The sequence below is a fragment of the Oncorhynchus nerka genome, linkage group LG17 (assembly GCF_034236695.1).
Source record: "Oncorhynchus nerka isolate Pitt River linkage group LG17, Oner_Uvic_2.0, whole genome shotgun sequence".
In the NCBI taxonomy this organism is placed as follows: domain Eukaryota; kingdom Metazoa; phylum Chordata; class Actinopteri; order Salmoniformes; family Salmonidae; genus Oncorhynchus; species Oncorhynchus nerka.
Genome location: NC_088412.1, coordinates 8,623,329 through 8,765,373, shown reverse-complemented (window position 1 = coordinate 8,765,373; position 142,045 = coordinate 8,623,329). Strand labels below are relative to the sequence as shown.

Below are 142,045 nucleotides of genomic sequence, written 5' to 3'. Positions count from 1 at the left end.
TAATGAGTCATGCAGCCACCTGTCTAATGAGTCAGGCAGCCACCTGTCTAATGAGTCATGCAGCCACCTGTCTAATGAGTCATGCAGCCACCTGTCTAATGAGTCATGCAGCAACCTGTCTAATGAGTCATGATTACAGATAACTTATCCAGCCACCTGTGTAATGAGTCATGATTACAGATAACTTATCCAGCCAATCCAATAAGATATGATTACTTCCCACTCCACTATGAGTCACACTTGCATCCCAAATGGCACACTATATAGTGCACTATTTTTGACCAGGGCCCATGGGGCACTATAAAAGGGGCCCTTCTGGCCAGCCAACAGATTCTATGACTTCCATCAGTCTATCCTCTATCTATATGGATATCCTATCAGTCCTCTCCTGGTCTCCATCAGTCTATACTCTATCTATATGGATATCCTATCAGTCATCTCCTGGTCTCCATCAGTCTATACTCTATCTATATGGATATCCTATCAGTCCTCCTCTGGTCTCCATCAGTCTATACTCTATCTATATGGATATCCTATCAGTCCTCCTCTGGTCTCCATCAGTCTATACTCTATCTATATGGATATCCTATCAGTCCTCTCCTGGTCTCCATCAGTCTATACTCTATCTATATGGATATCTTATCAGTCCTCTCCTGGTCTCCATCAGTCTATACTCTATCTATATGGATATCTTATCAGTCCTCTCCTGGTCTCCATCAGTCTATCCTCTATCTATATGGATATCTTATCAGTCCTCTCCTGGTCTCCATCAGTCTATACTCTATCTATATGGATATCCTATCAGTCCTCTCCTGGTCTCCATCAGTCTATACTCTATCTATATGGATATCCTATCAGTCCTCTCCTGGTCTCCATCAGTCTATACTCTATCTATATGGATATCCTATCAGTCCTCTCCTGGTCTCCATCAGTCTATACTCTATCTATATGGATATCCTATCAGTCCTCTCCTGGTCTCCATCAGTCTATCCTCTATCTATATGGATATCTTATCAGTCCTCTCCTGGTCTCCATCAGTCTATACTCTATCTATATGGATATCCTATCAGTCCTCTCCTGGTCTCCATCAGTCTATACTCTATCTATATGGATATCTTATCAGTCCTCTCCTGGTCTCCATCAGTCTATACTCTATCTATATGGATATCCTATCAGTCCTCTCCTGGTCTCCATCAGTCTATCCTCTATCTATATGGATATCCTATCAGTCCTCTCCTGGTCTCCGCCCGTTCATCCTCTATCTATATGGATTAGTGGCTACCAGTCAATTCACTGAGAAAGAGCTTTACAGTAGGTGATTAGTGGCTACCAGTCAATTCACTGAGAAAGAGCTGTACAGTAGGTGATTAGTGGCTACCAGTCAATTCACTGAGAAAGAGATGTACAGTAGGTGATTAGTGGCTACCAGTCAATTCACTGAGAAAGAGCTGTACAGTAGGGGATTAGTGGCTACCAGTCAATTCACTGAGAAAGAGCTGTACAGTAGGTGATTAGTGGCTACCAGTCAATTCACTGAGAAATAAATGTACAGTAGGTGATTAGTGGCTACCAGTCAATTCACTGAGAAAGAGCTGTACAGTAGGTGATTAGTGGCTACCAGTCAATTCACTGAGAAAGAGCTGTACAGTAGGTGATTAGTGGCTACCAGTCAATTCACTGAGAAAGAGCTGTACAGTAGGTGATTAGTGGCTACCAGTCAATTCACTGAGAAAGAGCTGTACAGTAGGTGATTAGTGGCTACCAGTCAGTTCACTGAGAAAGAGCTGTACAGTAGGTGATTAGTGGCTACCAGTCAATTCACTGAGAAAGAGCTGTACAGTAGGTGATTAGTGGCTACCAGTCAATTCACTGAGAAAGAGCTGTACAGTAGGTGATTAGTGGCTACCAGTCAATTCACTGAGAAAGAGATGTACAGTAGGTGATTAGTGGCTACCAGTCAGTTCACTGCAATATCTATTTCACATGTAGTGCATTACTTGTGACATGGGCACATCCACAGGGGTTTAGATGTGTGTGTGATTGAACAAGCTGCAACAGTTGGCTGCTATCTCCCCACCAGCAACAGGCAACACTATTGTCTTCTCTGCTTGACCCCAACCCTGTTACTCAGGTGTGTAGGCGTATAGCTGGAACAGGCAGCAACAGTTAGTTATCTATCTCTCCACTAATGCTCTTTCCTCTTCTCTGTCTCCTCCTCTCCTCTCCTGTCCTGTCCTGTCCTGTCCTCTCCTCTCCTCTCCTCTCCTCTCCTCTCCTCTCCTCTCCTCTCCTCTCCTCTCCTCTCCTCTCCTCTATGACCATCTTCTCCTCTCCCCTCCTCTCCTCCTGCTGTTCCTCTCTCATCTCTTCTCCTCTCCGTTCCTCTCCTCTCCTCTGCCTCTCTCCCCTCTGTTCCTCTCTCCTCTCCTCTGTCTCTCTTCCCTTTGTTCCTCTCTCCTCTCCTCTCCTCTGTCTCTCTTCCCTCTGTTCCTCTCTCCTCTCCTCTGCCTCTCTTCCCTCTGTTCCTCTCTCCTCTCCTCTCCTCTGCCTCTCTTCCATTTGTTCCTCTCTCCTCTGCCTCTCTTCCCTCTGTTCCTCTCTCCTCTGCCCCTCTGTTCCTCTCTTCCCTCTGTTCCTCACTCCTCTCCTCTGCCTCTCTTCCCTCTGTTCCTCTCTCCTCTGCCTCTCTTCCCTCTGTTCCTCTCTCCTCTCCTCTGCCTCTCTTCCCTCTGTTCCTCTCTCCTCTGCCTCTCTTCCCTCTGTTCCTCTCTCCTCTGCCTCTCTTCCCTCTGTTCCTCTCTTCCCTCTGTTTCTCTCTCCTCTCCTCTGTCTCTCTTCCCTCTGTTCCTCTCTCCTCTCCTCTGTTCCTCTCTTCCCTCTGTTCCTCTCTCCTCTCCTCTGCCTCTCTTCCCTCTGTTCCTCTCTTCCCTCTGTTCCTCTCTTCCCTCTGCCTCTCTTCCCTCTGTTCCTCTCTCCTCTGCCTCTCTTCCCTCTGTTCCTCTCTCCTCTCCTCTGCCTCTCTTCCCTCTGTTCCTCTCTTCCCTCTGTTCCTCTCTCCTCTGCCTCTCTTCCCTCTGTTCCTCTCTTCCCTCTGTTCCTCTCTCCTCTCCTCTGCCTCTCTTCCCTATGTTCCTCTCTTCCCTCTGTTCCTCTCTCCTCTCCTCTGCATCTCTTCCCTCTGTTCCTCTCTCCTCTCCTCTGCCTCTCTTCCCTCTGTTCCTCTCTTCCCTCTGTTCCTCTCTCCTCTCCTCTGCATCTCTTCCCTCTGTTCCTCTCTCCTCTCCTCTGCCTCTCTTCCCTCTGTTCCTCTCTTCCCTCTGTTCCTCTCTCCTCTCCTCTGCCTCTCTTCCCTCTGTTCCTCTCTTCCCTCTGTTCCTCTCTCCTCCTCTCTCCTCTCCTCTGCCTCTCTTCCCTCTGTTCCTCTCTCCTCTCCTCTGCATCTCTTCCCTCTGTTCCTCTCTCCTCTCCTCTGCCTCTCTTCCCTCTGTTCCTCTCTTCCCTCTGTTCCTCTCTCCTCTCCTCTGCCTCTCTTCCCTCTGTTCCTCTCTTCCCTCTGTTCCTCTCTCCTCTCCTCTGTTAATGACCTACTTCAGTAGCACCAGAAATAGCAGCAGTACTCAGGGCTCACCTATTCATTCTGCTTCACTGCTCCAGCTATTCTGTCATTCTACTATTCTACCATTATAACATTCTACCATTATACCATTACACCATTCTGCCATTCTACCATTCTGTCAATTTACCATTCTGCCATTCTAACATTCTATCAATTTACCATTCGGCCATTATACCATTCTGACATTCTACCATTCTGTCCATTTAAGATTCTGCCATTCTACCATTCTGCCATTCTACCATTCTGTCAATTTAAGATTCTGTCATTCTACCATTCTGCCATTCTACCATTCTATCAATTTACCATTCTGCCATTCTACCATTCTGTCAATTTAAGATTCTGCCATTCTACCATTCTATCAATTTAAGATTCTGCCATTCTACCATTCTATCAATTTAAGATTCTGCCATTCTACCATTCTATCAATTTAAGATTCTGCCATTCTACCATTCTGTCAATTTAAGATTCTGCCATTCTACCATTCTATCAATTTAAGATTCTGCCATTCTACCATTCTGTCAATTTAAGATTCTGCCATTCTACCATTCTATCAATTTAAGATTCTGCCATTCTACCATTCTGTCAATTTAAGATTCTGCCATTCTACCATTCTATCATCACCATGCCCAAGACAAGACAGGAGGGTAGAGGGGAGGGGCGACATGCCAATAAAGTATTTGAATTCAGAGAGAGAGAGGAAGAGGGAGAGAGATAGAGAGAGAAAGAAAGGGGGAAAGAGGTGGAAACTGAGCTGCACTTCCTTAACTTCTGCCAAATGTATGACCATATTAGAGACACATATTTCCCTCAGATTACACAGACCCACAAATAAATTGAAAAACAAATCCAATTTTGATAAACTCCCATATCAACTGGGTGAAATACCACAGTGTGCTTTGGCAGCAACTAGATTTGTGACTTGTTGCCACAAGAAAAGGGCAACCAGTGAAGAACAAACACCGTCGTAAATACAACCTTGTTTATTTATTTCCCCTTTTGTATTTTCACATCGTTACAACACTGTATGGGCATAATATGACATTTGAAATGTCTTTATTCTTTTGGAACTTTTGTGAGTGTAATGTTTACTGTACATTAATTATTGTTATTTCACTGTTGTTAATGATCTATTTCATTTGCCAATAAAGTCCCTTAAATTGAAAAAAGTAATTAAAAATGTAATTAAAAATGTAATTAAAAGGGGGCAGGGGAACAGAGGTTCAAACACCCCAAACACCCTCTCTATTAGCTCCGCCCACCCGCCTCTCCGTCATATCTTTATCCATCCAACCACACTTCATCTCTATTAGCTCCGCCCACCCGCCTCTCCGTCATATTTTTATCCATCCAACCACACTTCATCTCTATTAGCTCCGCCCACCCGCCTCTCCGTCACATCTTTATCCATCCAACCACACTTCATCTCTATTAGCTCCGCCCACCCGCCTCTCCGTCATATTTTTATCCATCCAACCACACTTCATCTCTATTATGTCCGCCCACCCGCCTCTCCGTCATATTTTTATCCATCCAACCACACTTCATCTCTATTAGCTCCGCCCACCCGCCTCTCCGTCACATCTTTATCCATCCAACCACACTTCATCTCTATTAGCTCCGCCCACCCGCCTCTCCGTCATATTTTTATCCATCCAACCACACTTCATCTCTATTAGCTCCGCCCACCCGCCTCTCCGTCATATTTTTATCCATCCAACCATACTTCATCTCTATTAGCTCCGCCCACCCGCCTCTCCGTCACATCTTTATCCATCCAACCACACTTCATCTCTATTAGCTCCGCCCACCCGCCTCTCCGTCATATTTTTATCCATCCAACCACACTTCATCTCTATTAGCTCCGCCCACCCGCCTCTCCGTCATATTTTTATCCATCCAACCACACTTCATCTCTATTAGCTCCGCCCACCCGCCTCTCCGTCATATTTTTATCCATCCAACCACACTTCATCTCTATTAGCTCCGCCCACCCGCCTCTCCGTCACATTTTTATCCATCCAACCACACTTCATCTCTATTAGTTCCGCCCACCCGCCTCTCCGTCATATTTTTATCCATCCAACCACACTTCATCTCTATTAGCTCCGCCCACCCGCCTCTCCGTCATATTTTTATCCATCCAACCACACTTCATCTCTATTAGCTCCCCCACCCGCCTCTCCGTCATATTTTTATCCATCCAACCACACTTCATCTATATTAGCTCCACCCGCCTCTCCGTCATATTTTTATCCATCCAACCACACTTCATCTCCACCCGCCTCTCCGTCATATTTTTATCCATCCAACCACACTTCATCTCTATTAGCTCCGCCCACCCGCCTCTCCGTCACATCTTTATCCATCCAACCACACTTCATCTCTATTAGCTCCGCCCACCCGCCTCTCCGTCATATCTTTATCCATCCAACCACACTTCATCTCTATTAGCTCCGCCCACCCGCCTCTCCGTCATATCTTTATCCATCCAACCACACTTCATCTCTATTAGCTCCGCCCACCCGCCTCTCCGTCATATCTTTATCCATCCAACCACACTTCATCCCTCCACCCATCCACCTCTCCTACTGAAATGTATGTGGCAGTGTATGTCTACAGTCAATCACGGATCACAAAAAGAAAACCATCCCCGTCGCGGACACCGATGTCTTGCTCCCAGACAAATTAAACACCTTCTTCACCCGCTTTGAGGACAACACAGAGCCACTGACACTGCCTGTTACCAAAACCTGCGGGCTCTCCTTCACCACAGCCAACGTGAGTAAAACATTTAAACGTGTTAGCCTCGCAAGGCTCCCGGCCCAGACGGCATCCCCAGCCGCGCCCTCAGAGCATGCGCAGACCAGCTGGCTGGTGTGTTTACGGACATATTCAATCAATCCCTATCCCAGTCTGCTGTTCCCACATTGTTCCTGTTCACAAGAAAGCTAAGGTAACTGAGCTAAATAACTATCGCTCTGTAGCACTCACTTCCATCATCATGAAGTGCTTTGAGAGACTAGTCAAGGCCCATATCACCTCCATCCTACCTGACACCCTAGACCCACTCCAATTTGCTTACCGCCCCAATAGGTCCACAGACGACGCAATTGCATCGCAATCACACTGCACACTGCCCTAACCCATCTGGACAAGAGGAATACCTATGTAAGAATGCTGTTCATCGATTACAGCTCAGCATTTAACACCATAGAACCATCCAAACTCGTCATTAAGCTCGAGACCCTGAGTCTCGACCCCGTCCTGTACAACTGGGTCCTGGACTTCCTGACAGGCCGCCCCCAGGTGCTGAAGGTAGGAAACAACATCTCCACTCCGCTGATCCTCAACACTGGGGCCCCACAAGGGTGAGTTCTCAGCCCTCTCCTGTACTCCCTGTTCACCCATGACTGCGTGGCCATGCACGCCTCCAACTCAATCCTGAAGTTTGCAGACAATGGTAGGCTTGATTACCAACAACGATGAGATGGCCTACAGGGAGGAGGTGAGGGCCCTCGGAGTGTGGTGTCAGGAAAATAACCTCGCACTCAATGTCAACAAAACAAAGGAGATGATCGTGGACTTCAGGAAACATCAGATGGAGCAGCCCCCTATCCACATCGATGGGACAGTAGTGGAGAAGGTGGAAAGTTTTAAGTTCCTCGGTGTACACATCACGGACAAACTGAAATGGTCCACCCACACACACAGCGTGGTGAAGAAGGCGCAGCAGCGCCTCTTCAACCTCAGGAGGCTGAAGAAATTTGGCTTGTCACCAAAAACACTCACAAGCTTTTACAGATGCACAATCGAGAGCATCCTGTCAGGCTGTATCACCGCCTGGTATGGCAACTGCTCCGCCCACAACCATAAGGCTCTCCAGAGAGTAGTGAGGTCTGCACAACGCATCAACGGGGGCAAACTACCTGCCCTCCAGGACACCTACACCACCCAATGTCACAGGAAGACCAAAAAGATCATCAAGGACAACAACCACCTGAGCCACTGCCTGTTCACCCCGCTATCATCCAGAAGGCGAGGTCAGTACAGGTGCATCAAAGCTAGGGACCGAGAGACTGAAAAACAGCTTCAGACAAAAGGCCATCAGACTGTTAAACAGCCATCACTAACATTGAGTGGCTGCTGTCAACATACTGACTCAAATCTCTAGCCACTTTAATAATAAAACATTGGATGTAATAAATGTATCACTAGTCACTTTAAACAATGCCACTTTATATAATGTTTCCATACCCTACATTACTCATCTCATATGTATATACTGTACTCTATACCATCTACTGCATCTTGCTTATGCCGTTCGGCCATCGCTCATCCATATGTTTATATGTACATATTCTTATTCATTCATTTACACTTGTGTTTGTATAAGGTTGTTGTTGTGAAATTGTTAGATTACTTGTTAGATATTAATGCACGGTCGGAACTAGAAGCACAAGCATTTCGCTACACTCGCATTAACATCTGCTAACCATGTGTATGTGACCAATAAAATTTGATTTGATTTGAAACACATCTTTATCCATCCAATCACCCTTCATCCCTCCATCTCTCCTACCTATCTATATCCATCCATCCAACTACCCTTCATCCCTCCATCTCTCCTACCTATCTATATCCATCCAACCACCCTTCATCCCTCCATCTCTCCTACCTATCTATATCTATCCAACCACCTTTCATCCCTCCATCTCTCCTACCTATCTATATCCATCCAACCACCCTTCATCCCTCCATCTCTCCTACCTATCTATATCCATCCAACCACCCTTCATCCCTCCATCTCTCCTACCTATCTATATCCATCCAACCACCCTTCATCCCTCCATCTCTCCTACCTATCTATATCCATCCAACCACCCTCCACCCCTCCATCTCTCCTACACATCTTTATCCATCCAACCACCCTTCACCCCTCCACCCCTCCATCTCTCCTACCTATCTATATCCATCCAACCACCCTTCATCCCTCCACCCCTCCATCTCTCCTACCTATCTATATCCATCCATCCAACTACCGTTCATCCCTCCACCCCTCCATCTCTCCTACACATCTTTATCCATCCAACCACCCTTCATCCCTCCACCTCTCCTACCTATCTATATCCATCCAACCACCCTTCATCCCTCCATCTCTCCTACCTATCTATATCCATCCAACCACCCTTCATCCCTCCATCTCTCCTACACATCTTTATCCATCCAACCACCCGTCCATCTCTCCTACCTATCTATATCCATCCATCCAACCACCCTTCATCTCTCCTACCTATCTTTATCCATCCAACCACCCGTCATCCCTCCATCTCTCCTACCTATCTATATCCATCCATCCAACCACCCTTCATCCCTCCATCTCTCCTACCTATCTTTATCCATCCAACCACCCTTCATCCCTCCATCTCTCCTACCTATCTATATCCATCCAACCACCCTTCATCCCTCCACCCCTCCATCTCTCCTACCTATCTTTATCCATCCAACCACCCTTCATCCCTCCATCTCTCCTACCTATCTATATCCATCCAACCACCCTTCATCCCTCCATCTCTCCTACACATCTTTATCCATCCAACCACCCGTCATCCCTCCATCTCTCCTACCTATCTATATCCATCCATCCAACCACCCTTCATCCCTCCATCTCTCCTACCTATCTTTATCCATCCAACCACCCGTCATCCCTCCATCTCTCCTACCTATCTATATCCATCCAACCACCCTTCATCCCTCCACCTCTCCTACCTATCTTTATCCATCCAACCACCCTTCATCCCTCCATCTCTCCTACCTATCTATATCCATCCATCCAACCACCCTTCATCCCTCCATCTCTCCTACCTATCTATATCCATCCAACCACCCTTCATCCCTCCATCTCTCCTACCTATCTATATCCATCCATCCAACCACCCTTCATCCCTCCATCTCTCCTACCTATCTATATCTATCCAACCACCCTTCATCCCTCCACCTCTCCTACCTATCTTTATCCATCCAACCACCCTTCATCCCTCCATCTCTCCTACCTATCTATATCCATCCAACCACCCTTCATCCCTCCACCTCTCCTACCTATCTTTATCCATCCAACCACCCTTCATCCCTCCATCTCTCCTACCTATCTTTATCCATCCAACCACCCTTCATCCCTCCATCTCTCCTACCTATCTTTATCCATCCAACCACCGTCATCCCTCCATCTCTCCTACCTATCTATATCCATCCAACCACCCTTCATCCCTCCACCTCTCCTACCTATCTTTATCCATCCAACCACCCTTCATCCCTCCATCTCTCCTACCTATCTATATCCATCCATCCAACCACCCTTCATCCCTCCATCTCTCCTACCTATCTATATCCATCCAACCACCCTTCATCCCTCCACCTCTCCTACCTATCTTTATCCATCCAACCACCCTTCATCCCTCCATCTCTCCTACCTATCTATATCCATCCAACCACCCTTCAGTCCTTCATCCATCCACCCATCCAAACTTGTGAGGCCAAACTCTGCCTGTTGGGGAACACTGCCTTGTAACAAGCTGTTAAAGAAAAACCAGAATCCTTCGTCACCACCAAAAATACCTGTTGAATAACTAACTTGTTTACGTTGTGTAACGTTATCCTCTGCATATTTAACCATGATATTACTGTTTTGTACATTTACATTTACATTTAAGTCATTTAGCAGACGCTCTTATCCAGAGCGACTTACAAATTGGTGCTTTCACCTTATGACATCCAGTGGAACAGCCACTTTACAATAGTGCATCTAGGTCTTTTAAGGGGGGAGGGGAGAAGGATTACTTTATCCTATCCTAGGTATTCCTTAAAGAGGTGGGGTTTCAGGTGTCTCCGGAAGGTGGTGATTGACTCCGCTGTCCTGGCGTCGTGAGGGAGTTTGTTCCACCATTGGGGGCCAGAGCAGCGAACAGTTTTGACTGGGCTGAAAACTGTACTTCCTCAGTGGTAGGGAGGCGAGCAGGCCAGAGGTGGATGAACGCAGTGCCCTTGTTTGGGTGTAGGGCCTGATCAGAGCCTGGAGGTAGTGAGGTGCCGTTCCCCTCACAGCTCCGTAGGCAAGCACCATGGTCTAGCGGATGCGATTCAACTGGAAGCCAGTGGAGAGAGCGGAGGAGCGGGGTGACGTGAGAGAACTTGGGAAGGTTGAACACCAGACGGGCTGCTCTCGTTCTGGATGAGTTGTAGGGGTTTAATGGCACAGGCAGGGAGCCCAGCCAACAGCGAGTTGCAGTAATCCAGACGGGAGATGACAAGTGCCTGGATTAGGACCTGCGCCGCTTCCTGTGTGAGGCAGGGTGATCTGCGGATGTTGTAGAGCATGAACCTACAGGAGCGGGCCACCGATGATGTTATTTGAGAACGACAGGGTGTTGTCCAGGATCACGCCAAGGTTCTTAGCGCTCTGGGACGAGGACACAATGGAGTTGTCAACCGTGATGGCGAGATCATGGAACGGGCAGTCCTTCCCCGGGAGGAAGAGCAGCTCCGTCTTGCCGAGGTTCAGCTTGAGGTGATGATCCGTCATCCACACTGATATGTCTGCCAGACATGCAGAGATGCGATTCGCCACCTGGTCGTCAGAAGGGGAAAGGAGAAGATTAATTGTGTGTCGTCTGCATAGCAATGATAGGAGAGACCATGTGAGGTTATGACAGAGCCAAGTGACTTGGTGTATAGCGAGAATAGGAGAGGGCCTAGAACAGAGCCCTGGGGGACACCAGTGGTGAGAGCACGTGGTGAGGAGAGGATTCTCGCCACGCCACCTGGTAGGAGCGACCTGTCAGGTAGGACGCAATCCAAGCGTGGGCCGCGCCGGAGATGCCCAACTCGGAGAGGGTGGAGAGGAGGATCTGATGGTTCACAGTATCGAAGGCAGCCGATAGGTCTAGAAGGATGAGAGCAGAGGAGAGAGAGTTAGCTTTAGCAGTGCGGAGCGCCTCCGTGATACAGAGAAGAGCAGTCTCAGTTGAATGACTAGTCTTGAAACCTGACTGATTTGGATCAAGAAGGTCATTCTGAGAGAGATAGCGGGAGAGCTGGCCAAGGACGGCACGTTCAAGAGTTTTGGAGAGAAAAGAAAGAAGGATACTGTTCTGTAGTTGTTGACATCGGAGGGATCGAGTGTAGTTTTTTCAGAAGGGGTGCAACTCTCGCTCTCTTGAAGACAGGGAGGGACGTAGCCAGCGGTCAGGGATGAGTTGATGAGCGAGGTGAGGTAAGGGAGAAGGTCACCGGAGATGGTCTGGAGAAGAGAGGAGGGGATAGGGTCAAGCGGGCAGGTTGTTGGGCGGCCGGCCGTCACAAACGTGAGATGTCATCTGGAGAGAGGGGAGAAAGAGGTCAGAGCACAGGGTAGGGCAGTGTGAGCAGAACCAGCGGTGTCGTTTGACTTAGCAAACGAGGATCGGATGTTTTTACCTTCTTTTCAAAATGGTTGACGAAGTCATCTGCAGAGAGGGAGGAGGGGGGAGGGGGAGGAGGATTCAAGAGGGAGGAGAAGGTGGCAAAGAGCTTCCTAGGGTTAGAGGCAGATGCTTGGAATTTAGAGTGGTAGAAAGTGGCTATAGCAGCAGAGACAGAGGAGGAAAATGTAGAGAGGAGGGAGTGAAAGGATGCCAGGTCTGCATTAGTTTTCCTCCATTTCCGCTCGGCTGCCCGGAGCCCTGTTCTGTGAGCTCGCAATGAGTCGTCGAGCCACGGAGCGGGAGGGGAGGACCGAGCCGGCCTGGAGGATAGGGGACATAGAGAGTCAAAGGATGCAGAAAGGGAGGAGAGGAGGGTTGAGGAGGCAGAATCAGGAGATAGGTTGGAGAAGGTTTGAGCAGAGGGAAGAGATGATAGGATAGAGTAGCGGGGAGAGAGAGCGAAGGTTGGGACGGCGTGATACCATCCGAGTAGGGGCAGTGTGGGAAGTGTTGGATGAGAGCGAGAGGGAAAAGGATACAAGGTAGTGGTCGGAGACTTGGAGGGGAGTTGCAATGAGGTTAGTGGAGGAACAGCATCTAGTAAAGATGAGGTCGAGCGTATTGCCTGCCTTGTGAGTAGGGGGGGAAGGTGAGAGGGTGAGGTCAAAAGAGGAGAGGAGTGGAAAGAAGGAGGCAGAGAGGAATGAGTCAAAGGTAGACGTGGGGAGGTTAAAGTCGCCCAGAACTGTGAGAGGTGAGCCGTCCTCAGGAAAGGAGCTTATCAAGGCATCAAGCTCATTGATGAACTCTCCGAGGGAACCTGGAGGGCGATAAATGATAAGGACACACAACACTCTCATTCTCATTTCAACAAAAGCAGACTGAGCAAACAGACGAGAAGTGAAAGAACTGCCTTGTCTGATTGACTCTTCTCATTCACCTGGAGCAGGATGGTTAATTAACTATGTCAGTGATACTCATATTCTGCTCATCAGACTTTCTCTCTCTCTCTCTCTCTCTCTCTCTCTGTGTGTGTGTGTGTGTGTGTGTGCGTGTGTGTGTGTGTGTGTGTGTGTGTGTGTGTGTGTGTGTGTGTGTGTGTGTGTGCACTTTAAACTGTACAGCATTAGATGGGGAGGATCCTTCACTAATTAAAGCGAAGAGGAGAGGAAAACGCTCAAATATTCATTTCCCAGAATGCCACGCACTCATCTGTTTATTCTGGTTGGTTCTCCAGAACAGTAAAAAAAATACAAAATAAAGAGCACAGTGGTAACCATAGTAACTAAACAGGAGTCAGTGTAGCAGAGCCCCCCAAAAAATGGTGCGTCTCATTTCAGTCACTACTTAGTGTCGAAACCGACATGCTTTTAAAAAGGGGGCACTCTGCCCTTCAACCAACAATAAAGTAGTCACAGGTAAACAGCCGAGGAGGGGGGTTGAATCCTCGTGTTGATGCGTCGGAGGACTTTTAAAGGTTGAATTATTACTAAATGTAACTACTGTCAAATGAATGTACAGCGGCAGGACTGACCATCTACGATATCGCAATTCTAGTTTTAACCGTGTTGTGAGGCTATACATATATATTATGTACAATAATTTCATTATTTACAATTTACAATGTCTACAAACATTGGAGTAAAACAAGCTTATATTTTGGGTTCTGATGGGGGTATGACAGTTGAACTAAGCTCATGAGGCATTTATAATTTATATTCTTCAGGAATCGGTGGCTATATATCATTAATTTACCATGTTAAACAAATGGATCTGCTAATCTTGCTGGCCCCATTATCCAAATCTTCCATGTCTGTTCCTCTCCCCTGATAACTCTACAATAAAATGTTGTGCTCCGTATAGGTTGACTTGAGTGTGTTTTGAATTCATCGTTATACTTTTGAGGAGACGTATGGACTATGGAAGGTCCAATAATAGCCTGATACAGCATCACATCACACAGAAAGCTGGGGGTTACAATGCACCACAGCTACAATCTGATCTATAACTATTAGGTACGGTGTCATGTATTGTATGTTATTTTTGTGTGGACCCCAGGAAGAGTAGCTGTTGCGTGAGCAACCATTAATGAGGAGTCTAATGAACTGTAAGTTCAGAAGGGGAAAATAGAAAAGCACTTACACACAATGGCAACGTTATGTTCAGATCCACAAGCAAATCTGTGGAGAGAAAAACAGATGAGATCACTGCATCATATGTTCTGTTGATTGGTGATGAGATATGTAGTCTACATCATATGTTCTGTTGATTGGTGATGAGATCTGTAGTCTACATCATATGTTCTGTTGATTGGTGATGAGATCTGTAGTCTACATCATATGTTCTGTTGATTGGTGATGAGATCTGTAGTCTACATCATATGTTCTGTTGATTGGTGATGAGATCTGTAGTCTACATCATATGTTCTGTTGATTGGTGATGAGATCTGTAGTCTACATCATATGTTCTGTTGATTGGTGATGAGATCTGTAATCTGCATCATATGTTCTGTTGATTGGTGATGAGATATGTAGTCTACATCATATGTTCTGTTGATTGGTGATGAGATCTGTAGTCTACATCATATGTTCTGTTGATTGGTGATGAGATCTGTAGTCTACATCATATGTTCTGTTGATTGGTGATGAGATCTGTAGTCTACATCATATGTTCTGTTGATTGGTGATGAGATCTGTAGTCTACATCATATGTTCTGTTGATTGGTGATGAGGTCTGTAATCTGCATCATATGTTCTGTTGATTGGTGATGAGGTCTGTAGTCTACATCATATGTTCTGTTGATTGGTGATGAGGTCTGTAATCTACATCATATGTTCTGTTGATTGGTGATGAGATCTGTAGTCTACATAATATGTTCTGTTGATTGGTGATGAGATATGTAGTCTACATCATATGTTCTGTTGATTGGTGATGAGATCTGTAGTCTACATAATATGTTCTGTTGATTGGTGATGAGATCTGTAGTCTACATAATATGTTCTGTTGATTGGTGATGAGATATGTAGTCTACATCATATGTTCTGTTGATTGGTGATGAGATCTGTAGTCTACATCATATGTTCTGTTGATTGGTGATGAGATCTGTAGTCTACATAATATGTTCTGTTGATTGGTGATGAGATCTGTAGTCTACATAATATGTTCTGTTGATTGGTGATGAGATCTGTAGTCTACATAATATGTTCTGTTGATTGGTGATGAGATCTGTAGTCTACATAATATGTTCTGTTGATTGGTGATGAGATCTGTAGTCTACATAATATGTTCTGTTGATTGGTGATGAGATATGTAGTCTACATAATATGTTCTGTTGATTGGTGATGAGATATGTAGTCTACATCATATGTTCTGTTGATTGATGATGAGGTCTGTAGTCTACATCATATGTTCTGTTGATTGATGATGAGATATGTAGTCTACATCATATGTTCTGTTGATTGGTGATGCGATTACTAGTCTGGGAGGTACAGTAGATGGGAAGACAGTGATGATGTGTATGGCTATAGTTTCTACCTTCTACAGCTCTCCTATTCTACATGATCAACGTACAAAACGACAAGCTACATTATGCAGAGTGCACCCATAAATCCACCCTTCTCCTGACAAGGCTCACAGCTGTTCTCTTTTTTTTAACATGATAGCATGTAGTTGAGGCAAGCTATAATTACATCAACAGGGAGATGATGATTCCAAATGTGCATCCCAAATCGCACCCTATTCCTTATGTAGTGCCCTATGAACCCTGGTCAAAAGTAGTGCACTACATAGGGAATAGGGTGCTATGGGCCCTAGTTAAAAGTAGTGCACTACATAGGGAATAGGGTGCTATGGGCCCTAGTTAAAAGTAGTGCACTACATAGGGAATAGGGTGCTATGGGTCCTAGTTAAAAGTAGTGCACTACATAGGGAATAGGGTGCTATGGGCCCTAGTTAAAAGTAGTGCACTACATAGGGAATAGGGTGCTATGGGCCCTAGTTAAAAGTAGTGCACTACATAGGGAATAGGGTGCCATTTGGGACACCGCTCCCTGTATAATGGCAAGGCTTTGAGAGAGCCACTAAGACTGAGGGGCATTCCCATGTTATTTATTTTTATTTAATCTTTATTTAACTTGGCAAGTCAGTTAAAGAACAAATTCTTATTTACAACGACGTTCTACCAAAAGGCAGAAGGCCTCCTGCGGGGACGGGGGCTGGGATTAAAAATAAATAAATAAAATATAAATATAGGACAAAACACACATCACGACAAAAGACCTAAGACAACAACATAGCAAGGCAGCAACATATGACATCAACATGGTAGCAACACAACATGACAACAACATGGTAGCAACACAACATGACAACAACATGGTAGCAACACAACATGACAACAACATAGTAGCAACACAACATGGTACAAACATTATTGGGCTACAGACAACAGCACAAAGGGCCAGAAGGTAGAGACAACAATACATCACACAAAGCAGCCACAACTGTCAGTAAGAGTGTCCATGATTGAGTCTGAATGAAGAGATGGAGATAAAACTGTCCAGTTTGAGTGTTTGTTGCAGGTCGTTCCAGTCGCAAGCTGCAGCGAACTGAAAAGAGGAGCGACTCAGGGATGTGTGTGCTTTGGGGACCTTTAGCAGAACGAGCGTGGGCTGAAAGGATGAGGGCTGCAGAAGGTATCTCTGATAGGGGGGAGTCAGGCCTAAGAGGGTTATTCTCATGCTATCCCCATGCTATCCCCATGTTATCCCCATGTTATCCCCATGTTATTCTCATGCTATCCCCATGTTATCCCCATGTTATCCCAATGTTATTCTCATGCTATCCCCATGCTATCCCCATGTTATCCCCATGTTATCCCCATGCTATCCCCATGTTATTCTCATGCTATCCCCATGCTATCCCCATGTTATCCCCATGTTATCCATATGTTATTATCATGTTATTCTCATGTTATCCCCATGTTATTCTCATGCTATCCCCATGTTATTCTCATGTTATCCCCATGTTATTCTCATGCTATCCCCATGTTATCCCAATGTTATTCTCATGCTATCCCCATGTTATCCCCATGTTATCCCCATGCTATCCCCATGTTATTCTCATGCTATCCCCATGTTATTCTCATGTTATTCTCATGTTATCCCCATGTTATTCTCATGTTATTCTCATGTTATCCCCATGTTATCCCCATGTTATTCTCATGTTATTCTCATGTTATTCTCATGTTATCCCCATGTTATTCTCATGCTATCCCCATGTTATTCTCATGCTATCCCCATGTTATTCTCATGCTATCCCCATGTTATCCCCATGTTATTCTCATGCTATCCCCATGTTACTCTCATGCTATCCCCATGTTATTCTCATGTTATCCTCATGTTATTCTCATGCTATCCTCATGCTATCCCCATGTTATCCCCATGTTATCCCCATGTTATCCCCATTCTATCCCCATGTTATTCTCATGTTATCCCCATGTTATTCTCATGTTATCCTCATGTTATTCTCATGCTATCCCCATGTTATCCCCATGTTATTCTCATGTTATCCCCATGTTATCCCCATTCTATCCCCATGTTATTCTCATGCTATCCCCATGTTATTCTCATGCTCTCCCCATGTTATCCCCATGTTATCCCCATGTTATCCCCATGCTATCCCCATGTTATTCTCATGCTATCCCCATGTTACTCTCATGCTATCCCCATGTTATTCTCATGTTATCCTCATGTTATTCTCATGCTATCCTCATGCTATCCCCATGTTATCCCCATGTTATTCTCATGTTATCCCCATGTTATTCTCATGTTATTATCATGTTATTCTCATGTTATCCCCATGTTATTCTCATGCTATCCCCATGTTATTCTCATGTTATCCCAATGTTATTCTCATGCTATCCCCATGTTATCCCCATGTTATCCCCATGTTATCCCAATGTTATTCTCATGCTATCCCCATGTTATCCCCATGTATCCCCATGCTATCCCCATGTTATTCTCATGCTATCCCCATGTTATTCTCATGTTATTCTCATGTTATCCCCATGTTATTCTCATGTTATTCTCATGTTATCCCCATGTTATCCCCATGTTATTCTCATGTTATTCTCATGTTATTCTCATGTTATCCCCATGTTATTCTCATGCTATCCCCATGTTATTCTCATGCTATCCCCATGTTATTCTCATGCTATCCCCATGTTATCCCCATGTTATTCTCATGCTATCCCCATGTTATCCCCATGCTATCCCCATGTTACTCTCATGCTATCCCCATGTTATTCTCATGTTATCCTCATGTTATTCTATCATGTTATCCCCATGTTATCCCCATTCTATCCCCATGTTATTCTCATGTTATCCCCATGTTATTCTCATGTTATCCTCATGTTATTCTCATGTTATTCTCATGCTATCCCCATGTTATCCCCATGTTATTCTCATGTTATCCCCATGTTATCCCCATTCTATCCCCATGTTATTCTCATGCTATCCCCATGTTATTCTCATGCTCTCCCCATGTTATCCCCATGTTATACCCATGTTATCCCCATGCTATTCTCATGCTATCCCCATGTTATCCCCATGCTATCCCCATGTTACTCTCATGCTATCCCCATGTTATTCTCATGTTATCCTCATGTTATTCTCATGCTATCCTCATGCTATCCCATGTTATCCCCATGTTATTCTCATGTTATCCCCATGTTATTCTCATGTTATCCTCATGTTATTCTCATGTTATTCTCATGCTATCCCCATGTTATCCCCATGTTATTCTCATGTTATCCCCATGTTATCTCCATTATATCCCCATGTTATTCTCATGCTATCCCCATGTTATTCTCATGCTCTCCCCATGTTATCCCCATGCTATCCCCATGTTATTCTCATGTTATTATCATGCTATCCCCATGTTATTCTCATGTTATCACCATGTTATCCCCATGTTATCCCCATGCTATCCCCATGTTATTCTCATGTTATTATCATGCTATCCCCATGTTCTTCTCATGTTATCACCATGCTATCCCCATGTTATTCTCATGCTATCCCCATGTTATTCTCATGTTATTCTCATGCTATCCCCATGTTATTCTCATGCTATCCCCATGTTATTCTCATGTTATTCTCATGCTATCCCCATGTTATTCTCATGTTATCCCCATCAAATCAAATCAAATCAAATCAAATTTATTTATATAGCCCTTCCCCATCAGCTGTTATTCTCAAAGTGCTGTACAGAAACCCAGTTAAAACCCCAAACAGCAAACAATGCAGGTGTATTCTCATGTTAGGAAAAACTCATAGAAAGGCCAAAACCTAGGAAGAAACCTAGAGAGGAACCAGGCTATCCCCATGGGGTTAGTCCTCTTCTGGCTGTCCCCATGTTATAACAGAACATGACCAAGATATTTCAAATGTTCTAAATGACCAGCATGGTGAATAATAATAAGGCAGAACAGTTGAAACTGGAGCAGCAGCACAGTCAGGTGGACTGGGGACAGCAAGGAGTCATCATGTCAGGTAGTCCTGGGGCACGGTCCTAGGGCTCAGGTCCTCCGAGAGAGAGAGAAAGAAAGAGAGAATTATCCATATGTGGGGTGGCCAGTCCTCTTCTGGCTGTGCGGGTGGAGATTATAACAGTTATTCAAGATGTTCAAATGTTCATAAATGACCAGCATGGTTGAATAATGTTATCCCCATGTTATTATCATGTTATCCCCATGTTATTCTCATGCTATCCCCATGTTATTATCATGCTATCCCCATGTTATTCTCATGTTATCACCATGCTATCCCCATGTTATTCTCATGTTATCCCCATGTTATTCTCATGCTATCCCCATGTTATTCTCATGTTATTCTCATGCTATCCCCATGTTATTCTAATGTTATCCCCATGTTATTCTCATGTTATCCCCATGTTATTCTCATGCTATCCCCATGTTATTCTCATGTTATTCTCATGCTATCCCCATGTTATTCTCATGTTATCCCCATGTTATTCTCATGTTATTCTCATGCTATCCCCATGTTATTCTCATGTTATTCTCATGTTATTCTCATGCTATCCCCATGTTATTCTCATGCTATCCCCATGTTATTCGCATGCTATCCCCATGTTATTCCCATGTTATCCCCATGTTATTCCCATGATATCCCCATGTTATTATCATGTTATCCCCATGTTATACTCATGCTATCCCCATGTTATTCTCATGTTATCCCCATGTTATCCCCATGTTATTCTCATGTTATCCCCATGCTATCCCCATGTTATCCTCATGTTATTCTCATGTTATTATCATGCTATCCCCATGTTATCCCCATGTTATCACCATGCTATCCCCATGTTATTCTCATGCTATCCCCATGTCATTCTCATGTTATTATCATGCTATCCCCATGTTATCACCATGCTATCCCCATGTTATTCTCATGCTATCCCCATGTTATTTTCATGTTATTCTCATGCTATCCCCATGTTATTCTCATGCTATCCCCATGTTATTCTCATGTTATTCTCATGCTATCCCCATGTTATTCTCATGCTATCCCCATGCTATCCCCATGTTATCCCCATGTTATTCTCATGTTATTCTCATGCTATCCCCATGCTATCCCCATGTTATCCCCATGATATCCCCATGTTATTCTCATGTTATCCCCATGTTATCCTCATGTTATTCTCATGCTATCCCCATGTTATCCCCATGTTATTCTCATGTTATTCTCATGTTATTCTCATGCTATCCCCATGTTATTCTCATGTTATTCTCATGTTATCCCCATGTTATTCTCATGCTATCCCCATGTTATTCCCATGATATCCCCATGTTATTATCATGTTATCCCCATGTTATACTCATGCTATCCCCATGTTATTCTCATGTTATCCCCATGTTATTCTCATGTTATCCCCATGCTATCCCCATGTTATCCTCATGTTATTCTCATGTTATTATCATGCTATCCCCATGTTATCCCCATGCTATCCCCATGTCATTATCATGCTATCCCCATGTTATTCTCATGTTATTATCATGCTATCCCCATGTTATCCCCATGTTATCACCATGCTATCCCCATGTTATTCTCATGCTATCCCCATGTTATTTTCATGTTATTCTCATGCTATCCCCATGTTATTCTCATGTTATTCTCATGCTATCCCCATGTTATTCTCATGCTATCCCCATGCTATCCCCATGTTATCCCCATGTTATCCCCATGTTATTCTCATGTTATTCTCATGCTATCCCCATGCTATCCCCATGTTATCCCCATGATATCCCCATGTTATTCTCATGTTATCCCCATGTTATCCTCATGTTATTCTCATGCTATCCCCATGTTATCCCCATGTTATTCTCATGCTATCCCCATGCTATCCCCATGTTATCCCCATGTTATCCCCATGTTATTCTCATGTTATTCTCATGCTATCCCCATGCTATCCCCATGTTATCCCCATGATATCCCCATGTTATTCTCATGTTATCCCCATGTTATCCTCATGTTATTCTCATGCTATCCCCATGTTATCCCCATGTTATTCTCATGCTATCCCCATGATATCCCCATGTTATTCTCATGTTATTCTCATGTTATCCCCATGTTATTCTCATGTTATTCTCATGTTATCCCCATGTTATTCCCATGATACCCCCATGTTATTATCATGTTATCCCCATGTTATTCCCATGATATCCCCATGTTATTATCATGTTATCCCCATGTTATTCTCATGCTATCCCCATGTTATTCTCATGCTATCCCCATGTTATTCTCATGTTATCCCCATGTTATTCTCATGTTATCCCCATGTTATTCTCATGCTATCCCCATGTTATTCTCATGCTATCCCCATGCTATCCCCATGTTATTCTCATGTTATCCCCATGCTATCCCCATGTTATTCTCATGTTATCCCCATGTTATTCTCATGCTATCCCCATGTTATTCTCATGTTATTCTCATGTTATTCTCATGCTATCCCCATGATATCCCCATGTTATTCTCATGTTATTCTCATGTTATCCCCATGTTATTCCCATGATATCCCCAAGTTATTATCATGTTATCCCCATGTTATTCTCATGTTATCCCCATGTTATCCCCATGCTATCCCCATGTTATACTCATGCTATCCCCATGTTATTCTCATGTTATTATCATGCTATCCCCATGTTATCCCCATGTTATTCTCATGCTATCCCCATGTTATTATCATGTTATTATCATGCTATCCCCATGTTATCCCCATGTTATCACCATGCTATCCCCATGTTATTCTCATGCTATCCCCATGTTATTTTCATGTTATTCTCATGCTATCCCCATGTTATTCTCATGCTATCCCCATGTTATCCTCATGTTATTCTCATGCTATCCCCATGTTATTCTCATGCTATCCTCATGCTATCCCGATGTTATTCTCATGCTATCCCCATGTTATTCTCATGTTATTCTCATGCTATCCCCATGTTATTCTCATGCTATCCCCATGCTATCCCCATGTTATCCCCATGTTATCCCCATGTTATTCTCATGTTATTCTCATGCTATCCCCATGCTATCCCCATGTTATCCCCATGTTATCCCCATGTTATTCTCATGTTATTCTCATGCTATCCCCATGCTATCCCCATGTTATCCCCATGATATCCCCATGTTATTCTCATGTTATCCCCATGTTATCCTCATGTTATTCTCATGCTATCCCCATGTTATCCCCATGTTATTCTCATGTTATTCTCATGCTATCCCCATGTTATTCTCATGTTATTCTCATGTTATCCCCATGTTATCCCCATGCTATCCCCATGTTATTCTCATGTTATTCTCATGCTATCCCCGTGTTATTCTCATGTTATCCTCATGCTATCCCCATGTTATCCCCATGCTATCCCCATGTTATTCTCATGTTATCCCCATGTTATTCTCATGCTATCCCCATGTTATTCTCATGTTATTCTCATGCTATCCCCATGATATCCCCATGTTATTCTCATGTTATTCTCATGTTATCCCCATGTTATTCTCATGTTATTCTCATGTTATCCCCATGTTATTCCCATGATACCCCCATGTTATTATCATGTTATCCCCATGTTATTCCCATGATATCCCCATGTTATTCTCATGTTATCCCCATGTTATTCTCATGCTATCCCCATGTTATTCTCATGTTATTCTCATGTTATTCTCATGCTATCCCCATGATATCCCCATGTTATTCTCATGTTATTCTCATGTTATCCCCATGTTATTCCCATGATATCCCCAAGTTATTATCATGTTATCCCCATGTTATTCTCATGTTATCCCCATGTTATCCCCATGCTATCCCCATGTTATACTCATGCTATCCCCATGTTATTCTCATGTTATTATCATGCTATCCCCATGTTATCCCCATGTTATTCTCATGCTATCCCCATGTTATTATCATGTTATTATCATGCTATCCCCATGTTATCCCCATGTTATCACCATGCTATCCCCATGTTATTCTCATGCTATCCCCATGTTATTTTCATGTTATTCTCATGCTATCCCCATGTTATTCTCATGCTATCCCCATGTTATCCTCATGTTATTCTCATGCTATCCCCATGTTATTCTCATGCTATCCTCATGCTATCCCGATGTTATTCTCATGCTATCCCCATGTTATTCTCATGTTATTCTCATGCTATCCCCATGTTATTCTCATGCTATCCCCATGCTATCCCCATGTTATCCCCATGTTATCCCCATGTTATTCTCATGTTATTCTCATGCTATCCCCATGCTATCCCCATGTTATCCCCATGTTATCCCCATGTTATTCTCATGTTATTCTCATGCTATCCCCATGCTATCCCCATGTTATCCCCATGATATCCCCATGTTATTCTCATGTTATCCCCATGTTATCCTCATGTTATTCTCATGCTATCCCCATGTTATCCCCATGTTATTCTCATGTTATTCTCATGCTATCCCCATGTTATTCTCATGTTATTCTCATGTTATCCCCATGTTATCCCCATGCTATCCCCATGTTATTCTCATGTTATTCTCATGCTATCCCCGTGTTATTCTCATGTTATCCTCATGCTATCCCCATGTTATCCCCATGCTATCCCCATGTTATTCTCATGTTATCCCCATGTTATTCTCATGCTATCCCCATGTTATTCTCATGTTATTCTCATGCTATCCCCATGATATCCCCATGTTATTCTCATGTTATTCTCATGTTATCCCCATGTTATTCTCATGTTATTCTCATGTTATCCCCATGTTATTCCCATGATACCCCCATGTTATTATCATGTTATCCCCATGTTATTCCCATGATATCCCCATGTTATTATCATGTTATCCCCATGTTATTCTCATGCTATCCCCATGTTATTCTCATGCTATCCCCATGTTATTATCATGTTATCCCCATGTTATTCTCATGTTATCCCCATGTTATTCTCATGTTATCCCCATGTTATCCCCATGCTATCCCCATGTTATCCTCATGTTATTCTCATGTTATTCTCATGCTATCCCCATGTTATCCCCATGTTATCACCATGCTATCCCCATGTTATTCTCATGCTATCCCCATGTTATTCTCATGTTATTATCATGCTATCCCCATGTTATCCCCATGTTATCACCATGCTATCCCCATGTTATTCTCATGCTATCCCCATGTTATTCTCATGTTATTCTCATGCTATCCCCATGTTATTCTCATGCTATCCCCATGTTATCCTCATGTTATTCTCATGCTATCCCCATGTTATTCTCATGCTATCCCCATGTTATCCCCATGTTATCCCCATGTTATTCTCATGTTATTCTCATGCTATCCCCATGCTATCCCCATGTTATCCCCATGATATCCCCATGTTATTCTCATGTTATCCTCATGTTATTCTCATGCTATCCCCATGTTATTCTCATGTTATCCCCATGTTATCCCCATGTTATTCTCATGTTATCCCCATGTTATCCCCATGCTATCCCCATGTTATCCTCATGCTATCCCCATGTTATTCTCATGTTATTATCATGCTATCCCCATGTTATCCCCATGTTATCACCATGCTATCCCCATGTTATTCTCATGCTATCCCCATGTTATTCTCATGTTATTATCATGCTATCCCCATGTTATCCCCATGTTATCACCATGCTATCCCCATGTTATTCTCATGCTATCCCCATGTTATTTTCATGTTATTCTCATGCTATCCCCATGTTATTCTCATGCTATCCCCATGTTATCCTCATGTTATTCTCATGCTATCCCCATGTTATTCTCATGCTAACCTCATGCTATCCCGATGTTATCCTCATGCTATCCCCATGTTATTCTCATGTTATTCTCATGCTATCCCCATGTTATTCTCATGCTATCCCCATGCTATCCCCATGTTATCCCCATGTTATCCCCATGTTATTCTCATGTTATTCTCATGCTATCCCCATGCTATCCCCATGTTATCCCCATGATATCCCCATGTTATTCTCATGTTATCCCCATGTTATCCTCATGTTATTCTCATGCTATCCCCATGTTATCCCCATGTTATTCTCATGTTATTCTCATGTTATTCTCATGCTATCCCCATGTTATTCTCATGTTATTCTCATGTTATCCCCATGTTATCCCCATGCTATCCCCATGTTATTCTCATGTTATTCTCATGCTATCCCCGTGTTATTCTCATGTTATCCTCATGCTATCCCCATGTTATCCCCATGCTATCCCCATGTTATTCTCATGTTATCCCCATGTTATTCTCATGCTATCCCCATGTTATTCTCATGTTATTCTCATGTTATTCTCATGCTATCCCCATGATATCCCCATGTTATTCTCATGTTATTCTCATGTTATCCCCATGTTATTCTCATGTTATTCTCATGTTATCCCCATGTTATTCCCATGATACCCCCATGTTATTATCATGTTATCCCCATGTTATTCTCATGCTATCCCCATGTTATTCTCATGTTATTCTCATGCTATCCCCATGATATCCCCATGTTATTCTCATGTTATTCTCATGTTATCCCCATGTTATTCTCATGTTATTCTCATGTTATCCCCATGTTATTCCCATGATACCCCCATGTTATTATCATGTTATCCCCATGTTATTCCCATGATATCCCCATGTTATTATCATGTTATCCCCATGTTATTCTCATGCTATCCCCATGTTATTCTCATGCTATCCCCATGTTATTATCATGTTATCCCCATGTTATTCTCATGTTATCCCCATGTTATTCTCATGTTATCCCCATGTTATCCCCATGCTATCCCCATGTTATCCTCATGTTATTCTCATGTTATTCTCATGCTATCCCCATGTTATCCCCATGTTATCACCATGCTATCCCCATGTTATTCTCATGCTATCCCCATGTTATTCTCATGTTATTATCATGCTATCCCCATGTTATCCCCATGTTATCACCATGCTATCCCCATGTTATTCTCATGCTATCCCCATGTTATTCTCATGTTATTCTCATGCTATCCCCATGTTATTCTCAGGCTATCCCCATGTTATCCTCATGTTATTCTCATGCTATCCCCATGTTATTCTCATGCTATCCCCATGTTATCCCCATGTTATCCCCATGTTATTCTCATGTTATTCTCATGCTATCCCCATGCTATCCCCATGTTATCCCCATGATATCCCCATGTTATTCTCATGTTATCCTCATGTTATTCTCATGCTATCCCCATGTTATTCTCATGTTATCCCCATGTTATCCCCATGTTATTCTCATGTTATCCCCATGTTATCCCCATGCTATCCCCATGTTATCCTCATGCTATCCCCATGTTATTCTCATGTTATTATCATGCTATCCCCATGTTATCCCCATGTTATCACCATGCTATCCCCATGTTATTCTCATGCTATCCCCATGTTATTCTCATGTTATTATCATGCTATCCCCATGTTATCCCCATGTTATCCCATGCTATCCCCATGTTATTCTCATGCTATCCCCATGTTATTTTCATGTTATTCTCATGCTATCCCCATGTTATTCTCATGCTATCCCCATGTTATCCTCATGTTATTCTCATGCTATCCCCATGTTATTCTCATGCTAACCTCATGCTATCCCGATGTTATCCCCATGCTATCCCCATGTTATTCTCATGTTATTCTCATGCTATCCCCATGTTATTCTCATGCTATCCCCATGCTATCCCCATGTTATCCCCATGTTATCCCCATGTTATTCTCATGTTATTCTCATGCTATCCCCATGCTATCCCCATGTTATTCTCATGCTATCCCCATGTTATTCTCATGCTATCCCCATGCTATCCCCATGTTATCCCCATGTTATCCCCATGTTATTCTCATGTTATTCTCATGCTATCCCCATGCTATCCCCATGTTATCCCCATGATATCCCCATGTTATCCCCATGTTATCCCCATGTTATTCTCATGTTATTCTCATGTTATTCTCATGCTATCCCCATGTTATTCTCATGTTATTCTCATGTTATCCCCATGTTATCCCCATGCTATCCCCATGTTATTCTCATGTTATTCTCATGCTATCCCCGTGTTATTCTCATGTTATCCTCATGCTATCCCCATGTTATCCCCATGCTATCCCCATGTTATTCTCATGTTATCCCCATGTTATTCTCATGCTATCCCCATGTTATTCTCATGTTATTCTCATGTTATTCTCATGCTATCCCCATGATATCCCCATGTTATTCTCATGTTATTCTCATGTTATCCCCATGTTATTCTCATGTTATTCTCATGTTATCCCCATGTTATTCCCATGATACCCCCATGTTATTATCATGTTATCCCCATGTTATTCCCATGATATCCCCATGTTATTATCATGTTATCCCCATGTTATTCTCATGCTATCCCCATGTTATTCTCATGCTATCCCCATGTTATTATCATGTTATCCCCATGTTATTCTCATGTTATCCCCATGTTATTCTCATGTTATCCCCATGTTATCCCCATGCTATCCCCATGTTATCCTCATGTTATTCTCATGTTATTCTCATGCTATCCCCATGTTATCCCCATGTTATCACCATGCTATCCCCATGTTATTCTCATGCTATCAACATGTTATTCTCATGTTATTATCATGCTATCCCCATGTTATCCCCATGTTATCACCATGCTATCCCCATGTTATTCTCATGCTATCCCCATGTTATTCTCATGTTATTCTCATGCTATCCCCATGTTATTCTCATGCTATCCCCATGTTATCCTCATGTTATTCTCATGCTATCCCCATGTCATTCTCATGCTATCCTCATGCTATCCCCATGTTATTCTCATGCTATCCCCATGTTATCCTCATGTTATTCTCATGTTATTCCCATGATACCCCCATGTTATTATCATGTTATCCCCATGTTATTCTCATGTTATTCTCATGTTATTCTCATGCTATCCCCATGTTATTCTCATGTTATTCTCATGTTATCCCCATGTTATCCCCATGCTATCCCCATGTTATTCTCATGTTATTCTCATGCTATCCCCGTGTTATTCTCATGTTATCCTCATGCTATCCCCATGTTATCCCCATGCTATCCCCATGTTATTCTCATGTTATCCCCATGTTATTCTCATGCTATCCCCATGTTATTCTCATGTTATTCTCATGTTATTCTCATGCTATCCCCATGATATCCCCATGTTATTCTCATGTTATTCTCATGTTATCCCCATGTTATTCTCATGTTATTCTCATGTTATCCCCATGTTATTCCCATGATACCCCCATGTTATTATCATGTTATCCCCATGTTATTCCCATGATATCCCCATGTTATTATCATGTTATCCCCATGTTATTCTCATGCTATCCCCATGTTATTCTCATGCTATCCCCATGTTATTATCATGTTATCCCCATGTTATTCTCATGTTATCCCCATGTTATTCTCATGTTATCCCCATGTTATCCCCATGCTATCCCCATGTTATCCTCATGTTATTCTCATGTTATTCTCATGCTATCCCCATGTTATCCCCATGTTATCACCATGCTATCCCCATGTTATTCTCATGCTATCCCCATGTTATTCTCATGTTATTATCATGCTATCCCCATGTTATCCCCATGTTATCACCATGCTATCCCCATGTTATTCTCATGCTATCCCCATGTTATTCTCATGTTATTCTCATGCTATCCCCATGTTATCCTCATGTTATTCTCATGCTATCCCCATGTCATTCTCATGCTATCCTCATGCTATCCCCATGTTATCCCCATGTTATTCTCATGCTATCCCCATGTTATTTTCATGTTATTCTCATGCTATCCCCATGTTATTCTCATGCTATCCCCATGTTATTCTCATGTTATTCTCATGTTATTCTCATGCTATCCCCATGATATCCCCATGTTATTCTCATGTTATTCTCATGTTATCCCCATGTTATTCTCATGTTATTCTCATGTTATCCCCATGTTATTCCCATGATACACCCATTTTATTATCATGTTATCCCCATGTTATTCCCATGATATCCCCATGTTATTATCATGTTATCCCCATGTTATTCTCATGCTATCCCCATGTTATTCTCATGCTATCCCCATGTTATTATCATGTTATCCCCATGTTATTCTCATGTTATCCCCATGTTATTCTCATGTTATCCCCATGTTATCCCCATGCTATCCCCATGTTATCCTCATGTTATTCTCATGTTATTCTCATGCTATCCCCATGTTATCCCCATGTTATCACCATGCTATCCCCATGTTATTCTCATGCTATCCCCATGTTATTCTCATGTTATTATCATGCTATCCCCATGTTATCCCCATGTTATCACCATGCTATCCCCATGTTATTCTCATGCTATCCCCATGTTATTCTCGTGTTATTCTCATGCTATCCCCATGTTATTCTCATGCTATCCCCATGTTATCCTCATGTTATTCTCATGCTATCCCCATGTCATTCTCATGCTATCCTCATGCTATCCCCATGTTATTCTCATGCTATCCCCATGTTATCCCCATGTTATTCTCATGCTATCCCCATGTTATTTTCATGTTATTCTCATGCTATCCCCATGTTATTCTCATGCTATCCCCATGTTATCCTCATGTTATTCTCATGCTATCCCCATGTTATTCTCATGCTATCCTCATGCTATCCCGATGTTATTCTCATGCTATCCCCATGTTATTCTCATGTTATTCTCATGCTATCCCCATGTTATTCTCATGCTATCCCCATGCTATCCCCATGTTATCCCCATGTTATCCCCATGTTATTCTCATGTTATTCTCATGCTATCCCCATGCTATCCCCATGTTATCCCCATGATATCCCCATGTTATTCTCATGTTATCCCCATGTTATCCTCATGTTATTCTCATGCTATCCCCATGTTATCCCCATGTTATTCTCATGTTATTCTCATGTTATTCTCATGCTATCCCCATGTTATTCTCATGTTATTCTCATGTTATCCCCATGTTATCCCCATGCTATCCCCATGTTATTCTCATGTTATTCTCATGCTATCCCCGTGTTATTCTCATGTTATCCTCATGCTATCCCCATGTTATCCCCATGCTATCCCCATGTTATTCTCATGTTATCCCCATGTTATTCTCATGCTATCCCCATGTTATTCTCATGTTATTCTCATGTTATTCTCATGCTATCCCCATGATATCCCCATGTTATTCTCATGTTATTCTCATGTTAACCCCATGTTATTCTCATGTTATTCTCATGTTATCCCCATGTTATTCCCATGATACCCCCATGTTATTATCATGTTATCCCCATGTTATTCCCATGATATCCCCATGTTATTATCATGTTATCCCCATGTTATTCTCATGCTATCCCCATGTTATTCTCATGCTATCCCCATGTTATTATCATGTTATCCCCATGTTATTCTCATGTTATCCCCATGTTATTCTCATGTTATCCCCATGTTATCCCCATGCTATCCCCATGTTATCCTCATGTTATTCTCATGTTATTCTCATGCTATCCCCATGTTATCCCCATGTTATCACCATGCTATCCCCATGTTATTCTCATGCTATCCCCATGTTATTCTCATGTTATTATCATGCTATCCCCATGTTATCCCCATGTTATCACCATGCTATCCCCATGTTATTCTCATGCTATCCCCATGTTATTCTCATGTTATTCTCATGCTATCCCCATGTTATCCTCATGTTATTCTCATGCTATCCCCATGTCATTCTCATGCTATCCTCATGCTATCCCCATGTTATCCCCATGTTATTCTCATGCTATCCCCATGTTATTTTCATGTTATTCTCATGCTATCCCCATGTTATTCTCATGCTATCCCCATGTTATTCTCATGTTATTCTCATGTTATTCTCATGCTATCCCCATGATATCCCCATGTTATTCTCATGTTATTCTCATGTTATCCCCATGTTATTCTCATGTTATTCTCATGTTATCCCCATGTTATTCCCATGATACACCCATTTTATTATCATGTTATCCCCATGTTATTCCCATGATATCCCCATGTTATTATCATGTTATCCCCATGTTATTCTCATGCTATCCCCATGTTATTCTCATGCTATCCCCATGTTATTATCATGTTATCCCCATGTTATTCTCATGTTATCCCCATGTTATTCTCATGTTATCCCCATGTTATCCCCATGCTATCCCCATGTTATCCTCATGTTATTCTCATGTTATTCTCATGCTATCCCCATGTTATCCCCATGTTATCACCATGCTATCCCCATGTTATTCTCATGCTATCCCCATGTTATTCTCATGTTATTATCATGCTATCCCCATGTTATCCCCATGTTATCACCATGCTATCCCCATGTTATTCTCATGCTATCCCCATGTTATTCTCATGTTATTCTCATGCTATCCCCATGTTATTCTCATGCTATCCCCATGTTATCCTCATGTTATTCTCATGCTATCCCCATGTCATTCTCATGCTATCCTCATGCTATCCCCATGTTATTCTCATGCTATCCCCATGTTATCCCCATGTTATTCTCATGCTATCCCCATGTTATTTTCATGTTATTCTCATGCTATCCCCATGTTATTCTCATGCTATCCCCATGTTATCCTCATGTTATTCTCATGTTATTCTCATGTTATTCTCATGCTATCCTCATGCTATCCCGATGTTATTCTCATGCTATCCCCATGTTATTCTCATGTTATTCTCATGCTATCCCCATGTTATTCTCATGCTATCCCCATGCTATCCCCATGTTATCCCCATGTTATCCCCATGTTATTCTCATGTTATTCTCATGCTATCCCCATGCTATCCCCATGTTATCCCCATGATATCCCCATGTTATTCTCATGTTATCCCCATGTTATCCTCATGTTATTCTCATGCTATCCCCATGTTATCCCCATGTTATTCTCATGTTATTCTCATGTTATTCTCATGCTATCCCCATGTTATTCTCATGTTATTCTCATGTTATCCCCATGTTATCCCCATGCTATCCCCATGTTATTCTCATGTTATTCTCATGCTATCCCCATGTTATTCTCATGTTATCCTCATGCTATCCCCATGTTATCCCCATGCTATCCCCATGTTATTCTCATGTTATCCCCATGTTATTCTCATGCTATCCCCATGTTATTCTCATGTTATTCTCATGTTATTCTCATGCTATCCCCATGATATCCCCATGTTATTCTCATGTTATTCTCATGTTATCCCCATGTTATTCTCATGTTATTCTCATGTTATCCCCATGTTATTCCCATGATATCCCCATGTTATTATCATGTTATCCCCATGTTATTCCCATGATATCCCCATGTTATTATCATGTTATCCCCATGTTATTCTCATGCTATCCCCATGTTATTCTCATGCTATCCCCATGTTATTATCATGTTATCCCCATGTTATTCTCATGTTATCCCCATGTTATTCTCATGTTATCCCCATGTTATCCCCATGCTATCCCCATGTTATCCTCATGTTATTCTCATGTTATTATCATGCTATCCCCATGTTATCCCCATGTTATCACCATGCTATCCCCATGTTATTCTCATGCTATCCCCATGTTATTCTCATGTTATTATCATGCTATCCCCATGTTATCCCCATGTTATCACCATGCTATCCCCATGTTATTCTCATGCTATCCCCATGTTATTCTCATGTTATTCTCATGCTATCCCCATGTTATTCTCATGCTATCCCCATGTTATCCTCATGTTATTCTCATGCTATCCCCATGTCATTCTCATGCTATCCTCATGCTATCCCCATGTTATTCTCATGCTATCCCCATGTTATCCCCATGTTATCCCCATGTTATTCTCATGTTATTCTCATGCTATCCCCATGCTATCCCCATGTTATCCCCATGTTATTCTCAGGTTATTCTCATGCTATCCCCATGTTATTCTCATGCTATCCCCATGCTATCCCCATGTTATCCCCATGTTATTCTCATGCTATCCCCATGTTATCCCCATGTTATCCCCATGTTATCCCCATGATATCCCCATGTTATTCTCATGTTATCCCCATGTTATCCTCATGTTATTCTCATGCTATCCCCATGTTATCCCCATGTTATTCTCATGTTATCCCCATGTTATCCCCATGCTATCCTCATGTTATTCTCATGTTATTCTCATGTTATTCTCATGCTATCCCCATGATATCCCCATGTTATTCTCATGTTATCCCCATGTTATTCTCATGTTATTCTCATGCTATCCCCATGTTATTCTCATGTTATCCCCATGTTATTCTCATGCTATCCCCATGTTATTCTCATGCTATCCCCATGCTATCCCCATGTTATTCTCATGTTATCCTCATGTTATTCTCATGCTATCCCCATGTTATTCTCATGCTATCCCCATGCTATCCCCATGTTATCCCCATGTTATCCCTATGCTATCCCCATGTTATCCCCATGTTATTCTCATGTTATTCTCATGTTATCCCCATGTTATTCTCATGTTATTCTCATATTATTCTCATGCTATCCCCATGTTATTCTCATGTTATTCTCATGCTATCCCCATGTTATTCTCATGCTATCCCCATGTTATTCTCATGCTATCCCCATGTTATTCGCATGCTATCCCCATGTTATTCTCATGTTATTCCCATGTTATCCCCATGATATCCCCATGTTATTCTCATGTTATTCTCATGCTATCCCCATGTTATTCTCATGCTATCCCCATGTTATTCTCATGCTATCCCCATGTTATTCTCATGCTATCCCCATGTTATTCTCATGTTATCCCCATGTTATTCTCATGTTATTCTCATGTTATTCTCATGCTATCCCCATGTTATTCCCATGATATCCCCATGTTATTCTCATGCTATCCCCATGTTATTCTCATGCTATCCCCATGTTATTCTCATGTTATCCCCATGTTATTCTCATGTTATTCTCATGTTATTCTCATGCTATCCCCATATTATTCTCATGTTATTCTCTCTCTCTCTGGGGGATGCTGATGGTGTTGATAAAGAAAGGTACTCTGGTCGTGTCCCAATATTCTCTCGTTTCTCCTGAAGTTGTACACTGTTTCACTTCCATTTACTGATTCCTGAAAGGTAAATGACTGCTTTTAGAAATTCCCAGTAGTCCATACCTCCACCAACCCAATGTTTTTAGATTTGTAGGAAGTAGTGAACGAGTGCACACTTCAGGAGAAAGGATGGATTGGGACGAAACCACTGATTACACACACACACAGACATAGGGTATCATCCAAAATGGCACCCTATTCCTCTTATAGTGCACTACTGTTAGTAGGGAATAGACAGTGAGGCCAATAAACTCACACAGTAAGTAGCCTTTTATCAAGGCTAGAACTCTGTAACAAAGAACCTTTAGTTTGTGTTTTAGTTTCTACTGCCCTCTACTGGACTGGGCCTGAACTTCTCTTCAACAGTCTCTCTCTCTCCACCAATGAGGATGAATTACACAACATGATGATTGTGAAATCAATGTTTTTTTTCCCGACATTGCAGCTGACTGAAATCTTCCTGCTTTACAAATCATCTCGCTTCATACACAACTACTCATTATTGTTTACTCACAATGCATCACAGCTTTTTCGAACACAGCAATTGATTGGTTAATTTGTGCAAGGCGACTGCTTAGCAGATGGTCTGGAATGCAGCCATGATCTCAAACACACCTGTGACCAGTCTCCACAGAGGACCACAGAGGACCTCATCCCCAGCTGTCCGTCTCCCCCCCCCCAAGGTGAAGACACGCCCACTTTCTGGGAAAAAGAAGTGGCCCTCCATTTAGTCAGGATCGTTATAAGATGGTACAAAGACAATATAAGATGGTACTAAGACAATGTAAGATGGTACAAAGACAATATAAGATGGTACTAAGACAATGTAAGATGGTACTAAGACAATGTAAGATGGTACTAAGACAATATAAGATGGTACTAAGACAATGTAAGATGGTACTAAGCCAATGTAAGATGGTACTAAGACAATATAAGATGGTACTAAGACAATATCCTTTATTTAACCAGGTAGGCAAGTTGAGAACAAGTTCTCATTTACAATTGCGACCTGGCCAAGATAAAGCAAAGCAGTTCGACACATACAACGACACAGAGTTACACATGGAGTAAAACAAACATACAGTCAATAATACAGTATAAACAAGTCTATATACGATGTGAGCAAATGAGGTGAGATAAGGGAGGTAAAGGCAAAACAAAGGCCATGGTGGCAAAGTAAATACAATATAGCAAGTAAAACACTAGAATGGTAGATTTGCAATGGAAGAATGTGCAAAGTAGAGATAGAAATAATGGGGTGCAAAGGAGCAAAATAAATAAATACAGTAGGGGGAGAGGTAGTTGTTTGGGCTAAATTATAGATGGGCTATGTTCAGGTGCAGTAATCTGTGAGCTGCTCTGACAGCTGGTGCTTAAAGCTAGTGAGGGAGATAAGTGTTTCCAGTTTCAGAGACTTTTGTAGTTCGTTCCAGTCATTGGCAGCAGAGAACTGGAAGGAGAGGCGGCCAAAGGAAGAATTGGTTTTGGGGGTGACCAGAGAGATATACCTGCTGGAGCGCGTGCTACAGGTGGGTGCTGCTATGGTGACCAGCGAGCTGAGATAAGGGGGTCTGCCGATGAGGATGTGGTGATTGACAGAGTCGAAAGCCTTGGCCAGATCAATGAATACATCTGTACAGTATTGTTTCTTATCGATGGCGGTTAAGATATCATTTAGGACCTTGAGCGTGGCTGAGGTGCACCCATGACCAGCTCTGAAACCAGATTGCATAGCGGAGAAGGTATGGTGGGATTCGAAATGGTCAGTAATCTGTTTGTTGACTTGGCTTTTGTTTGACCGCTGACCCATTAAGGATGCAGGCAATGAGGCAGCGATCGCTGAGATCTTGGTTGAAAACAGCAGAGGTGTATTTAGAGGGCAAGTTGGTTAGGATGATATCTATGAGGGTGCCCGTGTTTGCGGCTTTGGGGTGGTACCTGGTAGGCTCATTGATCATTTGTGTGAGATTGAGGGCATCAAGCTTAGATTGTAGGATGGCTGGGGTGTTAAGCATGTTCCAGTTTAGGTCACCTAGCAGCACGAACTCTGAAGATAGATGGGGGGGCAATCAGTTCACATATGGTGTCCAGAGCACAGCTGGGGGCAGAGGGTGGTCTATAGCAGGCGGCAACGGTGAGAGACTTGTTTTTAGAGAGGTGGATTTTTAAAAGTAGAAGTTCAAATTGTTTGGGTACAGACCTGGATAGTAAGACAGAACTCTGCAGGCTATCTCTGCAACACCGCCCCCTTTGGCCGTTCTATCTTGTCTGAGAATGTTGTAGTTAAGGATGAAAATGTCCGAATTTTTGGTCTTCCTAAGCCAGGATTCAGACACGGCTAGAACATCCGGGTTGGCAGAGTGTGCTAAAACAGTGAATAAAACAAACTTAGGGAGGAGGCTTCTAATGTTAACATGCATGAAACCAAGGCTATTATGGTTACAGAAGTCATCAAAAGAGAACGCCTGGGGAATAAGAGTGGAGCTAGGCACTGCAGGGCCTGGATTCACCTCTACATCACCAGAGGAAAAGAGGGGGAGTAGGATAAGGGTACGGCTAAAAGCTATGAGAATTGGTCGTCTAGAACGTCCGGAACAGAGAGTAAAAGGAGGTTTCTGGGGGCGATAAAATAGCTTTGAGGTATAATGTACAGACAAAGGTATGGTAGGATGTGAATACAGTGGAGGTAAACCTAGGTATTGAGTGATGATGAGAGAGATATTGTCTCTAGAAAGAAGATGGTACTAAGACATTATAAGATGGTAATAAGACAATATAAGATGGTACTAAGACAATATAAGATGGTAATAAGACAATATAAGATGGTACTAAGACAATATAAGATGGTACTAAGACAATATAAGATGGTACTAAGACAATATAAGATGGTACTAAGAAAATATAAGATGGTAATAAGACAATATAAGATGGTACTAAGACAATATAAGATGGTACTAAGACAATATAAGATGGTAATAAGACAATATAAGATGGTACTAAGACAATATAAGATGGTACTAAGACAATATAAGATGGTACTAAGACAATATAAGATGGTACTAAGACAATATAAGATGGTACTAAGAAAATATAAGATGGTAATAAGACAATATAAGATGGTACTAAGACAATATAAGATGGTACTAAGACAATATAAGATGGATAAGACAATATAAGATGGTACTAAGACAATATAAGATGGTACTAAGACAATATAGATGGACTAAGAATACTAAGACAATATAAGATGGTACTAAGACATTATAAGATGGTACTAAGACAATGTAAGATGGTAATAAGACATTATAAGATGGTACTAAGACAATGTAAGATGGTACTAAGACAATATAAGATGGTACTAAGACAATATAAGATGGTACTAAGACAATATAAGATGGTACTAATATAATATAAGATGGTACTAAGACACTATAAGATGGTACTAAGACACTATAAGATGGTACTAAGACAATGTAAGATGGTAATAAGACAATATAAGATGGTACTAAGACAATGTAAGATGGTAATAAGACAATATAAGATGGTACTAAGATATTATAAGATGGTACTAAGACAATATAAGATGGTGCTAAGACAATATAAAATGGTACTAAGACAATATAAGATGGTACTAAGACTATGTAAGATGGTACTAAGATATTATAAGATGGTACTAAGACAATATAAGATGGTACTAAGATATTATAAGATGGTAACAAGACACTATAAGAGGGTCATACACAATGACAAGTCTTATAATGTGTTAGAACTGTTTCATAATGCATTATACCTGCATGTACCTGCATTAATACTAATACATGTGAATTCTCTAGTTCGATTTCATGCCTCAACACAGACCAACCACAGAGACTCCTCAGATACAGAGCATTCGGAAAGTATTCAGATCCCTTGACTGTATGCTGCTCTGTACCATCACTCACTCATACGTATTTCTTATCCTTACACTGTATAAGACAGTAGTTTTCAGAATTGTTAGTTAGATTACTTGTTGGTTATCCTCAGCAACTTGTGTATGACAAATAAAATTTGATTTGATTTGATTTGATTTGATTTGATCATTCGAAAGTATTAGCCTTTGACTGTCCTCATTTTGTTACGTAACAGCCGTATTCTAAAATATATTATTTTCCCTTAATCTAACCACAATAATGACAAAGCGAAAACAGGTTTATACATTTTAGCAAATGTATAAAAATAAAAATAAAGAATACCTTATTTACATAAGTATTCGGACCCTTTGCTATGAGACTCGATATTGAGCTCAGGTGCATCCTGTTTAGATTGATCATCCTTGAGATGTTTCTACAACTTGATTGGAGTCCACCTGTGGTAAATTCAATTGATTGGACATGATTGGGAAAGGCACACACCTGTTTATATAAGGTCCCACAGTTGACAGTGCATGTCAGAGCAAAGAACAAGCCATTAGGTTGAAGGAATTGTCCGTAGATCTCAGAGACAGGATTGTGTCGAGGCAAAGGTCTGGGTAAGGGCACCAAAACATTTCTGCAGCATTGAAGGTCCCCAAGAACACAGTTGCCTCCATCATTCTTAAATGGAAGAAGTTTGGAACCAACCACCAAGACTCTTCCTAGAGCTGGTCACCCGGGCAAACTGTGCAATTGGGGAAGAAGGGACTTGGTCAGGGAGGTGAACAAGAACCCGATGGTCACTCTGACAGAGCTCCAGAGTTCCTCTGTGCAGATGGGAGAACCTTCCAGAAGGACAACCATCTCTGCAGCACTCCACCGATCAGGCCTTTATGGTAGAGTGGCCAGACGGAAGCCATTCCTCAGTAAAAGGCACATGACAGCCCGCTTGGATTCAGACCATGAGAAACAAGATTCTCTGGTCTAATGAAACCAAGATTGAACTATTTGGCCTGAATGCCAAGCGTCACATTTGGAGGAAACCTGGCCCTATCCCTACAGGGAAGCATGGTGGTGGCAGCATTATGTTGTGGGATGTTTTTCAGCAGCAGGGACTGTGAGACTAGTCAGGATCGAGGGAAAGATGAATGGAGCAAAGTACAGAGAGATCCTTGATGAAAACCTGTTCCAGAGCGCTCAGGACCTCAGACCGAGGCAAAGGTTCACCTTCCAACAGGACAACAACCCTAAGCGCACTGCCAAGACAACGCAGGAGTGGCTTCGGGGTAAGTCTCTGAATGTCCTTGAGTGGCCCAGCCAGAGCGCGGACTTGAACCTGATCGAACATCTCTGGAGAGACCTGAAAAAAGCTGCTCAGTGAAGCTCCCCAACCTGACAGAGCTTGATCTTCAGAGAAGAATGGGAGAAACTCCCCATATACAGGTGTTCCTAGCGTGTTGCGTCACACATGCAAGAAGACTGAAGGCTGTAATCGCTGCCAAAGGTGCTTTAACAAAGTACTGGGTAAAGGGTCTGAATACTTATGTAAATGTGATATTTCTGTCTTTTTAATAGATTTGCTCAAATTTTTAAAAAACAACATTCTTTTACTTTGTCATTATGGGGTATTGTGTGTAGATTTATGTGGAAAATTACAGAATTTAATGATGCAACCGGTCAGGATGCTCTTGATGGTGCACATTGACCTGTACCCCCTGTATACAGCCTTGTTATTGTTATTTTATTGTGTTATTTTTATAACTTTTCACTTTAGTAAAAATGTATTTGGTAAATATTTTCTTAACTCTTTCTTGAACTGCATTGTTGGTTAAGAGTTTGTAATTAAGCATTTCATGGTAAGGTCTACACTTGTACTTTGCGCATGTGACAAATAAAGTTTGATTTGAATGACGGGGCTTTGGGCCTGGTCTCGGAGAAACAGTAGATCCATCGCTTAGGACTCATTAAAGAACACATCTTTGTCCAGTTCCAGGTGAGTAATCGCTGTTCTGATGTTCGGTTCTGATGGTCTGTTCTGATGTTCTGTTCTGATGTTCTGTTCTGATGGTCTGTTCTGATATTCTGTTCTGATGGTCTGTTCTGATGTTCTGTTCTGTTGTTCTGTTCTGATGGTCTGTTCTGATGTTCTGTTCTGATGTTCTGTTCTGATGTTTTGTTCTGATGGTCTGTTCTGATGGTCTGTTCTGATGTTCTGTTCTAATATCCAGAAGCTCTTTTCGGTCATAAGAGACGGTAGCAGCAACATTATGTACAAAATAAGTTAAAAACAATGCAAAAACACACAAAATAGCACGGTTGGTTAGGAGCCCGTAAAACGGCTGCCATCCCATCCGACGCCATTATATTAACGCTATAGAACTGACAAAAAACGTCAACAAAGTATTTAGCAGACTCTCTTATCCAGAGAGAGTTACAGTAGTGAGTCATTTAGCAGACTCTCTTATCCAGAGTCACTTAAAGTAGTGAGTCATTTAGCAGACTCTCTTATCCAGAGAGAGTTACAGTAGTGAGTCATTTAGCAGACTCTCTTATCCAGAGTCACTTAAAGTAGTGAGTCATTTAGCAGACTCTCTTATCCAGAGAGAGTTACAGTAGTGAGTCATTTAGCAGACTCTCTTATCCAGAGTCACTTAAAGTAGTGAGTCATTTAGCAGACTCTCTTATCCAGAGAGAGTTACAGTAGTGAGTAATTTAGCAGACTCTCTTATCCAGAGTCGCTAACAGTAGTGAGTCATTTAGCAGACTCTCTTATCCAGAGTCTCTTACAGTAGTGTGTCATTTAGCAGACTCTCTTATCCAGTCACTTACAGTAGTGAGTCATTTAGCAGACTCTCTTATCCAGTCACTTAGAGTAGTGAGTCATTTGGCAGACTCTCTGATCCAGAGCCACTTACAGTAGTGAGTCATTTAGCAGACTCTTATCCAGAGTCACTTACAGTAGTGAGTCATTTAGCAGACTCTCTTATCCAGAGAGAGTTACAGTAGTGAGTCATTTAGCAGACTCTCTTATCCAGAGTCACTTACAGTAGTGAGTCATTTAGCAGACTCTCTTATCCAGAGTCACTTACAGTAGTGAGTCATTTAGCAGACTCTCTTATCCAGAGTCACTAACAGTAGTGAGTCATTTAGCAGACTCTCTTATCCAGAGTCTCTTACAGTAGTGAGTCATTTAGCAGACTCTCTTATCCAGTCACTTACAGTAGTGAGTCATTTAGCAGACTCTCTTATCCAGAGTCACTTACAGTAGTGAGTCATTTAGCAGACTCTCTTATCCAGAGTCACTTACAGTAGTGAGTCATTTAGCAGACTCTCTTATCCAGAGTCACTTACAGTAGTGAGTCATTTAGCAGACTCTCTTATCCAGAGTCTCTTACAGTAGTGAGTCATTTAGCAGACTCTCTTATCCAGAGTCACTAACAGTAGTGAGTCATTTAGCAGACTCTCTTATCCAGAGTCTCTTACAGTAGTGAGTCATTTAGCAGACTCTCTTATCCAGTCACTTACAGTAGTGAGTCATTTAGCAGACTCTCTTATCCAGTCACTTAGAGTAGTGAGTCATTTAGCAGACTCTCTGATCCCGAGCCACTTACAGTAGTGAGTCATTTTGCAGACTCTCTTACAGTAGTTTGTCATTTAACAGACTCTCTTATCCAGAGTCACTTACAGTAGTGAGTCATTTAGCAGACTCTCTTATCCAGAGTCACTTACAGTAGTGAGTCATTTAGCAGACTCTCTTATCCAGAGTCTCTTACAGTAGTGAGTCATTTAGCAGACTCTCTTATCCAGAGTCACTAACAGTAGTGAGTCATTTAGCAGACTCTCTTATCCAGAGTCTCTTACAGTAGTGAGTCATTTAGCAGACTCTCTTATCCAGAGTCTCTTACAGTAGTGAGTCATTTAGCAGACTCTCTTATCCAGTCACTTAGAGTAGTGAGTCATTTAGCAGACTCTCTGATCCAGAGCCACTTACAGTAGTGAGTCATTTAGCAGACTCTCTTATCCAGAGTCTCTTACAGTAGTGAGTCATTTAGCAGACTCTCTTATCCAGTCACTTACAGTAGTGAGTCATTTAGCAGACTCTCTTATCCAGAGTCGCTAACAGTAGTGAGTCATTTAGCAGACTCTCTTATCCAGAGTCTCTTACAGTAGTGAGTCATTTAGCAGACTCTCTTATCCAGAGTCTCTTACAGTAGTGAGTCATTTAGCAGACTCTCTTATCCAGTCACTTAGAGTAGTGAGTCATTTAGCAGACTCTCTGATCCAGAGCCACTTACAGTAGTGAGTCATTTAGCAGACTCTTATCCAGAGTCACTTACAGTAGTGAGTCATTTAGCAGACTCTCTTATCCAGAGAGAGTTACAGTAGTGAGTCATTTAGCAGACTCTCTTATCCAGAGTCACTTACAGTAGTGAGTCATTTAGCAGACTCTCTTATCCAGAGTCACTTACAGTAGTGAGTCATTTAGCAGACTCTCTTATCCAGAGAGAGTTACAGTAGTGAGTAATTTAGCAGACTCTCTTATCCAGAGAGAGTTACAGTAGTGAGTCATTTAACAGACTCTCTTATCCAGAGAGAGTTACAGTAGTGAGTCATTTAGCAGACTCTCTTATCCAGAGTCACTTACAGTAGTGAGTCATTTAGCAGACTCTCTTATCCAGAGTCACTTACAGTAGTGAGTCATTTAGCAGACTCTCTTATCCAGAGTCACTTACAGTAGTGAGTCATTTAGCAGACTCTCTTATCCAGAGTCACTTACAGTAGTGAGTCATTTAGCAGACTCTCTTATCCAGAGTCACTTACAGTAGTGAGTCATTTAGCAGACTCTCTTATCCAGAGTCTCTTACAGTAGTGAGTCATTTAGCAGACTCTCTTATCCAGAGTCACTAACAGTAGTGAGTCATTTAGCAGACTCTCTTATCCAGAGTCTCTTACAGTAGTGAGTCATTTAGCAGACTCTCTTATCCAGTCACTTACAGTAGTGAGTCATTTAGCAGACTCTCTTATCCAGTCACTTAGAGTAGTGAGTCATTTAGCAGACTCTCTGATCCCGATGCAACCGGTCAGGATGCTCTTGATGGTGCACATTGACCTGTACCCCCTGTATACAGCCTTGTTATTGTTATTTTATTGTGTTATTTTTATAACTTTTCACTTTAGTAAAAATGTATTTGGTAAATATTTTCTTAACTCTTTCTTGAACTGCATTGTTGGTTAAGAGTTTGTAATTAAGCATTTCATGGTAAGGTCTACACTTGTACTTTGCGCATGTGACAAATAAAGTTTGATTTGAATGACGGGGCTTTGGGCCTGGTCTCGGAGAAACAGTAGATCCATCGCTTAGGACTCATTAAAGAACACATCTTTGTCCAGTTCCAGGTGAGTAATCGCTGTTCTGATGTTCGGTTCTGATGGTCTGTTCTGATGTTCTGTTCTGATGTTCTGTTCTGATGGTCTGTTCTGATATTCTGTTCTGATGGTCTGTTCTGATGTTCTGTTCTGTTGTTCTGTTCTGATGGTCTGTTCTGATGTTCTGTTCTGATGTTCTGTTCTGATGTTTTGTTCTGATGGTCTGTTCTGATGGTCTGTTCTGATGTTCTGTTCTAATATCCAGAAGCTCTTTTCGGTCATAAGAGACGGTAGCAGCAACATTATGTACAAAATAAGTTAAAAACAATGCAAAAACACAAAATAGCACGGTTGGTTAGGAGCCGTAAAACGGCTGCCATCCCATCCGACGCCATTATATTAACGCTATAGAACTGACAAAAACGTCAACAAAGTATTTAGCAGACTCTCTTATCCAGAGAGAGTTACAGTAGTGAGTCATTTAGCAGACTCTCTTATCCAGAGTCACTTAAAGTAGTGAGTCATTTAGCAGACTCTCTTATCCAGAGAGTTACAGTAGTGAGTCATTTAGCAGACTCTCTTATCCAGAGTCCAGACTCTCTTATCCAGAGTTACAGTAGTGAGTCATTTAGCAGACTCTCTTATCCAGAGTCACTTAAAGTAGTGAGTCATTTAGCAGACTCTCTTATCCAGAGAGTTACAGTAGTGAGTAATTTAGCAGACTCTCTTATCCAGAGTCGCTAACAGTAGTGAGTCATTTAGCAGACTCTCTTATCCAGAGTCTCTTACAGTAGTGTGTCATTTAGCAGACTCTCTTATCCAGTCACTTACAGTAGTGAGTCATTTAGCAGACTCTCTTATCCAGTCACTTAGAGTAGTGAGTCATTTAGCAGACTCTCTGATCCAGAGCCACTTACAGTAGTGAGTCATTTAGCAGACTCTTATCCAGAGTCACTTACAGTAGTGAGTCATTTAGCAGACTCTCTTATCCAGAGAGAGTTACAGTAGTGAGTCATTTAGCAGACTCTCTTATCCAGAGTCACTTACAGTAGTGAGTCATTTAGCAGACTCTCTTATCCAGAGTCACTTACAGTAGTGAGTCATTTAGCAGACTCTCTTATCCAGAGAGAGTTACAGTAGTGAGTAATTTAGCAGACTCTCTTATCCAGAGAGAGTTACAGTAGTGAGTAATTTAGCAGACTCTCTTATCCAGAGAGAGTTACAGTAGTGAGTCATTTAGCAGACTCTCTTATCCAGAGTCACTTACAGTAGTGAGTCATTTAGCAGACTCTCTTATTCAGAGTCACTTACAGTAGTGAGTCATTTAGCAGACTCTCTTATCCAGAGTCACTTACAGTAGTGAGTCATTTAGCAGACTCTCTTATCCAGAGTCACTTACAGTAGTGAGTCATTTAGCAGACTCTCTTATCCAGAGTCTCTTACAGTAGTGAGTCATTTAGCAGACTCTCTTATCCAGAGTCACTAACAGTAGTGAGTCATTTAGCAGACTCTCTTATCCAGAGTCTCTTACAGTAGTGAGTCATTTAGCAGACTCTCTTATCCAGTCACTTACAGTAGTGAGTCATTTAGCAGACTCTCTTATCCAGTCACTTAGAGTAGTGAGTCATTTAGCAGACTCTCTGATCCCGAGCCACTTACAGTAGTGAGTCATTTTGCAGACTCTCTTACAGTAGTTTGTCATTTAACAGACTCTCTTATCCAGAGTCACTTACAGTAGTGAGTCATTTAGCAGACTCTCTTATCCAGAGTCACTTACAGTAGTGAGTCATTTAGCAGACTCTCTTATCCAGAGTCTCTTACAGTAGTGAGTCATTTAGCAGACTCTCTTATCCAGAGTCACTAACAGTAGTGAGTCATTTAGCAGACTCTCTTATCCAGAGTCTCTTACAGTAGTGAGTCATTTAGCAGACTCTCTTATCCAGAGTCTCTTACAGTAGTGAGTCATTTAGCAGACTCTCTTATCCAGTCACTTAGAGTAGTGAGTCATTTAGCAGACTCTCTTATCCAGAGTACAGTAGTGAGTCATTTAGCAGACTCTCTTATCCAGAGTCTCTTACAGTAGTGAGTCATTTAGCAGACTCTCTTATCCAGTCACTTACAGTAGTGAGTCATTTAGCAGACTCTCTTATCCAGAGTCGCTAACAGTAGTGAGTCATTTAGCAGACTCTCTTATCCAGAGTCTCTTACAGTAGTGAGTCATTTAGCAGACTCTCTTATCCAGTCACTTACAGTAGTGAGTCATTTAGCAGACTCTCTTATCCAGTCACTTAGAGTAGTGAGTCATTTAGCAGACTCTCTGATCCAGAGCCACTTACAGTAGTGAGTCATTTAGCAGACTCTTATCCAGAGTCACTTACAGTAGTGAGTCATTTAGCAGACTCTCTTATCCAGAGAGAGTTACAGTAGTGAGTCATTTAGCAGACTCTCTTATCCAGAGTCACTTACAGTAGTGAGTCATTTAGCAGACTCTCTTATCCAGAGTCACTTACAGTAGTGAGTCATTTAGCAGACTCTCTTATCCAGAGAGAGTTACAGTAGTGAGTAATTTAGCAGACTCTCTTATCCAGAGAGAGTTACAGTAGTGAGTCATTTAACAGACTCTCTTATCCAGAGAGAGTTACAGTAGTGAGTCATTTAGCAGACTCTCTTATCCAGAGTCACTTACAGTAGTGAGTCATTTAGCAGACTCTCTTATCCAGAGTCACTTACAGTAGTGAGTCATTTAGCAGACTCTCTTATCCAGAGTCACTTACAGTAGTGAGTCATTTAGCAGACTCTCTTATCCAGAGTCACTTACAGTAGTGAGTCATTTAGCAGACTCTCTTATCCAGAGTCACTTACAGTAGTGAGTCATTTAGCAGACTCTCTTATCCAGAGTCTCTTACAGTAGTGAGTCATTTAGCAGACTCTCTTATCCAGAGTCACTAACAGTAGTGAGTCATTTAGCAGACTCTCTTATCCAGAGTCTCTTACAGTAGTGAGTCATTTAGCAGACTCTCTTATCCAGTCACTTACAGTAGTGAGTCATTTAGCAGACTCTCTTATCCAGTCACTTAGAGTAGTGAGTCATTTAGCAGACTCTCTGATCCCGAGCCACTTACAGTAGTGAGTCATTTAGCAGACTCTCTTACAGTAGTTTGTCATTTAGCAGACTCTCTTATCCAGAGTCACTTACAGTAGTGAGTCATTTAGCAGACTCTCTTATCCAGAGTCACTTACAGTAGTGAGTCATTTAGCAGACTCTCTTATCCAGAGTCTCTTACAGTAGTGAGTCATTTAGCAGACTCTCTTATCCAGAGTCACTAACAGTAGTGAGTCATTTAGCAGACTCTCTTATCCAGAGTCTCTTACAGTAGTGAGTCATTTAGCAGACTCTCTTATCCAGAGTCTCTTACAGTAGTGAGTCATTTAGCAGACTCTCTTATCCAGTCACTTAGAGTAGTGAGTCATTTAGCAGACTCTCTGATCCAGAGCCACTTACAGTAGTGAGTCATTTAGCAGACTCTCTTATCCAGAGTCTCTTACAGTAGTGAGTCATTTAGCAGACTCTCTTATCCAGTCACTTACAGTAGTGAGTCATTTAGCAGACTCTCTTATCCAGAGTCGCTAACAGTAGTGAGTCATTTAGCAGACTCTCTTATCCAGAGTCTCTTACAGTAGTGAGTCATTTAGCAGACTCTCTTATCCAGTCACTTACAGTAGTGAGTCATTTAGCAGACTCTCTTATCCAGAGTCACTAACAGTAGTGAGTCATTTAGCAGACTCTCTTCTCCAGAGTCTCTTACAGTAGTGAGTCATTTAGCAGACTCTCTTATCCAGAGTCACTTACAGTAGTAGTGAGAGCATACATTTTCATAGGTGTTCATCATACTGGTTTGCTGTGGGAATTGAACCCACAACCCTGGCCTTGCAAGTGCCATGCTCTACCAGCTGATAAATGGATGTTATGAAACTCTCTCGCGTGCATCTGTTTTGGGAAAAGTCCTCAATGAAACTGACATTAAATGTGGAGAATGATACACTTGCCATCTAGTATTAATGTATATGCATTGCAGGCTACCATTTAATACAATAATTACTTCGAAATTACGATATCATTGGAGTCATTGCAAACCATTTTGTGCCACTTGTGTAGCCTACTTGGAGCTGGGAAACGGATTTAATAAATAACCTAGAACTTCCTGGAGGTACTGCAATACCAGGTCGATGCGTGGAGTGGACGGAGCAAGCCCCTATTCCATCTCCCTGTTCCAAAAATCTATTTAATATATGGTCCCCAGACAGGGGACGTATCAGATATTAAACTGATAAGAACAGATTCTATTTTCTTTTGGAAAAGTTGTATAAACACATTTCCTTTCAAAAACAGCTCAAACATTTTTTACATCATTTCATACACATAAAAACGGCAATAAGGCATAAAACACAGCATTTCTCGTAAAAAGTACATGTTGTTAAAATCAATGAAAACAACCATGAATAAAAGTACTTTCCTTGTAAACATCACATCTGTAAAAGCCATTTAAAATGTGTACTAACAAAGGTAAAACATTTTTAATGAAAAAACATGTTAAAAAGTCACTTTGTTAAAAGGCTGTCTTCAGTCCCTTGTACAGGAGCGGGGTGAGTCCTTATCAAGCTCACATCATCCTGCTCCTCTGAATAGATTACCATTCCGTCCTTCGGGGCTCAGAGGAGAGCCCTCCCCTAGGCGCATCGCCCTTGGCGCCGCAGCGCTGTCAGTCCGTGGTCGCCGGGACCTAGGGTGTTGTGGGGGACCCTTCGCCTGGGGTCGAGGCCCCCTTCCTTCCGTACCACTCCAGGGCTTCCGTGGCTATCATGGTCACTGCCTGGGGGATGGTCTCTACGCTTTTCCCTACCAGCAGGTTGCGGGAGGACCACAGTGCTTCCTTCAAGCACGTGAGGGTGGGCCAGATCTTGGTGAAGGCCTTCGATGGAATAGGCCTTCGGCCCACCCCATACAGCATGAGCTGAGGTGTTAGGTCCTCCCCTGCTGGCAGACACGGGGTGATCAGGGGGCCTGCTTCCTTCCATAGGTCCCTGGCAGCTCTGCACTCCCAGAGCATGTGCCTCACCGACTCTTCTTGGCCGCAGCCTGGTCGGGGGCACGCGGATGTCCCGTTATGAGTGCATAACGGGCCTGACCGGGAGGATCTCGTGGGCGACCATCCAGGACAGGTCCCGATGCCGATTCAGGAGAGCAGGATGGGCCACGTTGCGCCAAACCGTTGTGGGCTCGCCTATAGCACTGGACACACTGGTTCCCGTTCCTGTACAAGAGAGAGAAGAGAGCGGTGTTTAGTTAAAACCGTGACTTTATTTTTCCAGTTTAAAATGTCTTAAAAACTTCTGGAGCTGGACGTAGTGCGGGGTTAGCAGGAAAGAGACTGGGGCTCGCAGGTTGACTGGGATCAACCTCAGAGTCCTGAGGTAAGATCCCAGCCAGAACCGTGCGAGGGCACTAAGGTCTAGGAGCACGAGGACAGATGCAGAGCCTCGGTCTCACGCCATTAAAAGGTAATTTACCACCTTCACAAGTGCTGTCTCAGTGCTATGATGGGGTCTAAAACCAGACTGAAGCATTTCGTATACATTGTTGTTTTCAGGAAGGCAATGAGTTGTAGCGCAACAGCTTTTTCTACAATTTTTGAGAGGAATGGAAGATTCGATATAGGCCGATAGTTTTTATATTTTCTGGGTCAAGGTTGGGCTTTTTCAAGAGAGGCTTTATTACTGCCACTTTTAGTGAGTTTGGTACACATCCGGTGGATAGAGAGCCGTATATTATGTTATACATAGGAGGGCCAAGCACAGGAAGCAGCTTTCAGTAGTTTAGTTGGAATAGGGTCCAGTATGCAGCTTGAAGGTTTAGAGGCCATGATTATTTTCATCATTGTGTCAAGAGATAGAGTACAAGGCGGTGGCCCGTTCCTGTAGGTTCATGCTCTACAACATCCGCAGAGTACGACCCTGCCTCATACAGGAAGCGGCGCAGGTCCTAATCCAGGCACTCGTCATCTCCCGTCTGGATTACTGCAACTCGCTGTTGGCTGGGCTCCCTGCCTGTGCCATTAAACCCCTACAACTCATCCAGAACGCCGCAGCCCGTCTGGTGTTCAACCTTCCCAAGTTCTCTCACGTCACCCCGCTCCTCCGCTCTCTCCACTGGCTTCCAGTTGAAGCTCGCATCCGCTACAAGACCATGGTGCTTGCCTACGGAGCTGTGAGGGGAACGGCACCTCAGTACCTCCAGGCTCTGATCAGGCCCTACACCCAAACAAGGGCACTGCGTTCATCCACCTCTGGCCTGCTCGCCTCCCTACCACTGAGGAAGTACAGTTCCCGCTCAGCCCAGTCAAAACTGTTCGCTGCTCTGGCCCCCCAATGGTGGAACAAACTCCCTCACGACGCCAGGACAGCGGAGTCAATCACCACCTTCCGGAGACACCTGAAACCCCACCTCTTTAAGGAATACCTAGGATAGGATAAAGTAATCCCTCCCCCCTTAAAAGATTTAGATGCACTACTGTTCCACTGGATGTCATAAGGTGAATGCACCAATTTGTAAGTCGCTCTGGATAAGAGCGTCTGCTAAATGACTTAAATGTAAAATGTAAATGTACTAAAACACTTGTTTGATCCTATGTCCTGGCAGAGTTGTGCAGACTAAGGACAACTGAGCTTTGGAGGAATACGCAGATTTAAAGAGGAGTCCGTAATTTGCTTTCTAATAATCATGATCTTTTCCTCAAAGAAGTTCATGCATTTATTACTGCTGAAGTGAAGGCCATCCTCTCTTTTGGAATGCTGCTTTTTAGTTAGCTTTGCAACAGTATCAAAAATAAAATGTAGGATTGTTCTTATTTTCCTCAATTAGGTTGAAAAATATATATGATGATGAGCAGCAGTGAGGGTTCTTCGATACTGTCTTTCCAAGCTAGTTGGAAGACTAAAAAAAAAAGTGTTCATTGGATAAATGTGGCGACTATTCTCTTGCTGGGCTTTTTCAGGCATTGTGGGCGTGTTTTGAGAGGTTATTGGTCTAGATATTTTAGCTGGACCTGGCAACCCTGCCATTATCCCACATCCCCATCATTTCACAATGCCACAAAGACATATTCTCCTCAGGAAAAGTTTATTGTTAAAATGTCAAAGAAATACATTACATAAGAGACACACGCACATTTTTCACGACTTATACATAATCAGTTTACATTTATTTACAGTAGAAAAATAATGATATTTAAAGTTTACATGAGTATATGTACTACAGTTACATTTTTAAATATTTTTTTTTTATGATTTAGAAATGGATAATGTGAACCATTTCGGTCAAAAATCATCCTTTAATACATTCACGCATTTGAATAGTAATATTATAAATTACAGCATTAAATTCATGCCAGCAACAACCTTACACACAACAATTGGAGGAATATATTGTACGTTATTAGTAAGGTACTGTATCTTTGGATGCATTGAATGAGGAAGATAAGGGGAAGTCATAGGCTGGGAGTTATACAGAGGTGGATCACGAGCAGAGAATTGATTTACATAAGAGACGTCACAATAGTGAGGTGTGTGTCAGGGATATGGCCCAGATTTCTTCTGTCGGAGCCGTTCTCGCCAAGTTACCGTCTCCGATGTCATTGTTTGGTGTGAAAATGACCACGGAAGTTGGCCAGACAGCACAAACAGATCGGACTGATGGATAATAATTGGACAGGAGAACCAGGAGTGGTGTGTCGAGGTCGTCACATACACTCAGATGATGGCGTTGAGGTCTTGTGTCCCAAATGGCACCCTATTCCCTAAACAGTGCACTACTAGACCAGGGAGGGCCCACATGTAGGCGACAGGGTGTCATTTAGAAGGCAGTATGCGACTCATAGTGCTTCGGGTTGTCACTCAGACCCCCAGGTGTTTGTTAAGCCGGCTGAGGGCGTCGCCCACGATGTCCAGGTCGTGTCTCAGCTCCTCCACCACGCTGTTAATGCTGGGAGTGTCCTTCAGAACGTCCACACTCTGGGTGTAGGGGTTATATCGCACCGTAAACGGCCGCTTGATCGTCTTGGCAAACTCCCTGCAGGATGGGGAAGAATGAGTTATTATGGATATCTAGAAGAGACTAACTGATGGGGAAGAATGAGTTATTATGGATATCTAGAAGAGACTATATCTAAAAGCCTTTATGCGTTCCCACACTGATGGTAGGAATCAGTAACAGACTATGTTCAGGTTGCAAGTTCAAACCCCCGAGCTGACAAGGTACAAATCTGTCGTTCTGCCCCTGAACAAGGCAGTTAACCCACTGTTCCCCGGTAGGCAGTCATTGAAAATAAGAATTTGTTCTTAACTGACTTGCCTATAGTTAAATAAAAGGTAAAAATAAAATTTAAAAAATGTATCAATCCAGTAACACTTTATTTACAGGGTACCTACACAAGGACATCATAACACATTCACGACCCGTACATAACCCATACATAAACAGTACGCACGTCCTTATGAAGGTAATCAACCTTTAAATAATGTGTTACTATACAGTAAGATTCCAGATGCCCTTGGACCCTAAGGGTTTCACTCCTCACCTCATCTTGACTTTGGCCTCCTCGAAGCTGTCGGACACAAAGTAGACGTCCTGAAATGTGGTGATGATGCACTCTTGTTTACATGTGACCTTGGGGTCAAAGGGCATGATGACGGCGTTACCAGACAGAGCATGCTGGAGGGGGGAGGAAGAACAAAACATCTGGAATGTGCTGAGGCTGTGCCCTAAAATGGCAGTTTATTCCACATAATGCATTACTTTTCCAATGGTCCAGTTTCCCAGGCCCAGATTAAGACTAATCTTGTAAAAAAATATATATTTTTAAAAAAAAATCAGCATTCTCCCCTAAATAAATAACTCTGTTTGTAATACAATATTCCCTTTAGTTTCTAATATAACAGTAAATGTGTTGACTTGACAGTCGCTGGACCCGTGTTAGAGTCCCAGACACCACCCCCACCCCCACCCAGATTTTGCTACAATGATATTGATATACCTTGAGTTCACTGATGGAGGACAGCAGGCCTGCTCCATAAGCTCTCAGCTTCCCCTCCTGTTTACACAGGCCGAACTCCACCGTGAAGAAATAACACTGAAACACAACAACACATGTAAGAGTCAGTAATGAGATGTGAACTGCCCCTCTAGGTTCTAGCACGGTCCCAGACCTGTTTGTGGTCTTGTGCCAACTCTGATTGGTCATTGTCACATCAATAATGATAAGAGTTGACAAGACAGAACAATCAGATGTAGGACCAGGCTAACAAGGTTCAAGGTTGGTGACTAAGCTATTCTCAACCAACCAGCCAAGTTCAGGGTTGGTGACTAAGCTATTCTCAACCAACCAGCCAAGTTCAGGGTTGGTGACTAAGCTATTCTCAACCAACCAGCCAAGTTCAGGGTTGGTGACTAAGCTATTCTCAACCAACCAGCCAAGTTCAGGGTTGGTGACTAAGCTATTCTCAACCAACCAGCCAAGTTCAGGGTTGGTGACTAAGCTATTCTCAACCAACCAGCCAAGTTCAGGGTTGGTGACTAAGCTATTCTCAACCAACCAGCCAAGTTGACTAAACTAATCTCAACCAGCCAAGTTCAGGGTTGGTGACTAAGCTAATCTCAACCAGCCAAGTTCAGGGTTGGTGACTAAACTAATCTCAACCAGCCATCCTTGAGAAGAAGGTGAGTAATGTTACTAGACAGCAGTGGTATAAAGTAAAAAATACTTTCAAGTACTACTTAAGTCATTTTTTAAAAGTATCTGTACTTTACTATTTATATTTGACAACTTTTACTTTACTACATTCCTGAAGAAAAGAAAATAATTTTTACTCTGTACATTTTCCCTGACACCCAAAAGTACTTGTTACATTTGAAATATCATTTCTATGAAGGTATCTTTACTTTTACTCAAGTATTGGGTACTTTCAAACCACTGATCACGGTACTTTTTGTTACAGAATCTACAAGGTTCAGTGTTGGTGCTAAACTGATCTCAAGCACCAGTCAGAATTGTTTGAAACTTTTGTATGTAATATAACATCTATTATATTCAGTGCTGGTACAAAACTAATGTCCCTGGGAAGGTTAGTGTTAGACAGGATGCCTACACAGTGGCCTGGGTCTGTATGGCTAGTGTTAGACTGAATGACTACTCTAACCGTCCCTGGGAAGGTTAAGGTTAGACAGGATGCCTACACAGTGGCCTGGGTCTGTATGGCTAGTGTTGGACAGGATGACTACTCTAACCGTCCCTGGGAAGGTTAAGGTTAGACAGGATGACTACTCTAACCGTCCCTGGGAAGGTTAAGGTTAGACAGGATGACTACTCAGTGGCCAGGGTCTGTATGGCTAGTGTTAGACAGGATGACTACTCAGTGGCCAGGGTCTGTATGGCTAGTGTTAGACAGGATGACTACTCACAGTGGCCAGTGTCTGTATGGCTAGTGTTAGACAGGATGACTACTCAGTGGCCAGGGTCTGTATGGCTAGTGTTAGACAGGATGACTACTCACAGTGGCCAGGGTCTGTATGGCTAGTGTTGGACAGGATGACTACACAGTGGCCAGGGTCTGTATGGCTAGTGTTGGACAGGATGACTACTCAGTGGCCAGTGTCTGTATGGCTAGTGTTAGACAGGATGACTACTCAGTGGCCAGGGTCTGTATGGCTAGTGTTGGACAGGATGACTACTCAGTGGCCAGGGTCTGTATGGCTAGTGTTGGACAGGATGACTACTCTAACCGTCCCTGGGAAGGCTAGTGTTAGACAGGATGACTACTCTAACCGTCCCTGGGAAGGCTAGTGTTAGATAGGATGCCTACACAGTGGCCAGGGTCTGTATGGCTAGTGTTAGACAGGATGACTACTCACAGTGGCCAGGGTCTGTATGGCTAGTGTTAGACAGGATGACTACTCACAGTGGCCAGGGTCTGTATGGATAGTGTTAGACAGGATGACTACTCACAGTGGCCAGGGTCTGTATGGATTCATCTGAAGCTCCGAGGGAAGCCAGGCCGATCTCCTGGGAGAACTGGGCGAAGCTGGGCTCAGCCAGCAACGGGACGTGACCCAGCAATTCATGGCATGTGTCTCTGTGTGACCAGAAACAAGAAACGCTGAGTTATACAGCCCTTTATTTACTTTGCTTATACACTGAATGTATAGAGTACATAATGTATGTAATATATGTAGTGTGTAATATGTATAGTGTGTAATATATGTACTATGCAATGTGTGTAGTATGCAAGGTAAATAAACACAGAATAAATGGAGAACCTAGCTAACTAGCTCACGAGATTATACCCTACAGTTGGACATACTGGAGCCTTTCAGGTCATTCAGAATGTTGGTTAAGGGCCCTTCACTGAGGAATGTGGTTGTTCGTGATCATTGTGCATGTTTTGTATTTCCTATGCTGCCGTGCTGATGGAATTTTTGTGTAACTGTAAAAATGCAGGGCTCACTTGCAAGAGAGACCTTGGTCTAAATGGGACACCCTGCTAAAATAAATGATGTATTGGGGTACTTACGGCTCTGGTGTGTAGAGGGGGTCGGAGCTGTGTCGGACATACTGGGTACAGTGGAACACACGGAAGGCCAGACCAGCTAGGAAGTCTCTGGGGGAGAGGTAACCTGCCACAGGCCTGATGGTAAAGCCTGTCCTCTCTAAAAGATTCAAGGCAATGTCACATACTGGATCCAAACTGTCACAAACAGAGGCCTGTTTCTGATCAATCTTACAAAATATTATATTTAAAAAAAAATGTTTATTTTCAGCAAACTTAACATGTATAAATATGTGTATGAACATAACAAGATTCAACAACTGAGACAAACTGAACAAGTTCCACAGACATGTGACTAACAGAAATTGAATAATGTGTCCCTGAACAAAGGGGGTCAAAATCAAAAGTAACAGTCAATGCAGCTGGTGGCCACACCAGATACTAAGTACTGCAGTGCATCTCCTCATGGACTGCACCATATTTTCCAGTTCTTGCTGTGAGATGTTACCCCACTCTTCCACCAAGGCACCTGCATGTTCCCAGACATGGCCCTAGCCCTCACTCTCCGATCCAACAGGTCCCAGACGGAACACTGATATTCCTGTCTTGCAGGAAATCACACACAGAACGAGTAGAATGGCTGGTGGCATTGTCATGCTGGAGGGTCATGTCAGGATGAGCCTGCAGGAAGGGTACCACATGAGGAAGGAGGATGTCTTTCCTGTAACGCACAGCGTTGAGATTGCCTGCAATGACAACAAGCTCAGTCCGATGATGCTGTGACACAGCGCCCCAGACCATGACGGACCCTCCACCTCCAAATTGATCCCGCTCCAGAGTACAGGCCTCAGTGTAACGCTCATTCCTTCGACAATAAACGTGAATCCGACCATCACCCCTGGTGAGACAAAACCGCGACTCGTCAGTGAAGAGCACTTTTTGCCAGTCCTATCTGGTCCAGCGACGGTGGGTTTGTGCCCATAGGCGACGTTGTTGCCGGTGATGTCTGGTGAGGACCTGCCTTTCAACAGACCTACAAGCTCTCAGTCCAGCCTCTCTCAGCCTATTGCAGACAGTCTGAGCACTGATGGAGGGATTGCGTGTTCCTGGTGTAACTCGGGCAGTTGTTGTTGCCATCCTGTACCTGTCCCGCAGGTGTGATGTTCGATTGTACCGATCCTGTGCAGGTGTTGTTACACGTGGTCTGCCACTGCGAGGACGATCAGCTGTCCGTCCTGTCTCCCTGTAGCGCTGTCTTAGGCGTCTCACAGTACAGACATTGCAATTTATTGTCCTGGCCACATCTGCAGTCCTCATGCCTCCTTGCAGCATGCCTAAGGCACGTTCACGCAGATGAGCAGGGACTCTGGGCATCTTTCTTTTGGAGTTTTTCAGTCAGTAGAAAGGCCTCTTTAGTGTCCTAGGTGTTCATAACTGTGACCTTAATTGCCTGCCGTCTGTAAGCTGTTAGTGTCTTAACGACCGTTCCACAGGTGCATGTTCATTAATTGTTTATGGTTCATTGAACAAACATGGGAAACAGTGTTTAAACCCTTTACAGTGACAATCTGTGAAGTTATTTGGATTTTTAGGAATTATCTTTGACAGACAGGGTCCTGAAAAAGAGACGTTTCTTTTTTTGCTGAGTTATATATATATATATAATTATGATATATATATTATATATATATATATATATATATGTTACATTTATTTTACCATTAAAGTCTAACACGCTCTTGCTCTGTCTGTATCTCTGTTTCTGTCTCTCTGTTTATCCATCTGTGTGTGTCTCTCTGTCTCTCTCTCTCTAACACACACAGTATATACACACACAAGCCACCCCCCACCCATCTCACCTCTAAGGAAGCGTGATACGTCCTCTAGCTGGGGTATGTTATCCTCTCTACATTCACAGTGTTTGGCCAGTAGAGGCAGATTCTTCAGGTACTCTCTACAGGCGTGGGTAGGGTACAGCTTGTTGAGCTCCCGGTACACCACCCCCCACCCATCTCACCTCTAAGGAAGCGTGATACGTCCTCTAGCTGGGGTATGTTATCCTCTCTACATTCACAGTGTTTGGCCAGTAGAGGCAGATTCTTCAGGTACTCTCTACAGGCGTGGGTAGGGTACAGCTTGTTGAGCTCCCGGTACACCACCGCCCACGTCGCCAACTCCTCCTCTGTAAACTCTATACGAGGGATAGGATCCCCACTGAAAGATAAGGACATGATCATGGCTGTTATTAGAATATAGTAGAGTAGAATACAGTAGAGTAGAATAGAGTAGAATACGGTAGAATAGAGTGGAGTAGAATATAGTAGAGTACAGTAGAATACATTAGAATATAGTAGTGCAGTAGAATAGAATACAGTAGAATAGAGTACAGTAGAATAGAGTACAGTTCAGTAGAATGGAGTATAGTACCGTAGAATATAGTAGAGCACAGTAGAATATAGTAGAGTAGGTTAGAGTAGAATAGAATAGAGTACAGTAGAATATAATAGAATACAGTACAGAGGACTAGAGTAGAGTGCAGTAGAATATAGTAGAGTAGAATACAGTAGAGTAGAATATAGTAGAGTACAGAATACATTAGAATATAGTAGAGTAGAGTGCAGTAGAATAGAGTACAGTACAGTACAGAGGAATAGAGTACAGTACAGTGGAATAGAGTAGAGTGCAGTAGAATACAGTAAAGTAGAATACGGTAGAATAGAGTGGAGTAGAATATAGTAGAGTACAGTAGAATACATTAGAATATAGTAGAGTTCAGTAGAATAGAGTACAGTAGAATAGAGTAGAGTACAGTAGAACTAGAATAGGAGGAAACTTGATATGGGATCCATTATTCGATTATAATTATCTTTTATTCTTGTAAAATGTGTTATTTCAACCATAATGTACTTACTGTCTGTAGTTCATGGCGAGATCAGCGAAATGCTTCCTCCTCCTTCTGTAGACGTTGTCCTTGAAGCCCTGTGAGAAGAGGGTGAGATCTAACGTCGTTATGAAAACAAACATCAAGATAAAGTCATGTATAAACGTTATAAAGTAATGCCCTAGTTTCTAGAATGATATTACATACCGGATGGTCAGCATACAAGTCTGATCCGTACATTAGAACCCGGTTCGCACACTTGTCCAGATCTGAGATCTTCTTGGGGAACCAGGGGACATTTTCTATATCTGAAATCGAAAGGATTTGTTTTTCCACTTAAAATTAGGTCCATTGTGTATTTGTAAAGATTGGAATATACTTCTGTGAGACTAAGTGTAAATACGGTATACTGTTGCAATATAAAAAACTTTACTCAATATACTGTGATAGAATATACTCTTTAACAAAACGTAGAAATCAATCATTTAAAAATCATGTTAAAAAAATTATACTTTGGCATACCTTCTTCAGGTAAACAGGAGTTATCAGGAGGGTCCATGTCCACTACGTTAACGTGCTTACGTAGCAGCTGAATGATCTCGTTGAGCTGCTCGTGATCGCTGTCACAGTCCACGAAGATCTCAAATTCAGAGTTACGCCTTTTCGATTTTCTGGATTCTATGTGGACAAGATTGACGTGGTTTTCCTGTAAAATAAATGGAATATATATATATTTTTTAAAAGGTGTTTTATTTGTTACATATACAATATAATGTGTGTAATCTATAATCTGCTGTTACGTTTGTAATATATTGTTCAGTAATGTTTATGGAAATCACATCATGCAAAACAGTGGAGGCCTGCATTGCCTAGTTACTTCACCCCTACCTACATGTACAAATTACCTCAACTAACGTGTATCACCGCATACTGACTCCATACCGGTACCCCCTGTATATAGCCTCGTTGTTATGTTATTGTGTCACCTTCTATTATTTTTTTACTTTAGTTTATTTGGTAAATATTTTCTTAACTCTTCTTGAACTGTACTGTTGGTTAATGGCTGCACTGTTGGTTAAGTAATAATTCCACGGTAAACTACCCGTTTGTATTCGGCGTATGTGACATATAAAGTTTGATTTGATAATCACGTTGAACCAACATAGCCTAAATAGACCAATTTATAATCGGATTTTTACATCAGGTGAGATCAAAAAGTTTAAATAACATTGTTGTCACAAACGAGATACCTGGAAAAGTTTCAGCGCCTTCACTAGTCCTCCGACTTCATTCTTGAGTGAGAAGACAATAGCTGCTCGGCCGTCTGACGGCGCGTTCTTTTTCTCTGTTCTGCATTCTTCAATCTTTGTGAAGGTTGATTTGTTCATCTGTGTGTGGGAGGAAAAAGACAACAACAACAAAAACAGAAATTAGCGTCATGAGTCAACGACAGATTTGACGAATGCCCTTTTCAACAGCTAACTTTAATTAGTGTCTCTAGTATCCATCCAATGACGCGAGGGTAGGCTAGTATCCATCCAATGGCACTAGGGTAGCCTAGTATCCATCCAATGGCGCTAGGGTAGCCTAATATCCATCCAATGACGCGAGGGTAGGCTAGTATCCATCCAATGACGCTAGGGTAGCCTAGTATCCATCCAATGACGCGAGGGTAGGCTAGTATCCATCCAATGACGCGAGGGTAGGCTAGTATCCATCCAATGGCGCTAGGGTAGCCTAGTATCCATCCAATGACGCGAGGGTAGGCTAGTATCCATCCAATGACGCTAGGGTAGCCTAGTATCCATCCAATGACGCGAGGGTAGGCTAGTATCCATCCAATGACGCTAGGGTAGCCTAGTATCCATCCAATGACGCTAGGGTAGCCTAGTATCCATCCAATGGCGCTAGGGTAGGCTAGTATCCATCCAATGGCGCTAGGGTAGCCTAGTATCCATCCAATGACGCTAGGGTAGCCTAGTATCCATCCAATGGCGCTAGGGTAGGCTAGTATCCATCCAATGACGCTAGGGTAGCCTAGTATCCATCCAATGACGCTAGGGTAGCCTAGTATCCATCCAATGACGCTAGGGTAGCCTAGTATCCATCCAATGACGCTAGGGTAGCCTAGTATCCATCCAATGGCGCTAGGGTAGCCTAGTATCCATCCAATGACGCTAGGGTAGCCTATTATCCATCCAATGACGCTAGGGTAGCCTATTATCCATCCAATGAGGCTAGGGTAGCCTAGTATCCATCCAATGACGCACAGTCTGTCTGCCTGCGGTGGGACATTTAGTCACTCAGCTGTGAAGGTGGCAGCTGTTGAATGCACGTGGCCCGAAACTAAATATCAGTCGATATATACAACTATTTCAAGTGTTTTGGGAATTGTAAGGTTAAATAACTTGAAATAGTTGTATATATATATTTCAAGTTATTTAACCTTACAATTCCCAAAACACTTGAAATAGTTGTATATATATATATATATACAACTATTTCAAGTTATTTAACCTTACAATTCCCAAAACACACAACACGTCGACTGATATTTAGTTTCGGTCCACATGCATTCAACAGCTGCCACCTTCACAGCTGAGTGACTAAATGTCCCACCGCAGGCATATATATATATATATATATATATATATATATATATGCGCCTAGGACTACTTGGATTGATTTGTAAACTTGTACATTGAAGAAATACAATTAAACGTCAGAAAACAAATACACCACATTAAATAAGAAAGAAGCTAATTCACTTTGCTAACTAACAGCACGTTTAAATCCAGGTCTAAACTAGCCTATTAACTAATCAGTTGATCATACACGCACAATAACCGGAACAATATCCAGATCAGATGATTCACTTACTTTATCCCGATTATTTTACAGATAAAACTGTGTTCTCTAGTTTGTGGTTAAGAATTAAGATAACTCGTAAAAAATAAAAATAAACATTTTAATGTAATAGCAAAAACTATTGTACGTTTAACCTGTTTGGATTAGATTGGATTAGTGGCGAGGGTCAATCGATTTTAATCCCGTCATCACGTCAATGGAAATCAGCACCCCGGATAGCAATAACCCCATTTTAAGCGTTGGTTGGTTGGCGCTGTCCATTGTTCTGAATTTCACTGGCTCGGTGAAAGGCACAGTTTCAAGGCATCCAAATGGCCAATTAAATCAGTTTTTCATAACAATTAAGTAATAAATAAAACATAAAGCTAATATCTTAGTCTAATTACAGTCAACACGTTATTCAGTTAAAGTGCCATTTTGTAGCAATTATCCTATAGTCTAAAATAAATTTAGCTAATTTAATTTGCCACCAACTGTACATCCTTCAGTGACAATGAAATTAATTTGCTACCAACCATATTTCCCTCAGCTAATATGGACGAGACAGCGCGGGAAACCAGTTGTCGTTGGCCCCCAGTCAGTAGAATCCGTAGCAGCATTATAACAAGCGAGATAGCAGTTTGGGACACCGGACAGTGGCACAGAACGGGTCAAATTGGCAGGACAGCGCTGTAGGTGATTCGGCGTCTTGGTTTAACGAAGTAACGAAGGTGTGCCGGTGTCGGGTCCAAACACGAGATTTAAAGCAATCCCATTTAGGAGAGCGTGAGGTCGGAAGCCTATTATTAGCTCCTCTAATGCCACTTTAATCTACCACGCGAGATTAAGGTGCAGTTAATGGATCCAACACGATACTGTTTTAAGTGATTTTAATTTGATGTGAGTGATTATCTTACCCTATCACTTCTAATACGGGTATATATATTTATATTTTTTTATTTTATCGTTTTTATATATATTATAAATTGATGGTGAAAACGATATGTCTGTATCAGTAGGCTAGTTATAGAGAGGTAACGGGTAACATTTCTGATGAATGAGGAACTGAAATGTTAGATGTGTTTTAATTGATTTAGCCTAATTGGGAGTACAAGTGCTGTTTCAAGAGGTTCGAGTGATTCTATATTTACGATTTATAGATAAGTCTTTTCAACCTGGCAATGCAAGATATTTGCAATTATTTTTGGCAATGTTTTGTGTCCCTGCAAAGTTCTGCACTCATGAAGTTCTTAACGGTTGACGCATTGAAATGATCACCAGATTAAAACGGCTTAACCAGAGCTATATATATATACACACATGACTCTGGGTTTAACCAGTGACGACAAAAAAAACATGCAACTGTCGTTGATTACTGAGAAATTCATGTTTAGACTTACTAATTAGGCCACTACTAAATTGATATGACGTCTATCGCCAGATAGTGTTGTTTAAACAAATTGGGTTTTAAAAAAGTAGAATAACCCAATGCTTATCCCATTCAAACGGATATCCCAGTTCCAAATGCAAATGTATCGATAACTATAAAGAAAGTTGCCCATAACAAGAAAACAAATATCGAATAAGGCAGAAAAAAAGGAAATAATTTCTTACCTCATTGTTCAGTATCTTTTCTTCATTCCCGATGTTCATGGAGTCGAAAGATCTTCCTCGACGCGGTCCTACAATTTTATTGGAATACATATTAAAGTTCGGTACTATTTATTCCCCTGTCTTGCGGATGTTTATCGACTATGTAAAGTGGTAGTCTGCTAGGAGGAAGAGCAGGCGTTGGTATTTATCAACCACAATGCGGAGAGAGAGGAGGGGGCAGGATGGATGAGAGAGGAGGAGGCAGGATGGATGAGAGAGCAGGGGGCCAGGGGAGCGGAGAGGGGACAGGGTGGATGGGAGAGGAGGGGGCAGGGAGAGGAGAGAAGAGAAGGGGGCAGGGGAGAGGAGAGAGGAGGAGGAAGGGGAGAGGAGAGAAGAGAAGGGGGCAGGGGGGGAGAGGAGGAGGGTGAAGGAGGAGGAGGCAGGGGGGTGAAGGGAGAGAAGAGAAGGGGGCAGGGGAGAGGGAGAAGGGGAGGGGGAGGAGGAGGCAGGGTGAAGAGAAGGGGGCAGGGGGGGAGAGAAGAGGAGAGAAGAGAGGAGGGGGCAGGGGGAGAGGAGGGAGAGAAGAGAAGGGGGCAGAAGAGGGAGAGGGAGAGAGAGGAGGGGGCAGGGTGAAGGAGAGAGGAGGGGGCAGGGGAGAGGAGAGAGGAGGAGGCAGGGTGAAGGAGAGAGGAGGGGCAGGGGAGAGAGAGAGGAGGGGCATGGGAGTGGAGGGGAGAGGAGAGAGGAGGACGGGGAGAGGAGAGAAGAGAAGGGGGCAGGGGGAGAGGAGAGAGAAGGGGGCAGGGGAGAGGAGGGGAAAGAAGAGAGGAGGGGCAGGAGAGAGGAGAGGGGAGAGAGGAGGTGGCAGGAGGAGGATAGAGGAGGGGTAGCGGGGAGGATAGAAGAAATAGCAGGGGGTGCTGACGTGTGTGTGTGTGTGTGTGTGTGCGTGTGTGCTTCGTGTGTGTATGTGAGGAGGGGGAGGACAAGCAACAATAATATCAGTCGACAGCAAATGGAAAAAGAGAAGCGTCATGGGGAAATGAATTCATCTAAGATACCTTTTCATTTTGTCTGACGACCTAAAAGAGCCAACGGAAACATTACCGTACAGAGATCAAAGAGTAGAATATTCCTACAAGAAAGGCCTTTCGGATGACATATACGTTCCATTAAACCAATGTGTGTTGTTGTTGATGATTCATCTCTCATCATGTGGGGCTTTTCACTCTGATCTCAATTCCATTTTGTCATCATGGATTTTCCCATTCGTTGAGGTCAGCAAAAAAAAAACTCTCGTAAGTCTACTGAAGATATTTTATAACTCAATGCTGGTTAGAATAACCAGTAGCCTTCTCACTTACTGGTACTGTCCAGCAAACAGGGAATGAGATTACTGATCTGCATTGGGAACATGGTCCTAGTGTTAATTTAATAAACTACAACATTGTTTTGAAGATATGTAAGCGCTTCCTCATTTCTAACCAATCACACAGCTTCCAGTTCGGACAACATTGTAATAATCTCACGTGAGTGAATGCTTCCTGAAGCCGATGATGATGTTTGAAGATCTGTAAGCACTTCCTCATTTCTAACCAATCACACAGCTTCCAGTTCGGACAACATTCTAGTAATCTCACGCGAGTGAATGATTCCTGAAGCCGATGATGATGTTTGAAGATCTGTAAGCGCTTCCTCATTTCTAACCAATCACACAGCTTCCTGAAGCTGATAATGATGTTTGAAGAATACTTTTACAACTTTCAGGCTCTGGAAATATGTACCATTATAAACATATAAACATTTGACGTATATTGTTGAGTCCCAGACATTGTTTACATTGTTCATTGTTTACCTCTTGGGACCTTGTTGATCACGTTGCTCTCGGGTCCTTTCGAGAAAACAGGAAACGGTTAGTGATTTATTTCTAAAAGGATTAAACCTGATCCACACTTTACTTCACTGATTAGTAAAGTTCCTCGGTCTCCCGTCTCCCTACTTCTCCCCCATTCCTCTGCTTTTATAAATCTTCGTTGCACGTTTAGTACTTTGAGCTTTGAGTACTTTGAGCTTTGAGTACTTTGAGTACTTTGAGTACTTTGAGCTTTGAGCACTTTGAGTACTTTGAGTACTTTGAGCTTGGAGCACTTTGAGCTTTGTGACCTGGCAGGCTAAGCAGCCCCTGAAGGAAAAATTGTTACGGATATTTTTCTTTCACTTGGCTGAGTCTCGTGAGATTTGATTTTTAGATTAAGACTATTACTAATGGTTTTCATTACTTCTGGTGGATAACAAACACCTCAGGAGGGTTTGGGTGAATTCCATTTAAGTTTTTTTTTCAGTAAAATAACATTTCTGAGGGAAAAATTTGAATGTGGAATTTCAGTTTACTTCATGAATCGCCTGCGCCAGTGGCACCGGTGCCACCTCTTCACTAAGGTGCTATTAAGAAAATGACTTTCTGATGGACCAGACGCAGGTCTGTTTCCTCATCCACCATACAGTCCACTAAAGAGCCAAGGCTGTTGTACGTGTGGCCAGTGCACATGATGCCCCCCCCGCCCTGTCAGTTGGTTGACACGAGGACCGGCTTAACACAATCAGGGAAGCTGTGAAGGATGCTTCCTCTTCCCTGAGGGACAACGTGTATGAGATGGGGGGCAAGCACTCCTCTCCTTTCCAACAACACAAAGCAATGATGTGCACTTAGTGTAAAAACATTAGGAACATGACACGGCCTGACCAGGTGAATCCAGGTTAAAGCTATGATCCCTTATTTGATGTCACTTGTTAAATCCAATTCAATCAGTGTAGATGAAGCAGAGGAGACGGGCTAAATAAGGATTTTTAAGCCTTGAGACAATTGAGACATGGATTGTGTACGTGTGTCGTTCAGAGGGTGAATGGGCAAGATCAAATATTTAAGTGCCTTTGAACAGGGTATGGTAGTAAGTACCAGGCGCACCGGTTTGGGTGCGTCAAGAACTGCAACGCTGCTGGGGTTTTTCATACTCAACCGTTTCCCGTGTGTATCAAGAATGGTCCACCACCCAAAGGACATTCAGCCAACTGTGGAAAGCATTGGAGTCAACATGGACCAGCATCCCTGTGCAATGATTTTAACACCTTGTAGAGTCAACATGGACCAGCATCCCTGTGGAAGGATTTCGACACCTTGTAGAGTCAACATGGAAAAGCATCCCTGTGGAAGGCTTTCGACACCTTGTAGAGTAAACATGGACCAGCATCCCTGTGGAAGGCTTTCGACACCTTGTAGAGTCAACATGGACCAGCATCCCTGTGGAAGGATTTTGACACCTTGTAGAGTCAACATGGGCCAGCATCCCTGTAGAAGGCTTTCGACACCTTGTAGAGTCAACATGGGCCAGCATCCCTGTGGAACGCTTTCGACACCTTGTAGAGTCAACATGGACCAGCATCCCTGTGGAAGGCTTTCGACACCTTGTAGAGTCAACATGGGCCAGCATCCCTGTGGAAGGCTTTCGACACCTTGTAGAGTCAACATGGACCAGCATCCCTGTGGAAGGCTTTCGACACCTTGTAGAGTCAACATGGGCCAGCATCCCTGTAGAATGCTTTCGACACCTTGTAGAGTCCACATGGACCAGCATCCCTGTGGAAGGCTTTCAACACCTTGTAGAGTCAACATGGACAAGCATCCCAGAAGAAGGCTTTCAACACCTTGTAGAGTCCACATGGACAAGCATCCCAGTAGAAGGCTTTCGACACCTTGTAGAGTCAACATGGGCCAGCATCCCTGTGGAACGCTTTCGACACCTTGTAGAGTCAACATGGACCAGCATCCCTGTGGAAGGCTTTCGACACCTTGTAGAGTCAACATGGACCAGCATCCCTGTGGAAGGCTTTCGACACCTTGTAGAGTCAACATGGGCCAGCATCCCTGTGGAAGGCTTTCGACACCTTGTAGAGTCAACATGGACAAGCATCCCAGTAGAAGGCTTTCGACACCTTGTAGAGTCAACATGGGCCAGCATCCCTGTAGAAGGCTTTCGACACCTTGTAGAGTCAACATGGGCCAGCATCCCTGTAGAAGGCTTTCGACACCTTGTAGAGTCCATGCCCGGACTAATTGAGTCTGTTCTTAGGGCAAAAGGGGTTGCAACTCGATATTAAGAAGGTGTTCCTAATGTTTGTACATTCAGTGTAGGTTAGCTTTCTGTTTCCTTTCCTACTGCAACGATGTAGGTTAGCTTTCTGTTTCCTTTCCTACTGCAACGATGTAGGTTAGCTTTCTGTTTCCTTTCCTACTGCAACGATGTAGGTTAGCTTTCTGTTTCCTTTCCTACTGCAACGATGTAGGTTAGCTTTCTGTTTCCTTTCCTACTGCAACGATGTAGGTTTGCTTTCTGTTTCTTTTCAGACTACACCAAGCAATGATGTAGGTTAGCTTTCTGTTTCCTTTCATACTGCAATGATGTAGGTTAGCTTTCTGTTTCCTTTCCTACTGCAATGATGTAGGTTAGCTTTCTGTTTCTTTTCAGACTATACCAAGCAATGATGTAGGTTAGCTTTACTGAAATGATGTTTAGCTTTCTGTTTTTCATTACTGTTTCTTACTGAATGATGTAGGTTAGCTTTCTGTTTCTTTTACTGAAATGATGTAGGTTAGCTTTCTGTTTCTTTCCTACTGCAATGATGTAGGTTAGCTTTCTGTTTCTTACTGAAATGATGCAATGATGTTTCTTACTGAAATTATTAGATTAGCTTTCTGTTTCTTACTGAAATGATGTAGATTAGCTTTCTGTTTCCTACTTTCATTACTGCTGAAATGATGTAGGTTAGCTTTCTGTTTCCTACTGAAATGAGGTAGATTAGCTTTCTGTTTCTTTTCTGAAATGACTAGTTTAGCTTTCTGTTTCTTACTGAAATGATGTAGATTAGCTTTCTGTTTCTTACTGAAATGATGTAGGTTAGCTTTCTGTTTCCTTTCCTACTGCAATGATGTAGGTTAGCTTTCTGTTTCTTACTGAAATGATGTAGATTAGCTTTCCTTACTGAAATTATGTAGATTAACTTTCTGTTTCTACTTTCAGATTACTTCACTTACTGAAATGATGTAGGTTAAGCTGAAATGATGATTAGGTTACTGAAATGATGTAGGTTAGCTTTCTGTTTCTTACTGAAATGATGTAGGTTAGCTTTCTGTTTCCTTTCCTACTGCAATGATGTAGGTTAGCTTTCTGTTTCTTTTCAGACTATACCAAGCAATGATGTAGGTTAGCTTTCTGTTTCTTACTGAAATGATGTAGGTTAGCTTTCTGTTTCTTACTGAATGATGTAGATTAGCTTTCTGTTTCTTTTCAGACTATACCAAGCAATGATGTAGGTTAGCTTTCTGTTTCTTACTGAAATGATGTAGGTTAGCTTTCTGTTTCTTACTGAAATTATGTAGATTAGCTTTCTGTTTCTTACTGAAGTGATGTAGATTAGCTTTCTGTTTCTTACTGAAATGATGTAGGTTAGCTTTCTGTTTCCTTTCCTACTGCAATGATGTAGGTTAGCTTTCTGTTTCTTACTGAAATGATGTAGATTAGCTTTCTGTTTCTTACTGAAATTATGTAGATTAGCTTTCTGTTTCTTACTGAAATGATGTAGATTAGCTTTCTGTTTCCTACTGAAATTAGGTAGATTAGCTTTCTGTTTCTTACTGAAATGAGGTTGATTAGCTTTCTGTTTCTTACTGAAATGATGTAGGTTAGCTTTCTGTTTCTTACTGAAATGAGGTTGATTAGCTTTCTGTTTCTTACTGAAATGATGTAGGTTAGCTTTCTGTTTCTCACTGAAATGAGGTAGATTAGCTTTCTGTTTCCTACTGAAATGATGTAGTTTAGCTTTCTGTTTCTTACTGAAATGATGTAGATTAGCTTTCTGTTTCCTACTGAAATTATGTAGATTAGCTTTCTGTTTCCTACTGAAATGAGGTTGATTAGCTTTCTGTTTCTTACTGAAATGATGTAGGTTAGCTTTCTGTTTCTTTCCTACTGAAATGATGTAGGTTAGCTTTCTGTTTCTTACTGAAATGATGTAGATTAGCTTTCTGTTTCTTACTGAAATTATGTAGATTAACTTTCTGTTTCCTACTGAAATGAGGTAGATTAGCTTTCTGTTTCTTACTGAAATGATGTAGGTTAGCTTTCTGTTTCTTACTGAAATGAGGTTGATTAGCTTTCGGTTTCTTACTGAAATGATGTAGATTAGCTTTCTGTTTCCTACTGAAATTAGGTAGATTAGCTTTCTGTTTCTTACTGAAATGAGGTTGATTAGCTTTCTGTTTCTTACTGAAATGATGTAGGTTAGCTTTCTGTTTCTTACTGAAATGAGGTTGATTAGCTTTCTGTTTCTTACTGAAATGATGTAGGTTAGCTTTCTGTTTCTTACTGAAATGAGGTAGATTAGCTTTCTGTTTCCTACTGAAATGATGTAGATTAGCTTTCTGTTTCTTACTGAAATGATGTAGATTAGCTTTCTGTTTCCTACTGAAATTATGTAGATTAGCTTTCTGTTTCCTACTGAAATGAGGTAGATTAGCTTTCTGTTTCTTACTGAAATGATGTAGGTTAGCTTTCTGTTTCCTTTCCTACTGCAATGATGTAGGTTAGCTTTCTGTTTCTTACTGAAATGATGTAGATTAGCTTTCTGTTTCTTACTGAAATTATGTAGATTAGCTTTCTGTTTTCTACTGAAATGAGGTAGATTAGCTTTCTGTTTCTTTCTGAAATGAGGTTGATTAGCTTTCTGTTTCTTACTGAAATGATGTAGGTTAGCTTTCTGTTTCTTACTGAAATGATGTAGATTAGCTTTCTGTTTCTTACTGAAATGAGGTTGATTAGCTTTCTGTTTCTTACTGAAATGATGTAGATTAGCTTTCTGTTTCTTACTGAAATGATGTAGATTAGCTTTTGTTTCCTACTGAAATGATGTAGATTAGCTTTCTGTTTCTTACTGAAATGATGTAGATTAGCTTTCTGTTTCCTACTGCAATGATGTAGGTTAGCTTTCTGTTTCTTACTGAAATGATGTAGATTAGCTTTCTGTTTCTTACTGAAATTATGTAGATTAGCTTTCTGTTTCCTACTGAAATGAGGTAGATTAGCTTTCTGTTTCTTACTGAAATGAGGTTGATTAGCTTTCTGTTTCTTACTGAAATGATGTAGGTTAGCTTTCTGTTTCCTACTGAAATGAGGTAGATTAGCTTTCTGTTTCCTACTGAAATTATGTAGATTAGCTTTCTGTTTCTTACTGAAATGATGTAGATTAGCTTTCTGTTTCTTACTGAAATGATGTAGATTAGATTTCTGTTTCCTACTGAAATGATGTAGATTAGCTTTCTGTTTCTTACTGAAATGATGTAGATTAGCTTTCTGTTTCTTACTGAAATTATGTAGATTAGCTTTCTGTTGTAGAAACACTGTATGTTACCCTGGTAGATGGTAGATTTCCAGATAACTCCCTCTGCGCATTAGAACACACACAATGTATACCACAACATCTTCCCCCAGGCACCCCGACAGGTTCATGTACTTTATCATGATCTGCAACAGACACGTCCCTGTTCATCTCCAGATGCCGTGTCTCTCTGTCTTTGATCTCTCTTGGTCTGATCTGAGAGCAGACCCCCCCCCCCAGGTCCCCCTCTCCCCCCGTATGTCTGTCTTCTTCTTGACTGATCTTAATCCAGGTGGAACTTCATCCATGGCCTGTTTAGTTTACACACCCTCCCCCTTCCCCCATGGCAAAAACATCAAAGACAACCCAATACAAATACATGCCGTTTAGTGGTCCATTCTATCAGTTCAATGAGGTCAAAAGTCAGGAAAAGGTGTAGAATAACTATGGTGGGGGATGGGTCCATGATATTGATCTCTCTTGGGTGTCCATCTCTGTCCCCCCCCGTCTGCATGTTTGTCCACACACAGACTGTATGGATGTAGACTGGTGAAGCTGGAATGTTACCAAGACTCCCAATAGATTCATTAACATACAGTGCTAACAAAATATTTCTCTCCGGAAGATTATTATGGGCTGTCCTCAGGTATCTATTGCAGGGCATTCACACAGTGGGTGGATTATGAGAACACCTTTTAAATGAACGTACAAGGTAGTTGTTTGATGAAGTGCTTTCTGCCAATAGAATGTTAGGCAGCTAAGAACTCCTATCAAAAATCATAAGAGGATATATTTTTCTGTCCCCCATTGGCTGTTAGTACTAGTGCACACTTGAATGCTTGTTAGTACACACTTGAATGCACACTAGAGAACAGTTAGATTGGATAGTAATACATGTTGTGTATACTTGGGCTTCAGGCGTTCTCGTTGTGGCTTTGTTCTTCTTGGAGAGGAGAGATAGGGAGGGGGGAGAGGGAGAGAGGGAGATGGGGAGAGTGGGAGATAGGGAGATAGGGGGGAGATAGGGAGGGGGAGAGAGGAAGAGAGAGGGAGAGGGAGATAGGGAGATAGGGAGAGAGGGAGATAGGGAGGGGGATATGGAGGGGGGAGAGTGCTAACTAACTCCATTCACCCGTCTCATTTACAGAGAAAGAGCGAGAGAGACCATTGTATTCACCCATCTCATTTTTTAGACAGAGAGAGAGAGAGAGAGAGAGGGACCATTGTATCCACCCATCTCATTTTCAGAGAGAGAGAGAGAGAGAGAGTCCACTATATTCACCCATCTCATTTTCAGACAGAGAGAGAGAGAGAGAGAAAAATGTATTCATGGCCACTATATTCACCCATCTCATTTTCAGACAGAGAGAGAGAGAGAGAGAGAGAGAGAGAGAGAGAGAGAGAGAGAGAGAGAGTATCCACTATAATCACCAATCTCATTTTCAGACTAAGAGAGAGGGAGAGAGAAATGTATTCATGGCCACTATATTCACCCATCTCACTACCAAAACAGATACAACTGAGGGACCAACCTTGTAGTGTGGACAAGCCTCTACCAGTACTGTTAAATGATCAGATCTGCTTATTTAAACCTGTCTAGACCCTTTGATATTTGCATATCTGAAGGGTCTGGATAGTAAAAGAATAGTGGGTAAACGGTCTAGAGGGTAGGGTCTAGAGGGTAGGGTCTAGAGGGTAGGGTCTAGAGGGTAGGGTCTAGAGGGTAGGGTCAAGAGGGTAGGGTCTAGAGGGTAGGGTCTAAAGGGTAGGGTCTAGAGGGTAGGGTCTAGAGGGCAGGGTATTGTCTAGAGGGTAGGGTCTAGAGGGTAGGGTCTAGAGGGTAGGGTCTAGAGGGTAGGGTCTAAAGGGTAGGGTCTAGAGGGTAGGGTCTAGAGGGTAGGGTATTGTCTAGAGGGTAGGGTCTAGAGGATAGGGTCTAGAGGGTAGGGTCTAGAGGGTATTGTCTAGAGGGTAGGGTCTAGAGGGTAGGGTCTAGAGGGTATTGTCCAGAGGGTAGGGTCTAGAGGGTAGGGTCTAGAGGGTATTTTCTAGAGGGTAGGGTCTAGAGGGTAGGGTCTAGAGGGAAGGGTATTGTCTAGAGGGTAGGGTCTAGAGGGTAGGGTATTGTCTAAAAGAGTAGGGTCTAGAGGGTAGGGTATTTTCTAGAGGGTAGGGTCTAGAGGGCAGGGTATTGTCTAGAGGGTAGAATCTAGAGGGTAGGGTATTGTCTAGAGGGTAGGGTCTAGAGGGTAGGGTATTGTCTAGAGGGTAGGGTCTAGAGGGTAGGGTCTAGAGGGCAGGGTATTGTCTAGAGGGTAGGGTCTAGAGGGTAGGGTATTGTCTAAAAGAGTAGGGTCTAGAGGGTAGGGTATTTTCTAGAGGGTAGGGTTTAGAGGGCAGGGTATTGTCTAGAGGGTAGGGTCTAGAGGGTAGGATATTGTCTAGAGGGTAGGGTCTAGAGGGTAGGGTAGGGTCTAGAGGGTATGGTCTAGAGGGTAGGGTCTAGAGGGTAGGGTCTAGAGGGCAGTGTATTGTCTAGAGGGTAGGGTCTAGAGGGTAGGGTATTGTCTAGAGGGTATTGTCTAGAGGGTAGGGTCGAGAGGGTATGGGTATTGTCTAGAGGGTAGGGTCTAGAGGTTAGGGTATTGTCTGGAGGGTAGGGTCTAGAGGGCAGGGTATAGAGGGTAGGGTCTAGAGGGTAGGAGATTGTCTAGAGGGTATTGTCTAGGGGGTAGGGTCTAGAGGGTAGGGTATTGTCTAGAGGGTAGGGTCTAGAGGGTAGGGTATTGTCTAAAAGAGTAGGGTCTAGAGGGTAGGGTATTTTCTAGAGGGTAGGGTCTAGAGGGCAGGGTATTGTCTAGAGGGTAGAATCTAGAGGGTAGGGTATTGTCTAGAGGGTAGGGTCTAGAGGGTAGGGTATTGTCTAGAGGGTAGGGTCTAGAGGGTAGGGTCTAGAGGGCAGGGTATTGTCTAGAGGGTAGGGTCTAGAGGGTAGGGTATTGTCTAAAAGAGTAGGGTCTAGAGGGTAGGGTATTTTCTAGAGGGTAGGGTTTAGAGGGCAGGGTATTGTCTAGAGGGTAGGGTCTAGAGGGTAGGATATTGTCTAGAGGGTAGGGTCTAGAGGGTAGGGTAGGGTCTAGAGGGTATGGTCTAGAGGGTAGGGTCTAGAGGGTAGGGTCTAGAGGGCAGTGTATTGTCTAGAGGGTAGGGTCTAGAGGGTAGGGTATTGTCTAGAGGGTATTGTCTAGAGGGTAGGGTCGAGAGGGTATGGGTATTGTCTAGAGGGTAGGGTCTAGAGGTTAGGGTATTGTCTGGAGGGTAGGGTCTAGAGGGCAGGGTATAGAGGGTAGGGTCTAGAGGGTAGGAGATTGTCTAGAGGGTATTGTCTAGGGGGTAGGGTCTAGAGGGTAGGGTATTGTCTAGAGGGTAGGGTCTAGAGGGTAGGGTCTAGACGGTAGGGCATTGTCTAGAGGGTTGGGTCTAGAGGGTATTGTCTAGAGGGTAGGGTCTAGAGGGTATTGTCTAGAGGGAAAGGTCTAGAGGGTAGGGTCTAGAGGGTAGGTTATTGTCTAGAGGGTAGGGTCTAGAGGGTAGGGTCTAGAGGGTAGGGTCTAGAGGGCAGTGTATTGTCTAGAGGGTAGGGTATTGTCTAGAGGGTAGGATCTAGAGGGTAGGTTATTGTCTAGAGGGTATTGTCTAGAGGGTAGGTTATTGTCTAGAGGGTATTGTCTAGAGGGTAGGGTCTAGAGGGCAGTGTATTGTCTAGAGGGTAGGTTATTGTCTAGAGGGTAGGTTATTGTCTAGAGGGTATTGTCTAGAGGGTAGGGTCTAGAGGGTAGTTGGTCACAGATACCTTGAAAGAAAAAGTAGGGGCATGGATCAGAAAACCAGTCAGTATGTGGTGTGACCACCATTTGCCTCATGCAGCACGACAAATCTCCTTCATTAGAGTTGATCAGGCTGCTGATTGTGGCCTGTGGAACGTTGTCCCAGTCTTCTTCAATGGCTGTTCAAAGTTGCTGGATATTGCTGGGAACTGGAACACGCTGTCGTACAAGACAATCTAGAGCATCCCAAACATACTCAATGGGTGACATGTCTGGTGAGTTGCAGGCTATGGAAGAACTGGGACATTTTCAGCTTCCAGGAGCAACCAGTCACACAATTAATCATCAGCTAGGCCTGCGCCCTAAACAAAGCATACCACCAGCCCAGCGTTGTAGGCCAATGAATCAACATTTCACTAACAGAGGTCCTTCAACTGATACCCACCTGATAACATGGATTATAAATGTACACAGAACTACGCAATACTGAATGGTCTACTGCTGCTTATGTCCACTTCCTGAGGGAGGTGTGTGTGTGTATATGTGTGTGTATGTGTGTGTGTGTGTGAGGGAGGTAGGGGTCTCTTCTTAATGAGCTCCCATTCTTTTCATGGCAGAACAAACAGCAGCAGATGCTGCTTGGTGACATACAGGGATCACAGTGTACACAGAGACACAACAGGGACAGCTTCCAGTACCAGCAGCACCTGCTGTAGCCAGTATGTACTGGAGTTAGTTACCGTAGCTAGTATATACTGGAGTTAGTTACTGTAGCTAGTATATACTGGAGTTAGTTACTGTAGCTAGTATATACTGGAGTTAGTTACTGTAGCTAGTATATACTGGAGTTAGTTACTGTAGCTAGTATATACTGGAGTTAGTTACTGTAGCTAGTATATACTGGAGTTAGTTACTGTAGATAGTTAGTATATACTGGAGTTAGTTACTGTAGCTAGTATATACTGGGGTTAGTTACTGTAGCTAGTATATACTGGAGTTAGTTACTGTAGCTAGTTAGTATATACTGGAGTTAGTTACTGTAGCTAGTATATACTGGGGTTAGTTACTGTAGCTAGTATATACTGGAGTTAGTTACTGTAGCTAGTATATACTGGAGTTAGTTACTGTAGCTAGTATATACTGGAGTTAGTTACTGTAGCTAGTATATACTGGGGTTAGTTACTGTAGCTAGTATATACTGGAGTTAGTTACTGTAGCTAGTATATACTGGAGTTAGTTACTGTAGCTAGTATATACTGGAGTTAGTTACTGTAGCTAGTATATACTGGAGTTGTAGCTAGTATATACTGGAGTTAGTTCATGTAGCTAGTATATACTGGAGTTAGTTACTGTAGCTAGTATATACTGGAGTTAGTTACTGTAGCTAGTTTATACTGGAGTTAGTTACTGTAGCTAGTATATACTTGAGTTAGTTACTGTAGCTAGTATATACTGGAGTTAGTTACTGTAGCTAGTATATACTGGAGTTGTAGCTAGTATATACTGGAGATGTAGCTAGTATATACTGGAGTTAGTTACTGTAGCTAGTATATACTGGAGTTAGTTACTGTAGCTAGTATATACTGGAGTTGTAGCTAGTTTATACTGGAGTTAGTTACTGTAGCTAGTATATACTGGAGTTAGTTACTGTAGCTAGTATATACTGGAGTTAGTTACTGTAGCTAGTATATACTGGAGTTGTAGCTAGTATATACTGGAGTTAGTTAATTGTGCTAGTATATACTGGAGTTAGTTACTGTAGCTAGTATATAGTGGAGTTAGTTACTGTAGCTAGTATATACTGGAGTTAGTTACTGTAGCTAGTATATACTGGAGTTGTAGATAGTATATACTGGAGTTGTAGCTAGTATATACTGGAGTTGTAGCTAGTATATACTGGAGTTAGTTACTGTAGCTATTATATACTGGAGTTAGTTACTGTAGCTATTATATACTGGAGTTAGTTAATGTAGCTAGTATATACTGGAGTTAGTTACTGTAGCTAGTATATACTGGGGTTAGTTATTGTAGCCAGTATATACTGTAGTTAGTTATTGTAGCCAGTATATACTGTAGTTAGTTATTGTAGGCAGTATATACTGGAGTGAGTTACTGTAGCTACTATATACTGGAGTTAGTTACTGTAGCCAGTATATACTGGAGTTATATACTAGCTACAGTATCGACAGTAACTACCAGAGTTAGTTACTGTAGCTAGTATATACCGGAGTTATATCTTGTCACGATATCTCTGTGCATTCAAATTGCCATCGATAAAATGCAATTGTGATCGTTGTCCGTAGTTTATGCCTGCACATACCATAACCCCACCGCCACCATGGAGCCCTCTGTTCACAACGTTGACATCAGCAAACCGCTCGCCCACACACAACGCCATACACGTGGTCTGTGGTTGTGAGGCCGGTTAGACAAATTCTCTAAAACGATGTTGGAGGCCGTTTCTGGTAGCGAAATTAACATTAAATTCCCTGGCAACAGTTCTGGTGGGCATTCCCGCTCTCTCAAAACTTGAGACATCTGTGGCATTGTGTTGTGTGACAAAACTGCACATTTTAGAATGACCTTTTATTGTCCCCAGCACAAGGTGCACCTGTGTAATGATCATGCTGTTTAATTGGGGCGGCAGGTCTGGTTGTTAGAGCGTTGGGCCAGTAAATGAAAAGTTGCTGGATCAAATCCCCGAGCTGACAAGGTAAGAATCTGTCGTTCTGCCCCTGAACAAGGCAATTCACCCACTGTTCCCCGGTAGGCCGTCATTGTAAATAACTATTAGTTTTTTTTAACTGACTTGCCTAGTTAAATAAAGTTAACATATAAAATCAGTTTGTTGATATGCCACACCGGATGGATTATCTTGCCACACCTGATGGATTATCTTGCCACACCTGATGGATTATTTTGCCACAGCGGATGGATTATCTTGGCAAAGGAGAAATGTTCACTTAAAGGGATGTGAACACAATTAAATAGAAATCAGTCTTTTTGTGCGTATGGAACATTTCTAGGATTTTACTTCAGCTCATGAAACATGGGACCAACTCTTTAAATATTTTTTGTTCAGTGTACATCACACAAAGACACAACAGGGAAACAGGGACAGCTTCGAGTAACATCTGCTGTAGCTAGCGAAAGACAATGTCGAAAACAAATGTAAACCAGTTTTTAAGCAAAACTTTTTTCAAAATGATTGACATGGAAAAGTAAAGGTCCAACCCACTGGGTATCTCATCACATCTGTATATGCCATGTCTTGAAATATGCTAATTATTATTCAAATTAAAAGTAAAGGTCCAACCCACTGGGTATCTCATCACATCTGTATATGCCATGTCTTGAAATATGCTAATTATTATTCAAATTAAAAGTAAAGGTCCAACCCACTGGGTATCTCATCACATCTGTACATGCCATGTCTTGAAATATGCTAATTATTATTCATATTAAAAGTAAATTCATATAAAATTATATAAATTATATAAAACATCTGACAGCAAGCTTTCTAACTCTGCCCATAACTTTTGGAAGAAGTCTTTTCCCAGAAGGTATGAATCATTGAGTCACTGTTAGTTTTACACTTAAGACATGTCTATGCCATTTTGCTGTAGAATTTGTTAATTTTGTCTCTTGTATAGTAAATTCTATACATTAGTTTATACTGGATTAAGCGTAGATTTTCATTAACTGTCATTTCGTTAGTTATGTTCCAACACAACACTTGTTGTGTAAGAGATTGTTAGTAGGATAGGCTTTGTGCAAGGTTTTGTATATCTTACCTAGCACATTTTTCTGACTCAAAAAGAATTCCATCAACATTGCTCTGATGTCCAAAAGATTTCAGATCTAAATTTTGTGATACAAAACTTAAGTTGCATGTATTTGAAAATGCCTACATTGGTTAGTCCCAAATTGCTTTTTAATTCTGTCATGGAAATAATTGTATTTCCTATTACCAAGACAGTTTCTATGCCTTTAGTTTTTCATGTGGGCCAATTTAAATCAGTTGAATTCTGAAAAGCTATCCAAGGATTGTTCCTTCCTTAAAACCATCCTCAGACTATTTATTCTATGAGTTGTATTATAAAGTATGTTATGGCCGAGTATTCTTTTTTAAAGTATGTCTTTGGTGGGGTAATTGGTATTACCAAGAATACATATAAAAGCTTTGGGAGCCATGCCGTTCTAAAGAGGTTTGTTTTGCCTGTAAGATTAATGGGAAGATTGTTCCATTTACTTAGACCTGCTTTTATGTTGTTGAGTAATGGGATAAAGTTATCTTTATATATTGGTTGTTTGTTGTCACTTATTAAGCATCCTAAGTATTTAAAAATAAATGTTGTGGTCCACTTAAAAGGATTCCTGAGTTTTACATTTGTTTTTTATTGCCATGAAGTTTTTTCCACGTAAATTTTATATCCTGAGATTTTAGAGTATTCTGATTTTTTTTTTAACAAGGGTGGCATTGAGTTTTCAATAATACTATTAGTCAGGTATATCAGGAGATTGCCAGCAAATAAGTTAAGTTTATATTCAGGTTTGACAATACCTGTTACGTTTGGATCCTATCTAATTCGTTCTGCAAGCAGTTCAATTGCCAGTGAAAACAGGAGGGGGATAGAGGACATCCCTGTCTTGTGCCCCTTTTTATAGCATTTTCATCAGATATTATTATGTATTATTTATGTATATGTTTGCTTTAGGATATGTTTATATTATTTTTATGAAATGTATTATTTCAGCTGGAAAGTTATAGACTTTCAAAGTTTTAGAAAGGCCAGTCAAGACGGTAGAAAGTATTTTTGGCATCAACAGCCATTATTAATAAATCTACATATTGTTTTTTTTGCGTATTGTATTATACTGAAACATGTTCTGGTATTTGTTTGTGTCTATTTTTAATAAACCCTATTTGATTCATATGCATCAAGTCTGCTAAGACTTTTGTCATTTTGTTGCTTTTGAGTTTTGTTATTATTTATTGTTGGGGCGGCAGCGTAGACTAGTGGTTAGAGCGTTGGACTAGTAACCGGAAGGTTGCAAGTTCAAACCCCTGAGCTGACAAGGTACAAATCTGTCGTTCTGCCCCTGAACAGGCAGTTAACCCACTGTTCCCAGGCCGTCATTAAAAATAAGAATGTGTTCTTAACTGACTTGCCTGGTTAAATAAAGGTAAAAAAATAATATTTATTAAACACATGCATCTGTAATCTGCGGGGGACTTTTTCCCATTTTTCCTGGTTTTAATGTAACTGAAATAACTGTTTGATACATAGAACTCGGAAGCACTGGATTAAGTGACGTGTGTTGTCATTTGAGAAAATAGAGGGGCTACTTTGTCCCAGAATGTCAAATAAACTTCTATTGGAAAGTCGTCCATACCTGGTGCTTTTCTCCACGCTGATAATTGCTTCAGGGTTATTGAGTCTAAGGCTGTAGGATCAGTCCAACTGTTATTTAATTATGATTTATTGGATTTTCAAAGAAGCTTTTAAAATTGTTATTAGTCAGGTATATCAGGAGATTGTGTATGTTTCACCATGTAAAGTACAATTCAACATTAGAAAACGGCCTTCTTGTTCCATGTGCTGGGATAAAAGGGAAAATGTCCTTCTTGTTCCATGTGCTGGGATAAAAGGGAAACAGGTGTAGTCTCATTTATCAGGATGCCTACACCTCTGCTATTACTACCGAAATTCTCTTTAAATGTTCAATTTATCTTTTGAAAATGTAAGTCTTTAAGTGTTCATATGTGTGTGTGTGTCCCCCATAAATTGGATTTTGTTGGCCCTCCCAGCCCCCATGTCCACATCCCTTGAATAGACCCCCATCTCCACTCTCAACAATAACTGTCATTGGATCTATAGATAAATCCTTCCTTCCCTCTTCCCCAAGCTTGTCCCTCTAAACCGTGGTGTAAAGTACTAAAGTAGTACTTTCAAGTATTTTTTACATATTAAGTCGTTTTCTGGGGTACTGGGGTACTTTACTTTACTATGTATATTTTTTAACTACTTTTACTTTCACTTCACTGCATTCCTAAAGAAAATGATGTACTTTATACTCCAAACATTTTCCCTGACACCCAAAAGTACTTGTTACATGTTGAATTCTTAGCAGTACAGGAACATTGTCTAATTCACACACTTATCAAGAGAACATACCTGGTCATCCCTACTGCCTCTGATCTGGTGGACTCACTAAACAGAGAACATCCCTGGTCATCCCTACTGCCTCTGATCTGGAGGACTCACTAAACAGAGAACATACCTGGTCGTCCCTACTGCCTCTGATCTGGTGGACTCACTAAACAGAGAACATCCCTGGTCGTCCCTACTGCCTCTGATCTGAAGGACTCACTAAACAGAGAACATCCCTGGTCGTCCCTACTGCCTCTGATCTGAAGGACTCACTAAACAGAGAACATCCCTGGTCGTCCCTACTGCCTCTGATCTGGTGGACTCACTAAACAGAGAACATCCCTGGTCGTCCCTACTGCCTCTGATCTGGTGGACTCACTAAACAGAGAACATACCTGGTCGTCCCTACTGCCTCTGATCTGGTGGACTCACTAAACAGAGAACATACCTAGTCGTCCCTACTGCCTCTGATCTGGTGGACTCACTAAACAGAGAACATACCTGGTCGTCCCTACTGCCTCTGATCTGGTGGACTCACTAAACAGAGAACATACCTGGTCATCCATACTGCCTCTGATCTGGTGGACTCACTAAACAGAGAACATACCTGGTCGTCCCTACTGCCTCTGATCTGGTGGACTCACTAAACAGAGAACATACCTGGTCATCCCTACTGCCTCTGATCTGGTGGACTCACTAAACAGAGAACATCCCTGGTCATCTCTACTGCCTCTGATCTGGTGGACTCACTAAACAGAGAACATCCCTGGTCATCTCTACTGCCTCTGATCTGGTGGACTCACTAAACAGAGAACATCCCTGGTCATCTCTACTGCCTCTGATCTGGTGGACTCACTAAACAGAGAACATACCTGGTCATCCCTACTGCCTCTGATCTGGTGGACTCACTAAACAGAGAACATCCCTGGTCATCTCTACTGCCTCTGATCTGGTGGACTCACTAAACAGAGAACATACCTGGTCATCCCTACTGCCTCTGATCTGGTGGACTCACTAAACAGAGAACATCCCTGGTAATCCCTACTGCCTCTGATCTGGTGGACTCACTAAACAGAGAACATCCCTGGTCGTCCCTACTGCCTCTGATCTGGTGGACTCACTAAACAGAGAACATCCCTGGTCATCCCTACTGCCTCTGATCTGGAGGACTCACTAAACAGAGAACATCCCTGGTCGTCCCTACTGCCTCTGATCTGGAGGACTCACTAAACAGAGAACATCCCTGGTCATCCCTACTGCCTCTGATCTGGTGGACTCACTAAACAGAGAACATCCCTGGTCATCCCTACTGCCTCTGATCTGGAGGACTCACTAAACAGAGAACATACCTGGTAATCCCTACTGCCTCTGATCTGGTGGACTCACTAAACAGAGAACATCCCTGGTCGTCCCTACTGCCTCTGATCTGGTGGACTCACTAAACAGAGAACATCCCTGGTCATCCCTACTGCCTCTGATCTGGAGGACTCACTAAACAGAGAACATCCCTGGTCATCCCTACTGCCTCTGATCTGGAGGACTCACTAAACAGAGAACATACCTGGTCATCCCTACTGCCTCTGATCTGAAGGACTCACTAAACACATGCTTCATTTGTAAATGATATCTGAGCGTTTGAGTGGGCCCCTGGCTATCTGTAAATGATATCTGAGCGTTGGAGTAGGCCCCTGGCTATCTGTAAATGATATCTGAGCGTTGGAGCGTTCCCCTGACTATCTGTTGGTTGAAAAATATCAAATATATTTTGATTTGTTTAACACTTTTTTGGTTACTACATGATTCCCTATGTGTTATTTCATAGCTTTGATGTCTTCACTATTATCCTACAAATGTAGAAATATAGTCAAAATAAAAACCCTTGAATGAGTAGGTGTTGCCAAATTTTTGACAGGTACTGTATATATTTTTATTTTAGATTTTTCAGGGGTGCCCTCAGTACCCCTACTTCCCGCAGCTATGTATAAAAGATCAGATGTACTATGTTATGTACATAGCTACGTACATCTCAAGAGATGATTCCCTCTCAATTAGCTACAGTCCATTCAGAGTTCACAACATGGACCTGCCGCACAACCCAAATAATTACTTAAGGCAATGTTTTTTTTATTAAGATGAGGAAGTAGCCTACACTGTAACATCCTTCCTTCCTTCGTAGTTGGTTATCACCACAACAAAGTCATGCATTTGTATGGACCAGGAAGCGTTAGTATCTCTCAGATGACGTCGGGCTGCAACGAGGGGACAGTTTCATTGTGATCATGTTTACAGGAGATAGAGTGACAGGGAACTCAGGAAATGACTTGAAGGGGCTCTGATTACAGTCAGTTACTAAACACAGCCAGGGGTTCCTTTATTGTGCGCTGCTAGGGCTGTCTGTAGGGCCAGGTGGGTCCACTCAACAGACTAGGGCTTCGTCCCAAATGATACCCTACTCCCTAAATAGTGCACTACTGTTAACCAGAGCCATATGGGCATTACATAGGGAATAGGGTGCCATTTGGAACCCAGAAGACGGTTTAGAAACAGGTGACAGAACCGGAAGTTGAAATGAATGGCCCCACACCAAATTGGGCATCACCTGATCATACTGTACAGACGCACCATCCATTAGTTAGCCTGCGTTAACCTTCTCTTCACTCAATTAGTTATCCTGTAATAACCTCCTCTTCACTCAATTAGTTATCCTGTAATAACCTTCTCTTCACTCAATTAGTTATCCTGTAATAACCTTCTCTTCACCCAATTAGTTATCCTGTAATAACCTTCTCTTCACTCAATTAGTTATCCTGTAATAACCTTCTCTTCACCCAATTAGTTATCCTGTAATAACCTTCTCTTCACTCAATTAGTTATCCTGTAATAACCTCCTCTTCACTCAATTAGTTATCCTGTAATAACCTCCTCTTTACTCAATTAGTTATCCTGTAATAACCTCCTCTTTACTCAATTAGTTATCCTGTAATAACCTCCTCTTTACTCAATTAGTTATCCTGTAATAACCTTCTCGTTACTCAATTAGTTATCCTGTAATAACCTTCTCGTTACTCAATTAGTTATCCTGTAATAACCTTCCCTTCACACATCCAGCAACAGGTATCATATCCGTCCTTGCTTTTAAGCCCATCTATTCTCCAGACATGCCTTGCCGGTGGGCTGTCCATGACATATTCTGTCTGTTTGAGTAGCCTGTTACGGGGTTAAACATGACATTTTATAGGAACGGGTGGAACAGACATAAATAGAAAGATTTAAAGTCAACTAAGTCTGTCTCCAAAATGGCACTCTATTCCCTATATAGTGCACTACTTTAGACCAGAGCCCTATTCCCTATATAGTGCACTACACTAGACCAGAGCCCTATTGCACCCTATTCCCTATATAGTGCACTACTTTTATAAGGTCCTGGTCAAGAGTAGTGCACTATATAGGGAATAGGGTGTCATTTGGGACGTACACTAGATGAACAGCAGGCAGGCATCGTGGGCGGAGGTCAACAGACTGATGATTGACAGCTAGCATCATCATTCACCCGTAACAACCATCATCTTTGGATAGTGTTAGAAATATGCACACACGAACCAGAGAGAGAGAGAGAGAAAGAGAGAGAGAGAGAGAGAGAGAGAGAGAGAGAGAGAGAGAGAGAGAGAGAGATCCTTCCCTCCATACAGCCATTCAAGCTCCACTGCACCGTGAGTAAGGAGTCAGGTTGTATCAGAGCTCAGCTAGACATGGCAGGCTGGAGATGGACTTGACAGTTAGGCAGGAACCATCTGAGAATCACCCTGAACTGAATGTGATGTGAAACATCCTCTGGCCAATCCCAAGGAAAGAATACCTTGCAACGTTTTGCCTGTAAGATTTGGTCGAAAAGCCAAGTATTAGTGCTCTTCATTTGTAGTCTCAGCAGTACATCGAAAAATCACAACTGTCTATTAAAGAAACAAAACTAGCACTGGTACTCAATAGGATGTGTCTGGTAACAGGATGTGTCTGATAACAGGATGTGTCTGATAACAGGATGTGTCTGATAACAGGATGTGTCTGATAACAGGATGTGTCTGATAACAGGATGTGTCTGATAACAGGTTGTGTCTGATAACAGGATGTGTCTGATAACAGGATGTGTCTGATAACAGGAAGTGTCTGATAACAGGTTGTGTCTGATAACAGGATGTGTCTGATAACAGGATGTGTCTGATAACAGGATGTGTCTGATAACAGGATGTGTCTGATAACAGGAAGTGTCTGATAACAGGAAGTGTCTGATAACAGGATGTGTCTGATAACAGGATGTGTCTGATAACAGGATGTGTCTGATAACAGGATGTGTCTGATAACAGGATGTGTCTGATAACAGGAAGTGTCTGATAACAGGATGTGTCTGATAACAGGATATGTGTCTGATAACAGGATGTGTCTGATAACAGGATGTGACTGATAACAGGATATATGTAATAACAGGATGTCTGATAACAGGAAGTGTCTGATAACAGGAAGTGTTTGATAACAGGATGTGTCTGATAACAGGTTGTGTCTGATAACAGGATGTCTCTGATAACAGGTTGTGTCTAGTAACAGGATGTGTCTGATAACAGGATGTGTCTGATAACAGGATGTGTCTGATAACAGGTTGTGTCTGATAACAGGTTGTGTCTGATAACAGGATGTGTCTGGTAACAGGATGTGTCTGATAACAGGATGTGTCTAGTAACAGGATGTGTCTGATAACAGGATGTGTCTGACTGATAACCGGAAGTGTAATTAAAAGCACCAGCTGGCACACACCCAGATAAAATGATTTAGTGGTGCTGACTAACAGTGAATAAACTGTAAGTTACAAAAAATGTTTATATATAAACTCCCAGTAATTTATTGGGTAAAACACCAACGTTTTGGCATCACAGTGCCTTGATGTGTCAACAATCAGCTGCTAGGTAAGAGTAGTCAGCAGTCCACACACCAAGTAGGCTACCGGGAAGACAGACAGCACTTATAGTACATGGCCCTAGCTAGGAAAAAGACATGACGGATAGACACAGATTATACTTTACTACTCCTGGAGATATCAAGAGTCCTCGAACTATAGAATGAAGTACTAAAATGGTATGTTTAGATAACCTATGCAGAAACATTTACATTTTCTTCAGAGAAATAGGCATAATGATCTCGTGATCTTCCTGTCTGGGTTGCCCCCCCCCCCTCTTATCCGGTGTCCTGTGTGAATGTAAGTATGCTCTCTCTAATTCTCTCCTTTCTTTCTCTCTCTCGGAGGACCATGCCTCAGGACTACCTGGCCTGATGACTCCTTGCTGTCCCCAGTCCACCTGGCCGTGCTGCTGCTCCAGTTTCAACTGTTCTGCCTGCGGCTATGGAACCCTGACCTGTTCACTGGACGTGCTACCTGTCCCAGACCTGCTGTTTTCAACTCTCTAGAGACAGCAGGAGCGGTAGAGATACTCTCAATGATCGGCTATGAAAAGCCAACTGACATTTACTCCTGAGGTGCTGACTTGCTGCACCCTCGACAACTACTGTGATTATTATTATTTGACCCTGCTGGTCATTTATGAACATTTGAAAATATTGGCCATGTTCTGTTATAATATCCACCCGGCACAGTCAGAAAAGGACTGGCCACCCCTCATAGCCTGGTTCCTCTCTAGGTTTATAATCTCCACCCGGCACAGCCAGAAGAGGACTGCCCACCCCACATAGCCTGGTTCCTCTCTAGGTTTCTTCCTAGGTTTTGGCCTTTCTAGGGAGTTTTTCCTAGCCACCGTGCTTCTACACCTGCATTGCTTGCTGTTTGGGGTTTTAGGCTGGTTTTCTGTACAGCACTTTGAGATATCAGCCGATGTAAGAAGGGCTATATAAATACATTTGATTTGATAATGATTATGCCTCTAGATTATGGGAAATATTCTCCTAACATACTTTGTGCCCCCTCTAATATATTTGGTGTATGACACCACCGAGTTTATCCTTATGAGGAAGCAGGAAGAACTGTTTGGATTGGCCATCATATCAACTCTCTCTTCCCATCACTCTGCCCCTCTCTCACTCTCCCCCTCTCTCTCTCTTCCCATCACTCTGCCCCTCTTTCTCTCTCTTCCCATCACTCTCCCCCTCTCTCTCTTCCCATCACTCTCCCCCTCTCTCTCTCTCCCCCTCTCTCTCTCTTCCCATCACTCTCCCCCTCTCTCTCTCTCCCCCTCTCTCTCTCTTCCCATCACTCTGCCCCTCTCTCTCTCTTCCCATCACTCTGCCCCTCTTTCTCTCTCTCTTCCCATCACTCTGCCCCTCTCTCTCTCTCCCTCTCTATCCATCTCTTTCTCTCTCCCTCTCTATCCATCTCTCTCTCTCTTCCCATCACTCTCCCTCTCTTTCTCTCTCCCCCTCTTTTTCTCTCTCCCCCTCTTTTCGCTCTCCCTCTATCCATCTCTCTCTCTCTTCCCATCACTCTACCCCTCTTTCTCTCTCCCTCTCTATCCATCTCTTTCTCTCTCCCCCTCTTTTTCTCTCTCTCCCCCTCTTTTCGCTCTCCCTCTCTATCCATCTCTCTCTTCCCATCACTCTCCCCCTCTTTCTCTCTTCCTCTCTATCCATCTCTTTCTCTCTCTCCCTCTCCTCCAATCAGTAGGCCTATTTCCATTAGAAAGAGTATTCTGCATATCAATCCCTTTAAAGCTCTAATTAAAAAGCTGCTATATATTCACTCTGCCTCCCTGCCTGCTTTCGTCAGTGAGCTGGAAGTACGCAGGTTGTCCCTCTGGTACCCTGGTAGGCGAGGGTCCGGGCCTGCTTCTGGGAACCAAATGAGTTCATTGTTAGGAGAGGACTAGGGGGCCTTTCATCTGGGGTGGGGGGGGGGGGGGGGAGGCTGCATCCTAAATAGCACACTAATACCCAATGTAGTACACTACTTTTTGGCCAGAACCCTATGGGATCGTGGTCTAAAGTAGTGCACTACATAGGGAATAGTGTGCTATTTGAGAGACGAGTGGTTGTCATCCTCTGTGTCGTCATCACCGGCCTCTCAGTGCTCCTATGCTAAGAAAGGAGGCCTCAATACAGATACAGGTACAGTGACCCTCTTTTGGTGGTCACTCATCCTCGTCGTTCCGAGGGCAAAGAAATATCAATTTGGCAGCGATTTTGTGATTGTTTCCTGAAACATAAATATGAATTTTGAAAAATATCACATGTAGTGTGTTTTTCCCCTCTTTAAAAAAAAAATATTAACTTAAACTCAGAAAAAACAAGATTGAACGTAATTCTGTGATTCTTATATGTTATATTATATTTATATTATTTCTTATTCTTGTTTCCTAAAGCATGAATGGAAAGACGCAAACAGAAAGTAAACTAATAAACAGCATGAAATCTTACCTACATGTCATTAGGTAAAACACCTATTGTATACTAACGCACCTATATACACACACACCTGTACACTAATGTATTGATGTCTAGGCAGCTTTCCACTGACCCAGGTTTATTCGACAAGACGTCAGATTTAGGAGACGTGTTTAAAGATCGCTAACATTTTATCTTTTCTACAGTGCCGGATTTGACTTTTGTCTAAATTTTCTTTATTGCGACAAATGGAAATAAATTAATTTAGAATAAAATATGATTTTTATTTTCTTCAAATAATTAATAATAAACTATGAAGCTCAACTACACATTTATTTCTAAATCAAATTTGTTCAATTATACACATTTTTCCTTGCAGGATCCTAGTCCCGACTTTCATTGGCTGAATCGTTTCGCCTTGCTTTTCTGATTGGCTGGAAGCCAGTTTCACCATCCAATTATTTCAGATTTACAGGAGTGCAAATTTCACCATGGCGATACATTGGAACATGAGAATTATTAGAATATTGCAAATATTAATCAAGTTTTTTGGATTCTATACATGCTGGGTTTTGCAGGCTACCGAAGACATGAAACAAATTAGGTTGGGAGGCATACCGGCTGTCGCCAATTTGTTAACGAGCAATTTGCCTAAAATGGGTGATGGGAACACTTTCAACCACTTCATTTTTATTAGACTTTGTAGGTTTTTGAGAAAAATAATAAGTTTCTAAAAATAAATATATTTTTTGGTATGAAGTCATTAAACAGCCACCACTAACATTGAGTGGCTGCTGCCAACACACTGACTCAACTCCAGCCACTTTAATAATGGGAATTGATGGGAAATGATGTCAAATATATCACTAGCCACTTTAAACAATGCTACCTAATATAATGTTTACATACCCTACATTATTCATCTCATATGTATATGTATATACTGTACTCTATATCATCTACTGCATCTTTATGTAATACATGTATCACTAGCCACTTTAAACTATGCCACTTTGTTTACATACTCATCTCATATGTATATACTGTACTCGATACCATCTACTGCATCTTGCCTATGCTGCTCTGTACCATCACTCACTCATATATCTTTATGTACATATTCTTATCCCCTTACACTTGTGTGTATAAGACAGTAGTTTTGGAATTGTTAGTTAGATTACTTGTTGGTTATTACTGCATTGTCGGAACTAGAAGCACAAGCATCGCATTAACATCTGCTAACCATGTGTATGTGACCAATACATTAACATCTGCTAACCATGTGTATGTGACCAATACATTAACATCTGCTAACCATGTGTATGTGACAAATAACATTTGATTTATATACAGCTGTTTATTAAATCGACAAGACAGTTATATTGAAACACACCCTAGCAGGACAAATGTCAAATCTATTTTCGTTGTGAACTTCCTAAATGTCTACAAAAAAAGTTAATGGAAACATACCTACTGATCGTCCAAATCTGCTGACACAAAATGGTCACGTGAATATTTAATATCTTTATTAAAAACAGCAACAAGTTGACTGGGTAAATAAGTCCATTCAATTACCTGTTATGAGCTGGGAAAAGCTCTCCTTGTCTACAGACTGACAGAAACATGACTGCAAAATGGTGATAACTTTCCCCAAAATTAACACGTTTTCCCAGAAATCCCGGATGGAGGTTCCCTGGAATCAAGAGGGATTAAGCAGGAAATCCGGAGCAGGATTTCTGGGATACCCGGGAACGTGAGGAACGTTAGCGTCATATTGCAACAAGTGTATTGGAACCATATCCATACCAGTGTGAGGGTTTCGGCCAGGAGACGGGAAATTTTCTATACAGCTGGGGACAGCCGACATTGAAAAATACAGTAGGACCACATTGGAATATATGGATCCCTTTCTAGCCACATAAGAGATACTACTACATGTTTAAAACATGATATCAAATAACAATACCATTTTATTTTAAACAAGTTAAACAAACAAATAATTGTGTTTTATCTTCTTCTTTTCGCCCCCTTTCCATTTTTAAAGACCCTGATCTACAAAAAAAACATTAAAACAGTGGACACCATGTTTTTCACAGTACAGTCCAAGTGTATTGGTATACAACCTCTCTGTATGCCCAGTGTGGTAGTCCATGGATATAACAGGATCCACTGTGGATACCGGAGTCTGGAGAAGGAAGAGGAGGGCTCGTGGATCAGCTCGGGCTGAGGGAGACGGGAAATTCCTTTCTCACTGTGTCTGCCAGCTGGGGATCAGCCTCCGACAACATGAAGACCAGGTGTTGTACCTATACAGGTGATGTAGGCTTGGTTATGACAACATGAAGACCAGGTGTTGTACCTATACAGGTGATGTAGGCTTGGTTATGACAACATGAAGACCAGGTGTTGTACCTATACAGGTGATGTAGGCTTGGTTATGACAACATGAAGACCAGGTGTTGTACCTATACAGGTGATGTAGGCTTGGTTATGACAACATGAAGACCAGGTGTTGTACCTATACAGGTGATGTAGGCTTGGTTATGACAACATGAAGACCAGGTGTTGTACCTATACAGGTGATGTAGGCTTGGTTATGACAACATGAAGACCAGGTGTTGTACCTATACAGGTGATGTAGGCTTGGTTATGACAACATGAAGACCAGGTGTTGTACCTATACAGGTGATGTAGGCTTGGTTTATGACAACATGAAGACCAGGTGTTGTACCTATACAGGTGATGTAGGCTTGGTTATGACAACATGAAGACCAGGTGTTGTACCTATACAGGTGATGTAGGCTTGGTTATGACAACATGAAGACCAGGTGTTGTACCTATACAGGTGATGTAGGCTTGGTTATGACAACATGAAGACCAGGTGTTGTACCTATACAGGTGATGTAGGCTTGATTATGACAACATGAAGACCAGGTGTTGTACCTCTACAGAGGCTTGGTTATGACAACATGAAGACCAGGTGTTGTACCTCTACAGAGGGTTAGTTATGACAACATGAAGACCAGGTGTTGTACCTCTACAGAGGGTTAGTTATGACAACATGAAGACCAGGTGTTGTACCTCTACAGAGGGTTAGTTATGACAACATGAAGACCAGGTGTTGTACCTCTACAGAGGGTTAGTTATGACAACATGAAGACCAGGTGTTGTACCTCTACAGAGGGTTAGTTAAGACCAGGTGTTGTACCTCTACAGAGGGTTAGTTATGACAACATGAAGACCAGGTGTTGTACCTCTACAGGGGGTTAGTTATGACAACATGAAGACCAGGTGTTGTACCTCTACAGAGGGTTAGTTATGACAACATGAAGACCAGGTGTTGTACCTCAGGGGGTTAGTTATGACAACATGAAGAAGGTGTTGACTACAGAGTGACAACATGAAGACCAGGTGTTGTACCTCTACAGAGGGTTAGTTATGACAACATGAAGACCAGGTGTTGTACCTCTACAGAGGGTTAGTTATGACAACATGAAGACCAGGTGTTGTACCTCTACAGGGGGTTAGTTATGACAACATGAAGACCAGGTGTTGTACCTCTACAGAGGGTTAGTTATGACAACATGAAGACCAGGTGTTGTACCTCTACAGGTGACGTAGGTTTGGTTATGACAACATCTACTCTCACCGGGAGGAAGTGTGAGGGCGTGGTGGAAACCACGTTTCCAGAGAACAAGTGACATCACAGACAAAGACAACATGTAAAACTGGAAACAAACTCTTATTGACCTGATTGAGTATCACAGCGATGCCACCACAATGTTCACGCTGTACTGTCCCCACTGACATCTATATATAGGAGCCTCTGTTTGTCAGACATGGTGGATATTACGTGCTCATTGTAAAGAGGGAGAACTTACGGCAGGGCTGAACTGGGGGAGCATAGAGCCTACTGCTGACAGACACGTCTTTTCTGTTAGGTAACCTCTCGTCACCAACTCGCACACCGCATCCTAGGGATCACACACACACACACACACACGTCATTGTAAAGAACAATTTGTTCTTAAACCGACTTGCCTAGTTAAATAAAAAAGTTTAAATGAATAAAATAAATATAGGTTTTAAACATAGAATATATATATAAAAAAATATTTAAAAAATGTCATAAAGTTATTTTGGTTTAGAGATGAAGTAACATCGTAGGAAACGGTGACCGTTTTTTTTTTGATTGACAGTTCCAGAGGCTGCGTTACCTTGGTGAGGTCAGTGATGATGTCAGAGAGGAACTCGACCGTTGTCTGGATCAGAGCCTGGAGCTGCTCATCCACCTTCTCCTCCTCCTTCTTCCCCTTCTGTCCGTGTCCTGAACTGACCTCTCTATGGTACTGCAGCACCCTCAACATGCTCCCAACTAGAGGCAAAACTGGAAGACAGAGAACAGAGCCTTTCAGATACTTTGGGATGATTCGGGAACATTAAATAAATTAAATTAAAATAAAAAAACATTAATTTAGCCTTATAATGTTTTCACTTTCAGGTTACAGTGACTTCCATTGGTTTTGGTTAGACGATCAGTTAGTGGAAGAAGAAGAAATGAAATGAGGCTTTACGTCTCGTGATTAAGCAGTAACAACATTAGAAACCATCTCTCGTTCCTCACGGGACAAGACAGAGAGAGAGAGAGACGGTGTCAGAGACTAAAGTGAAATCCAGGTGGTCTCTTACGCGTGTCTGCTTCGCTGTGCTCTGCTTCCTGGTCCTGACACGCATACAGGACTGACAGGACAGCCAGAGCATGGACCAGTAACCCCTTCTGTTCCTGGAGAACAAACAGAGGGTCGTCTGGCTGACACAGGTCCTCACACACTACCTCACACAGGAAGGTCCATAGAGCCTGGCCCGTCCCACCTGCAACAGCTGGAGACAAGGGACAATGTCAACTTAGTCAACTTGCTATCAGTAATGAATAGAGTGGAAATCTTACTAACTTCAGCTCTCAGGATAAAAAAAAACCCACAGCTAGATAGAAATATGTTAACATACTAGATATACCAAGAGGGAGGAGTCATTTAAAGAGAGAAGTTTCTGTAATTTATGGATTTTTTCCAACCAATAACATCTATTGAATAAATAAAAGCAGACATTTTGAACAACACGTCTCACCCAGTGTCTGAATCCCATGATGGATAGTGGTGAGGAGCTGGAGGGCATGCAGGTACACCTCTAAACCCTCTGGACTCTCTGACCTGTGGAAACACGAGGATAGCCCCTCATAAAACCCTCTGACCTGTGGAAACACGAGGATAGCCCCTCATAAAACCCTCTGACCTGTGGAAACACGAGGATAGCCCCTCATAAAACCCTCTGGACTCTCTGACCTGTGGAAACACGAGGATAGTCCCTCATAAAACCCTCTGACCTGTGGAAACACCAGGATAGCCCCTCATAAAACCCTCTGACCTGTGGAAACACGTGGATAGCCCCTCATAAAACCCTCTGACCTGTGGAAACACCAGGATAGCCCCTCATAAAACCCTCTGACCTGTGGAAACACCAGGATAGCCCCTCATAAAACCCTCTGACCTGTGGAAACACCAGGACAGCCCCTCATAAAACCCTCTGACCTGTGGAAACACCAGGATAGCCCCACATGTTGCTTGTCATATCAGAATGCCACCACCCAGTGGCTGGTCTGCTGAAAACATGATGTCATGAGGTTACAAGCTCTTACTGATACCTCCATCAAAGTGGTTCTAACAGAGAGCTGTTTTTTTTTTTACCAATACCTGCGAAGATAATATTATTACTACATTATAATATTAGCAGAAACAAAATGTCTTTACCTTAGCTGCTTGGCAGCCTCGAGGAGCGAGGAGGCCACGTCCAGACGTCTCTCCCCCTCCTCCTCTTCTTCTTCCTCCTCGTCTTCGTCACTGGGCTGAGATCCAGCTGTGACCCAGGTCTTCATCAACTCTTCATCCAAGTCAAACAGCTTGTCAACCAGCTCCCCCACCTTCACCAGCAGGTCCACTACACACACACACACACACACACACAAACACACGCACACACACAAACGCACGCAACCATACACACACACATTGAATGAAAAGTAAACAGTGGGTCTCACTCAACAGTTTCATCAAGTATGTATATTTGATCTTATGAAGAAAAAAAAAAATCTGGAAAAAACCCAGAAGCCCCTTCAAGAATAATAATCAGTCCTGGGTGACCCAGAGGTCAGTGCCTCCTCGTACGGTCTACGACCCAGAGGTCAGTGCCTCCTCGTACGGTCTACGACCCAGAGGTCAGTGCCTCCTCGTACGGTCTACGACCCAGAGGTCAGTGCCTCCTCGTACGGTCTCACGACCCAGAGGTCAGTGCCGCCTCGGTCTACGACCCAGAGGTCAGTGTCCTCGTACGGTCTACGACCCAGAGGTCAGTGCCGCCTCGGTCTACGACCCAGAGGTCAGTGCCGCCTCGACCCAGAGGTCAGTGCCTCCTCGTACGGTCTACGACCCAGAGGTCAGTGCCGCCTCGTACGGTCTACGACCCAGAGGTCAGTGCCTCCTCGTACGGTCTACGACCCAGAGGTCAGTGCCTCCTCGTACGGTCTACGACCCAGAGGTCAGTGCCTCCTCGTACGGTCTACGACCCAGAGGTCAGTGCCTCCTCGTACGGTCTACGACCCAGAGGTCAGTGCCTCCTCGACGGTCTACGACCCAGAGGTCAGTGCCTCTACCCGGCGGTCACGACCCAGAGGTCAGTGCCTCCTCGTACGGTCTACGACCCAGAGGTCAGTCCTCGTACGGCCTCACGACCCAGAGGTCAGTGCCTCCTACGGTCTACGACCCAGAGGTCAGTGCCTCCTCGTACGGTCCTCGACCCAGAGGTCAGTGCCTCTACGGTCTACGACCAGAGGTCAGACCCAGGTCAGTGCCTCCTCGTACGGTCTACGACCCAGAGGTCAGTGCCTCCTCGTCACGGTCTACGACCCAGTTCACGACCCAGAGGTCAGTGCCTCCTCGCACGGTCTACGACCCAGAGGTCAGTGCCTCCTCGTACGGTCCACGACCCAGAGGTCAGTGCCTCCTCGTACGGTCTACGACCCAGAGGTCAGTGTCAGTGCCAGAGGTCAGTGCCTCCTCGTACGGTCTACGACCCAGAGGTCAGTGCCTCCTCGTACGGTCTACGACCCAGAGGTCAGTGCCTCCTCGTACGGTCTACGACCCAGAGGTCAGTGCCTCCTCGTACGGTCTACGACCCAGAGGTCAGTGCCTCCTCGTACGGTCTACGACCCAGAGGTCAGTGCTCGCGGTCTACGACCCAGAGGTCAGTGCCGCATCGTACGGTCTACGACCCAGAGGTCAGTGCCTCCTCGTACGGTCTACGACCCAGAGGTCAGTGCCTCCTCGTACGGTCTACGACCCAGAGGTCAGTGCCTCCTCGTACGGTTTATATTTTATTGGTCACATACACATGGTTAGCAGATGTTAATGTATTGGTCACATACACATGGTTAGCAGATGTTAATGTATTGGTCACATACACATGGTTAGCAGATGTTAATGTATTGGTCACATACACATGGTTAGCAGATGTTAATGTATTGGTCACATACACATGGTTAGCAGATGTTAATGCGAGTGTAGCGAAATGCTTGTGCTTCTAGTTCCGACAGCGCAGTAATAACCAACGAGTAATCTAACCTAACAATTCCACAACTACTACCTTATACACACAAGTGTAAAGGGATAAAGAATATGTACATAAAGATACATGAATGAGTGATGGTACAGAACGGCACAGGCAAGATGCAGTAGATGGTATCGAGTACAGTATATACATATGAGATGAGTATGGAAACAAAGTGGCATAGTTTAAAGTGGCTAGTGATATATGTATTACATAAAGATGCAGTAGATGATATAGAGTACAGTATATACATATACATATGAGATGAATAATGTAGGGTATGTAAACAAATGATTCCCAGTAGATTGGAAAGAAAACATCTTTCATCACATTGAGTTGTTGTAACATATGAAGGACCTACTGTTGGTGGAGCTGCACATGATGAAGCAGAGGCTGGAACACACAGAGGTCTGCTGTCGTACTCTCTCCAGCCACAGAGAAGACACATCGCTCTGGGACACACAGGTCAGCAGCAGTCTGGACAAAAAGACATTCACACCAATCGCTAACGAGATATCAACAAAAACCGCAGTCTAAAGGCAATAGAAGACTTTGACAAGAGCTGGGCATGATTTCCCGATAGCCATGGAACTTAGGCATACGAGTGTTTTGACGATGCGTCGTTCCTACAACGGCCGAAAATATAACATGCGTTTGCAAAAACACCTCGCAGAATTTTTTCTTTTAAACGTTGGCTAAGTGTGTCATTGGAGCATGTGTTTAATACTGATAGGATGTAATACTGATAGGCTCCCGAGTGGCGCAGAAGTCTAAGGCACTGCATCTCAGTGCTTGAGGCGTCACTACAGACACCCTGGTTCAAATCCAGGCTGTATCACAACCGGCCGTGATTGGGAGTCCCAAAGGGCGGCGCACAACTGGCAAAGAGTCGTCTGGGTTTGGCCGGTGTAGGCCCTCATTGTAAATAAGAATCTGTTCTTAACTGACTTCCTAGTTAAATAAAGGTTCAATTTAAAAAAAATATCATTTTAAAAAGTAAGCACTGCTCTCAGATCAGCATTCTCCATTCAAATCTGACTTTAAGATTAGAAGTATTCCACAATACTGACGACAGCTCAGCTCATATTACCACCTACAGCTGAAAATATTGAGCTGGCTTATTATAATGCTTAGTCCTACTCTATAATAATACACATCATGAAATATATTGAGGCCAAAATAAATTACAGACAATGTAGCCTACAATTAGCAAAAATAGAACTAAATTGGACTGAACATGTAATGAATTTCAATATGATTCAACTATACAGAACTATGTAGCCAAATTGATGTGGTTCTGTCCTTGAGCTCTTCTTGTCCATTAAATGGTTCTGTCCTTGAGCTCTTCTTGTCCATTAAATGGTTCTGTCCTTGAGCTCTTCTGGTCCATTAAATGGTTCTGTATATTATGTTTTGTGTGGAACCCCAGGAAGAGTCACTGATGCTTTCACAACAGCTAATGTGGTGGATCCTAATAAAAACACCAACAAATACCTATAGGACTAATGTATATATTTTGTATATAGTCATCTTGGTTTTCATTTGAAGCATGTTTTTAACAATTGCAACAACATTGGAAACTTTGTATTCCCAAGTTATCGGAGGTCACAGAGACAGATAAACAGCTTGATTCTATGTTTAGCGGAGATCTTTTGTGTATAAAGTGAGGTGGAACTGTAAAAAAAAACATATATATATTCTAATGTCGCACTTAGCGGTTCTACGAGTGGTCACAAGGCAGTTGGCAAATAACGGACGCGTCGATGGTTTTGAGAAACAACTCTGAGATTTAACAACGCTCCTACGAAGGTTCTTAACGACGAACTTAGCCTTAAGATGCTTTAGGGAAACCATGCTCAGTTCATTTGCGTAGAGTTACATCTCTATAAAAAAAAGAAGTATATAAAGCATTGTGCTTCTTCCTCTTATTTGAGCTACGACAACAGACAATGAAGGATTTTCTAGCCTTTTCAGGGTATTCTCACCTGCTTGTCTCCAGCAGTGTAGGGGGATCAGTGTCTCCAAGAAGGAGCAACAGCACCACCCTGTGGAGAGAAACATAATCACACAAGAGAAACAGTTAATTAATACCCACCATGAGTTGGAACGGTGCTGTACATATCAGAGCCAACACAGTACTGTTCAGGCTGTCATGACAGTGTGAAAAGGGTTGTTAGTAAATGGCCATCTCCACCTACCCTAGGTCGTTGTTCTGGCTGAGGGTCAGACAAGTGTCAGGGAAGCAGGCTATGTTACCCAGGATCCCCACACATATCTCCTGGGGAGAGAGGACAAGAGAAAACATCAATAAGGGTCAGACAAGTGTCAGGGAAGCAGGCTATGTTACCCAGGATCCTGGCAACATGATGTAAACATCAATAAGACACCATGGCAACATGCTGTAAACATCAATAAGACACCATGGCAACATGATGTAAACATCAATAAGACACCATGGCAACATGATGTAAACTACAATAAGACACCATGGCAACATGATGTAAACATCAATAAGACACCATGGCAACATGATGTAAACATCAATAAGACACCATGGCAACATGATGTAAACATCAATAAGACACCCTGGCAACATGATGTAAACATCATTAAGACACCCTGGCAACATGATGTAAACATCAATAAGACACCATGGCAACATGATGTAAACATCAATAAGACACCATGGCAACATGATGTAAACATCAATAAGACACCATGGAATATTCATTTATATTATTATTCATATTAATATTGCATTTCAAAGACTAGACGGTGGACTGATTAAGCAATACGGCCCAGGGGGGGTGATATATGGTGATATCTACCATCGTATACCACAAACCCCCGAGGTGCCTTATTGCTTTGTCATACCCGTGGTATACGGTCTGATATACCACAGCTGTCAGCAAAAATCAGAATTCTGGGGGTCGAACCACCCAGTTTATATTGGCCATTTACCACGAACCCCTGAGGTGCCTTATTGCCATTATAAACTGGTCACCAATGTAATTAGAGTAGTAAAAATACATGTTTTTGTCATATTCGTGGTATACGGTCTGATATACCACAGCTGCCAGCCAAATCAGAATTCAGGGGTGGTCGAACCACCCCGTTTTATAATAGAGTACAACACACACAAGGTAAACTAGAACACTAAAACAGTTCACTCACAGTGAGACGAGGGCATCGAGACTTAGTGATCACTCCAAGGAGGATATCTGCAGCTTTGAACTCCTGTAAGAAACCAGCCACATCCTACAGAGAGACAGGCAGACAGGGTCATATTAACCCACATCCTACAGAGAGACAGGCAGACAGGGTAATATGAACCCACATCCTACAGAGAGACAGGCAGACAGGGTCATATTAACCCACATCCTACAGGCAGACAGGGTCATATTAACCCACATCCTACAGAGAGACAGGCAGACAGGGTCATATTAACCCACATCCTACAGAGAGACAGGCAGACAGGGTCATATGAACCCACATCCTACAAAGAGACAGGCAGACAGGGTCATATGAACCCACATCCTAAAGAGAGACAGGCAGACAGGGTCATATTAACCCACATCCTACAGAGAGACAGGCAGACAGGGTCATATGAACCCACATCCTACAGAGAGACAGGCAGACAGGGTCATATCAACCCACATCCTACAGAGAGACAGGCAGACAGGGTCATATTAACCCACATCCTACAGAGAGACAGGCAGACAGGGTCATATGAACCCACATCCTACAAAGAGACAGGCAGACAGGGTCATATGAACCCACATCCTACAAAGAGACAGGCAGACAGGGTCATATGAACCCACATCCTACAGAGAGACAGGCAGACAGGGTCATATCAACCCACATCCTACAGAGAGACAGGCAGACAGGGTCATATTAACCCACATCCTACAGAGAGACAGGCAGACAGGGTCATATGAACCCACATCCTACAGAGAGACAGGCAGACAGGGTCATATGAACCCACATCCTACAAAGAGACAGGCAGACAGGGTCATATGAACCCACATCCTACAAAGAGACAGGCAGACAGGGTCATATGAACCCACATCCTACAGAGAGACAGGCAGACAGGGTCATATCAACCCACATCCTACAGAGAGACAGGCAGACAGGGTCATATGAACCCACATCCTACAGAGAGACAGGCAGACAGGGTCATATCAACCCACATCCTACAGAGAGACAGGCAGACAGGGTCATATTAACCCACATCCTACAGGCAGACAGGGTCATATTAACCCACATCCTACAGAGAGACAGGCAGACAGGGTCATATGAACCCACATCCTACAAAGAGACAGGCAGACAGGGTCATATGAACCCACATCCTACAAAGAGACAGGCAGACAGGGTCATATGAACCCACATCCTACAGAGAGACAGGCAGACAGGGTCATATCAACCCACATCCTACAGAGAGACAGGCAGACAGGGTCATATTAACCCACATCCTACAAACAGACAGGGTCATATTAACCCACATCCTACAGAGAGACAGGCAGACAGGGTCATATTAACCCACATCCTACAGAGAGACAGGCAGACAGGGTCATATTAACCCACATCCTACAGAGAGACAGGCAGACAGGGTCATATCAACCCATCAAATTTCATGTTAAATCAAAAACATTTGTAACATAAAAGTTACATTTTTACAGCCGACTCATGACAATATAAACTAGATATCATACTCCTGGTATTTATTTAAACATCTCTGTATACAGAATAAAAAATAAAAATAATAATAATTTAATTTGACCTTTATTTAACTAGGCAAGTCAGTTAAGAACAAATTCTTATTTTCAATGACGGCCTAGGAACAGTGGGTTAACTGCCTTGTTCAGGGGCAGAACGACAGATTTGTATCTTGTCACCTTGGGGATTTGAACTTGCAACCTTCCGGTTACTAGTCCAACGCTCTAACCACTAGGCTACCCTGCCGCCCCAAATACATACACACTGAGTATACAAACATTAGGAACACCTGCTCTTTCACTAGAGTAGCTAGATGACACACACCTTATCCATGGCCATATCCCAGATCTTACACAGCTCATCCTCATCTTCCTCTGGTAACTGCATCTGGGCATCAGAGTCTCCCATGTTCTGTTCCGACACAATCTGAAGGACATAACAACAAATACAACGATGATCAACGATGCATTTTAAACACAAGATGACAAAATATGTTCTGCATATTAACAGTAAAATGTACAAGATGGAAGAGCACTTTCTGTAATGAGCAACAACAACAACAAAAAGAGTGCTGGACATAATGCATTATATGATGGAAAACGCATCCTCACCATAACCCTTTCTAGACTTCAATAGCCTAGATGAGTTGTCTCATGAGTCATGAAGGTATACTTCATATACTTCAGTTGGTATTTGATCAGCAACAAGTAATACTGTATTGCAACAATATACCGGTTGCCTACCTGAATCTTAACCGGTTGCCTACCTGAAACATAACCGGTTGCCTACCTGAATTCTTAACCGGTTGCCTACCTGAAACATAACCGGTTGCCTACCTGAAACATAACCGGTTGCCTACCTGAAACATAACCGGTTGCCTACCTGAAACATAACCGGTTGCCTACCTGAATTCTTAACCGGTTGCCTACCTGAATTCTTAACCGGTTGCCTACCTGAATTCTTAACCGGTTGCCTACCTGAAACATAACCGGTTGCCTACCTGAATTCTTAACCGGTTGCCTACCTGAATTCTTAACCGGTTGCCTACCTGAAACATAACCGGCTGCCTACCTGAATCTTAACCGGTTGCCTACCTGAATTCTTAACCGGTTGCCTACCTGAATTCTTAACTGGTTGACTACCTGAATTCTTAACTGGTTGACTACCTGAATTCTTAACCGGTTGCCTACCTGAATTCTTAACCTGTTGCCTACCTGAATCTTAACCGGTTGCCTACCTGAAACATAACCGGTTGCCTACCTGAATCAGACGGGTAAAGGTGCTGAACAGCCAGTGTTTGCTATAAACTGTCTCCCCTATAGCATCCACCTCTTCCCCGCCCTGCTCCCCCTCTCTGTCCGGGGGTGGTGAGGGGTTACGGTCCATGACAGGAGAGTTCGCCGGGGAGGATGACCGGATGCTGGAGTTGTCGTCATCCACGCTGTGGTCCTCTAAACAGAAACATAATAAGGTTAAGTAAAACGCACAATGCTGGCTGCTACCTCTGGAGGTGTGCAGGGCCATGTTCAGTACGTAAAACGTTCTCATTGTCAGAGATGGAGGTTTGTTCTATCTAGGCCATTTCTATCTGAACATTTCAAAACGTCGTGTCCTGCTGAATGCGCCCCAGGATAGGGTAAGGACGGCTTCGCAAGGGGGAATGTAGCTACATTTAGCCGGTCGATGTTGGCTAGTAAATGTTCCTGGAATGTTAGCCAAGACAGAAGATCAAAGCTAGCAAAGCCTTAAAAATATAATGCCCTAGCATTTGCTAGCTAGCCATGTTAGCTGCTCAGACCGGCTAGTTTCAGTAGCTCTATCAACGTTAGTGTCCCTGTGCACATTACAACAAAGCCATCAATTTCCTTGAGCTCACCCATGAATGTTGACTGTCGTTCCTTGAGTATAATGATGGGTTTATATCACTGTGTTATCCAGAAACGTATGTTCACTTTAGTCGAATTGCTTGCTAACCAAAACAAACATTGCTAATCACGGCTAATGTTTTCAAATGAGCCTCCAATGCAATAGAAGGAACGCGCATGCGTGTGAAGGGTATCATACCACAGAGTTTCAAAAACCCAGAGGCACAACATCGCGAGATTTCCGGGAACGCTTGCGAAACAGACCATGCCGGGGTTTGAGGAGTCAATGAGAGAATTGAAACACCCACAGTGTTCTTGCGTTTTGGGGACACCAGAAGTACATTCATTTCCAATCAAACGCTGCGTATGCATAGACGGCTTGACAGAAATGGTAGCAGAAGGTGAATGTTAAACTTTGTACAGATATCCAGATGATTAAAGGTTAAATAAAAACATTAAAATTATGCTGCGTACCAAAATCATGACAGCTGTGATGGAAACAGGAATTTCGGTAACATTTTGTAAATACCAACAGATAATTTGTTAGTTTGACATGGTGGGAACTTTTTGTGTCGGTCAAATTAATTATGCGAGAAATGGCGGTGGAAACGCCTTTATACTCAAATATTGATAGTAATAACTATCATCAAAGTAAACTTGGAGTCACGCCGATGACATGGTGTGTGGTCCTCCCATTACAACTCAGGAAACCATGCAGTTTATTACGCTTTGATCACATCTTGGTACACCAGAATTACATTAATTTCCAATGAAGGTGTTTGCCTTGCAGCATTGTGTTGCAGATGCAGTTGCATTATGTTCGATGTGGTGCGTTGGCTAGATTTTATCGAAGGTATGCGTGAAACTGTATGCGTAGACGGCTTGACAGATTTTTTTTGCATACATATCCATACGATATTGCATATACTATTCTGTGTAACTCGCTGTCGGTGTGTTCGAAGCATTAGGCTACAGATTAAATAAATGATGAACTTCACAGGGTGGGTGTAAGAAAATCCTGCTTGCTCGTTAGGAGGGTTGACCATACCTGATCTATGTTTCTCAAGTACTGTACATCAAACTGTGTCAAATTTGTAAGTTGAAAACACTATGTTAAAAGCACTGTTTTTGATGTGTGGGGGTCCCTAAAATACCTGAAGGACACTTTTTGGCATTTGCTGTATGATCGATGAGAAACTCCATATTGCAAATGTATGGTCCCTTACTAGACGTCCGCAATTGTTCGTAAAATTCGCGGACCCGTGCACCGGGGCCAGATCTTCTGGGAAGTCATCGAACGAAGTCTCTCGGACATTCGGTTTCCGTTTTGTAAAATGTTCAAATTTTTGTCATTTTTCCGCTGTCCCGGTAAATTCCATCAGATGGCGAATGGAATCATATTTCAAATGAACAAAACATCACCATCACCAAATGAACATGGCCATTTCTCCTAAACGGAAAAGACTTCGATGGCGAAACTTGGTGCGCTTAGGTTTGGCATAATGGACAGTTAGAACCGAACAAGATGGTGTCGAGGCCTCAACGTTTTTTGAGTTAAGGCCATTTTTCTGGGATTAAAGGTCAAAAACGAAAATAGAGTGCTAATTTGACCGCTTCACGTCAAAGTACATGAACCTACCGTGTCAGGAAAAAAAAGAAACAGACATTTATCTATCGTAATTTTAAGAGAAATCGTACAATGTACAATTGGTGATGCTTTAAGAAATGATCCAGTTGGCGTTTGTTCAGACGGCAGCGTAGCCTAGTGGTTAGAGCGTTGGACTAGTAACCGAAAGGTTGCAAGTTCAAACCCCCGAGCTGACAAGGTACAAATCTGTCTTTCTGTCCCTGAACAGGCAGTTAACCCACTGTTCCTAGGCCGTAATTGAAAATAAGGCCGTAATTGAAAATAAGAATTTGTTCTTAACTGACTTGCCTAGTTAAACAAAGGTAAAAATAAAATTTAAAAAAAGGAGAATGCCTAGTAAAATTGCCTAGTTAAATAAAGGTAAACAAATAATTATTTAAACAAAGGTGGGTTTGGGGAACTCTGTGATTTCTGGGATTTTCTGAAATAACACTCAATCATTCAACCCTTTGTAAATAAGTCAGTTCTTAACGTAAAGACTTAAAACTCAAAATTCTGTAAGAGCCTACCCCAAGGAGGATCTGTGTTTACTTTCAGCTTCCTGTGTCAACCGGAAGGGCCTTAAATTGCAGTCATAGGTGCTGTTTTGAAGGGTTAAAAAGGTCACATCTTTCCAAAACTTCATATGTGTGATTAGGCAACCCTCATGAACTGTAAATCAGTCATTTCTCCCAACAGATGTCAAAGAAATAACTCTCACACACACACAGCAAGGATGGAGTGACACAGTGCGGGGCTTAAAGGCATTACCATAATCTCTAGGCAGTGCCGAGTTCAACGAGTAGCTCGCTCGGTCTGAGCGCAGCAAACGTGAAAAAAAGTAGGCCCAAAATGAAGCCTGGCCTTAAATTTCAGGTGCTTTTGGGTGACAGCGGGAGAACCGTTAGGGTTAGAAGCACAATTCGACCTTGGGAATGTTCCTGAGGTCCTCCCGATCTGTGCAAGCCTAACCTTGACCTTGTGGCATTAACCCTTAACAGTGAAAATAATTGTGTTTACATCAAACCGTTTGCAATGACTTCTCTCCCCATAGGAATACATTGCCTGCTCCCCTAAATTCAACCTGAAGCCTATGTGGGTTATGAATGCCTAATGAACCTGTCTTCGATGACAATTCATCAGGCCACTATGAGGTCTACCTCTATTGATTCTAAGTTTCCTGCAGCAACCGGAAGTGGTTAAATTGACCCAAAAGGTGTTTTGATGTACCAAACCTGCAGTTTGTGAAAATCACTGCATTCAACCCTGTGTAAATCAGTCAATTCTTAACGTGAAGACTTTACATTTTCAGCACCAATTAAGGTCGCTGCTCGGGGTCCAAATGACCTATCGAGCCGAAACTTGGGATTCGGGGTCGCCTCAGCTAGACCTACACATACTGTCAGAACTAGACCCGCAGCTAGGACGTGACTATGTGTTTTATGTTTTTATTATGGTTTAAACAGAAGGCGCTGTGAATTAAGGGCCTGCTCTGAAATATGTGATAGTTGGCTTCTAAACGAGTTGGAAAAAGTGGGTGTTGGGTCAGTTTGTATCAGTTTGGTGTCAGAATGACATCTAATTAACTGATGGACGGTGACTTTTATCCATTTGCAATATGTTTAAACAGTAATAGACCATGAGGTACCATCACCAAAGTGACATTCTGAAATCAACACCAACGAGCGATGGAGAGGAACCAGAATCACTGCCCGGCCATCCCGAGTTCATCGGGCCAGTCAATTTCGCAAAACAGATGCCTTATGGACAAGTAAAAATAATATGACAATAAAATATGACAAAAGTATGTTCATACAGTTCTTATACATGTCTAATTGACAACAAAAAAAATCGAAAGAATTTCGAAAAACGATCCAGAAAGCACTTTTTTAAGGGGGTGATACATTTTTGAAAAATGTTTCAAATGTTCCAAATTTGACTCTTGGATCTTGACTTGATATTTGCAATATGAAAATTTACCTTGGAGCGCGCTCGCCATCTATTGGATTTTTGCTGTGTGACACTTGGCATTTTCCATATGACATTTGCAATACGTTTTGAATGAAACGGCGTCCATTTGAGTGGTATTGTACATCGTGTATATGTTTCATACGGTGCCAATAAGATGCCATTCATTTTTGTCCATTTCAAGGGGGTATTCCCTTACATTGTCAAAATACTTGATGGGCTTGTCAACAGTAACTAGGGGTGGTGTGTTTCTTTGGAACAATCAGGTCCATAGTAGCATTGTTTCCACACTCACATGGTGAAGGTGTTGCAGGATCCCTCACAGTACGCCCCAAAAACAAACCAGGAACTAGACAAAAACATCCAGGGGACCATGACTGAACGTTCTAAAATTGTCCTTGACACTGTCCTTCAGGTGACCATATCGTGATGTTAATTTTTGTTTGCAGGGTTAATCCTAACCTCTTGTAAATATAGTACTACTTTAGTACTGTATGATAAAACACAACACAACAAATATATATTTCTGTATTATAATGTCAGGGATGACTCTCTAACTGTCATCCACCAAAGCTCTAAAGCCTTGTTTACACTGCAGGCCTCAATGCTCAGATCAGTTTTATTTTTCAAATCTGTTTTGGAATACTGACTGTCCAAACAGTTACAAGTGACCAAATCACCTTTCTGTGTGTATTCAGACAGCAGTCATTTGTTGACATGGCTACGCTAGTTGTCTTAGTAATGTGTGTATTCAGACAGCAGTCATTTGTTGACATGGCTACGCTAGTTGTCTTAGTAATGTGTGTGCAGTGGTGCAGGCTGATTGGTGGCGCTCATGCTTCCTATCACTCAGAAGTTAAGTAGCCATGGACGGTTCCTAGTTGTTTTGAATGTCCAGAATCATAGTGTAAGAACACTTTTAAAGTCTCGAAGGACAAGATTATCCAACTTTCAAAACAAGTCGGTTTTTGCTAGCCACAGCAGTCAACTAGCTAGCTAGGTAGCTGTTTAGCTAGCCACAGCAGTCAAGTAGCTAGCTAGGTAGCTGTTTAGCTTTCTAGCATATTCACTCATTTGATTGTAAACAATTAACAAGCTAGTTAGCTACCAAACATTCTTGTTAAACTGTCATCAAATAAGCTAGCAAGCAAAATGCCAAATAACAGTCTAAAAACCACATGAGGTCAAATTGAGCAAGATTTGACGGTTCAGACACAAGTCGCATTACTTTTGAAGGTGGTTTGAAATGTGGCTGAAAATATCTGCTTCCATGGGCTTTTTGTCTGTTCAAACTGTTGGAAAATATACAGATTCTAATCTGATGTGCAACACGTTTTAGGGGGGAGGAATCACTTCAAACTGCCAGTGTAAAGAAGGCTACAGAGGTTTCACAGCTTAATAAACCAAAGCTTTCTAAAACAAGGTGCATGCACTTCTACAAGAAAACAAACAACGGACATAAGTATTTGAAGGTTGCATTTTAATAAGATAATTAAGCATACATTTCTACATTTTAAATATGATTTAATCTACATTTGACATATAAATCAAAGCGATTAGATAAATAACAGCCATGTGAAGCAGGGTAGCAGGGTGTTCCTTAGTAAGCAGCGAGTGGATTGGTGCTGGACCATTCCCATCTGTATTAGTACAGATCCCATTTACACCAGCGTGTTGCTGCGTGTCCTGCGGGCAGGCACCCTAATGGCTCTGTTGCAGTCGCTGTGTCTGCAGCTACACTCTTCCACGTGTAGGTAGGTGTAGGGCACCACATCTCCATTCAGACACCGTAGGTCCACTGTGCGGTTACTGGACCGGGACTCCTGGCAACAGGCACACGAGTGGTCCAGAGACGCAGCCATGGCAGAGTACCTGGAGGACGGGAGTGAAAGAGAGGTGTTCACTGAGATTAAGATATCATCTACTCCCCAAGAGACAAAGACACCTCAAGAAATGACATGTTTCACAAAACACAAATACATTTAGGGGTGTGTGTGTGTCCCAGACACAGATTAAACCTAGTCCTGGACTAAGAAGCATGTTCAATGGAGATTCATTTAAAATGATGTTCAGTCCATCACTAGGCTTTTTAAACTGGATACTGGAACCCTCCCCATGGTGTTATGGCTGTGATGAGGCTCCACTGGGTTGTGATATTAGCATTGTTTCCACACTCACTTGGTGAAGGTGTTGCAGGATCCCTCACAGTACGGCATCTCCACCTCCTCAACAGACTGGCAGCTCTTGTGGTTGATGAAACTCTTCATGGATCCTACCTTACAGGCCTTGTCCTTCTCCACACCTGGTATTGGAGGGAGACGCATCGTTATACATGATCTGTCTGGAAAGGCCATGAAAAAGAGCTGCACCTGTTTGAGTTCACTGACTACAAGGTGGCTCTCCTTGTCAATCATTATCAATTAGGAATATCAGTGGTTTTATGATGCATGAATCTGATCGCATTCCAATCCTGATATGAAATTGTTAACAGCTTTGAATATTTCTCTTTCATACTTACAAATTCTACAGCAGCCGTTTGCAGCGGTCTGAATTGAACCCTGTGGAGAAAAAAGTTTCAACGTTTTCTTTACATAATACATTTCATATTAGGACAAGAGAAGTAATTTTTCTGTCAAATGAAACTGGTATTTTGTGTGTACTGTACTGTGGATCTGATGAAAATGATTGTGGATCGAAACATTGTCAATAAGGTTGGTAATCGAGAGCATATGCAGTCAGCAGGCCTTTCTGTTCTTGTTGTGTTGAGTACTGTACTCACAGGCTGACCTATCTGTTCTTGTTATGTTGAGTACTGTACTCACAGGCTGGCCTTTCTGTTCTTGTTATGTTGTGTACTGTACTCACAGGCTGGCAGTTGGCCTGCTGGAAGGGTGGGCAATGGATGTTGGAGCTCTGGGTCAGATAACTATCACCGTTTTTCACACAGCTGTACTGCTGGCACTTGTCACCAGGAGCAGACCATGTATCTCCATGCTGGACACACACACACACATTTGACATTAAATGTTTGTCATTTAGCAGACGCTCTTATCCAAAACGTTTTTTACATTAGTGCATGTGTCTTCAGATCGCTAAGTGAGACAACAACATACACCACTCGTAGTGGGTGGGGCGGACTGGGACTTATTTAACACGCTCTTTAAAGAGGTGGGGTGTCAGTGGTTTTAGGGAGATGGGCAGGCACTCCTCTGTCCTCATTTTATGGGGAAGCTTGTTCCACACACACAGCCGCACAAACAATATAGACATTTAACAGAGACTTACTTACTACTTCTTAGTTAATCTGTGACAGTTAAACTGACAGAAACGGTACCTACCTTCAACAACTGCATGGTCCCATTGATCTGGAGGACACAGTGGGTCTGAACACATTTACCACAGCAGTCATCTGAGGAGTAGTCTGGCTCCTGGTACTCATATCCCTGCAGGAGAAGAGGAACACATGAGTGACTTGCTGCAACAACTAAAAATAATGATGATGATGATAATACACGTTATTAAAGTGTGAATACAACCGATTGCCTTCCCAGGAGACTCTACAGAATAGAAGAACTCAAGAACAGATGCCTCACCACCAATTGAGAATTATTTTTAAAAGCAAGGACTAGGCTTAATCTGTCGGCAGTTCTGAATCAGACAAGGTTTACTTACTTACTTAATCTGGGTCTAGGAAACCAGCCGATTAAAGTATAAAAACTCATTGACTGAATACATTTAAGCTACTCAATGGTATTTCAACTTTTGGTAAATATTTGAAATGTGAGCAGACACGGCAGCTGTACCAGTTGTTACCTTTTCACAATCTTCGTCACATTGCATGAATCCACAGTCAATTTGGTAATGACCAGACTTGGGGTCCACTTTGTTGGTGCAGGTGCACTCCTGGCACTCTGATCCCGGTACTTTAGAATTGGGCTAGAAGAACAAGTAACTCATTACATTACACATTACTTCAGGGGAACCATGATACCCACTGTCTCTGACACAGGGGAACCAGGATACCCACTGTCTCTAACACAGGGGAACCAGGATACCCACTGTCTCTGACACAGGGGAACCAGGATACCCACTGTCTCTAACACAGGGGAACCAGGATACCCACTGTCTCTAACACAGGGGAACCAGGATACCCACTGTCTCTAACACAGGGGAACCAGGATACCCACTGTCTCTAACACAGGGGAACCAGGATACCCACTGTCTCTGACACAGGGGAACCAGGATACCCACTGTCTCTGACACAGGGGAACCAGGATACCCACTGTCTCTAACACAGGGGAACCAGGATACCCACTGTCTCTAACACAGGGGAACCAGGATACCCACTGTCTCTGACACAGGGGAACCATGATACCCACTGTCTCTGACACAGGGGAACCAGGATACCCACTGTCTCTAACACAGGGGAACCAGGATACCCACTGTCTCTAACACAGGGGAACCAGGATACCCACTGTCTCTAACACAGGGGAACCAGGATACCCACTGTCTCTAACACAGGGGAACCAGGATACCCACTGTCTCTAACACAGGGGAACCAGGATACCCACTGTCTCTAACACAGGGGAACCAGGACACCCACTGTCTCTGACACTATTTGACATGAACCCATATAGCGTCTGAGACTTACTGTCCACATAATGCAATATATTAAAACAGGTAAAAACCAACAGTGTTTATTTATGTAATGAACATTTCAGATGAGAGAGCAGAATAGTTTGTCATTACCAGGTATTCAACGCCTTTGTGAAGACAAACTCTTTTAGGCTCTGAAAGAGACAAGAGACACAAACAACCAATTGAGAGAGAGACACAGACAACCAATTGAGAGAAAGACACAGACAACCAATCCATGGGACTGTCTAAAATAACTGGTATTGTCTCAGCAATACAAACACAGGAATACTAGATAGTCTAGATATAGTTAAAGAGACCATACCACATGTAGATAGTCTAGATAGTCTAGATATAGTTAAAGAGACCATACCACATGTAGATAGTCTAGATAGTATAGATCTAGGTAAAGAGACCATACCACATGTAGATAGTCTAGATAGTACAGATATAGTTAAAGAGACCATACCACATGTAGATAGTCTAGATAGTCTAGATAGTATAGATCTAGGTAAAGATACTTTACCACATGTAAATAGTCTAGATAGTATAGATCTAGGTAAAGAGACATTACCACGTGTAGATAGTATAGATCTAGGTAAAGAGACATTACCACGTGTAGATAGTATAGATCTAGGTAAAGAGACATTACCACGTGTAGATAGTATAGATCTAGGTAAAGAGACCATACCACATGTAGATAGTATAGATCTAGGTAAAGAGACATTACCACATGTGTGTTCTGGACAGCATTTCCCCTCAGGGACTGAAACCACTGGCACGAACCCAATAGGACAGTTCATGTTGGTAGGTGGGCAAGTGCTGCTGTCACAACCTAGGAGGGGAAACAATAGCAGAGTATGAACATAACAATATGAGCTGATTCATGTCTTCACTATGTGTGTGTTTTCAACACAACTGAGCTGAGCCCAGCTGTATGGCACTGGCCTGGTTACACATCAACCCTAGATCCTGGACCCGTGCTGGAAAGGACCGTGTGAAAAGAACATATCCAAGCCAGCACAGTACGGCTCAGCTCGGCACAATACTGTTGAAATAGATCTGAGTATAATATGTAAGGTAAAAAGGTGTTGTGAGATCCTTACGGCAGGCGAGGTTGGAGCAGCATGGATCGGATGGATCGGTTTGGTTGACATATACAAAGCCTGGTCCAGTGCATATCTCTACTGGTGGTTTGGAGCAGACCTTGGGTTTACAGTTCACAGTCTTGGTGGATTCCAAACAAACGCAGTCCTGGCACTTGTACTCAAACCTCTCGTTGAACTGTGATGAGATACAACAAGAAGGGAGTGTGGTTCTATCAATGGGTTTGGTCAAATGTAGTGCACTAAATAGGACATAGGGGGCTAAATATAGGGCATAAGGGGGCCATTTGGCATTCAGACAATGTGGATAATACTGTGTGGATGCTGTAAGTAGGTCCTCATATAAACCTCTGGCATCATCCATGACAGAGCCAGTGGACTAGATAACAGTCTATATTAATTAGTCAAATAAAATAACGATGAATCAAAACCAAAAGGCCTAACTTACCTCTCGCGGAACTCCTTCAGGGTCAATGCATCCTTCAAAAACACAAACACCACCATTTAGTAGAACATTCATAGACCTCAAACATCCTTGGAAAGGTTAAGTCCTAACCATCTTCTCTGTGTCATCAACATGAAATGGACCAATGGGAGTAACTGGGAACACTCACCACACTTATCAACACAGATCCCTGAGTCCTTGTTGTAGAGTTTCATCCCATCAGGACAGAAGCAGCCTTCTGTGGTGAAGTTCATCCTAGACTCGTCTGGACTGTAGAACACAACATTGCAGTGACAACTCCTATTTCCTATGTACAGCAACTCTATCTTTAACTGTAGGTAGGTATTTTCTCTTTGTCTTATTTGACAGTCATAACGTTGTCTACCTTAGTTAACATAAAACATGAAAGCAAGGATGTTTTTGCGCTAGACAATCTCTAAATAGAAACCTACTTGTCATCACAGGTTGGCTGTTCTGCAGGACCGCAGGGCTTGTAGACTTTGTCAGCTGGACAGTCGCTGGCTGTTGAAGAAAGATACAACTCAGTCTATAGTGACACCCGAACCCCCTGTCTCAGTCTCCAGTATATATACTGCAATAGTCTATGTGCCGGGGGGCGAGGTTCAGACTGTCCTATCTGGTATAATTCTCCTGTTATCTCTGGTGTCCTGTGTGACCTTAAGTATGCTACCCCTAATTATTCTCTCTCTCTCTCTTTCTCTCTCTCCCTTCACAGAGGACCTGAGCCTCAGGACCATCTGGCCTGACGACTCCTGGCTGTGCCGGTCCCCAGTCAACCTGGTCGTAATGCTGATCCAATTTCTGCTGTTGTGGCTGCATCTATGGAACCCTGTCCTGTTCAACGATTTAGCTGTTTCGACCCTATCTCTACCGAACCTGTTGCTGAACGATCTGGCTTTAATTGCCATGTACTCTTACAATCTCCACCCAGCACAGCCAGAAGAGGACTGGCTACCCCTCAGATTCTGGTTTCTTTCTAGGTTCTTCCTAGTTTGTCCTAGCCACCGTGCTTCTACATCTGTATTGCTTGCTGTTTGGGGTTTTAGGCTGGGTTTCTGTATAAGCACTTTGTGACAACTGCTGATGTAAAAAGTGTTATCACAATGGAAAAATGTTCTGACTACAGTCATTATTTACAATCAGTTGATTGTAGGACTGAAGGCCGATACTATATTACACATTACAAAGGGGAACCAGACAAGGATGTCCACTATCTCCATCATTTATCACTTCAAATACAAAAATGCACTAATCTAATATTTACAAATAGAAACCCCCCCCTCATCTACAACACACACTAATTGTATAGTATTGTTCCTGGTCTGATCTACAACACACACTAAGTTGTGTTAGTATAGTATTGTTCCTGGTCTGATCTACAACACACACTAAGTTGTGTTAGTATAGTATTGTTCCTGGTCTGATCTACAACACACACTAAGTTGTGTTAGTATAGTATTGTTCCTGGTCTGATCTACAACACACACTAAGTTGTGTTAGTATAGTATTGTTCCTGGTCTGATCTACAACACACACTAAGTTGTGTTCGTATAGTATTGTTCCTGGTCTCATCTACACAGTTCCTTGTTCCTGGTCTTCTACACAGTACTTCATATCTCTTCAATGGTGGACTTATTTATCTATCCTTATTAGGTGAGTCTTATTTAACCTGGTGAGTCAGGATGTTTTCAACGAGTACAGGAAGCCTACCACAGAGCTCGGTGTGGTTTCTCCAGTAGATGCATACTCCGAACTGGGCACAGGCAGCAGCGTATGTCTGCAGACTGGTGCACTCCACCGCTGGGTTGGACACGTGACAGCTGTCATAGACACAGCCCTTGTAGAAGTTGTCAGGTGAGACAAATGGATGACAGGCTGCAAAAATGCTGTGGATTGAAAACCAGAGATGAAAGAATATGAGAAACAGACCTTCCAAATACACTGTAAGATTCATATTGGTTTCTGTCAGACACAGAACACACATTTGTGTCTAGGTTAGGGGTATAGAGCTACATCATTGCATGTGAGAATTTAGTCTGTGATAAGTTAGATTGTTGATAGTTACAACAGGTTTTATAACTTTACTCAAACTCCTGACAGACTGTTCAATGGAGTAGCTGGACTCCTGACAGACTGTTCAATGGAGTAGCTGGCTACTCCTGACAGACTGTTCAATGGAGTAGCTGGCCACTCAGCACAGACTGTTCAACGGAGTAGCTGGCCACTCCTGACAGACTGTTAAATGGAGTAGCTGGCCACTCCTGACAGACTGTTCAATGGAGTAGCTGGCCACACCTGACAGACTGTTAAATGGAGTAGCTGGCCACTCCTGACAGACTGTTCAATGGAGTAGCTGGCCACTCAGCACAGACTGTTCAATGGAGTAGCTGGCCCCTCAGGACAGACTGTTCAATGGAGTAGCTGGCCACTCCTGACAGACTGTTCAATGGAGTAGCTGGCCACTCCTGACAGACTGTTCAATGGAGTAGCTGGCCACACCTGACAGACTGTTCAATGGAGTAGCTAGCCACTCCTGACAGACTGTTAAATGGAGTAGCTGGCTACTCCTGACAGACTGTTCAATGGAATAGCTGGCCACTCCTGACAGACTGTTCAATGGAGTAGCTGGCCACTCCTGACAGACTGTTAAATGGAGTAGCTGGCTACTCCTGACAGACTGTTTAATGGAATAGCTGGCCACTCCTGACAGACTGTTCAATGGAGTAGCTGGCCACTCCTGACAGACTGTTAAATGGAGTAGCTGGCTACTCCTGACAGACTGTTTAATGGAATAGCTGGCCACTCCTGACAGACTGTTCAATGGAGTAGCTGGCCACTCCTGACAGACTGTTAAATGGAGTAGCTGGCTACTCCTGACAGACTGTTTAATGGAATAGCTGGCCACTCCTGACAGACTGTTCAATGGAGTAGCTGGCCACTCCTGACAGACTGTTAAATGGAGTAGCTGGCTACTCCTGACAGACTGTTCAACGGAGTAGCTGGCCCCTCAGCACAGACTGTTCAATGGAGTAGCTGGCCACTCCTGACAGACTGTTCAATGGAGTGGCTGGCAATTTTCCCACACAGCATTTGTGTCATTTAAATCACCCTAAGCATGACATTTGATTAGAGAACTTGTACAGTGCCTTTACGAAGGTAGACCTGTCCTTCAGGAGATCACAGTGCCTTTAGGGAGGTTGACCTGTCTTTCAGGAGATCACAGTGCCTTTACGAAGGTAGACCTGTCCTTCAGGAGATCACAGTGCCTTTAGGGAGGTTTACCTGTCCTTCAGGAGATCACAGTGCCTTTAGGGAGGTGGACCTGTCCTTCAGGAGATCACGGTGCCTTTAGGGAGGTTACATTGTCCTTCAGGAGATCACAGTGCCTTTAGGGAGGTTTACCTGTCCTTCAGGAGATCACAGTGCCTTTAGGGAGGTTACACTGTCCTTCAGGAGATCACAGTGCCTTTAGGGAGGTTTACCTGTCCTTCAGGAGATCACAGTGCCTTTAGGGAGGTTGACCTGTCTTTCAGGAGATCACAGTGCCTTTACGAAGGTAGACCTGTCCTTCAGGAGATCACAGTGCCTTTAGGGAGGTTTACCTGTCCTTCAGGAGATCACAGTGCCTTTAGGGAGGTTACACTGTCCTTCAGGAGATCACAGTGCCTTTAGGGAGGTTTACCTGTCCTTCAGGAGATCACAGTGCCTTTAGGGAGGTTACACTGTCCTTCAGGAGATCACAGTGCCTTTAGGGAGGTTTACCTGTCATTCAGGAGATCACAGTGCCTTTAGGGAGGTTGACCTGCCCTTCAGGAGATCACAGTGCCTTTAGGGAGGTTTACCTGTCTTTCAGGAGATCACAGTACATTTAGGGAGGTTTACCTGTCCTTCAGGAGATCACAGATAGAGGAGTCTGGCTTGCATGGCTTCTGTGTGGGTTCAGGGAGAGGAGAGTTGGTGGGGATTCCAGGTGGCACATGGCAGTCAGGTTGGTAGAGGTCCTTGGCTGGCCAGTAGTCTGCCATCAGAGCACAGTTCTCCACCAGCTGACCTCCAGGCAACATGCAGTCATCAGCCTGGTTGTTGCTACATGTTCCTGGAAGAGATGCATACAGTTCAGGTTCAAGTCGTTTATTTTGCCATTTGCAGCTATTAAAACTAATACATACATTGGACATCTTTGTTGGAGCTCTCTCACATTTAGTACAGCACATACAGTAAAAATATCAGACACAGACATCAGACAGGAAAGCCCAAACCATTGTTTGCTAGCCTGGTCCCTGATCAGTTTGTGCTGTCTTGCCAAATCCTATGGTTCGATATCTGACAACAACCATGGGGTTTTGGTAAAAATAATCCAAACAGATCTGGGACCAGGCTAGTTGTTCACCTCCAACCTTGGATAAATGATTTCCATCAATTCAAAGACTTCTCCATTAGGCTTTCTCACACCATACTCAGAATACCAAGTGACCGCTCTCTGTTTAACTTCAGTGATTCACAATCATTTCTCAGCTCTTATGTTTAAATGCCCAAGATACATAGTTTGAGGACAACAAATGAATGAAACTAAGTCCTTACCACAATGACCCTGTGTATTGTTGCCAAAGTGTTGCCAAGGAAGGTTGACGCTGAAGCCAGTGACTCCAAAGGTAACTACCACCTGGAGGTGTGCTATCTCCAAGACCATGTTGATACCAGAGTTCATCACCTTCACACCGTGCCGCGTGAAGGGTAGTCTCAGGGAAACTCCATCAATAAGAGCCTGAAAGACAGATGGCAGGGAGAGAGGGATGAAAGACAGATGGCAGGGAGAGAGGGATGAAAGACAGATGGCAGGGAGAGAGGGATGAAAGACAGATGGCAGGGAGAGAGGGATGAAAGACAGATGGCAGGGAGAGAGGGATGAAAGACAGATGGCATGGAGAGAGGGATGAAAGACAGATGGCAGGGAGAGAGGGATGAAAGACAGATGGCAGGGAGAGAGGGATGGCAGGGAGAGAGGGATGAAAGACAGATGGCAGGGAGAGAGGGATGAAAGAGAGATGGCAGGGAGAGAGGGATGAAAGACAGATGGCAGGGAGAGAGGGATGAAAGACAGATGGCAGGGAGAGAGGGATGAAAGAGAGATGGCAGGGAGAGAGGGATGAAAGACAGATGGCAGGGAGAGAGGGATGAAAGACAGATGGCAGGGAGAGAGGGATGAAAGACAGATGGCAGGGAGAAAGGGATGAAAGACAGATGGCAGGGAGAGAGGGATGAAAGACAGATGGCAGGGAGAGAGGGATGAAAGACAGATGGCAGGGAGAGAGGGATGAAAGACAGATGGACGAAAGGGGGGATAGAAAAGGATAGGAAAAAGGGATGGAAGAGAGAGAGAGATCAATCTTCAGGATCTCTTAAAGAAAAGGGAAGGTGACCGCAATGCTTACTAATATCATGACATTACAGGTTGAATTAAGTTGATGGAGAACATCAAATTCATATGTTGTATCAATGAAAGCTACGGATGTTGAGAACTTAATGCACAATTCAGTTCAGAGAATGAAATAATGGAAGAGAATTGTCTTTCATTTTCACATAAATAATTTCTCAGTCCTTTAGGCCCCAAATCCAGCCATTCAACATATATATGGCCTGAATTGCTTATATTGATTTCTGAGCCAGTTTATCCACTTAAGTTACCTCCAACTGAGCAGCTCCAATGAGGTTGTGATTCTTCAGTGTTATAACTGTTGAGCGGTAGGACACGATGATGGATCGAGGACAAGACACGTCCTCGGTGGGATCACAGTTGACGTTGTCGATGTAGATCTTGAAGTGGTGACGCGGCAACATCTCCTCCATCAGCACATAGGTACAGTTCCCTTGGAAGCTGTAGAAGAGCCCGTCGAAGGTGATGTAATGGGGGTCTCCCCAACCCTCACAGACGCCTGTCATGAAAATAAACACTGTTATAAAGCAGACAGACATTACGATCCTCTGACAAAAATGTTTGTTTTTAAAATGTATGAAGTAATATTTATATTGAGTATTTATATTGAGTATTATTCCAAACGTTAGTGATAAGGACGTGTTTGTTAGTTACAGAAACTGGACGTGGCCATCTACCTTCCTGACCAGGTCAGAGGAGAAGAAGAAGAAGCTTTCACAACTCACAGTCACACACGAATCGTTGGCAGCAGTAGAACTCATCCCATTGTAGCACTGGTTTCTTGCCATTGGTACATGTGATTGGCTCAGGCTCTGGGCATTCATACGGAATTATCTCAATGGTGTTGTTTTCAATGCATCTGGCCAAAGTGCAGTTGCAGAGCCAGAAAGTTTCATTTTGCTGATATTTTAGAGAGAAAAGAAAATTGCACGTCATCAGAGAGCTTTCACAATTCACACAGGAATCAATTAATAAGTCTCTGAAAGGACTTTTCGACCTCGTTGACATCAAATGTTGGCCATGTGTTATTGACGTTAAGGGAGCCCAGTTGATTATGTGATGGTTATATTGAGGTACTTACCACTTTGTCCCACTCAGGACAAGTGATTGGTGGAGGGGTTGGTGACCCAGTTGTGGTTGGTATTGAACTGACTTGATGTTCTGGTGTTATTGGAGGACCAGTGACAACCGATTCATGGGTTGTTGGTGATGTGGTTGTCATTGGAGTTGTGGCTTCTGTTGTAGTTGGTGGTTTAGGTGTTGTTGTAGGAGCTTTAGTGGTTGTGGTATCTATGACAGGGGTGGTTGTGGTTGGTTTTTCAGTTGTCCTGGGGGTTGTGGTTGATTCTTCTGTTGTTGTTGGGGTTGTGGTTGGTTCTTCTGTTGTTGTTGGGGTTGTGGTTGGTTCTTCTGTTGTCGTTGGGGTTGTGGTTGGTTCTTCTGTTGTCGTTGGGGTTGTGGTTGGTTTTTCAGTTGTCCTGGGGGTTGTGGTTGATTCTTCTGTTGTCGTTGGGGTTGTGGTTAGAGTTATGGCTTCCGTTGTAGTTGGTGGTTTAGGTGTGGTTGTTGTTGGTGGTAATGGTGTGGTAGTTGTTGGTGGTAGTGTTGTTGTTGGTGGTGGTGTGGTTGTTGGTGGTGGTGGTGGTGTGGTTGATGTTGTAGTTGGTGGTGTTGGTGTTGTTGTTGCTGTGGTAGTTGTTGGTGGTAATGGTGTTGTTGTTGGTGGTGGTGTTGGTGTTGTTGTTGGTAGTATTGCTGTTGGTGTTGTTGTTGGTATTGGTGTGGTTGTTTCGGTGGTATTGGTGTGGTTGTTGTTGGTGGTATTGGTGTGGTTGTTGTTGGTGTTGTTGTTGGTGGTATTGGTGTTGTTGATGGTGTTGGTGGTATTGGTGTTGTTGTTGTTGGTGTGGTTGTTGTTGTTGGTGGTATTGGTGTTGTTGTCGTTGGTGGAATTGGAGTTGTTGTTGTTGGTGTTGTTGGTGTGGCTGTTGGTGGTATTGGTGTTGTTGTTGTTGGTGGTACTGGTGTTGTTGTTGGTGTGGTTGTTGTTGTTGGTGGTACTGGTGTTGTTGTTGTTGGTGGTTGTGGTATTGGTGTGGTTGTTGTTGGTGGTGGTGTTGGTATTGGTGTTGTTGTTGTTGGTGGTGTTGGTGTTGTTGGTGTTGGCATTGGTGTGGATGTTGTTGTTGTTGTTGGTGGTGTTGGTGTTGTTGATGGTGTTGGTGGTATTGGTGTTGTTGTCGTTGGTGGAATTGGAGTTGTTGTTGTTGGTGTTGTTTGTGTGGCTGTTGGTGGTATTGGTGTTGTTGTTGTTGGTGGTACTGGTGTTGTTGTTGGTGTGGTTGTTGTTGTTGGTGGTACTGGTGTTGTTGTTGTTGGTGGTTGTGGTATTGGTGTGGTTGTTGTTGGTGGTGGTGTTGGTATTGGTGTTGTTGTTGTTGGTGGTGTTGGTGTTGTTGGTGTTGGCATTGGTGTCGTTGTTGGTGTTGTTGGTGGTGGTGTTGGTGTTGTTGATGGTGTTGGTGGTGTTGTTGTTGGTGGTATTGGTGTGGTTGTTGTTGGTGGTAATGGTGTGGTTGTTGTTGTTGGTGTTGTTGTTGATGGTATTGGTGTTGTTGTTGTTGTTGGTGGTGGTGGTGTTGGTGTTGTTGTTGGTAGTATTGCTGTTGTTGTTGTTGTTGGTATTGGTGTGGTTGTTTCGGGTGGTATTGGTGTGGTTGTTGTTGGTGGTATTGGTGTGGTTGTTGTTGGTGTTGTTGTTGTTGTTGTTGGTATTGGTGTTGTTGATGGTGTTGGTGGTATTGGTGTGGTTGCTGTTGGTGGTATTGGTGTTGTTGTTGTTGGTGTTGTTGTTGATGGTGTTGGTGGTGTTGTTGTTGTTGGTGGTATTGGTGTGGTTGTTGTTGTTGGTGTTGTTGATGGTGTTGGTGGAATTGGTGTGGTTGTTGGTGTTGTTGTTGTTAGTGGTGTTGTTGTTGTTGGTATTGGTGTTGTTGATGGTGTTGGTGGTATTGGTGTTGTTGTCGTTGGTGGAATTGGAGTTGTTGTTGTTGGTGTTGTTGGTGTGGTTGTTGGTGGTATTGGTGTTGTTGATGGTGTTGGTGGTATTGGTGTGGTTGTTGTTGGTGGTATTGGTGTTGTTGTTGTTCTTGGTGTTGTTGTTGATGGTGTTGGTGGTGTTGTTGTTGGTGTGGTTGTTTCGGGTGGTATTGGTGTGGTTGTTGTTGGTGGTATTGGAGTTGTTGTTGTTGGTGGTATTGGTGTTGTTGGTATTGGTGTGGTTGTTGTTGGTGGTATTGGTGTTGTTGATGGTGTTGGTGGTATTGGTGTTGTTGTTGTTGTTGGTGGAATTGGAGTTGTTGGTGGTATTGGTGTTGTTGATGGTGTTGGTGGTATTGGTGTTGTTGTCGTTGGTGGAATTGGAGTTGTTGTTGTTGGTGTTGTTGGTGTGGTTGTTGGTGGTATTGGTGTGGTTGTTGCTGTTGTTGTTGTTGGTTGGTTGGTGGTGTTGTTGTTGTTGGTGGAATTGGAGTTGTTGTTGTTGGTGGTATTGGTGTTGTTGGTATTGGTGTCGTTGTTGTTGGTGGTATTGGTGTTGTTGATGGTGTTGGTGGTATTGGTGTTGTTGTTGTTGTTGGTGGAATTGGAGTTGTTGGTGGTATTGGTGTTGTTGATGGTGTTGGTGGTATTGGTGTTGTTGTCGTTGGTGGAATTGGAGTTGTTGTTGTTGGTGTTGTTGGTGTGGTTGTTGGTGGTATTGGTGTTGTTGTTGTTGTTGGTATTAGTTTTGTTGTTGTTGGTGGTGTTGTTGTTGTTGTAGGTATTGCTGTTGTTGTTGTTGGTTGTATTGGTGTCGTTGTTGTTGGTGGTTTTGGTGTGGTAGTTGTTGGTGGTGAAGGTGCTGTTGTTGTTTTTGTTGATGTTAGTGTTGTTGTTGGTTTTGGTGATGTTGTTGATAAACATTCAACGCAACAGAGGACTCTAATCTTATAGTTAAAGCACTTAAATGGTCTCTGAGTTTGTTTATTTTCTTCACATATTAACCCGAAGTCAACATCGCACTCCACAACTTGGCCTGTCGAAGCTACATAGTCCTCTAAGCTTGTATTTGGATAGTCTGTAGCTACACATTCAATATCCTGTGGATCTTCACACACTTCTTTTCCACTCTGCGTGATATTCCAATACGTTTCCCAATCACTCTTATCTTTATCATCATCTTCATCATACCATTCTGACCACTCACAGGTAGGAATACAAGGAGTAGTTGTTGGCTCTGGTGTCTGGGGGGTAGTTGTTGGTGGTATTGGTGTGGTTGTTGTTGGTGGAATTGGTGTGGTTGTTGGTGTTTGTGTGGTTGTTGTTGGTGGTATTATTGTTGTTGTTGTTGTTGGTGGTGTTGTTGTTGGTGGTATTGTTGTGGTTGTTGTTGTTGGAATTGGTGTGGTTGTTGTTGGTGGAATTGGTGTGGTTGTTGTTGGTGGAATTTGTGTGGTTGTTGGTGTTTGTGTGGTTGTTGTTGGTTGTATTGATGTTGTTGTTGTTGTTGTTGGTATTGGTGTGGTTGTTGTTGGTGGTATTGTTGTGGTTGTTGTTGTTGGAATTGGTGTGGTTGTTGGTGTGTGTGTGGTTGTTGTTGGTTGTACTGATGTTGTTGTTGTTGTTGGTATTGGTGTGGTTGTTGTTGGTGGTATTGGTGTTGTTGATGGTGTTGGTGGTATTGGTGTTGTTGTTGGTGGTATTGGTGTTGTTGTTGTTGGTGGTATTGGTGTTGTTGGTATTGGTGTGGTTGTTGTTGGTGGTATTGGTGTTGTTGTTGTTGGTGGTATTGGTGTTGTTGGTATTGGTGTGGTTGTTGTTGGTGGTATTGGTGTTGTTGATGGTGTTGGTGGCATTGGTGTTGTTGTTGTTGTTGGTGGAATTGGAGTTGTTGGTGGTATTGGTGTTGTTGATGGTGTTGGTGGAATTGGTGTTGTTGTCGTTGGTGGAATTGGAGTTGTTGTTGTTGGTGTTGTTGGTGTGGTTGTTGGTGGTATTGGTGTGGTTGTTGCTGTTGTTGTTGTTAGTGGTGTTGTTGTTGGTGGTATTGGTGTTGTTGTTGTTGGTGGAATTGGAGTTGTTGTTGTTGGTGATATTGGTGTTGTTGGTATTGGTGTGGTTGTTGTTGGTGGTATTGGTGTTGTTGGTGGTGTTGGTGGTATTGGTGTTGTTGTTGTTGTTGGTGGAATTGGAGTTGTTGGTGGTATTGGTGTTGTTGATGGTGTTGGTGGTATTGGTGTTGTTGTTGTTGTTGGTGGAATTGGAGTTGTTGTTGTTGGTGTTGTTGGTGTGGTTGTTGTGTTGGTATTGGTGTGGTTGTTGTTGTGTTGTTGTTGTTGTGGTGTTGTTGTTGGTGGTTGTTTGGTGTTGTTGTTGTTGTTGGTGGTGGAGTTGTTGTTGTTGGTGATATTGGTGTTGTTGTTATTGGTGATATTGGTTGTTGTTGGTGGTATTGTTGTTGTGGTATTTGTTGGTGGTGTTGGTGGTATTGGTGTTGTTGTTGTTGTTGGTGGAATTGGAGTTGTTGGTGGTATTGGTGTTGTTGATGGTGTTGGTGGTATTGGTGTTGTTGTCGTTGGTGGAATTGGAGTTGTTGTTGTTGTTGTTGGTGTGGTTGTTGATGGTATTGGTGTTGTTGTTGTTGTTGGTATTAGTTTTGTTGTTGTTGGTGGTGTTGTTGTTGTTGTAGGTATTGCTGTTGTTGTTGTTGGTTGTATTGGTGTCGTTGTTGTTGGTGGTTTTGGTGTGGTAGTTGTTGGTGGTGAAGGTGCTGTTGTTGTTTTTGTTGATGTTAGTGTTGTTGTTGGTTTTGGTGATGTTGTTGATAAACATTCAACGCAACAGAGGACTCTAATCTTATAGTTAAAGCACTTAAATGGTCTCTGAGTTTGTTTATTTTCTTCACATATTAACCCGAAGTCAACATCGCACTCCACAACTTGGCCTGTCGAAGCTACATAGTCCTCTAAGCTTGTATTTGGATAGTCTGTAGCTACACATTCAATATCCTGTGGATCTTCACACACTTCTTTTCCACTCTGCGTGATATTCCAATACGTTTCCCAATCACTCTTATCTTTATCATCATCTTCATCATACCATTCTGACCACTCACAGGTAGGAATACAAGGAGTAGTTGTTGGCTCTGGTGTCTGGGGGGTAGTTGTTGGTGGAATTGGTGTGGTTGTTGTTGGTGGTATTGGTGTGGTTGTTGTTGGTGGAATTGGTGTGGTTGTTGGTGTTTGTGTGGTTGTTGTTGGTGTTGTTGTTGTTGGTATTGTTGTGGTTGTTGTTGTTGGTATTGGTGTGGTTGTTGTTGTTGGTATTGGTGTGGTTGTTGTTGGTGGTATTGGTGGTGTTGTTGGTATTGTTGTGGTTGTTGTTGGTGGTAATGGTGTTGTTGTTGGTGGTGTGGTTGTTGTTGGTGGTAATGCTGTTGTTGTTGTTGGTGTATGTGTGGTTGTTGTTGGTATTTGTGTTGTTGTTGTTGGTGGTATTGGTGATGTTGTTGTTGGTATTTTTGTGGTTGCTGTTGGTGGCATTGGTGTGGTTGTTGTTGGTTTTGGTGTGGTTGTTGTTGGTTTTGGTGTGGTTGTTGTTGGCTTTGGTGTGGTTGTTGTTGGTTTTGGTGTGGTTGTTGTTGGTGGCATTGGTGTTGTTGTTGTTGGTGGAGGTGTGGTTGTTGGTGGTGTGGTTGTTGTTGGTTTGGTGTGGTTGTTGTTGGTGGCATTGGTGTTGTTGTTGGTGGAGGTGTGGTTGTTGGTGGTGTGGTTGTTGTTGGTTTTGGTGTGGTTGTTGTTGGTGGCATTGGTGTTGTTGTTGTTGGTGGTGGTGTGGTTGTTGGTGGTGTTTGTGTTGTTGTTGGTGGCATTGGTGTTGTTGTTGTTGGTGGTGTTGGTGTTGTTGTTGGAGGTGGTGGTGTTGTTGTTGGAGGTGGTGGTGTTGTTGTTGTTGGTGGTGGTGTGGTTGTTGGTGGTGTTTGTGTTGTTGTTGGTGGTGTTGGTGTTGTGGTTGGAGGTTCTGTTGTCAATGTGGTAGTTGTTGGTGTCCACGGTGTTGTTATTGGTGTTGGTGGGGTTGTTGTTGATGGGCCTGTTGGTGGGCATTCCTCAACACACTCCCCGGTCTCTTCATCAAATATTGGCCTATCTGGAGGGCATTGTGGGTAACAACCTAAAAAGAAGACATTGTGATTTAGTTGTTTTGATTGAGTTATTACATATAATGAAGTTGAGGTTAAGAAAAACGAATTGATATTTTGCAAAGAAGGGCATGTGCATATGGAACAAACATGCAGGCTGATGCCAATCAAATCAAATAGCATGCTGCCTCACCTTCCAGATTGGGAAGAGGGTTGTCACAGGTCCCATTTGGATTCAGACAGGTCTTGAAGCAAGGTGTGTGGCAAGGGCTGTAATGCCATTCACATTCACCTGGATCGTTGTAGTAGTCACAGAACACAGCTACAAAAGGGAAGACGTACAGGTTCATACACTGAATACACATTGCCCTCAGCAAATGGCACCCTATTCCATATAAAGTGCATTACTTTTTATCAGAACCCTATGTACCCTGGTCAAAATCATCCACTGTAATGTTCCACATTAAGATATCTATTTAAACCAAGCAGCTAAAATATACTTTAGATCCACATCCTCACATTGTCACCATGTTTGGGTTCTTTCAACAGCATATTCATTTACTTAGCATTGTAAATTCTAATCAGTCAAATGACACCAGACCTGCCAAGTCATTTCATTGCAAAGCCTGACAGTCAAATGACACCAGACCTGCCAAGTCATTTCAATGCCAAGCCTGACAGTCAAATGACACCAGACCTGCCAAGTCATTTCAATGCCAAGCCTGACAGTCAAATGACACCAGACCTGCCAAGTCATTTCAATGCCAAGCCTGACAGTCAAATGACACCAGACCTGCCAAGTCATTTCAAAGCCAAGCCTGACAGTCAAATGACACCAGACCTGCCAAGTCATTTCAATGCCAAGCCTGACAGTCAAATGACACCAGACCTGCCAAGTCATTTCAATGCCAAGCCTGACAGTCAAATGACACCAGACCTGCCAAGTCATTTCAAAGCCAAGCCTGACAGTCAAATGACACCAGACCTGCCAAGTCATTTCAATGCCAAGCCTGACAGTCAAATGACACCAGACCTGCCAAGTCATTTCAATGCCTGACAGTCAAATGACACCAGACCTGACAAGTCATTTCAATGCCAAGCCTGACAGTCAAATGACACCAGACCTGCCAAGTCATTTCAATGCCAAGCCTGACAGTCAAATGACACCAGACCTGCCAAGTCATTTCAATGCCTGACAGTCAAATGACACCAGACCTGCCAAGTCATTTCAATGCCAAGCCTGACAGTCAAATGACACCAGACCTGTCATTTCAATGTCATTTCAATGACACCAGAAGTCATTTCAATGCCAAGCCTGACAGTCAAATGACACCAGACCTGCCAAGTCATTTCAATGCCAAGCCTGACAGTCAAATGACACCAGACCTGCCAAGTCATTTCAATGCCAAGCCTGACAGTCAAATGACACCAGACCTGCCAAGTCATTTCAATGCCTGACAGTCAAACAGTGGAAGTGTGTGACCTTTGGAACACAAGCATAATGAAACCCCCAAAAATGTGTTGTACTTACGACAAATTTCTGGTGTTCTCCATGCAACACAGACTCCAGCTTCGGTGCAGGCCTGGGCGTAGGCTGCTACAGCTGTACAGAAACACTCACAGTCTCCGCCAGTATCACAGGCACAGGAGTCTTTCACACAGTTCTCAAAGTACAGACTAGGGTCTACCTGTAAAACACATACAGAGAGAACACACGATGCACTAATACTGTATTATTATTTTTTTGTTTCTTAGAGAATTATTCAAAACACATTTAACAACAGACATGTTCATGAATAAAATCATCGAGGATGACAAGAAAGTCAATGTTTAAAACGATTTGGGCGTATTTTTTGGTTCAGAAGTTTGACTGTCCACCATCCTATCAGTGTTCTGTCTGAACCTTTCACCTGGTTTCTAGCTGTACGGTTTATACATAGCAATCTGTTTCAGCACTGTACCTTCTTGTGACACAGTTGGAAAGTCTTTCCGGTGATGATGCTGCACTGCATCTTAGCCCAGTTGTGGCGGTTGGGTCTGGCTCCACATGGGTCCACGTTGCTTTCTGCGTCGGGACAAGTGCTTGACACTTTCCAGCTGTTAGCAAACTCCACAGGACTGCTGACTATCATCTGACCTTGTGTGGTGAAGTCATCTCTGCCTTCTCCATTATAGTTCCCACACAGGCCGCACACTGCTCCCTATAGACACATAGAAACGATAAGGCAAACATAGTGGTACTGTACCAAATCAATCACTGTTAGCAATACAAAATGCACTCTGATGTCTGATGTCTTGTTCATCTATTTTGAAGCCTATTTCATCACAGGCTCTCTATGTGAAACCTTACACTATGCTGTTAGCAACACAAAATGCACTCTGATGTCTGATGTCTTGTTCATCTATTTCATCACAGGTTCTCAATGTGTTAACCCTTCAACACTAAACGTACACTATGCTGTGGCTCCAGGACGATGCGGACAGTAGTTTTGCGGTCCCACAGCACTGCGATCCCGATGTCTGACTCAACAATCAGGTACAGACCGACGGTCCTCACTCGGTACTGGATCTGAGAGCCCACTCCTAGGTCCACCACTTCATGGGTCCCCTTTGATAGTTTCAGCTCTGTTCTCTGTAAGGATAAGGATTTATCACTTCCTGTTCATAGACAATTAGGCTTGAAATAGTTTTTCCCAAAATCCCAGGTTTTCCAGAAATCAAGGATTTCCTCCTTATTCCCTTTTAATTTCAGAAAATTTGCAATTATGATTTCTGGAAAAACAGGGAATTTGGGGAAAGTTACCGGAATTTTGCAAAACTATGACAGACAATACACTTTATATAGCTTTATATGAAGAAAGAAAATGTCTTGAATGTCGTACTGATTTTTGCAGTTAGTGGCTATTTGGAAGAAAGTTTTACTTGCAATGATTGTGATGGTGATTTTACCTCCTTTAGTTGAATTCACTAATTGTACCGTCTCTCTGAATAAGTCGCTCTGAATAAGAGCATTTGCTAAATAATGTATTTTTTGTTTGTATGAATGTCAAATCATCTCTCATTATGATCCAACGGGTATAGAAAGGAGAATGGCTCAATATAAAGCCTGGAGTGGAGTAAATGGAATGGTATCAAACACATCAAAACCAGTCATGCATTTGATGCCATTCAATTCATTCCGTTCCAGCCATTACTATGAGCCCATCCTTCCCATTGAAGGTGTCACCAGCCGCCTGTTGGAGTGTATCATTTGTCCAGTCTTACCCCCAGTTGAACCCTGACAGACTTGGAACAAGTGGTGCCTGTGGTTCCACACGGTATGTTCTCTGTGATCACCATGAATTTGTCCTGGACAGGCCGGTTCCCACATTTGTTCTTAAAGAGAGACAGAGGGAGAGAGTACTTTAGAAACCAAATGAGACTTTTGCCATTTAAATGATTAGTTGGTAATATAGAAGACAATAGCAGTACTATTATACAAACATATTTTTTGTATAAAAACACATCACAATTGAATTGAAATGTATTGCATTGTATTGAAATGCCCTGATAAGCATTAATTACCTGGACAGCCACATAGCCACATTTTCCTTGGAAGCCATACGTGCGCTCATCAAAGGTTTTGTAATGGCCACTGCCGTAGATGGTACAGGTTCCTGGGCACTTCTTATCTGTGCACTCCCATTTCCCACTCTTACAGGTGCTACATGTGTACAGTATGAGAGACACTAAGTCAAAAATCCTCTTCAAATACAATCCTGATCACATTAGCTAGAGAGGATGAAGGAAGCCCTCATCTCGTGTCATGAAATCTCATTCCATTTAATTTACATCTCCATTCCTTTTTATATGGTATTGTTTCATATAACGTCATATCATACCGCATAACCTCACATTGTATCGTTTTTGATCAGAAAGTAACATATAACCATAAAAGCTGAATAACTCACCAAGTGTTACATCCGTTTGGGATCTGTTTTCCTGGGGCGTAGAGGAATCCGTCATGGCTGCATGGGCATTCATGTTTATTCACACACATGCCTTTCCCATCCTCCCACAGACTCGTGGGACACTTGCACCCAGACTCACACTCTGCGGAGAACTGTGGTCAAGGAGAGAGACGGGAATTAAATAAAGAAGTCAACCCTTAGGTCAGGTACTAATGGAAGTCAACAAGTCAACTCACACAGTCCATGAAATCCGGGTTCCTACAGCTCCGTGTACACTGTACTCCCAGGTCATTGGAGCAGTTCAAGAACACCTTCGGCGACTGGCAGGCTGTAACAGAAGCAGTTTCATTATTATTACACAATAAGTTGTCAAATTAGATCTGGGTTCAAATACTATCTTTCAGATACTTCCAGGGCCGGTTTAAAACAGATTTAAGCCTAGTCCTGGACTCAAGTAATTGAAATGATCTCTCATATAGTATTTGAACCCAAGTCTAGGTACAATACTGTATACATCAGAGGATTAATGGGATATGAATAGCAAGGGGACACAGAAAGGCTACTTACTACTCTCTGAACGGGGGACACAGAAAGGCTACTTACTACTCTCTGAACGGGGGACACAGAAAGGCTACTTACTACTCTCTGAACGGGGGACACAGAAAGGCTACTTACTACTCTCTGAACGGGGGACACAGAAAGGCTACTTACTACTCTCTGAACGCATCTTCCACGAACGGCAGTGAAGCTTCCCATTGTTGCAGACACTAGAAGAACACACATGATGCCAAGAGATATTTTAATATTGGAGTAACATTGCAGGACTGTGTACTTTTTATACTAGCAGGTAATATGACAAATTTGCTGCTTTGGTAGGTCGGTAAATTAGGTAAATAAGTAGATGGGTAGGTAGGTAGGTAGGTAGGTAAGTAGTCACTTAAATAGGTAGCTAGACACTTTATTAGATGGAAACAGTCTCTCACCAGTGTTCCTCCTGAATGTTGATGGACTTCCCAGGCTTGATGTGGACCCCGTTGTGGAAGCAGGGGCATTTGTCCATGGGTACACAGGTGCCCCTGTCATCCATGTAGAGTCCATCCGGGCAAGAACAACCATCCACGGGGAGGAAGTCATTGGTACAACCCTGGCTTTTGCTGGCCAGGGAGCTACAGGTCAGCTGACATCTCTGGAGCTGGTCAGAGTAGGTCTGAGACGCTGGGCAGTTACCAATGTATTTGTCTGTTTGTAGGGAAATATGGAAAGTGTTGGATAAAGTTAAGATTGGCAGTGTTGGAAAACTTTACTAAAGGCTCTATTTTACTCCAGGAAGGAAGAGGATTAAGTAAGTAAGTGTTGTTAACCTGTTTGGGATAGGGGGTGGTATTTTCATGTCAGGATGAAAAGAGTGCCCAAAGAAAACTGCTTGCTACCCAGGCCCAGAAGCTAGGATATGCATATAATTGGTTTTGGATAGAAAACACTCTAAAGTTTCTAAAACTGTTAAATGTCTGTGAGTATAACAGAACTAATTTGGCAGGCGAAACCCCGAGGACAAACCATCCAGGAATCTTTGTTGTTGTTGAGGTGACCATGTTTTCAATTGGATTTCTATGGGAATCTACATTTCTGAGGGATCTGGTTGCAGTTCCTAGGGCTTCCACTAGATGTCAACAGTCTTTAGAAATTGGTTGTTTTCTTTTGAGTAATGAAGAAGTATGGCTGTTCAGAACGAGGGTCGAGTCTGGTATACAGTTGTGTTTGGGGAGCGCGACCTGGCGCTCGCTCCACTTTCATTTTATTCCGTCTTAAATTTGATCAATTATTTACAGTATAAAGTACCTAAAGTTGTATTGGGAAAGTTGTTTGAAATGTTTGGACCAAGATTACAGGTAACTTATTCGATAATGTGTAGTCATATTGGGCGAGTTGGAACTGGTGTTTTTCTGAATCAAACGCGCAAAATAAATGGACATTTTGGAGAAATAACGACGGAATTAATAGAAAAAAAGGACCATTTGTGATGTTTCTGGGACATATTGGAGTGCCAACAGAAGAAGATCTTCAAAGGTAATGCATGAATTATATCGTTATTTCTGAGTTTTGTGTTGCGCCTGGCGGGTTGAAATATGACTGTCATGTGTTTGTTTGATGGGGTGCTGTCCTCAGATAATAGCATGGTTTGCTTTCGCCGTAAAGCCGTTTTGAAATCTGACACAGTGGCTGGATTAACAAGAAGTTAAACTTTAATTTGGTGTATTACCTTGTGATTGTATCAAAGTTAAATATTTCTAATAATTTCTTTTGAATTTCGCGCTCTGCAATTTCACATCCACAACCGTTTGACCGGGCACCGCAATTTCCCTGAGTAGGGGAATTTGTCAGGTTACCCCATGTCTCCCCTACTTTTTGCAATGGCGGTGGAATCCGCCAAGGTTGTCCCCTGTCTCCCATACTTTTAGCGATGGCATTAGAACCATTTGCAGAACGCATATATTCTAATGAGAATATCAGTGAACCTTTCATTGGTAGTCAGGAGAGGCCTATACTGTCATCTCCTTTCACCAATATACGACAAGACATAAATATGAGAAGTGTAAATCACTTACCACACACGTTCTCTCTCCAGCCCGACAGGACCACTCCCTTGGTAGCACAGTCTCGCACATAAGAGGAGAAGACGGCACACAGGCAGTCTTCACTCTTCTCACAGTTGCAGCTAGCGTACGTGCATCGCTGCAGAAAATATCAAGTTTAAGTAAATGTTCCATACGTAATAAATATATAACACATCTCATTGGCCAGAGCTTTCGCATGACAAACAGTATTACAAACAGCATTAAAAACAGTAAGAAAGTTCAGGACAAATATGTATAATTGTGAGCATTCCAAACCAGATGTAACTCAATGAAATGTAACAGTTACAGTTATAGTAAATGTATTACCTTGTAGTAAAGCTCGGGGTCCACCATGGCATGGCACTTGGCAAAAGTGCTGTCAGAACTTCTTAGCATGGAGCACCAATGTTTAGCATAGTTCTCTGAGTAAACAGAACATGGTAAGAGTTCAAATATGTCTGATACAGTATAAACTGCTGCTTCCTGCATCGATTTGAATCCAACGACATGATACTGCGGTTGTTGACATAAACTTTTATGAAATACTTATGTTCTGCTTTTCATTGAGTTATGTAAGGGTTAACCTTCAATTAAAGAGTTAGTGAAGAGGGCTTACCATTCTCCACGCTGAGGGAGCAGGGGTCGTCCAGCCTCTCCTCTCTGTCTCTGCAGGTAGGATTAGCCTTCCAGGAGTTCCCAAATGAAGAGGCTGTTCCCTCCACCATACCCTGGGGGGTCTTCATGTCATCGGACAGAACCTTGTTGAAGTTCCCACACAGACCTAGAAGAAATAGAAACAGTAATCAACACCATATAAACTATTACCAAACAGTAATCAACACCATATAAACTATTACCAAACAGTAATCAACACCATATAAACTATTACCAAACAGTAATCAACACCATATAAACTATTACCAAACAGTAATCAACACCATATAAACTATTACCAAACAGTAATCAACACCATATAAACTATTACCAAACAGTAATCAACACCATATGAACTATTACCAAACAGTAATCAACACCATATAAACTATTACCAAACAGTAATCAACACCATATAAACTATTACCAAACAGTAATCAACACCATATAAACTATTACCAAACAGTAATCAACACCATATAAACTATTACCAAACAGTAATCAACACCATATAAACTATTACCAAACAGTAATCAACACCATATAAACTATTACCAAACAGTAATCAACACCATATAAACTATTACCAAACAGTAATCAACACCATATAAACTATTACCAAACAGAAATCAACACCATATAAACTATTACCAAACAGTAATCAACACCATATAAACTATTACCAAACAGTAATCAACACCATATAAACTATTACCAAACAGTAATCAACACCATATAAACTATTACCAAACAGTAATCAACACCATATAAACTATTACCAAACAGTAATCAACACCATATAAACCTTCACCAAACAGAAATCAACAACATTTTTGTACTTTCTTGCTGTTTTTACTATTTTAATGAGCCCTGGTGAGTAAGATTACCAATGTTTATTACATTTACATAAAGTAGAATTCAAACTCTGTATATTACTGATATCTGCTCACCTTCAGAGGCTATATGCCTACAGCTTGGGAGTTAACTTACCTTGTGTCTTGGTCTTGTAGCTCTGGGTCCAAGGTGACATAGACCTGCATGATAGGGACCAGCTGGATCTGAACCTGCAGCCCAAAGCTGGTCTGGAGCATCATGTGGAAGGACGATGGCTTGAACACACTGATGTCAGCTATGGGAAGAAAAACAAATAGACTGATGTCAGCTGGGAACAAGACTGAAAGAGCTCCTGCTGGGACAGAGGTTGTCCTAATATAGACACCGTACACTAATGTCAGCTGGGAACAGAAAGGGGGGTTTGGGGGTAATAATCATTCAATTAAATATGATTCATTTTTTATTAAAAAAAATCTATTTAATCCCACTAAACATTACTGTACTTATTACTGTGTCAATAGCTTTGGAAGTACCGTGTAATAATAACTAGAATTAGGTGTGCATAATCTTTATTATAAACTGGGTGGTTCTAGCCCTCAATGCTGATTGGCTGACAGATGTGGTATATCAGACGGGGTGACAAACCATTTAGTTTTACTGCTCTAATTATGTTGGCAACCAGTTTATAACAGCAGTAAGGCACCTTGGGGGATTGTAGTATATGGCCAATGTACCATTGGAAAGGGAAGTTGTGTCGTGCCCAAGAACAGCCATTAGCCATGGTATATTGGCCATATATCACACCCCCTCAGGCCTTATTGTTAATCATTCCATGTCCCACCTGTGTTGTAAGGCAGAGTGATCTGTGCATTGTGGCTGACTTTCCCATCGGCGGTGATCACCAAAGCCTGGAAAAGAAAACAACAGCCATGATCAACTCATCCTATTCAACACAAGACTAGCTGTGCAGTATATACATTTCACTTACATGTGAGTACTTATAGTCAGATCCAAAATGATTAGCAACCCTGTTTCCATTATTTTTCAATACCTCACCCTGCGAGGATAACAACACTGAGCCTTTCTCTACAAGGTTTTAGGAGATTGGAGAACACATTGGGAAGTATCTTAGACCATTCCTCCCATACAGACCAGTGGAAGCACGACAGCCCCATAACATCAAAGATCCACCACCATTTTATACAGCAGGAATCAGGCTCTGTTTTGCATATGATTCTCCTTTTTGACACCAAACCCACCATTGGTGTGTCTGTGGCCAAAGAGATTCATTTAATGGTCTTTCTTGGTCATCTTTATCAAGGATGCCTTTTAATTTGGACCTGACTGTAAATACACAGAGATGGTGTATAATATACATGTGTATATGTTCAAGTGTATGTCAAATCTCCGTCTTTTAATGAAGGAAATACTCACGTTGTTTCTATCATTGTTTAGTAAGACCACAACACTCTTGAGGCAAGTGTCAAACTTCTGTCTTATACAGGGAACCAGCTGGACCAGTACAGTGAACTTTGGACTGGCTTCATTCTGAAACAGAGAAGGGAAAACAAACAAAAATGATGAGAAAACGTTGTGACATATAAAATGTCATCCACTTCTCATCTAGATTGTCTCTTCAGAAAAGTATAGTGTAATTGTCAGTTACCTTGCTTTCCACCTTGGCTAAGGGGTAGTAACAGTCACCATGGAAGGTGAATGCTTTCCCATCGAAGGTCGTCACGTGTGAACCCTCCTCAACGGCACATGTAGCAGGGCTGGGCAGACTTTTACAGGACCACTGACCATGATGACAGACACTGAATCACAGACACAGACACACAGACACACAGAACACAGACACATGATGAAGGCATTTACAGGACCACTGATCATGATGACAGACACTGAATCACAGACACAGACACACAGACACAGAACACATGATGAAGTCATTTACAGGACCACTGACCATGATGACAGACACTGAATCACAGAACACAGAACACATGATGAAGTCATTTACAGGACCACTGACCATGATGACAGACACTGAATCACAGACACAGACACACAGAACACAGAACACATGATGCAGTCATTTACAGGACCACTGACCATGATGACAGACACTGAATCACAGACACAGACACACAGAACACAGAACACATGATGAAGTCATTTACAGGATAAACCAAGTATCCGAACCCTCTGTGACGACGTCTGTCTTAATATAACTTGTTATGTTAACAGCACAGTACTTTACATTGAGCACTTTAAGTCTAAACCTTTGACTCACCATTCCTCACGGTCCTGTCTGAATACTTCTCCAGAGTTGTAAATGTTTGCACTGACACTGGTCCTGAGTGACACACCCTCTTTGAGATGTCATCAAACACAGTCCCTACAGAGTGGTGAAAACAGACAACGTGTTACTAACATCACCACAGTCCCTACAGAGTGGTGAAAACAGACAACGTGTTACTAACACAGTCCCTACAGAGTGGTGAAAACAGACGTGTTACTAACACAGTCCCTACAGAGTGGTGAAAACAGACGTGTTACTAACACAGTCCCTACAGAGTGGTGAAAACAGACAACGTGTTACTAACATCACCACAGTCCCTACAGAGTGGTGAAAACAGACGTATTACTAACACAGTCCCTACAGAGTGGTGAAAACAGACAACGTGTTACTAACATCACCACAGTCCCACAGAGTGGTGAAAACAGACGTATTACTAACACAGTCCCTACAGAGTGGTGAAAACAGACGTGTTACTAACACAGTCCCTACAGAGTGGTGAAAACAGACGTGTTACTAACACAGTCCCTACAGAGTGGTGAAAACAGACGTGTTACTAACACAGTCCCTACAGAGTGGTGAAAACAGACGTGTTACTAACACAGTCCCTACAGAGTGGTGAAAACAGACGTGTTACTAACACAGTCCCTACAGAGTGGTGAAAACAGACAACGTGTTACTAACACAGTCCCTACAGAGTGGTGAAAACAGACGTGTTACTAACACAGTCCCTACAGAGTGGTGAAAACAGACGTGTTACTAACACAGTCCCTACAGAGTGGTGAAAACAGACGTGTTACTAACACAGTCCCTACAGAGTGGTGAAAACAGACAACGTGTTACTAACACAGTCCCTACAGATGAAAACAGACGTGTTATTAGTCCCTACAGAGTGGTAAAACAGACGTGTAAACTAACACAGTCCCTACAGAGTGGTGAAAACAGACGTGTTACTAACACAGTCCCTACAGAGTGGCTATAAACAGACGTGTTCTAACACAGTCCCTACAGAGTGGTGAAAACAGACGTGTTACTAACACAGTCCCTACAGAGTGGTGAAAACAGACCTATTACTAACACAGTCCCTACAGAGTGGTGAAAACAGACGTGTTACTAACACTAACATGGACAGAACTGTAAAATACAGAAATCTGTATAAATACACTTTATAAATTATATTTATTATTACTAAATCTAAACCAAATGTGTATTATGACTAAATATAAAATATCATCACTGCTATACTGATACATTGAGGTGTGTTCTAGATCTCTGTCATCACTGTTATACTGATACATTGAGGTGTGTTCTAGATCTATATCATCACTGTTATACTGATACATTGAGGTGTGTTCTAGATCTCTAACATCACTGTTATACTGATACATTGAGGTGTGTTCTAGATCTATATCATCACTGCTATACTGATACATTGAGGTGTGTTCTAGATCTCTGTCATCACTGTTATACTGATACTTTGAGGTGTGTTCTAGATCTCTATCATCACTGTTATACTGATACATTGAGGTGTGTTCTAGATCTCTATCATCACTGTTATACTGATACATTGAGGTGTGTTCTAGATCTCTGTCATCACTGTTATACTGATACATTGAGGTGTGTTCTAGATCTCTATCATCACTGTTATACTGATACATTGAGGTGTGTTCTAGATCTCTAACATCACTGTTATACTGATACATTGAGGTGTGTTCTAGATCTCTAACATCACTGTTATACTGATACATTGAGGTGTGTTCTAGATCTCTAACATCACTGTTATACTGATACATTGAGGTGTGTTCTAGATCTCTATCATCACTGTTATACTGATACATTGAGGTGTGTTCTAGATCTCTATCATCACTGTTATACTGATACATTGAGGTGTGTTCTAGATCTCTATCATCACTGTTATACTGATACATTGAGGTGTGTTCTAGATCTCTGTCATCACTGTTATACTGATACATTGAGGTGTGTTCTAGATCTCTGTCATCACTGTTATACTGATACATTGAGGTGTGTTCTAGATCTCTATCATCACTGTTATACTGATACATTGAGGTGTGTTCTAGATCTCTAACATCACTGTTATACTGATACATTGAGGTGTGTTCTAGATCTCTATCATCACTGTTATACTGATACATTGAGGTGTGTTCTAGATCTCTATCATCACTGTTATACTGATACTTTGAGGTGTGTTCTAGATCTCTATCATCACTGTTATACTGATACATTGAGGTGTGTTCTAGATCTCTATCATCACTGTTATACTGATACATTGAGGTGTGTTCTAGATCTCTATCATCACTGTTATACTGATACATTGAGGTGTGATCTGGTTAAAGGCTGACCGTGAGGGCAGAAGCAGCCGTCCATCAGGTGTTCTTCACACAGTGAGCTGGTGTCAGAGTGGGTACAGGTATCCATGCAGGGAGAGCCACTCTCCAGATAGACCATGTTGAACGGACACTGCTTGTCTAAGAAAACAAAGACAATTAATGATAGTGCATTTTATTATTATATGTAAATATGTATATGTATATATATATATTTTTTTAAAGACATTTGTATCATCTGAAGCTGACTATGGACCATAAAATAGTTATTTTTTGCATGTGACTTTTTGATCAACAACTCTACTGTCATCCAGTAAATGTGTTCCTGAACACCCAGACAGTTATTGAGATGTCCCATTACCACAGAAGGCTGTTGTTCTCCAGTGGGGTGGCTGTCCCCCGGCGTGGGAGCACTGTCTGGAGTACTCTGCCAGGGTGCTGCAGACACAGAAGCTATCTGAAGTGTTGCTGCAGCCACACAGGTCCTGAACACAGGCCTGGATGTAGGGCTCAGGGTTCACGACCGCACCACAGGAGCTCCACAACGGCGAGCGCAGGAGCTGGTCACACTGGGCATGCTGAGGATGAAGGAGGAGGAAGAGGAGGAAGTGGTGAATGAGGAGAAGGTGAATGACGAGGGAGAGGAGGTGGAGGAGGAGGAGGAGGAAGAGGTGGAGGAGGAGGGAGAGGAGGAGTGGGAGAGGGGAGGAGGAAAAGGAGGAGGAAGTAGAGTTAGAGGTGGAGGAGGAGGGGAAGGAGGAGGAAGTAGAGTTAGAGGTGGAGGAGGAGGGGAAGGAGGAGGGGAAGGAGGAGGAGGAAGAGGAGGATGTGGTAGAGGTGGAAGAGGAGGAGGAGAGGGAAGGTGGAGGAGGTGGAGGGAGAAGAGGTGGAAGGGAGGGAGTAGGAGAGGAGGAGGAGGAGGATAGGATGAGGAAGAAGTTATGGAGGAAGAGGGAGAAGAGGAGGTGGAGGGAGAAGAGGTGGAAGGGAGGGAGAGAAGGAGTAGGAGAGGAGGAGGAGGAGGATAGGATGAGGAAGAAGTTATGGAGGAAGAGGAGGAGGAGGTTGTTAGTTGCAATACGAATAATATTATGCCAGATCTGAACTTAATTGGTTCCATATGGCAGTCAAATACATCAAGAGAATGAAGTGAAGTGAAATACTGTAGTCTACTTGTCAGGCTGAACAGACTGGAGGTAGAACTTACAAACTCCTTGCATGTGTCCTCTTTAGGCTGAACGTCTGCAGGTTCATCTTCCTCTTCCTCTTCATAGGGGTCTTCACAGTCCTCGTTGGGCCTGTGGACCTTCTGTCTGTTTCCAAACTCAATGGGGCTCACTTTACGACCTGCACGGAAATAAAACGATGTCATCCTTTATCAATAAGTGATTAGAAACGCATATAAATGTGTATACATGTATATTAATGAACTTACAACCTGTGTGAAATTATAATGATGTTACTTGATGTAAGAATATAAAACAGTCACTTAGAATATATTAATAAATAGCATGGTAATAATAACAACTAAATAAGTCATTATAAATATTTAAATAAATGCTTACAAAGTCGTTATAAGTGACTGTACATGTAATAAATGATCATATTAGCCACTTGGAATATATTGATTATACTTAACACCATAAAACCTTACAGGAATAAGCTATTATAAATACTTGTACATTTTAATATAAATGATTATAAGTGTGTTATAAATGACTATACGTGTTATATTGTTCATGACTCGTGATGCTAATAATTGTTATAAATGCTCACCGTTATGAACAAACTCATTGTGGACTGGAAGGCCATTGAAGTCTCCACAGAGACCACAGGTACGGTTGGTGTACTCCGTGTCCAGCTCCACCTAACGCAAACAGTGATGGGTCAACTATGTTCTAAGGTAGACTCAGAGAAATGCCGTTGCCACGGGCAGCAGCACAGATATTGAGATGAGATACAAGACTTCACTCTCACACAGTCACACACATGGTATCAGTGCATGTGCACGGGTTCGTTTTACACCGTTCACTGTTTAATGACAGCAGTCCAATTCAGTGAACTTATTGATTCTTACAAAGCGAATAAATAAATAGACTTCTGTATGCATTCTTCTAAGTAACGTTTTGATTCTTATGAAAGCTTACCATGACGGCATCTTCTCCGTTCCACATGACAACCAGGCCAACCTTGGAGTAGAGTTTGGTGTAAACTGCATTCCTCTCCAGTTGGACTCCTCCATTGTAGAACGGCAGAGTTACACTGGGAATAAAGACGGAGAACATAATTAATGATAGAGATGACAGAGAAATGTACCAACGTGTCAATTGACAACAAACAGACACAAAATACAGTTAATACAGTTGAATTCAGAATGGAATCCCTGGAAATATGTCAAAGTACTGTCTCAGATGGGAATAGGTAACAGCATAATATACATCCATTACTTTTTACAGAGAGGAGATGTTAGATAGATAGATAGATAGATAGATAGATAGATAGATAGATAGATAGATAGATAGATAGATAGATAGATAGATAGATAGATAGATAGATAGATAGATAGATAGATAGATAGACAGATATCGATACATTATTTTATTTTTTATGACAGGGTAGCCAGGGTGGCAGGGTAGCCTAGTGGTTAGAGCGGTGGACTAGTAACCGGAGGGTTGCGAGTTCAAACCCCCGAGCTGACAGTTAACCCACTGTTCCAAGGCCGTCATTGAAAATAAGAATTTGTTCTCAGTGTGACGTCCCTGATGAATTAGAAGACACATAACATAAAACATTTGTGGAAAACGTACATTTCTCCATTGACCGCGACCTGAGTCTTGGTCAGGTGGAAGACCAGGTCGTTGATAGTGACCACTACGTGTTTGACCGTAGGGTTCCCCTCAGCCTCAGTAGCCTCGTTCCTCTTCAGGTGCACAGAGAACTCCTGGTAGGACTCAGAGTGGCAGTCGGAGGCCAGGTTGTATTCACACGTCCCTGGGAACTGGTACACGTCTCCATCGAAGGTCTTGAAGTGCTCTCTGCCCCAGGTGCTGCAGATGCTGTTCACATGGTTGGACTGGCGCGCTGAGGAGACGAAAACAGAAAACGTTACCCACTTTAAATGTATGGAATCAGAAAGAGACACAATTTATAACTTTGCTGTAAACTGTACATAACGCAGCATCTATTTCAAAAGATCCCATTGTAGTGGATTGTGAATCAAGATATTAAAACATATGACACTCCTAGACAAACTGCACTCAGATTTGCTCCAACCAAAATGGTTCATAATAACTAAATGTGTCTGTTCTTAACTGATAGTTAACTCGAAATAGATAGAAACGTAATCTAACGCCATCTCTATACAGTATCTATTTCTATGTTTGACTGTTTGTCTTTGTCTGCATAGATCAAAATAAATCACTGCTATTTCCAAAATGATCGTGTATCGTCTTACCTTTCCTGGCTTTCACCTGGATGGTGCTCGTTAGTGGCAGAGCGAGAACACACAACCACAGAGTTGTCCACCCCATAGTTAGTGTCCAGGTGAAGTGGGCTTCAGGTAAAAGTGCAGAGTGCTGCTGGACGGCCTCCTTTATAATGGCATTGTTTAATCTGTGTCTGTCAGTTCACACCCATCAGAAGGAGGATGTCAGACATCTTTATTGAGACATGGTAAACATTGACAGGGACAGATTGCCGACTGGCCAATCAGATAACAGAAGAACATGGCATAAGTCATTGCAAAATTTGAAGAATTGCAGGAAATTAGCTTTAAAACAGCAACATTTTCTCTTCGTTGCCAAGAGGGGTGGGGTCTCTAAAATGTTATTGTACAGTGCCCCAGATTTGGGTTTATTCCAGCCCTGTCTAAGGAAATTCAACCACTTTCAGAAGTCCCCTTTACTATCTATTATTTCCTTTATTCTGAATGTAAATGTTAAAAAATGTATAAAGCAATGTTTTTAACTTTGGACTTGAAATAAATACTATATTTTCATAACGGAGACAGTGTCGTGCCTCCTCCAATGATGCATCATTTGATTATTTAAGGTATAGCACCTCTTAGAAAACAAGGTGATGTTTTTTTAAATTTTACCTTTATTTAACTAGGCAAGTCAGTTAAGAACAAATACCTTGTCAGCTCAGGGATTTGAACTTGCAACCTTTAGGTCACTAGTCCAACACCACTAGGCTACCCTGCCATCCAGAACCTAAAAGGGTTGTTCGGCGGTCAAATCAAATCAAATCAAATGTATTTATATAGTTCTTCTTAAATCAGCTGATATCTCAAAGTGCTGTACACAAACCCAGCCTAAAACCCCAAACAGCAAGCAATTCAGGTGTAGAAGCACGGTGGCTAGGAAAAACTCCCTAGAAAGGCCAAAACCTAGGAAGAAACCTAGAGAGGAACCAGGCTATGTGGGGTGGCCAGTCCTCTTCTGGCTGTGCCAGGTGGAGATTATAACAGAACATGGCCAAGATGTTCAAATGTTCATAAATGACCAGCATGGTCAAATAATAATAATCACAGTAGTTGTCGAGGGTGCAACAAGTCAGCCCCTCAGGAGTAAATGTCAGTTGGCTTTAGAGAGTTAAAAACAGCAGGTCTGGGACAGGTAGCACGTCCGGTGTACAGCTCAGCTGCACTTGACTCATTTGGGCCCTACAGTTTGATTTCCACTTAAGAATTGTTTTATCAACCTCCAAAAATACTTCCTACTGGGGTTTTCTCATGTATACTCCTGATTGAACCTCTATCAAGTGTAGCTCTGCATCAGTATCACTATTTACATGATCAATATGGATTAATAGCTCAGATTAGAGTCATGGTCACTTTATTACATCCTCATAATCGTAAACGCCTCGTACTTCCTGTAATCTAAGGTGAATATGTAAACATTACACAGGTTAAGAGCACTTCAACCGTTCAGTTTAAACTGTGTAGTGATGCATGTACCAGTATGCTTGAGGCCTGAATGACGCCAGTGAA

The 142,045-nt window shown here is 42.6% G+C and overlaps 3 protein-coding genes and 1 pseudogene across 4 annotated transcripts; all 4 read right to left on the bottom strand.

Annotated features, from left to right (window-relative positions):
* Positions 1-48,173: 48,173 nt before the first annotated feature.
* Positions 48,174-48,354, bottom strand: LOC115126651 (U2 spliceosomal RNA; annotated as a pseudogene).
* A 2,806-nt stretch (positions 48,355-51,160) lies between these two features.
* Positions 51,161-63,122, bottom strand: tph1a (tryptophan hydroxylase 1 (tryptophan 5-monooxygenase) a). Its single transcript, XM_029656297.2, has 11 exons — positions 62,931-63,122; positions 59,720-59,857; positions 58,992-59,175; positions 58,677-58,777; positions 58,500-58,567; positions 57,606-57,802; positions 55,613-55,748; positions 55,048-55,174; positions 53,080-53,175; positions 52,624-52,757; positions 51,161-52,115 (listed from the first exon to the last, which is right to left on the bottom strand). The coding sequence occupies exons 1-11, from the start codon at positions 63,018-63,020 to the stop codon at positions 51,941-51,943; spliced, it is 1,446 nt and encodes a 481-aa protein (XP_029512157.2). The 5' UTR covers positions 63,021-63,122; the 3' UTR covers positions 51,161-51,940.
* Positions 63,123-89,565: 26,443 nt separating this feature from the next.
* On the bottom strand, positions 89,566-102,113 carry saal1 (serum amyloid A-like 1). Of its 2 annotated transcripts, none has more exons than XM_029655360.2 (13): positions 101,951-102,112; positions 101,335-101,525; positions 100,399-100,500; positions 98,533-98,616; positions 97,557-97,636; positions 97,344-97,403; positions 95,720-95,835; positions 93,507-93,693; positions 92,827-92,909; positions 92,389-92,580; positions 91,917-92,086; positions 91,581-91,673; positions 89,566-90,005 (listed from the first exon to the last, which is right to left on the bottom strand). In XM_029655360.2, exons 1-13 carry the CDS (start codon positions 101,952-101,954, stop codon positions 89,913-89,915), a joined length of 1,455 nt encoding a protein of 484 aa, XP_029511220.1. In that variant the 5' UTR covers positions 101,955-102,112; the 3' UTR covers positions 89,566-89,912. The 2 variants fall into 2 exon arrangements, with proteins under 2 accessions (XP_029511220.1, XP_029511221.1); XM_029655361.2 differs by lacking the exon at positions 89,566-90,005 and adding an exon at positions 91,259-91,303 and having other exon boundaries at positions 101,951-102,113.
* Positions 102,114-106,997: 4,884 nt separating this feature from the next.
* Positions 106,998-140,600, bottom strand: LOC115125059 (mucin-2-like). The gene is given in 49 exon segments (XM_065002756.1): positions 106,998-107,406; positions 107,713-107,836; positions 108,053-108,092; positions 108,400-108,528; positions 108,873-108,977; positions 109,348-109,470; positions 110,284-110,324; positions 110,900-111,004; positions 111,276-111,453; positions 111,724-111,755; positions 111,890-111,990; positions 112,173-112,242; positions 113,452-113,627; positions 115,624-115,837; positions 116,323-116,506; positions 117,427-117,674; positions 117,901-118,075; positions 118,257-120,951; positions 121,422-121,820; positions 122,666-123,926; positions 123,929-124,387; positions 124,549-124,677; positions 125,887-126,043; positions 126,317-126,556; positions 126,808-126,987; positions 127,620-127,730; positions 127,920-128,058; positions 128,306-128,457; positions 128,542-128,633; positions 129,017-129,072; positions 129,289-129,544; positions 130,912-131,038; positions 131,248-131,342; positions 131,537-131,701; positions 132,565-132,586; positions 132,588-132,703; positions 133,250-133,316; positions 133,843-133,956; positions 134,075-134,225; positions 134,705-134,746; positions 134,748-134,786; positions 134,788-134,809; positions 137,071-137,196; positions 137,417-137,633; positions 138,263-138,402; positions 138,832-138,922; positions 139,203-139,317; positions 139,863-140,136; positions 140,510-140,600. Coding segments are annotated over 49 exon segments (10,581 nt in total). The 5' UTR covers positions 140,586-140,600; the 3' UTR covers positions 106,998-107,195.
* Between the last annotated feature and the right edge of the window lie 1,445 nt (positions 140,601-142,045).

Coding starts and splice junctions, on each gene's coding strand:
- tph1a (XM_029656297.2), bottom strand. CDS start 63,020: ATGTATTCCAATAAAATTGTAGGACCGCGTCGAGGAAGATCTTTCGAC. Junction 59,858..62,930: donor AAAAGATACTGAACAATGAG/GTAAGAAATTAT, acceptor TCCCACACACAG/ATGAACAAATCAACCTTCAC. Junction 59,176..59,719: donor AGGCGCTGAAACTTTTCCAG/GTATCTCGTTTG, acceptor TTTATTTTACAG/GAAAACCACGTCAATCTTGT.
- saal1 (XM_029655360.2), bottom strand. Junction 97,637..98,532: donor CTCGATGCCCTCGTCTCACT/GTGAGTGAACTG, acceptor CTCTCTCCCCAG/GAGATATGTGTGGGGATCCT. Junction 91,674..91,916: donor TCATCACTGACCTCACCAAG/GTAACGCAGCCT, acceptor TGTGATCCCTAG/GATGCGGTGTGCGAGTTGGT.